At 40.7% G+C, this 105,428-nt stretch overlaps 6 protein-coding genes and 1 long non-coding RNA gene across 23 annotated transcripts; 5 read left to right on the forward strand and 2 right to left on the reverse strand.

Moving 5' to 3' along the window:
• Positions 1-5,038: 5,038 nt before the first annotated feature.
• LOC115571746 (zona pellucida-like domain-containing protein 1) lies at positions 5,039-9,848 on the forward strand. The gene is made up of 11 exons (XM_030401314.1): positions 5,039-5,052; positions 5,672-5,787; positions 5,884-6,110; positions 6,316-6,500; positions 6,607-6,679; positions 6,771-6,868; positions 6,954-7,034; positions 7,152-7,323; positions 7,873-7,966; positions 9,108-9,137; positions 9,262-9,848. The coding sequence occupies exons 1-11, from the start codon at positions 5,039-5,041 to the stop codon at positions 9,396-9,398; spliced, it is 1,227 nt and encodes a 408-aa protein (XP_030257174.1). The 3' UTR covers positions 9,399-9,848.
• Positions 9,849-10,561: 713 nt separating this feature from the next.
• LOC115575674 (zona pellucida-like domain-containing protein 1) lies at positions 10,562-15,757 on the forward strand. Of its 2 annotated transcripts, XR_003982709.1 has the most exons (12): positions 10,562-10,613; positions 12,471-12,586; positions 12,832-13,058; positions 13,160-13,344; positions 13,437-13,509; positions 13,600-13,697; positions 13,789-13,869; positions 13,950-14,121; positions 14,209-14,383; positions 14,552-14,581; positions 15,149-15,292; positions 15,705-15,756. XR_003982709.1 is itself a non-coding variant. In XM_030407908.1 (11 exons), exons 2-11 carry the CDS (start codon positions 12,487-12,489, stop codon positions 15,232-15,234), a joined length of 1,227 nt encoding a protein of 408 aa, XP_030263768.1. In that variant the 5' UTR covers positions 10,562-10,613; positions 12,471-12,486; the 3' UTR covers positions 15,235-15,757. The 2 variants fall into 2 exon arrangements, 1 of the variants encoding a protein (XP_030263768.1); XM_030407908.1 differs by having other exon boundaries at positions 15,149-15,757.
• A 1,077-nt stretch (positions 15,758-16,834) lies between these two features.
• Positions 16,835-35,539, reverse strand: sytl2b (synaptotagmin-like 2b). Of its 4 annotated transcripts, XM_030407870.1 has the most exons (20): positions 35,345-35,539; positions 32,541-32,709; positions 29,968-30,128; positions 28,725-28,833; positions 26,638-26,686; positions 26,421-26,520; positions 25,873-26,305; positions 25,580-25,788; positions 22,651-25,122; positions 20,516-20,629; positions 20,375-20,425; positions 20,175-20,269; positions 19,962-20,078; positions 19,601-19,767; positions 19,250-19,352; positions 18,954-19,115; positions 18,643-18,727; positions 18,452-18,554; positions 17,973-18,178; positions 16,835-17,849 (listed from the first exon to the last, which is right to left on the reverse strand). In XM_030407870.1, the coding sequence occupies exons 2-20, from the start codon at positions 32,639-32,641 to the stop codon at positions 17,698-17,700; spliced, it is 4,989 nt and encodes a 1,662-aa protein (XP_030263730.1). In that variant the 5' UTR covers positions 32,642-32,709; positions 35,345-35,539; the 3' UTR covers positions 16,835-17,697. The 4 variants fall into 4 exon arrangements, with proteins under 4 accessions (XP_030263730.1, XP_030263737.1, XP_030263746.1 ...); XM_030407877.1 differs by lacking the exon at positions 19,962-20,078; XM_030407886.1 differs by lacking the exons at positions 28,725-28,833; positions 29,968-30,128; positions 32,541-32,709; positions 35,345-35,539 and adding exons at positions 26,802-26,957; positions 27,539-28,103.
• Positions 28,829-29,686, forward strand: LOC115575685 (uncharacterized). The gene is made up of 2 exons (XR_003982711.1): positions 28,829-29,356; positions 29,440-29,686. It is a non-coding gene; the product is annotated as an uncharacterized LOC115575685 (long non-coding RNA).
• Positions 35,540-37,258: 1,719 nt separating the features above from the next.
• Positions 37,259-59,611, reverse strand: picalmb (phosphatidylinositol binding clathrin assembly protein b). 13 transcript variants are annotated; one of them, XM_030392700.1, is made up of 24 exons: positions 58,727-59,611; positions 51,652-51,794; positions 51,465-51,540; positions 51,251-51,353; positions 50,022-50,115; positions 49,712-49,823; positions 49,514-49,620; positions 48,132-48,173; positions 47,622-47,633; positions 46,970-47,055; positions 45,906-46,029; positions 45,677-45,810; positions 45,420-45,520; positions 45,097-45,249; positions 44,615-44,698; positions 43,353-43,445; positions 43,082-43,192; positions 41,810-41,926; positions 41,656-41,686; positions 41,450-41,549; positions 41,210-41,269; positions 40,411-40,563; positions 39,941-40,046; positions 37,259-38,808 (listed from the first exon to the last, which is right to left on the reverse strand). In XM_030392700.1, exons 1-23 carry the CDS (start codon positions 58,854-58,856, stop codon positions 39,954-39,956), a joined length of 2,259 nt encoding a protein of 752 aa, XP_030248560.1. In that variant the 5' UTR covers positions 58,857-59,611; the 3' UTR covers positions 37,259-38,808; positions 39,941-39,953. The 13 variants fall into 13 exon arrangements, with proteins under 13 accessions (XP_030248560.1, XP_030248570.1, XP_030248593.1 ...); XM_030392710.1 differs by having other exon boundaries at positions 45,677-45,804; positions 58,727-59,610; XM_030392733.1 differs by having other exon boundaries at positions 40,459-40,563; positions 58,727-59,610.
• Positions 59,612-68,058: 8,447 nt separating this feature from the next.
• Positions 68,059-75,588, forward strand: LOC115572963 (zona pellucida-like domain-containing protein 1). The gene is made up of 10 exons (XM_030403501.1): positions 68,059-68,363; positions 70,383-70,603; positions 70,726-70,907; positions 71,244-71,316; positions 72,539-72,636; positions 72,945-73,025; positions 73,225-73,396; positions 73,491-73,596; positions 74,829-74,858; positions 75,063-75,588. Exons 1-10 carry the CDS (start codon positions 68,225-68,227, stop codon positions 75,233-75,235), a joined length of 1,275 nt encoding a protein of 424 aa, XP_030259361.1. The 5' UTR covers positions 68,059-68,224; the 3' UTR covers positions 75,236-75,588.
• A 2,714-nt stretch (positions 75,589-78,302) lies between these two features.
• On the forward strand, positions 78,303-85,020 carry LOC115596861 (zona pellucida-like domain-containing protein 1). The gene is made up of 10 exons (XM_030442293.1): positions 78,303-78,497; positions 78,798-79,018; positions 79,367-79,551; positions 79,642-79,714; positions 79,835-79,932; positions 81,567-81,647; positions 81,958-82,126; positions 82,224-82,332; positions 83,266-83,286; positions 83,459-85,020. The coding sequence occupies exons 1-10, from the start codon at positions 78,401-78,403 to the stop codon at positions 83,593-83,595; spliced, it is 1,191 nt and encodes a 396-aa protein (XP_030298153.1). The 5' UTR covers positions 78,303-78,400; the 3' UTR covers positions 83,596-85,020.
• Positions 85,021-105,428: the final 20,408 nt, after the last annotated feature.

Raw genomic sequence — 105,428 nt, forward strand, 5'->3', positions numbered from 1 at the left:
CTGCTGCATGTAGCCTATGTCTAAAGCCAATGGCCAATCTTAATAGGTCAAACAGTTGACACCAAAATGACTTTATTTATTATATTGACTGATATTTATTATTGACAGTCCTTGTACCATTCTGTTTAAAAGTGGCCACAGGGCTTCGAACAAATATTGTAATAAAATCTAGAGCAAGCAGTGGTTATCATAAGACAGCATATTAATTTGTGTCGTGATGGATCTGGTTTTGTGATCTTCGCTTGAGTTGCACCACAGCAGTACTATGGACTGCTGGAAAAGGTTATGCATAAGCTGGTAATTAGGAATAAGAGGGACCAGGGAGCGTCTGATTGTCCCTGTGAGATGTTTGGCAAGAGGTGAGAACCAGTTAGACTAAAAACTTGCACTTTGCCATTTTGTGATTTGGCAATATATATTTTAATTGCGCAGTTCAAATGCAAAACATACTGGCATGTAGGCGATATGAATGATTATCCGTGTCAATTATCCATTTGAAAGCATGGCAAAGTGACACAATTTTAATCAAACAAGGAGAAAACCAAGGATTGAACAAGTAGAATCTGACCAAACATTTCCAAACAAGGAGAGACAGACAAACACCAAACAAACACCTGCGATTGTTAGACCGTGTTGTAGCAGTGTGACATGCGCCTCAAACGTATTAAGTAATTAAAAAAAAATTTAAAATACATGACCTATAATTAAGTTGTCCATAGTGTGGTATTGAAAGCAGGAGTACTTATTTTACCACTGAAGGGTTCAAGTGAAAGTTGACTCTGAGAATAAAAAAAGGAAAAGCTTAACCACACCTATAAATGTCAGGTTAAAACACAGTGAGTCATTGAAATGTGGACTCACACCTCAAAAAAAAAAAAAAAAAACACCACACAATCTGCCGTGCAACACCAAATATTCTTGTGAGAATGACATTAGAAGACTGTGGAAGTGATTCCTTTCAAAAAAAAAAGAACAAATGGGTCACAGATGCTCAGGTTTTATAACACATCCAGGGATCGGTTTTCAATGAAGGAGTTGTGTCCTGACGTGACTTCTTTAAAAAAGGACTCCTGTTACTGCCACGACATGTTATGATACCGTTCAGGTGTTACATACTGTTTAATAGTGCAGCCCAGCGTACAGGATGGTCTTTCACATTCAATAGCTGTTGTGAAAAAAAATCTATTGTAAGTCTTGCACGTCTTGCAACAAAAAAAAAATTCAATACTTTGCAGTTAATTTGACCCTGCGATACGACAAAGGAAGGAGACATGAGATCCGCTTCGAAAAATATACATTAATTCTTATAGTCTGAGTAGAATAAGATAAAAGTAAATATCATAACAAAAAATGCCGTTATTTATTTTAAAGTGTTGTGACATTATAACCAGTCATTTAGCAAATGTCACATTCATTTCCAGTCAGCAGGTGTGAAAGTGAACAGATCAGTAATGAACTGTCTGACTCTACTTTCTGTCAAGCCTGCACATGCCACGGCTCAAATCAAGAGCAGACAACTCCTCATTGTTCAGAGTCGGATAATAAACATGACCAAAAAAGGCAGGTCTTACGAAATATGTGGGCTTTCAACCGCGCCGTTGGGTTATATAATTTACGTTGTTAACTACTTAGATGTTCCCAAGAGCCACTTGTATATCAAATTGCCTTTACAGTCCCAAGTCTATAGAGACCAGACACCTGTCCTCAGAGACTTGCGTGACTACCATTCATGTTCTAATGTAAACATTCCTCACATGTCTGCAAGTCACATTGATGGACACATGATGGTGTCATGTGCAGGGGCCCGCCATTGTTGCTGCCTGTAAGGTGTAAGAGTAGGACAAAGTGTAAGTGCGTGTTGATAACATAGAGCTCAGTCATTATCCAGACACCCTGTGAGTCCAACGGGACATACAGATGTTTGTTGTTCTGTGCTGGTGATAAAGTAAACTGCAAGATCCAAAATCCAGCATGTTTCCAGAGATAATTGTGGGGAAAAAGGAGATACAGCTACATAGTGATATTGATCTGGTAATCTAACCTAAAATCTCTGCCTGAAAGTAAATAAAGCGTGTTCCCCAAGTTGGTGAACTGTTCGATCAAATTTGGTTGATTACAAATATGTACTGAGGCTGTTTCATGCTTGAAAATACTGTAAAATTGTCAGTCCTCTCTAAATGACATGATACACGTATAAAGGTGACACTGTTTCTATATGACGGACTTGGAGTATAGGATATATGTTATCTTGGGTGGCACTGAAAGCACTCAGGATTAGTCGATCTTAGTGTACTTCCATTACCGGGCTTGCCAATTGTATCACCCACAAAAGGTGCTCAGGTAGGTGCCCATCATTTATATTCCCTTTAATAATGCACAGGGACATTTGCAGTTTTACATTATATCACTTGTTTAAGATTGTTTGCCTCTTTTCACTGAAAAGGATGTCCACTAACAACAGATGTGTCTTATCTTTGATTCAATAAAAACACTAGTTTCTTAACAAAATGTAAGGTGAATTGACTCCATTATGTTTCAGTGCACCTTTTTGAAATATATCGGGATGATATCATGAATTACAATTATTTTGGACTGGGTAACAGCGACATGACATTGTCATATTGTCCCAAGCCTTGATCAGAAATATGTTTGTCATTTCCGTGCTGCAATTTCTTGTTACTCATTGATCGACATGTACACTGACTCTGATACAGGCCATAGGAACCTGGCCCAGGAATCCATTCTGCACTGTACATCCTAGTAAACTTCACAATACATGCTTTTTACTTTTCAAAGTTCTCATTCCCAGACGACATAATGTCGCTCACAGAGCATCACCCTGTCTTATGCTCTTGGCCAATCAAAGCTTGTTACGTTCTTTGTCTATGTGTCAGTCTCTATTGTTACCCGACCAGATGATCAGGTACTTATTAAATTTGATTCATGAGTCTGCATAAGTTGGATTCCTCCATGTGGGTGTGTACTGCAGGCCTTCTGCAGACACTAACAGTATCTGCTCCATTTTTAATACAGAACATTTTTGTTTTTAAAACATGGATCCTGACCTAAATCTGCCTGTACCACATTAGAATTATAATTCCCCAAGGGTGCCCACATTTACTGCTTTTCGGTCCAAGTTTGGAAGCAATGTGCCCCCAGTATCACTGATGGCATGGCTCGTAGACAATTGCTTGTTTAGACGACAAAGAAGAGATTAAAGCTGGCATTTGACATTGGATACGTCCAGTAATCCAACAGGCACCTTTTTCAGGCTGTATCCTCTCAGTGCATTGTGGTCCTGTACTTTGGGGACCCGAGTTACTCAGGAGTCGCTTTCATGTCATGATGCTGCACAAAAGACTTTGTGCGTCTCTCAGATAGGTGTGTCTTTTATTCACTAACTGTACAAAACAGCACTGAATTTTTCTATTTACAGTTTACAGCCCTGGGCCATAACAAAAACTGATCCATTACAAAACTCGCACTCGGAAGAACAAAACGGAGACTCTTATCACATGAAAAGATCTGAAAAGAGAACACTTGTGATCAGATCACTAATCCTGCTCTTTCACAGGCCTATGAAAAACAAAACATCGTTTACGTGTATGCATTATGGTTTCCTATGCGACTGTCTCCCTGCCCATACCCAAGACAGCAATAAAGAGTTTTCCATTGCACAACATCATCACCAGCCATTAAATTTTCATTATCATACATATAGCATTAGATTGTGAGATGACTGCTAATGCATTACTGGACGTTTAAAGGTGCACTCTGTAGTTTTGGATGTTTTAATCAGAAGAGGACAACACAATTTCACACTGTTTTACTTTGTTTATGCGTTGCGGACCCCGCCACCTCTCTGGCTTGAAACTGTGTACTGGGACCTTATTTTCCTCCGAGAGCAGCTTGTTTATTTTGTTTCAGAAAAAAAATAATATATCTGAGTTTGTATTATTAAGTCATTAATATTGTAAATGTTAAAAATTCTGAGTTTGAATTTCTTCTACAAAACTACACATTGCCCCTCTAAAGACAAGACCTCCAAAGACTGCACATGTCAGTCTGACGGCCATCTCTACAACTTTGGATTACATGATTTGTCTTTTGAGACACAAAGTGCTGATAACCCACAGGGTAATTACCCACTTACCTTTAAGAGCATCCAAGAAACAAATGATTAGTTAAAAATGCTCCAAGTTATCAGGGAACTCATTCATCTCTCGAGGAAAAGCACCCAGTTTCAATATCTGGCTTTAAATAACGGGCGTGCCAGCTGGCAGCTCCGGTAGCAAGGTTTTCTGCTTGACCTCATTGAGCCAAAATAAATTCTCCCTGCTGAGATCAATACCCATTACACGTTAATAATACAACCAGGCTGCACACGTATGGCATGAAGATTGATCGCTCCAGACCAACAAATAAAACCAAAAACAAGCTGCTCATCATTGGAAACACACTTATTATAAAAATTCCATCACTTGATATTTAAATGTCTTCGTTTGACTCCAGAAAGCGTGGCTGATGAGTTCAGATCAGTAGGTCGAGCTCGATTTATGAATGTCCTCAATTTAACAGTAATACAAAATCAGATTGAGGAATCTTCATTGCGGATAATTGTTTCCACTGAGGGACAAATTATATATGAAGCCCAAGTCTACCATTTCCTTACAGGCACATTTCACTTGCATGTGTATATGTAGAAACAGAGCAGAGCGCAGGTATCACTGGGAAAAACGTGTCAAATGAGCTGGTTGTGGTTGCTTCAAAAAGCTTCAATAACTACTAATCATCAAAAAGAGAAAGTGAACTGGAGTTGGCTTCTTGAACTATGTAGAAAAAACAAAAACAAGTTTGTTTGGTGTTGAAATGTTGTTTGAATTCAAAACGTATGGATGGTGAATTATTCAGAAAAAATGAAGATGTTAAAGGCACAGTTCATATTACATGTTATTGTCTGAGGCGCTCCCTTACACGCCCCATTTGGGGGGGCGACAGTATAAATGAAGAGATCTGGTGGACGATAGCAGGACACAAAATGAAGACGTACAGGTGAGTCCCTGCAGTAACTTTATCATGTCTTGTTCCTCATAGCTTGATACCTTCAGCTTTAAATATTCTTATTACATAATATGAATGATTTACTTTTATATTTGATGTCATATGTTATTATCATTATTAATATTATAGTTGGATTCTTTCTGACTATATCAACAGTGAAAGTTTCAACCATGTTTTTTACAAATGTAGTTATCTGGATTCTCTGGGTCCTTAAATCAAACTTGACTCATGAGATATCATTTTGAGGGTCTTTCAGTAGTGCAGGATCATTAAAATGTATCTTGCAGGATATATTAAAGGGGAGGCACAGCTTGTATTTTGTCTAGAAAAAGGTCTGTCAAAGATGAAACCAAACTGAATAATGTTCGTACTTTAGCTAAACACAACGCCCAGAACGTTCCCTTTTCTTCCAAGTGACTGCTCACTGTATGTTGCATAATGGGCTGAAGGAACTCTTTTACCTTTGTTGGCTATTCTCTCGTGTACAGGAAGGATGATCTGTTGTCTTTGACGTCAAAAAATTGGCGGTTTTTGAAAAATCTTCCCTTTCCCCTTGAAAGAAGGTGACAGATGCTTTAGTTTCCATTGTTTTGCTGTTTCTTTCTCACAGGTCCACACTCAGAACAATGCAGCTGGTCATCCTTGTGTGCCAGCTTGTCCTCATTTTGAGGACAGGGGCCCAGATACCAGAACCCTGTATTATCAGCGATACGAACAGACCTCCAGGTTTGTGCCACCTCTTCTTTTTCGTTTTTTCTTCAGTTATTTGCATGTTATCACTTCTGTTGATTTACGTCCTCTGTTTTTGAAAATCTCTTCCAGAGAACTCGGACATAACTGTGGTCTGTGGCACAGAGTATATGGACCTGAGCATCTACATTTGCCCAATGTACCAAGCTCTTTACAATGAGTCTCTCATGGTCCTCAATAATGAGTACAACAAACCTGAGTGTTTCGGGACGGCCGACTGGACCGTGACCCCACCAGTCCTAAAATTCAGATTCCCGATAAATGAAAGTGCTATTGTGTCCTGCAACAACAACTTCAAGGTATTCTTCACAACAGATTTACCTTCTTTGTTGATCAACTGAGGCACTTTATAAAGATATTCCAGTACATGAGGATGTTAGAATAGCACAAGACCTTTAGTCCCGGGTGGTAAAAGTTGCATTGATTGACTTTCTGCATCAAAGAATGAATCCAACATCTAATTTAAACTGATTCCAGTAAAATATGTGGGGTTTTTTTCAACAGATAATTGATCATGTTGGGACCGGAGTTTTTGCTGACTTCTCAAATGTGCAGTCCGTCAACATCTCCGGCACTGTCACCTCCATGGACCCCTCTGCAGGTACGATCACCTACCGGCCACAGATCCTGTACAAGTTCTCCTGCCTCTACCCGATGCAGTACCTTCTGAACAACACCAAACTGGGCGTGTGAGTATAACGCCTACACTGCATGTGAAATCAGCAGGACTCAGCTACATCTTGAATCACCCAGGTTTTTAATGTTAATATTCATTGTATTTTTTATCGAGCACAGATCTGGTGTGAATCTAGCCATAAGAGACAACAACGGGAGCTTCATCAGCACACTGAGTATGCGGCTCTACAAAGTAAGACCTGCTCCAGCTTTCAGCATTGAACTGAGTGATTTTTTTTAACATCGTCTGATATGATTTTGTTCTTACTTTTTCCGTACAACAGGACGAACTGTACCAAGAACGTCTCATCATCCCAGACACAGGACTGAACTTGAAGACCAAGATTTACGTCGCAGTTGTAGCCACCAATTTAACAGAGAGGTATGTGTAGTGAAAGTTTACGGTAACCTGTAAGTTACATGAGTGAGAAAAAGACACTTAAAATCCCATCCGTCTATCCTCGCAGGTTCAACGTGCTGCTGGACAGATGCTACGCAACAACCAGCCCATATCCCACCCCCAGCACCTTCTATGATCTTTTTGTAGGGTGAGTTACATATTAATCACCACAGTGTATATTATCTCCCACTTACAGTGACACTCCATGCTAGCTCTTTGTGTTTCCCTATGTGAAGTCACGCAACCCATCTCTTTTTCACCCAAGGTGTACACGTGACCCACAAACTAAGGTGGAGCTCAACGGGGCGTCTCAGGTGGCGCACTTCTCCTTTGAGGCCTTCAGATTCGTGGAGCACAAAAATCAGACAACCTCCACCTTCTACCTGCACTGCATCACCCGACTCTGTGAGGTGTCCTCGTGTAGCCGATTATTGCCTGTGAGTAGACCTAATATAACATTACAGGAGACATGTAATGCTCATTTTCAGGTTCAGAAACTTATTTTAGGTCACTACTAGAGTAGGTTTGCATGCTTTAAAACTCAAAAAACACACCAGTTTTCTCATACTGCAGCTCTGTATTCCCCCTCCGTCTGAAACGCTCAGTTTTAGCTCCTGTCTCTTTAAGGCTCCTCCTCCTAAATACCCAGTCTGCTCTGATTGTTCAGCTCACACATGCCTGAGCCAGCACTGCTAACAACAACAGCGCATGTGTGCTAAATCAATCCTCAAGTGGCACACTAGCTGCGAGGCATCATGCAATGTGTGGTGGTGAAGTAGTGTGATGTCACAAAGTCACAGAATTAAAGGCGGGGTTATGACGAGGCGTTTCAGGAGCAGTGTGTTCTGCAGGAGAGAGGAGCTTCTGTTGGTGTGGACCTTTTATAAATTCCAAGGTCTTTTAATGAAATACATAGTAGGTCTCCTTTACGATATCTCAAGTAGGTACTGTCAGGATTTTGATTGTCTTTCATTAATGTTGAACAGGACTGTAGCAGAAGGAGAAAGAGAGAAGTCCAGGAAGTGTCGGAAAACGCTACAATCACCTCGCCCGCCATTTCTGTGGGAAAACAGACTACTGGTACGTCTTAATTATGACAAATATATCTTTACAACCTGTCACAGTGACATAGTGAGTAAAGATACAAATGCTAGTGTGATTAGAATTACCTGAAAATGTGCACATTATTTATTTGCTTTGTCATCCTTTTGAGGAACTTGCTGATATTACTGTACACTCAAAATAACCGAGGGGCCATAATGTCAATTTTACCTCTATTATCTTCTCTTTAAGGAATATTTTGACACACAATTATTTAGCTGTTTCCTCATGCTTCTAGTCTCTATGCTAAGCTAAGCTAACAGACTACTGATGGTAGTTCCACATTCAGCATACGAACATGAGAAGTTTATACAGTATCAATCTTCTCAGGTTACTTTTGGCCAGAAAGTGAAAAAGCACTTCTCCTAAAATAATGATAATAACAATAATTATGATAATAAACTTCATTTATACAGAACATTTCAAACATAAAGTGAAGAAAACAAGCTTATGGCAATAAAAACTGAACACAGAAATGGAAGCCCTTAACAGATTATTATGTTTTCTTGATATCAAGAGTTATTTCTGTCTTTATCACAGGATAACAAATGTTTCTTCCTGAGATAATGCGATTTCGAGAAAACAAGCTGTGTCATCCCGAGATAATGAAATAAATGAATCACAAGAAAACAAAAGGTTGTTCCTCCTTATTACTTATGGCTTTATCTTTATTAGATCAGCAGTGGCATGGTATTTTGACAGGTGTAGCAACTGATTTAAAGTCAAAATGTCAGCTCAAAGAGTGTCCATTGTTCATTAAAAGTTCATGTGGTTTGCTTTGAAACTCCTAAAACCGGGCCAACAGAGCAGCATGTATGTATTATTTCACTCTTAAGAATTTTATGACGTAGCTTTCTCATGATAAATGATCTCTTTAACTCAAGAAAACAACAGCTGTCTGTGATAATGACATAAATAAAAAGTACTATTTAACTAGGAGGGAAAATGATATGTTTGACTCTGGATCATTTAGGGCGATGGCACAAAAAAGAGTCAAAGAGAATTTCATAATGCAAATTTTAAAAAGTGGGCGTTCAAAGGTGATTCAAAAATGGTAAATCATTCATTATAATGTAAAATTATTCATTCAATCCCCCTTTTTTTTTGCACAATTTTTCAGACGAAGCTCAGACTTTCTCAGCTTCTTACGGTAAGAAACTGCAACTGTGACCAGCATAGTGTCTGTGATGGACTTAGTAATTGGTGACATTAGTTGATACACCCATGAAGCAATATATCACCTGATATCTTTTTCGTCGTCGCTGCCCACACAGGTTTGCCATCTGAGAGCAACTACAGCAGCCCGGTGGTGGCTGTGATCATCTGCATCGTCGTCTTGGCTATTGTCCTCGTAGCCATGGCAACCTACTTTGCGTTGTACATCAGACGGAAAAAAGTGATCATTCAGTAATGTCGCCTGCCTGAGAGTGGAGTCCCTCTACCAAGCTTCCAGTTAAACTTCACCATCTGCAACGCATGGCAATTATAGTACACTGAGTCGTGAGAAACAATAGTCAGACGTCTCGTACTGTCATTCTACTATCTAGCTTTCTGTTTCACACACAACATTATAACAAGGTGGTCATTAACAACTTTATAATCAATCTGAATCACATAGCTGAATCGCGATGAGGGCACAGAATCTGTACAAAAATTGTGTATTATAATTAAGTATTAGTTTTCATCCTGTTGTCAGAGTCCTGTTTAAGTATTAAATGAATGGTTTTATAATTTGTAATTAGTCAGAGATGGTGTACGTTGAAAATGTTTGCAATAACAATGATGGAAAAAGTAATTGCACTACTTGTACTTGTGCTTTTTTCTTTCGTAAAACGCACCATTAAAGCAAACATTAAAATTTCACCTGTCTCTTCTTGTATGGCTGACTTAGAGAAAACTAACATTTTGGTTAAATGATGAAAAATTATCAGATAAATTATATTGTTTACTGTATACACACACAAATATAGATACATAATAAAAAATATGTATATATGTGTCATACTTGAGTAAAAGTATAGATATTGTGTTCAAATGTTGAGTGAACGTTTAAGTATCTGATTGTAAATGGACTTAAATATCAAAAGTACAAATAAGTACATTATTCATACATTAACATGTATGTGTGCTTTATACTGTGGGTCATTTGATTGTCAATCTTCTTATTTTTCCAATTGATGATGAAGTAAATAAATTAAAAAATGTGTTACCTTGACTCCAAAATGACGTGGAGTGAAAGTATAAAGTAGATGAAATTGGAAATACTCAAGTAAATTACAAGTAACTCAAAATTGTAGTTAAGTAACTTGAGTAACAATACCTGAGTTGGTGTACAGCCTATACACGTTTTAAGAACTCAAACATGAACCTTTTTCTGGCCACTTGTGGGCAGCAGAAACAAGCTATAAACACAATATTTACATATAATCTGGCGAAATTGTAATCACAGTAATCATTTACAACATTATGCAGTTACAGAGTAACATTATCATTGTCAGCCTGGAGAATGTAACTCCAGCACTGACTCTCTTTTAGCTGTTTTTGGTCTCCAGCCACTCCTGAGGGAAACATCTGTCTCTGTTCACCAGCTGCCAGCTGTGCCTGTCTGCTGTTTGCTGCTGAGCAGGTAGTGTACTGTGGGCTTTTAGAGATTATTTTCCTGAAAAAAAAAGCTGCCTGCTGTGGCCAAAAGAACACGAGAGCAGTGTGAGTGAACCAAAACAGGAAAGCTGTGGGCTGAGCAGCTAAATGTTTTTGTTAAGACATTGTTGTAAAAATATTGATTGTACGCACTTGACATTGCATTTGTCTTTTGAAGTAAAAAATGTCTTGTTGGTATCTGAGGTTCCACTCTCAGTGGGATAATCGCTTGAAGAAATATCAGCAGGCAGATTCGGCTACCGGGTTTGTTATACAGAACAAACACTGAAGCATAGCAATCTACTGCTGGAAGCATTAGCATCTAAGCTAATGTCTGTAGCATTAAGTACAGTGCCATCAAGTGTTCTGGATTTGTAAATGCAGCAACAAACAACTCGGACAGAGCAAGACCCTCATTGTTTTCCTGCAGTAATGTTAATAGGCTTTGTTAATGTAGTAATAATAGAATAATGTAATAATTTAGCCTTCCTCAGCACGCTCAGTGCTTTTTCATTTTTTCTTTTATGGAGGATTTTATGGAGGATCTTGTTCATGTAAAAGATCTTGAAAGTTAAAAAAGGTCAAAGTTGGCACCAACAGAAGCTCCTCTCTCCCACAGAAAACACTGCTCCTGAAACACGACGTCAGTAGACACGCCTTCAAGTCTGTGACTTTGTGACATCACACCACATCAGCATGTCATTTGAATAATGTATGCAGAGCTTTTCAGACAGAAAGGGAGTACAGAGCTGCAGCACCTGACAGTCTGTATTTAATGTTGTATCAAACCCACAATCTCACAACCTTGCACACCCAAAGATATGACACAAAAAAACTTAACATTGTAAAAAAAAATTGTAAAATCAACTAGGACTACTACAACATCATTCAAGTGTTCATAAAGTGTACAGCCGGAGACAACCTACATATTCTTTAAGAGAAACCAACAAATTGCATGTTAACTCAAATGCAGCCAAACATACTGTACTGTATGATGCTGTTTGGGCCCCGAGGGCTTTTATTATAACTTTAGGCTATGTGGAAAAAAAGGGGGAAAAAAAAGAGTTTAGCATCTCCTGACACTAAAAGCAATGACCTTTGTATTTGAATGAATAAGTATAATAGTTTAATTGAACTCCAGCATCCCTCTCGTGACAGCGGCTCTTCAACACATAAAGCACCTTTTCATTTTTCTTTTTTTTTCTGCGGAGGAGCTGCATGTTTTGATGTTAAGGCCCAGCTTATGTTACCCTTTGTATGAGAAGGTTCATCTTACACCTCTTTGTTACTTGGTGGCCACTATAAATGGAGAGAAATGGCAACAAATAGCCAGACCAAAAAATGAAGACTGTCAGGTGAGTGTCAAGAATTACTAAAGAATCTTTTTTCCCCACACAGTATAAATAATATACCCGAGTGAAGATACTGAAATTCTACAAATATCTAAAGAATATCTACAAATACAAAACTGTTTACTGATTAATTAATCTAATACATAATGAATTTAGTGTCACTCTGTTTTGCTGAATATGTGAAGAAGCTCAGTCTGTTGTTGATTAGCTGACTTCAGATGTGATTGCAATTTCATGTAAAGTTACATTTTTCCTTTGATAAATATTACTGTAGCATAATCATGCACAACGCTTTGAATTTTATTTTTTTCATAGTAGCCCAGCCAAATGTGACTTTAGTGATTCTGTTGTAGCTTCTTTATCGTCTGCGGGCTTTGTCCTAACGTAGTTTGATCTCTGCTGCGTGATGACAATTTCTTCACTCACAGTACTTCCTCTTGAAAGTGATAATGAGTGCTTTGATTCCCATTGTTTCGTTTATTTTCCCACAGGTGGGACCTCAGAACAATGAAGCTGGTGATCCTTGTGTGCCAGCTTGGCCTCGTTCTGAGGGCGGGTGCTCAGGCACCTGAAAGTTGCATCGGACATGAAACATACAGACCTCCAGGTTTGTGACATTTTCTGTGACCATATGCAGTTATTATTGCATTTATCTTCATTGTATGTGTTATGTCTGCAATTCTGTCAATTTGCACCCTCCCTTGCTACCTAGTCTCACATCAACATGTGTAATAGACACAGTACGTTGGTCCACGCAACAAAATGTAGCAGTTTCACAATAATACATTTTATTCTGCTGTGACACCTTTTGATGTGCAACTTGGTTGCACCCTCCCTTTATATCTTTTTAAGAATTCAGGGACATAACTGTGAACTGTGGCACCGAGTATATTACCCTGAACATCTACCTGTGCCCAGTGTATCAAGCTCTCTACACTGAGTCTCTCATGGTCCTCAATAATCAGTACAACAATCCTGAGTGTTTCGGCACAGCTGACTGGGCCGCTGACCCACCGGTCTTGAAATTCATAATCTCCTTAAAGGAAAATTCCCTCTCATCCTGCAATAATACCCTGAAGGTAATGATAGCTTTTCCTACTACTTCTGTTAAATGAGGCACTTTTTTTCCTCAAAAGATCTTTTCCAGACAATAATCAGAAAATGTATGTTTTTTCAACAGATAATCAATCATGTTGGGAGCAAACTTTTTGGTGACTTCTCAAATGTGCAGTTGGTCAACATCTCTGGCACTGTTACCTCCGTGAACACTGCTACAGGTACGATCACCTACCAATCGCAGATCCAGTACAAGTTCTCCTGCCTCTACCCGATGCAGTACCTCCTGAACAACACCAAACTGGGCGTGTGAGTATGACAGCTGTGTGAAATCAGCAGGACTCAGCTATCAAATCATCCAGGTGTTATGCATAATATGAATTTATTTTTATCGAACACAGATCTGGTGCGAGTCTCATGATAAAAGACAACAATGGGAGCTTCATCAGCACACTGAGTATGCAACTCTGCAGAGTAAGACCTGCTCCAGTTTGTAGAGTTGAACAGAGAATATATTCTTTCCATTTCATAATTGTATTTTGTTCTCACTTTTCCCTGGAACAGGACAACCTATACAAAGAACCTCTCATAATCCCAGAAGAAGGACTCAGCCCAAGGACAGAGATTTATGTTGCAATAAAGGCTACCGACCTATCAGACAGGTACTGGAAGGAACGGTTTGACATTTTGGGAAATTTGCTTATCCACTTTTCCCAGAAGGGACAGTTCAAATCCACCTGTCTGTCCTCGCAGGTTCAACGTGCTGCTGGACAGATGCTACGCATCAACCAGCCCATATCTCACGCACAGCACCTATTATGACCTTTTTATTGGGTGAGTTACATGGATACAGCGTATGATACCCTCCAATCAACTCCATGCCGGCTCTTTAAACTCTTTCTTTTTCACCCAAGGTGTGCACGTGATGCACACACTAAGGTGGAGCTCAACGGGGTGTCTCAGGTGGCGCACTTCTCCTTCGAGGCCTTCAGATTCACGGAGCACAAAAATCAGACAGTCTCCACCTTCTACCTGCACTGCATCACCCGACTCTGTGAGGTGTCCTCGTGTAGCCGACTATTGCCTGTGAGTCACACCAGTCACTTCCTCTTCTTCTTCTTCTTCTTCTTCTTCTTCTTCTAACAGTTCAGGCTTTTTCTGTGTTTTGAACAGAACTGCAGCTCTACCCGTCACCTGTCAAAGAGAGAGGCCCAGTCTGTGTCTGACAGCATGACTGTCACTTCTCCTGCCGTCCTCGTGGGAACGCTGGACGCTGATGTGACTATTGCGCTGAGCACCACAGACATGCCTCCACGTTATCCCACTTTGGAACAAAACATTTATAAAAGTAAGGAGAACTTACAACATGCACTTTTGCTCAGTGCATTTAACTTAAAAACCTTAAACTCCAGCACTTTTGCCATAATTATCATTCTGGTATCTACTCCTTATAAAGCTCTTATTACTGTTTGATTTGTATCAGTTCTGACGGTGGCTATTTGGTTTCATTTTTCAGATGACCCTCCAGCTTCCTCAGTTTTTAATGGTAAGGATCTCCTCTTTTTTTAAAGCCAGGCCTCTGCGAACTCCATTGGAGCCTCCCCTACCTTAAAATCACAATATTAACCATATTTTAAATAATACCGTGACAAAATGTTATGAAGGACTGTATTTAAATTCCCTTTCTTGCGCATGCTGCTGCTTTGACTCTGTGGGATGGTTGAGTGAGTGATGACACCTTCTGGGTTATCAATTTTGCACCGACCTTCCTCAATGTTTCGCTGATTGGCCCACAGCATCTCCATTATTCTGAGCAGTTTCAGGATGTTTCGTCAGTGTTTGCCTGAAAATTGACCTCGATAAGTGCTCTTATCATAAAATATTATTTGATGTCTTAATTACTCTCTTTTCTTTAACACAAAAGTGGAAAGAACATGCTAATTTGATCATGGGTTTGAATAAATGTTTGAACCAACTCTGATGGTCATAAATTGCACTGAAAATGTGATGTGTGTAGCTGGGACGATGAGGTGTGTGTAATAGTCAATAGTGGACACATGCAGCATGACACCATCAAAAGCCCTGATGCTTCTTCTCTTCGTCTGTCACACAGGTGGGGCTACATCATCTCCGAGCTGCTACAGCATCCACATGGTGGCTGTAATTGTCTGTAACGTCATCTTGAGTATTTGTTTCTAGCGCAACCAAACTTTACACGTCATTGTTCAAAAGGACTCGACACTGTGCATTTTAGAAGGTGACTCACACCCACAGACAGGAAACCGATTACCTCAGAATTACCAGGTAGACCATTAAATGCACACGGCCTAAAATTATTAGTTTACTTTTTTTAGGTAACTGGTCACCATTTTGTTCGATTTTACTGTGTCATTAGCAACACAATGTATAGATGATCTTCATGGAGTTATTGTTCTGCATCTCAACTTGTAAAAATGAACTTACATGTAAACACCTTTTTTTAATCAGTCTTGGCTTTGATGATTAGTCTTAAAGCTTTGAAGACCTACACAATCTACTTTTTAAAAATCTTTTCTCTTTCTTTATATGACTACTGATAATTATATTGAGTGATTGGAGAGGTACCTTCAAGATTTTGCTTCAAACCTCTTTTTTACATTTTTTTTGCCTTTATATGGCTTCATTGACAGCACAGCTGAAGAGATGACAGGAAGCAGGATGAGAGAGAGGGGGAATGACACTGAAAGGGCCCCAGGCCGGGACAAATCCTCTGTACACGGGACGCCACCTCCACCAACCGAGCTAAACGCCGCCCCGCTTCCAACCTCATCTACACAATGTCAGTTGGACAAAAGTCCATTTAGCAGTCACATATGCGTTCAATTACATTAATGCAATAAATAAAAAAGGGATCGCATATGTGATAATAATTCATCCTGGGATGAACGTGTTTCCGACTTATATTTGTTGAGACATTTTATCAATAACCACAAACGTCAACGAGTCAACTGATCAATCCTGTGGTTTACAGCACTTGTCACATTCTACCCACACATTCATACGCGTGCCGAGGAGTGATTTGTTGTTCAGCATCTTGCTTGAGGAAACTCCGACATGTAGACAATGCGACATTACTGGACAACCCGCTCTACCTCCACAGCTGCTGTAAGAGGATCATTAAAGTCTGTGGGATTTATCCTCTTGGAACCATGAATGTTTGTACGAAACAATGTGCCAATCCATCAAGTTAAATGTTGAGATATTTCACTGGATGACCAAAAACTTATACTTGGAGCAGAGAACTTTCAGTCAAAACCAGCACGTTATTCAGACCATCTATTCGTGAAAATCTACTCTTCCACTGACATTTATCAGAACTCACCAATAATTAAAAAAACAGACTTGAGAAAGTTGATCTACATTTAATTTCTTGAATCCATCATGTGGTTATCACCGTGTTGTTCATCACTCATCAGATATTCGGTCAAAGTCAATTAAATGTATAACAATACTGTGAAATGAGAAGCAATGTTTTCAGAGTTAAGACGTAAAGTAGAGGTTGTTTGGGATAGTTTAAGATGACATAAGATAGAGTATCTTCTCTCAGGGTAGGTTTCTTAAAGGTACAGTGCAATGAAAAATACGTTACCCACTTAAACACAGAAAATGTGATGTATGATCATTTAAAATCTCTAAGTTTGTGCAGAAATGTTCTTTATATTTTTAAAAGTAAAGTTACCCGGTAAGTTTTCATTGTCACGGACATTCTAAATAACAGCCGCTGAGAAACTTCAATAAAAAGACACAGATCCAATTTCAATGCAGAGCAACATTTTTTTTTTTTTATTGTCTCCACTGTTAGCCATCACATTTCTTACTGGTGATGTCAGTTAATATAAACCTTATAAAAAGATAACTGAGATTACATGTTGATAATTCGGCTCACGAGACAGTTAGGAAGGTGTCGCACATCGAGGGCAATGAACAAATCACTTTCAAAAACAAAATGGTGGACTTTCGACATACTGTATATTGTTGTAAAGAATAAAAATCCAGTTCCTGTAAACAGTCTTTAATCACAAGGCTTAGATGTAATTAAATAAAAATACACACACAGTAAATGTTATGGTTTTAGCCTCCATCAAGGTATTCAAACATGAAAACCGCTGGATAAAGAGCGCTGATATTTATGATATATGTATACACTGGGTATATATACATGAGAGTGGCTTGTGTAGATATTAAGTAAAGTCTATACTCGCCTATAAATAGATGCTGTGCCAGACTTCTATCTGGGTTGTATTGTGCTGTGATCGCTGCATGATTATGTTTCGCCGTGTGCCTCAGCGCTCACACGTGTTTCAGCAGGTGTCTCAAATTTCGACTTTCTCTCCCAGGTAAAAGCTCACACCACTCACTCTCCAGAGGTGTTTTTTTTTTGCCTGAGCGCCTGTTGAGCTGTTCACAAAGTCACCATTTTTGGGAAATCACTTTGTTAAGTTAGAAAACCACGGGTGGCTTGTAAAATCACAGTCACGTGGCTGACTCCAGCGTTTACTTTACTTTCACCAGATCCTAAAGAAGCTCGTCATGACTGAAGTTTAAATCAATGCTCTTGGATCTTTAAAAAAAATATATATGTTTTTTACCTCTCAAAAATACACGTCTTTGCAGTATGTACTTTTACTTATTTGAAAGCAGTTTGGCAGAGTTCAGCACTCTTAATGGGAGGACGTCCTCCACCCACTCATTCGGGGTGGTCCTCATGCGCTCCCAGAGGGCCGCCTCGTAGGGAGTTGAGTCCATCCAGTCCACCACTGATCCGTAACTTCTGCCTACAGAGAAACATACAGACAATCACAAGCATTTCAACATGTTCTATTCATTGATAACATATAGTGTAGAATTCAGCACCAGCTTTCAGTGCTCATCAATAATTTGACTTCTTCTGTCAGTACCTGTTCCAGGTCCGAGCCTCAGGCCCCCCAGCAGGTTGCTGGCGAGTCTGTCCCGGTCCCAGACAGTGAGCTCCACGCAGGCATCTGATAGGTCGGCCTCTCGGATGCCATCGTACACCATCGTGTGGTTAAACGCCGGGTCGGCTGTCCTCCGCAGGACACGTGTCTTCTGGCGACTCTTCCTGCTCGTGTCTGGCAGCACGAAGCTTCAGGCGGGGAGGGGGAAGAAGGAAACGTGTCGATTGATAAGACCAGAACACACAATTAATTGATTTTGAGAAATACAGACAGGAAATACATCTATACCATGGTTCTGGGTGAATACTTGATTCTAATTGGGTGTCAATTAAATCCTGATGCACAGTCACCATACTGTATGACTACTCAAGTAGTTACAGTAACAGGAAAACTTACAAATTCAGAGTATTTTGGAAAATACAGATCTGTTTCTCTAATTAAGATGGATTTTTTGTTCATACCACTTCACATATGGGTCGATGGTGGCCCTGATTAAAGGCAGGTTCTTGCAGTCCTTCACCCAAATGTGAATCTCTCCGGTGTTTGGACCCTCCTTAGCTAATCCTAAAAAGAGACAAATCAAAAAATAACCAAAAACTCTAAAGAACCGAGAATGAAATCATTAAATGATAGAACAAAACCGAGCGCAGACCTTCACTGTGGATGATCTGTGGCATGAAGCGCACCGCTACTCTCATCTCTCCTCGATCGTTGGACGGTGCTAGAGTGGGTGTAGTCTGAAACAGTTGACAGGGTATGCATTACATAAATCCATCCTTAAACTCCCAAATTCCTCTGTACACAGGTTATACAATGACTACAGAGCATGTGATACAACCGGCTCAAAAAGATAGCGGGGTAAATGAGTAGGCTGACCACAGTCTGAGATGACCTGCTGTTATTTGATGATAAAACAGCCGCTGTGGATAAAGCAACACTGTGTGCCAGTGTTTTTCCACCTACCCTTGCTTTCAGGGCTAAGTAGTTCATCTGGGTGTGGTCAAAGTCCCATTTGGAGAGGTCCACGTCGACCTCGCCCAGGAAACTGTTCTTGCCAAAGGTGTCGTGATGCCAAACGGAGAGAATGAGCGTCTGGGTTCTGAGGTACTCCATGCGAACACGATACTGTAAGGACAGGGAAGAGCGAGCTGCTTTTGTTTGCCGATCGTCAGGTTCACCGAGCATGAAGCATTACCAGTGTGGGAAAGTGTCTGTGTGTGCTTAGTACTGCAGGTGTTATTATCTCTGTGGATTCCTACTCTGAGGATCTCGTTGAAAGTAGGATTCAGCGTCTTCTTTTTGACGGATGTTTTCCTCTTTCCAAGATTAGCTTTGTCGGGAACCAGGTAGCTTTTGACATACCTTCAAATGCAAAAAACAAAACAAAAATGTTTTCTGTGTAATGATGCACTTAAATACGATATGGAATTAGTAATAGTTAGGGACAAAATGTACTTTCTTACACACATGCCAACAACTGGTTACCATGTGAGACAGATGAATAAGTGAGACTCTTAAAGATAAGAGCATAGACGATGCTGTAACAAAAGCTACATCAGAATTGGAGGGTACATTTCAGTTGAAAAGAACAGCAAAGACTTTGTACTCACGGATCTGAGCGGCCCCTCTTTGGGTCAGCTGTGGCCAAGTCTCGACACTCGGCCACGAAGATGTGAAACTCTCGGAGCCTCTGGATGTAGTTGATGGAGAACTGGATGTTTCCCTGAACCTCCACGTTCCCAAAGTCGCTGTACATGGTCATCACGCTACCACTCAGCTAGGAGCAAACAGGTCGCCACACATTTCATATCATCAATCACAACTGCAGGTATGATGTGTATTCTTATTGGGTTAATGTCTGACAGTAACAATCAAAGCGTAAAAAAAAAAGCAAAACAAGCGGTGCAATTAAAGTCGGCGGTGTTCGGATATGAAGCGTGTGTAAGCGTCGGCTGCTGTGTGTGACCATACAGAGGACAAAGACGCCATGCCAGAGGAGCTGGTGAGGTTAGTCATAGAGCTGCCCATCATTAGTCTTCCTTGGTGGTAACTGTCCTCGCAGGTGGAGTCAGTGTCTCTGTCAACTTCCTGAAACACAGACAGCAGGCAAAGACAGCTCCATGCACAAGGTCGCAGAGCGGCTCAGATCTACAGCAGGACTGAAAGATTCAGACGCGGCTTTACCTCCTTCTGTAAGAACGACGGGACCGATTTGCTCATCTTCTTCAGGTGGTCCGGGTCGGAAAATAAGGACGAGGAGGGCGACGGGATGGTTGAAACTAAAGAAATGTTGATTGGTAAGCAGAAGATACACAATAGTGACTATCTCGCCACTATGATTACAAAAAATATTCTTCATGAAAAGAACCAGGCGATTTTTTTACCAGCACTGATTCGTCTCATGTCAGCAGTCGGGTCTTGTCTTCTTTCTTGTCCTGCGAGAAACAAAGTAATCAATCCAAAGTCAACCAAAACGATCTGTTCGTATGGACAGTTACTTGAGGAGAAGTTGAGGAGATGCTCACGTGGTGACAAGGAAGCTGTGATGTCCTCCATACTTTTGGCCAGGTTTTTAGGCCGTGCTTCTGCTCGCCTCAGTGCTTTCCTCACAGGATTCTGAGCCTCATCAGTGTTCTCACCTACGTATTGGAAAGAAAAAACTTGTGTTATTTACAGTGTTATTGAGCAGACAGCATATTTAACAGTGGACACAGACTTTGTTGAAATTCTAACGATTTATTATTTTCTTCATTTATCACCTGTTTGTTTGCTCTGTGAAACATCTCTAGAAAAATATCACATAAAGCACAAAAAAGGCTAAAGATGATCCATTTATTATATCACAAGAGTGAGAAAAGCAGAAAATTCTCTCATTTGAGAACCTGGAACTCTCAAATGTCTGGTATGATTGCTGGAAAAGTGGGGTTTACTAGATAGCAAAAATAGTTTAGCGTACAGATTTTCTGTTGACCGACCAGAAGATTTCAACTAATCTCTGCAGCCCAATTCAGTTATTTCTGGTAGACTGTGTAAAAATAAGTTAATGTAACAACTGTTTGAAGTCGAGGCATTTCAAGCACTAAGAAGGAACTGAAAGGTAATTTAGATGAATGATAAATTGATTTATGATATATACAGTAATATATGTTGTTATATTTACAGTAAGTCTGCAAATGTTTGAGTTTGATCAATAGCTGTATACATTCATTAGCAACATAGGATGCTTTTTTACCGACTTATCTGCATTTGTTAAAATGAAATGTGCTTTTCATAACAGAGAATCAAACATGCAAATCAGTAAACTTAATGAATCGTGTGTACTGTGTTTGCGGGACATATAGCAGCTGCATCACACCTTCAAACTACTGTGAAAGGAAGTTTGACATGAAACTGTGTGGGGTTGTAAGTTGGTGAAACATGTTTTTATCTGTGTGGTGTCAGTGAAGTTTGAACTAAGTATCGAACCCAACCCACAAACTAAACATGAGCAGTTGACCGCAGGTACATGTTGTGTTTACAGAGATTTGCTTCTGCCAACACAGATAACCCCACAAGGACATGATATCAAGGATCCTGCTGGACACAGCCCACTGTGATAATAATGAGTCTGCAAACAGCAGGAATTCAATACTTCAAAACAGAGGTTAAAACAGCCTTATTTTATTATATTTAAATTGTGAAATCTTGATTTAAAGTTGCTTTCTTCTCATCTTTGATTCCCGCTTTTAAAAAAAGTTGTTTTTATTCTACTATAGTTGCATTTTTATCTAAACTTAATGTCACTCTCCGCCTGGGTTGTCTTCAGTTCTTCAAAATTAATAAAACATCTTTACTGATTAAAAATCTACTTAGAGAAGTCTGTTAATTTTCTCAAGTCCACGATACTCAAAGCCTTCAAACACTCTTGCCTTAACTTGTTTTAAGAACAAGAGGAGTACTTTCATACATAAAGACCAGAATAGAAAAAAAATTCCACATTCCAGTTTCAAGATGTTTACAATTAAATATTAGATTAAACGTAAATGAAATGAATCAACAATCTTCTATCTCTCATAATCACCTACTTAAAGTGTGTGGTTGTGTCTGACACCCTGTCTTCTGTTTGTACTTTCTGTATCTTTTTAGTATTTTGCTGTTTATGGGCGTCAACATTTGGGCATCAGTTTGCAGCTCCGAAACAATAACAGTGTGAGGCTAGGACTCCATAAAAACGTCAGGACCAGGTTACTTGATTGCCTCCATCTCTGTCCACTGGCCTCTATTTGTTATGTACGTATAAAGAGCTGTAAGTCTGTGTGTGTCTGTTTGACCGACGGTGGGGTTGAGCTACACACATACACACACACACACACACACATACAACAGGCAGAGCAAAAAGGCAAACAGCAGACAGGAAGCCTACACTTCTGCTGCAAACACATAAAATCTATGAAGGGTTGTGTGGAGGCGTGGCCCGCAACTGTTAAACAGGGTAGGTGGGGGCAACTATGAATGATATATTTGACAAAAGCAATCAATCCTGCACAGTATGCCTTTAAGGTAGCTAGACTTGTTGATGTTTATATTTATTTGTAGATTTTTTTTATGGTTTTCAGTAACTTTAAAAACAGGATTCAGGTTATTTGTGTTAAACTGTAAAAAATCTGAAGTTGGTGCTCACGGTTTGAACTGGTCCTCGACGTGGACCAGGTTTCCGATGTGCTGCTCACAGATGACTCCAGACCTGTGTCTGAGCTGCTGTAGTTTGTCCACAGGGGGCGCTGATTCGTCTTGTTCCCCTTCCTGCCGTAACGATCCTCTGAGCTCACAGGAGTGCTGGCCCTCACTGGCCCGCCCAGGTCAAACTCATACCCAGACTTGCCGTCTGACTCCTCGTCCTTCAGAGCCGGAGCGAGGGAGGTGTGGACGCTGGTCGCATCCGTCATACCCAGGTAATGTCGGTAGTCTCTGGGAACACACGACCTTGCTCGTGGAGTCAGAGGCTCAGTTTCCTCGGTTGATCGTCTCGACGTGGTGCCTTTTTCGGTGTTCTGCCTCTGCTTCCTACTTTGCGAGTGGACGGGGCTTACATCTACTTTAAACGGGCTCAAATCTCTTTCTTCAGGCTCACTCAGAGCGAACATGCTAGTGGCTCGACGGAGCGAATGTCCACGACTACTTGAATAGCTAAAGCTGTCTTTTTTGCCCTTCGGAGCTCGAGTTTCTTTTCCTGAACTACTTTGAGGTTTTGTGGAGTCTTTCGAACTCCTTCTCGACTCTCTCTGCTGCTCAGCTGTCGTATAATTTGACTGGTTGTTTTTGCTGTCATTTGCTGCTCTTGACCCAGACTGTCTATCGTGGGGTGACTTGGATCGATTCTGAGGGGATGACTTTGCAGCTTGTCTTGTTTTCTCGCGGTAAATCTCAGGATCCCCACACTTTAACTCCTGAGACGAAAGCTGGGCACTTATTGGCTCTTTCCTTTTTGGGCTTTTGGGCTTGTCAATGGTAAATGATCCCTTGGTATCTGACGTGGCCTCGTCCCAGAACTCACGCAGAGTGTTGAATTGTGCTCGACTCGCACCCAGGCTAGGGGACGACTTTTCTATCCTCTGGTTCAAAGGAAGAACATTAAAATTTCTATCGTAGTCTTCCTCATCGCTGCCTGAATTATTTCCAATTGACGTCAGGTCGTACTCTGACTTTGTGAATCTTTTATTCAGCTTTGCCTGATTGGCACCACGAGCGACTTTACCATCCCCGAGGGTTCTTGGCTTTCCAGTGTAAAACATGGGCTTGTTCCTCTCCTGCTCCCAGAAAGATCTGAGCTGCTTTATTCTCTCCGCAGTACTTTCTTGATTTGTCACCCCACGTCTGTTTGACTGAGGACTGTTTATTCGGTCTTTAGTCGACATATCCTCCTTTCGTTTGGGAGACATGCCTGGCTGCATGCTTCTATCCTCACTGTCCCTCCTCCTTGCATCTTCATTTGAACCTCTACGCACTTGTGTTTTGGGAGTGATCTGTATATCCCCTTGCTTGTAGTCCAAATATGGGCTGTTTCTGGACAAATAAAGCATCTCAGAGTCTGGACTGTCCCTTGTTTGTAGATCCGTATCCCGCTGAGTAGTAGTAGTACTAGTAGTCTTTGGTAGTTCGTCTTGCAGTGGGGTTTCTCTATATTGGGAAATACTGTCAGCTTGTGGATTTGGTTTGACGCTCTCAGACTCAGGACTCAGTCTGGACTGGACGGCATTCCTCTGCAGTGGACTCAGTCTGCTTATGCCTAAAATATCATTTTCTGAACCTCTTCTGTCAACTACGTGGGCACTGACTGCTAATTTTGAGTTTCTTTGAGTTGGAGTATCCGTCATGAATCCCTCCTGGTTTCTATTTAAGTGAACACTGTCTCCAGTATCTTTCTGTGGACTTATTACCAGTTGTTGTCCTCTTTCGTCCCCATAGCTCCCCTTCCCATTGTATAATCCAGGAACAGATGGCATATCAGACACTCCGTGGGGCTTGTTCACTTTCTCCTCATCTTTCTCCGCTGAGAGCTGAGCAGGTTTTTGTCCTTTGTTGCTGGGCATGATTGAGTTACTGATAAGTATTTTAGGGCCCATGTTGCTTTTCTCCCAGAATGACTTCAGATGGGAGATTTGGGGTGGTTGGCTTTCATCGTTATTATCTTCAAATTCCTGTGACCGCATTCTTTCTCTGTTACGCTTCGCCACCTCTTCTTGTGTTTCGGCCACCTCCTTGTTGCCTGTTCTGTCTGTTCTACTTGACTCTTTGGCGTCACTGCTCTGTTTCTGTGAGTGACTTCTCTTCATTTCAAGAGATTCCTTCTGTCTGTCACTTACGACATCCCCAGCATCTTTTCGGAATGAATCTTCGCCTCTTAATTTGCTGATTTCGACATGTTTGTTTGAACCCGTAGCGACCTCTGGACCGTCCTCTGTATTGAGCCATTCACTGCTGTCTGTGCTGCGGCTGAACCAGTCCAGCACCTTCGCGATGGAGTCCTCATCACTCGTGGGACTGGTGGTCTGGGTGGATAATTTAAACACCTGGTTCTGATTGGATTTCTTCTGCATTTGCTTGTCAGATTTATCAATGAAGATCAGATCATAAGATACTGGAGGATCTGCATCTGAAAATGAATGTAAGAAAGGAGATTTAAACATTTTGTCAAAATAACATCAGAAATCTACTCTTTGTCTTCTCTGTTCCACCGGTACCTTTTGGTGTTTTTATCAGCTGCTATCATAATGAAAGGGGAGCAACATGTAATTATTGTGAACTGTGGAAGTTTTGTACACTATCAGCCATTTCCTCTTTGTTTTTGGGGGCATTTTTGAATGTTCAAACTGTGCCAAGCAGATATTTTTCCGGCAATAAAGACGAAGATAAAAGACTTTGTTCTTAATTTTGTTAAAATGATCTTGTGACTTGTCAGATTTGTCCAGGCGGGTTGAATTTCCTCTTAAGATCCTTTTAACGATGTTGAGCTGTTCACAACTATAGATGCTCAAAAGACTAATGTAGAATGACTCATTTAAACACGCTTTTAATTACAGTCAGTAGTTATTTATTGCCATTGATCTTACCCACAGTGCTTTGAGGCAGACTCGGCTCTTCCTGCCTCATTGATGTTCCTACACTGCTGCTGTTTTCTCTATCTGAATCCTGAATGCTGCCGCTGTGCAGGTCGACAGCATTCGCCGCTGCTCGCTCTCTTTGTGTCTCACCATCCCATTCGTCACTCTTCTGTTTGACTTCTCTGTCAGTGGACGTCTCATTCCTGGTGTAGGCTGGTCTGAAATTGTGCAGGTTGTGAGTTGCAGGGGGTGGATGAGAGGGTTTAATTAAGATTTCTGTGTGAGATAAATCATCCACTGACCTGTCTCTTATTAGAGAAGGTGGGTTTCTTTCTCTCTCCAGACTGGAATTAGAGGAAACCTGAGATACATCACAGAGTGGCTGCTGGGAGTTTTCACATAGAGACTTAGACGGCTGAACCAGCTGAGACACTTGATCAGAAGCTACACATTTCTGAGGCGTTTCATCCTGTCCCTTTGTGTGGGACTGGTTAGAGCTCCCACTTGAGCCTCGCTGGAGGCTCCGTCTGGGGGCAGGAACGACCCCCGCTGACCCCACCTGAGCGTCTGACCCCGGGCCATTGTTTTGTGACTGAGTGGAGGTTCGTCTGGAGAGAAATGTCCTCTTCTTTGGCACTGGTCTGAACCCAACAGAGGAGCCCTCGGATGTGATGGAGCCCCCTGAAGTCTGACTGGCCTCTCCTGCCGGGTGGCTCTTCAGTGGAGGTATGGGCTCTTAGGGAAACACAGAAACAAAGTCTCGGTCTGGATTATACATTCAATACTGCCATCTATAACCTCAAGGCCAAATGCCACTAAATCCCACACATTGGACCTTTATAACTCAAACCTGTCTCAGATGACTCCTGCGTCCGACTCGCTGACACATCATTATTTTCAGGCGGCTCGACAACAATCAGGGAGGCTCGGTTGAAAGGGTTGTGCCTCGGCTTAAACAAGAAGGAGAAGACGTTTTACATAACAATATCCACAATGTGAATGTGAATAAGATTCTATATAAAGAAAGGAAAACTTGTGGGGAAAAGAAATGCTGATCTGGTTTGTACCGGTCTTGGAGAGCGGGCCTCTGAATTCAGATTCTCTTTTTCTGCATCACTGAAGAAAAAAAAGACAATTAAAGCGTTTAGTCAGGAGATGTGAATATAAAAGAAACACGAGCAGTGTAAAGCATCAAGTGAAGTGCAGCAGCAAAGTCTGTGTGTTTCCTCACAAGTGCGCTGTAGTGTGCATGACTGAGGCCTGCTGACTCGTGAATAACGCTGATATCAAAGAGGACGATGCCCGACCAAACCTGACCTACTGCAATATCAAAGGAAGTCCAGTGAACACTTGATGAGATAAACTCGAGTTGTCTGGTATTTTGTGACTGAAAGACAGGATTCATATTAGACGAAAGCTACTCTTTCAATTGTCAAACTGATTCAGGATCTGCACTGCAAAACAAAGATTTTCAAATTGCAAATAAAGTTTCAGCAATTTCGTGAATTCGTGAATTGATTGTGTCTTGTTGAGTCTGTCATCTTATATTTGTGTTTTGTGGTGCTTTTTGCCCTGTTTCTCCACCTCCCTCCACCTGCACCTCATCCCCTTATTAATTTAGTTTATATTTAAGTCCAGTCTTCAGTTCATTCAGTCTTTGTCTTGTCTTTTGCCTCCATCCTTATTAAAACTTCATCCAATGCATTCGGGTCCACCCTCTCTGCTCCAGCTGACACTATTTTGATAACTGATTAATCATTCAAGAACATATTTTACTCAAAAACATGCTGGTTTCCTCTTCTTCTTCATAAATGTAAGGGTTTATGCTTTTCCTTTTTTTCATTTGACAGTAAATAAAGAGCCTTTGGGATTTCGAAAATTGGATGGACAGCTGGGAGGATTTGTGATGAGCGTTTTTCAATTTTTGACATTTCAAAACAAACAATAATAACTTTAGTCATATAGCACCTTCAGCGCTCCAGGGTCTGACTCCTCTGGTTGCGTATGAGCCCAGAAATCTGTCAAATGCGACTGAACATTCGTGTAAGTCACACAGGTGCGCCCTTTATTCAAAAGGTCAGATTAAAAATCATGTTGCCTATAAAAATGATGTTGCGGAGATAGCTGACATTTTGACATTATTTTGTTTTGGGGTTTTATGCATCTCACATGTGCAGTGCAAGCCCTATCATGCAAGAAAAAAAAGAAATGTTAGACAACACAACCTGAGATGTATCATCAAGTGCACCTACAAATAAAAGTGAGGCCAATGTAAAAAGTTAGAGAACAGAGTTTACAAAGACTTTTGACGGTCAAAGCAAAAAGATAATCGATATACAATTGATTGACTATTAGCGTAAATAACTGTCAGAGTCACCGATCATATAAAATGGTCATCAGTTGCAGGCTCGCTTGATAACATCAGCACAGATGTACAGACTCACAGCCACATCAAATATTGACCCAACTAAAAACAGAAGGGTGTGAAGTCAATACACATGGATTGAGCTGCACACTGTGAAAGTATCTAAGGGAGTTGTGATCATAATTTAATAAAAATGAATGAATAAAAATACCCTAATAGGTAAGAAACCACTAAACAACAGGAGAGAACATCCTGCTGAGGTGCTTCCTCCAGAAACAACCCCGAGACAGTGACGTCTCTTTCACGGCGGCGATCCTCAGAGCTCTGTTCAGTTAACCACTTTACAAACCGCCGCTCTGTTTTCCTGTCTCACCACATCCTGCAGCGCAGTGAGCAGTTAGCTGCTGTAAAACTGCCGCGTCCCCAGTCAGCACCACCTATGTTTACACGGGCTGAGTCACAAGACGGCACACACACTTTTTCACACTACACACACACACACAGAAAGAAATACTGACACTGTGAGAACGAGAGAGAGGAGCTGAAACTGTGGAAGTGTTTAAATCTGAATTGGCTCCTTGTAGTAACATCTTTATATAGTGTGTGTTTGGTTTTGGTTTTGTTTATTTTTAAACTTTTACTGTGAGATTCTAAACAAGTGTTTGTGGTTGGCACAGAAGACAGTGAACAGAGTCATAAGAATGTAGAAACACAAATAAAAGACGAGGTCATGGAGAGACAGAGCGGTAAATCTGTGAAGAAGAAAGGACCAAGAGGAGTTGATCGTACTTGATCTCCTGTGGCTGCAGTGCTTCCAAACACCTGGCAGGTTTTGGTGGGGGGGCGTCTGAACCTCGACTGCTGGGTGTCTTCGATCTCTCAATTCTTAGAGACCCGTCTGCAGCAGAGTAAAAGGGAAGGAGGAGTTTATGAATACGCAATCAAAATATGCAGGTTTATAATTCTGCGTTATTTAGATTGTAGAAGAAACTCTGTTTTAAAACTTGTAAAATGAAACAAATCATTAAGTTTCCACTTGTTATCCAGCAGGGGGTATTTTTATAATCCCACACAGTCGTCGTCGTTCTGCCCCCGGAAGATAAAATGTTTGGCCCGAGGCAAAACCACAGTTTAAATCCAATATTTTCAGCTTCACTCTGATCTCCTTCTCTGCTGTTACAAACTGGAAGTCCACCGCGCAGCATCTGCAGTAGCCGGCAAAACGTCTGTGAAAGGATTTTAAATTTTGGTTTTGGCCCCGGGCTGTGATTCTACCCGTCTGGGCAGACTGTGGACATCTGAGAGATCATGACAAACACCTCTGAGGATGTGACTTGTGGCTGGATAACAGGTGGGAAAGATTTGTGACAGAGCTCCCACACCGTCATAGATATCAAAATCAAGGACTCAACCGGATCAAGGTGAATTACTGCTACAACACTTTCATAAGGACATCGAGACAGTGGCACAAATAACATTGGAAGTACTTCAATTTCTGTTCTAGGCCTTGACTGTTCCCCTCCTAAGCTGACGAACCAAAAAAGACCAGGAATTCAAGTATGCGTGGGGACGTCGGACGGAATCAGGGTCACGATGAGGTCATTATCTGGGTTTTTGTGCCGTCTTTATCCTTGTTCCCAGTGATCTGCCTCCCTCCACACCTGCACTGCATCACCTTCCATAGCACGGCCCTGTTCCTCGTGTCCTTCCCTGCTCTCCTGAATCACCTACACTCATAACCCCCACCTAAACCTCATCCCCGATAGTTCAGTTTGTATTTAAGTTCAGTCTTTCAGTGCCTGCTCCTTTCTGTTGCATGTTCCTGTGATTCAATCTTGGAACAAAGTGCTGCAACTGGATCTGCCTGCTGTCTCCGGCATTAGGGACCGCTTTTGTAGCTGAGGAGCTGTTTATCAGATCAGATTCTCAGCATATTTCTAATTAACGTGTTAGTTGCATTCCACCCCTGCACAGACGACTGTAGAGTTTGCTCTCAAACCAGCCCTTTGTCAACAGCACAGAGCGAACACACCTAAAGCGGCTTTCTTCTGCTTCATGGAGGCCAGGATGATCTCGGAGCCGTGGATCTTGTCCATGTGTCTGCGAGACTTGGCCTCGTAAAACCACTCTCCCGTCAGGTACTTGCGCTTGGTGTCCAGCTGCGAGCCGCTGTTCAGTATATCCTCCAGTTTTCTGGAGGGAAGACACAAAGGAGACGTTTACAGAAGAAGCTTCAGTCAGGAGGGGAGTATTCTGTGCTGTTATTATTGTTATTGTTATAGGTGATGTTAATCCCAGCTGAAGTCATTTAAAACACACAGGATATTGTTGCTGTGCAGCCCGGTGGCTACACAGAGACAATAAAAGTCTCTTGTGAGGGAGCAAATACAAGATAATGCCTCCTTTAAGCCGCGCTGAATGGAGAATCTGACACTGTTTGAATTCAGTTTGAGCAGCGCTAATCTCTCAGTGTGAGGTGAAATACAAAGCCAGGGGTGCACAAAGAGGAAACGGACCGCAGCAGGGTGTGTTGACGCTGTTCACGTCCCAAGCGAGACTGAATTTCTGCTCAACCTTTGATACTTTTGTTTGGATTTGGGTTTGAAAGTCCTAAATGTTGGTGTCTACAGGTGTCAGACACTTGAATTTAAAGCTTTTCATGACCTTTACGAGTAATTTTACACCACATTTAATACAGATGTTTGGTACTTGGGTATGTACTGCATATGGTCCAGTCCAGAGGTAGATTTTACGTAAGGATATGGTTAGTTGAGTGAGTTAGGTTCACCTAGATGTCACCAACAGGTAAATGCAAGGATAAAGCAACAAGACAGTTAAAGATTCAGTGGCAGGTTTACAAATTTGTAATGTCATAAATGTGGACTAAAAGCTTGACTCATTTTGACAAAGAGAAATTAAATGAGATGAAGATAACGATAAAATGTTTGTGGCCATACAACTTCCAATTTAAAGGAATAGTTCACCTAAAAATGTTTTCATTATCTCCTCACACTCATACCAATGGAAAATCAGGTGAAGTTTTGCAGTCCATTCTCCTAAACAACTGAAAAAAAAATGAATTAAAAAAATACCAAATAAAGGACAAAATTAGTCCACACAGCTTGTCTGGCATAATCCAAGTATTGGGAAGCCCTGAAATCCAGACCGGTTTGAAAAGACATTATTTACGCCTCTATATAAGCTGACATCTTTGCTGTAGCTGCTAAGCTAAAAGCGTTAGCATTTACCGTGTCGACCCTGTCGAGGCTTGTAAATAACGTCTTTTCAAAGCTGTATGGAGCCAATTTATGTTTACTTTTCAATTGTTAATACAAGTCCCCATCTACTTCAGTTGTTTATGACAATGCTGCAACACTGTTTGGCTGCGAAACTGTTGTTTTGTGAACTAAAAATCTTCACCAGACTTTCTATTGACGTAGGAGTTCGAAGAGTATGACCGAATTCTAATTTTTTGGGTGAACTTTTCCTTTAAGACAAGCAGTTCATCAGGGATTTCAAAGCCTAGAAAGTTCATGTTTGCTATCGGATTCAAGATCTTTGCATGATGTTTTATCAGACGCTGTTTCCTCCTGAGGGCAGCTCGGTTTAAGTAGCTAAAAATGCTCATTATCCAATCTATTCTTGAGCGCAGCATGTAGTCGTCCCCCCCCAGCCTCATCATCAGCCTTATATAACAGCGGCATATGATCTAACTGAAGGGAGGAATTCAGGAAAACATTTCCATCAGCTTTAAATTGAATCAAAGGCATTAAAAAAAACGACCGCTCCAACTCATCTTTACTTGGCGGTCATGTGAGAGAAGGGGTGGCACATTATTACAGGCTGCTGGACTTAATCCTTTTACACCAGACTGCTCGAGACACGGCGAGCATTCAGCCCCCCCGCTGATAAAACAACCTGGCCGTCCGATTCTTTTAAAAAAAACTCAGAGTGAAGAAGAAGCACTTTGTTTCTTCTCGACTCTTGAAAATGAAATAAAACGCATCGTCAGAGAGGGAACGTTTGGAGGTTTCTCTGCTTAGTTTACATGCATGGTGGCATTTCAGATCTTTTCCTTCTGCTTCAGCACACGGGAGAGGGTCAGGGGCCTTCTGTTTGCCTTGACAAGCCTTGGATATACACTACGAGGAATGCTGTGAGAGCAAAGGAATGGCTGATTGAGAGTATTATGAGAGCTGAGAGGAGGCGGCGTGAGGCCTCACTCTGCTCTGTGTGGTCGTCAGGCTCTTCACAGGTGAGGTGTCTCATCATCGAGGCCTTTAAGGGGTTTCTATTCCTGTCCGTCAGAGCAGCATGATCCTCTCCCATGTGTGGCTCTAATCTAATTGCACGTCTCACATCGAGACTTCTCAGCGTTCGAGGCGGCGTGTATCCGGCCAAGCTGTTATTGTGTTATTCTATTACGGCCGGTCGTTTCGACCAGCATGTCAACCGTCCAACAAAGGCCTCCTCTCAGAAAACAGGCGATGGAGGGCCTTATCAAATCACGACAATGACATTACCCGAATAACAGGACATCTACTTAAATGTCGGCCAAAATGTTTTCTGCTCATGCGGAGTGTCCAGGATGTCACACGTCTCTACCTGATCCTCTCCTCCTCGGCCTTCTTCAGCTCGGCGTCCCTCCTCAGCACCGTCATGATCGCCTCCTGCTCCTCCTCCGTCAGGTGGCTCAGGTCGATCATGGTTCCTCCTCCTGGTTCTCTCAGCGGGCAGATGCGGGAAACACTCAGCAGCTGCAGACGGCCACCAGCTGTGAGACAAAGTCACATCGTCACATCCTGCAAAGGCACGTTTTCACTCACTGTTCCTGTGTTTTACAGCCTTGTTAAAGCCACGCTGGAGTGAAGTGACCTCTTATGAAACATTCAGAGGACTGTCCTCTGTTCCAAAGTTTGTGTAAGGGGTTTTTATATTCTCCGAGGTTTGTTTCATGTACACAGACCTCAGAGGATAACAGAGCAGGCAGTCTGCGGCTGTTGTTTTGGTGAGATGTCGTGCAAAACGCTTCTGATTAAGCACAACGAAACCCATTAAATCCATTCAAATCAGAATCATCTGAAATACTTGAAGCTTCTCCAACAAGTCCACCAAATTCTCCAGCTCTGACAGTAAAATTAATCTTCTGTAGCTGGTCTGCACAATGGTGGACAGTAGAACATGTCCAGTTTATGTTATGTTATGAAATCTGTGTCTAGTGTGTAGATGTCTATCATAGAAACTTCATGTCACAATATTATAACGTCAAAATATTCTTAGAACCTTCAAAGAAAAACAATCATTTAAACCTAATATTTTCATAGGAAACGACATCACAGGTTTTTCATCGAAAACAATCAAACAATCACAAATAAGTAATCATGAGGACAAATAGACGGTGGTAACATCATCTGCCTGTCGCCTTTTTTAGTTCCTCCCATGATGTAACGTGTTCTTGTAGGGATACGATTGGGGCAGATGGGACTTCAAACATGGTGAAAGGTTAGGCCATTCCAAATAAACCAGGAAACTAATATCAGACTGTGCGTCAGCGAGCAATGAGGCCATTAATAACATTTCCGCAGAGTACATTTATTATTGAGTATTTTTATCGCGATCCACAATGAATTTTTTTTATCATTCCATCCCTAATCTATGAGACATTATCAGTTCCATCTTCTTAACTCTAAATGGTTTCACTTAAATAACTGTTTTACTGTTCTTCTCCCTGCCAGTCATCATCTGACAACCCCACATATCTTTAGAGGAGCCCAGACTGGAAACAAACTGGAACAAACCGACCAAACTGTGTGTAAAGTAGTTAAAACTATCTCCATCTGAAGCAACTGTACACATTAATACAGCAGTATAAACTCTAAATGAATACCAGTGAAACTTTTAATGCAGAACAAGAACTTTGACGATTCGAGTAAACTTCCTCCACCACTGGTTCTCCACGATTAGCTCACAACCTCTCTGACTGTCTGAGCATCTTTTGTTTGAGATCCTTGGAAACACCTTGACTTTGTCGTGCAGCACTTCACAATGACGTGATGCAGCGTCCACGAGATCAAGAGATAACAGGGGACAAGCTGCTGAAAATGATTCGTCCACAACTTGTTTTTCCTCTGTTATTAAACACATTAAGTTTGATTTGATTTATTCGTTTGTTGTGTCTCCTGGAGTTTGATTTGGCCTCAGAGGGAGATCACATGGTGTTTTTTTTCAGCGTCCAGACTCTCCCTGCATCACCACCTCGGCTTATAACAAGATCAGGATTCGTCTTTGTCTCAGCTGAGAGGGATTCCTGTCTGAGTCAAAGGTCAGTGACATCATGTGACTGACAGTCGGCGAGTAACTGTGTCCATTTAGTACATTTAGTACTTAACTTCCATTTCACGCTGCTTTACGCTTCAATTCCACCATGTTTCAGAGGGAACATTTGCACTTGTTCTCCACAAAATGAATTGATAACTTTAGTTACTTTGTTTATTCAAACTAATAATACAAAAGATCATGACACAATATCATAGATTAGGATAGAACTATACATATATATATATTTTTAAAGATTTTTTGTGGCATAGACACCTTTATTAGCAGTAGACAGAGAGGAAACATGGGAGAGAGAGGGGGAGGTGACATGCAGCAAAGGACCTCCGGCCGAACCGGGGTCGGCTGCGTTTGATGGCATGCGCTCTAACCACTCGACCACCTGCGCGCCAGGATAGAACTATATTAAAGGGGCACTGTGTGGTTCCGGAAAAGAAATCCAAACTAATAATTGTAATATTTACAATATTAATGAGCTAATAATACAAACAGAAATATTTATATTCTCCATGAGTGAATAAACAAGCTGTTCTCAGAGCAAAACACAGTTTGAAGCTAGAAAGGTGGCAGCATCCGCCACATATAGACAAAGTTAACAGTATGAAACTGTCTCTCGGTCATGAAAACAAAGATAGTTTGTTTTCTTTCTCCCTGAAAACTACATAGTGCACCTTTAAGTTCAGTTCAGTTTAATTTATAAGTATATAGAGCAGTTAAACACGCTTCATCTTTAACAACTGCAACATTACAGCAATGAACACATCAATGCAACTTTAATTATAATGTAATAATATAAGAAATTCCTTGATAAAATGATAACACCTTTACTTGAGTATTTTTGCAGAGATCTAAGCAGACGTGCAGGTACCAGAACTTCTTCAACCAGCTGTTTTTCTGGCATGTCTTTGAGCCCAAACTTTACACTTTTTCTGCTCTTTTACGTCAGTGAAAGTGATGTAATTTTACCTTCATTATTCCAAAATGTGGCTCTTCCTTCCTTCACATTACTCTCAGTAGCTGGGAAACAACTTGCAGTCTATCATTTACTCTGGGAACAGTGTTGACATGTGGCCTACCTTACAGCACACCCGCAGGCTCGACACAAACGGCTCCTGTAACTCCCATCCTCATGTGTCAGATATACAAAATAACAAAACTGTTAAAAAAAAAGGCAGTGAGGGCTTTCACCTCCTCCTCCTCCACCTCCTCCTCAGGTCTACAGCTGCTACTGGATGCACTGGACTCCCTGGAGAGGAGGAGGGTGGAGGGTGGAGGAGGAGGAGGAGGAGGAGGGAGGACCGTGTTGGGATGGGAGGACCTGACATCAAACGTCCAGCTGAGCACTTTAAATCTCCTTTCAGTGTGTCCATCTTTTATTCTGAGCCAGGTGTGGCTGTTTAAGATGCAATATTTAAAAAAGAATTGTTGTTTTTCCTCTTTTATCAAACTGACAAAGGCTGATAGGTGGTATGTAATGTCAGGTATCGTCCAGCAGGTGTCCTCAGTTTCCGCTGGTTGCTCCCATCAGTGTGTTTGACAAAAGGGTGTGAACATCCCTGGAGGCAGGACAGGAGGACAGAGGTATTTCATGTTCACAGTGCAAATAAAACACATGGACGCCTTAAAAACTGTTTGGAGCAGACAGACAATATTCCCACTGTGATCCTGGTGTTATTCCATCAGGTCACCGCCGTGGTTTTAAAGGGGCACTATGTAGTTTTTGGAGAAGAAACACAAACACAGATTTTTTTTTTTTTTTTAATATGTTTACAACATTAATGAGGTAATAACACAGATTATATTATATAAATGAATAACTGAGCTGTTCTAAGAGGACAACATTGTTTGAAGCTAGAAAGGTGGCAGGGTCCGCCACACATAAACAATGTCAATCATTATGACATTGTGTTGTCTTTTAAAAGATGCATTGTGCACAAACTGGCATCCTGTTGAATTCATGTTAAAAACAAATAGGTTGCAGCATTTCACCCAAAGAACTAACTACTGCTAACTGTGGCTACCATTAGCTTGTTAGCTCAGTTAGACGTGCAGCACTACCACTACCACTAGCTTAATGCTAACTGTGATATCTCTGCAACCTGTTACATAGATGTCATAATGTCAACGATTATTTTGTCACATTCCGCTGATAATCGTAGTCATTTTTAAATGTTTTCAACTAAAATTCTTAAATATTGCACCTTTAAGGTCAGTTTGTTTATCCGGTTATGAAAACTAAGAGTTTGTTAATTTAGTTTGTTTAGGTATATTCAAATAATAATCCCTCTTCTGATTGAAATTTCTCTCTTAAAACTTTGTAAAATGAGGAATAATCTCTCTAAACTCCTACATTAAGATCAAATAGTGAATTATTATGATTTCAGCTGGTGTGCATGTGCCTAAAAGTCATGATTAAATCAACATTTCAGCTTGTGACCACTTAAAATAAGGGAATGCATATTTGATAAACCTTGAGAAAAGTCTGACAAAAGGAACCAAATTGTGTGCAAAATAAATCAATATAATAATATGATATATACAGGCAGGATTATCAAGTCAAATAAAGCAACTGCTCCTCCAGAGAGCCTCAAAACCTCCTGATTCACTATTAAATTATTGTTTTTGATGATTTGATCAATTTTAACTTTGTTTGGAGTTTTGGGTCATTTTGTACTTGAACAGGTCCCAACGCCTTAATTTAAATTATTGATATGCAGTGAAATAACTTCAGAAAAAGGTTATTTATTTATTATATTCTTCTTAATTAAAAATATAGTCCCTCTCCATTGCTGCCAGCCAGACTAAACTGAACAGATCCATTATTGCAAGAGTTGCTTGGGTGAAAGTCCTAATCTTGTCTAACCTTTGGTAACTTAGTGGCTTGAAACTGACGTCCTATGACCCTGCAGATGTATACCACTCTGTTATAACAATTTAAATTCAACATATACAACACTCATCATGAATAAATGAACACATAAACTGCACAATAGTTTGTGGAAGCTGCTCTTTATTTGTAAAAGAAAGAAAAGACTTCAGTCATTGTCTGCTACACCTTCTAATTACATAAAGAAAATATCTGCGGAGACAAACGCAGAGAATATCCTGAATCAAACTTAGGTAGAGTCAAATTTGATTGAATTGCTTTCATATTTCATACATCTTTCACTTCTGAACTCAAAGAACAGTCAGTTATTTATATACACAGAGCACCGATCAACAGTGCTCCTCCGCTCCACCCCCCTGGTCCTCTGGATCTTTTATACAATTAATTTACACATCAAATCTGTGACCCTTTATCCCCCATTAGCGTAGCGACGACTAACCAGCAAAGCAGACACACTCCGTCCTCTCGACCTGCCCCCCACCGCCCACGATTTCTCGCTGAGGAACTGCAGTGTGGAAAGATGTGTGCAACATGAAGACAACTCTTTCACATTCAGAGTAAAGGCAGCCTTGAATACGGTCAGTGAGTCAATGGCATGCCAAGCTTAAAGCAAATGGAGCCCACCACCCAGTGCGACGCTTCAGATTCTCGTGGATGAAGTGTTTTTTTCTTTGTTTTTTTTCTTATCTCTTTTTGTTCAACTAGACAGGAAACTGATCCATTGCAAAAAACCCTAGGCACAGAATCGACTATATACTGTTAACTGACTCGTACTCTAACCCCCCTGCACTTAAGTACAACAGAGATTGTGAAATCTTTCATCTAGTAGAAAATTTTCTTAACACAAAACTCGTAGAATATTTAGTGCTCTATCATTCCGCTTAATAGGTGTAATTTATATAATAGCTATTTTTTTGTATTTTTTTTTAACTCTACCTCTCGATGATAGTCTGAGATCCATGTTTTTAATGCTGAAGCACTCCCACAGGTGTTCAATGTACTGTAGATTTTACATTTTTTTCTCCCCAGTCTTAAACCAATAATCATAAATAAATACAAACAACACACAAGGAATGTCTACTGTAAACACGGTAAAAAAGACAAAAACTAAACAGGTGTAAACGCCATTAGCATCACTACTTAGTGACAGTTAAATAACTGTAGGGGATGGGTGACTCATGATCGGATCAAGAAAGGGAAGGACCGCTCTCCTTTTTTTCTCCTCCTTCCGCCCCCTCCCCGCTGAACATCGAGCCGTTTTATATCCAACCACAGTAAGTCCAAATACATAACATCAAAGTTTCTCAGCACCCAGAACTATCTTTACAGATTACACTGTAAAATGGATAAGGAATCCTCTTTAAGGGGGGGTTTTAGACAGCAGCATCACTCGACGTCTTGGACAAGTTACAGAATAATGGGTGTGAGCTATCGCCAAACGTCATTTGGACACTGTTACCATGGTTTCTGACAGTCGCTGCACCATTGTGTTCTTGACATGTCTGTATTTGGGGGGGGGGGGGGGGGGGGGGGGGGGGGGAGGTGTGTGTGAGAATGTTTCTCTGAAGAGTTAGACTGCAACGAGGACAAAGCTTTGCTGCTAAGTGCTTCGTCTTCCGAGAGACACTTTTCTTCAAATTACATGAACTGCATCTGCAAGAAAGGCAACAGACGATGTTAGTGACAGGCAATATATGTAATGAATAAGTCAAATGACTGTTTGCTAAACCTTTCCCCAGAACAGCACTGTCCAATTATCCCCTTAGCAACCTTAACTAGGCACGGCGGGCCTGTCAAGCTTTGAATTAATGTTGAAGTGGTGCTTAGGAGGGATTTATAAGAGTTATACTCAGCAGACTGTGTTATTTTTAGTCTTTCAAAACATAAAACTCAAGTGTAAGTACTTCATTAAACAGTATGTTATGCAGTTAGCTTCTCCGGCTAGCTAGCTTACCCACAAAAGTAGCGACTTTTAAGGCCAAGGAGCACATCATTAACTGACTTCATTATACTTTAGTGGGTTAGAGGGATTAAAGGGGAGAAAGCCACTTCACAGGTCTATTAATTCTGTAATATTACATTTTTCCCTGTATAAGAAAAGCAGTCTTGAATGCTAACTGAATTTAGCATTCAAGCCTGTTCACAAACCTCACATAATATTAAATTTTTCCCATTGTGTATAAGGCAGTTCTGGATACTAACAGAACTAGCTATCGTTAGCTGCACCGTCATGCTCTTTTCCTATTTGATTTGTGAAAGTTATCACTGATCAGCCTGATTTCATTGACTGATAAATTGGGTGAGTTTTCATTTCAGCTGGTAAATTTGACAGAGGACTACTTCCAACTAAATCTAGTTTATCTTAGTCTCATTGTTTTAAAAATAACTGAACGTTATTATTTTAAACTGCGAGAATTGAGAATGGAAAGCCTGACAAACATAGCAAGAGCAACTTAGGCGCAAAGAGCTTAGCTTACAGTCAGTCAGTTGAAGTCATCAATGAATACAAGATTCAGAGAAAACAGGTTTGAGCAAAATGTGAGGATGGTGGAAGAACAAAGGGTCAGAATGAATCTGGCAATGTTACAGACGCCATAAATCCATCAAAACAAGCGAGAAATCCAAGCAACAGAAGTCATGATACAACAGAATAACTTGGAATTATAAATGTTGCATCAGATCAGATGAATACATCAAGAATGTAAAGATATTAAAAAATAAAAGGGTCTTAGCACTGGGCATGCGACGCATGCAGGTGCACCCGCAAGCAAAGAGCATGCTGTACCTAAAGAGATGCTCTACAAGAAATCCTTGAGAGAGAGGTGTGCAAACGGGTCCTGTCCAGGGGCTCGGAGAGGACTCTGGCTGGAAGGACTAGAGGCTGCGGAGGGCTATTTCAGGAAGAAATACAGGAAGTAGGAGGACCAGAGGAGAATTCAGATAGTCAGTACAGAGACTGAAGGAGGGATGAGATTAGTCTGGGGAAGCTGTGATGTATGACAGAAGGGTTAATAAAAAAGGAGTCATCGGGGGAAAAACAGGGAGTCAAAACGAGGGAGATGATTCACAGTTTTTTTTTTTTTTTGGTCCCTTTCAGCTCAGCAGAGTGAATGGGTCCATTGTTAAAACTGTCATCATCTTCAGCAGTATTCACACTGACAACAGAGCTTACACAGTGACTAATTACAGGACACGTCACAGCACAATGGATACACCTATTTACTCAACCTGATAACTGTGCAAATAGATACTGACTTCATTGTGCATCAGCGTGGAGGAGCAGTCGGACTGTGGAGCACCCACCTGAGCACTAGACACAGAGCCGAAGGGGTTGGGTGGCCTCATCACAGGCTGCGAGTACATCATGGTGGGTGGATTCATCATCCCCATAGAGCCCATTTGTGGAGGCTGTACAGAGATGACAGAAGGCACGTCAGTAACAGCGCATTTCAATGGTTTCATTTACAAATTTAAAGCAACTCTGTGTAGAATTTATATATCAATGAGGGCTGAAACTGACAGTTATTTTCATTACGCTAATCTACTGATTAATTTTATGTCAGAGCCCATGATAATGTATTCAAATGCATATCAAGTGTATTTTAATAAACAAAGAAGAAAAACAGTCACATGTGAGAAGCTGGAAGAAGTTAAATTTGAGAAAATGTAGAACAAGTTAATTTCATTTCCAAATAAAAGCAATGATTAATAAAGACAACCATGTGCCGTTCCAGTAAAAAATAAACATTCATAAGCTGCTCGGTGTGCTATATATGAAAGCTAAAGCTACTGAGAATTCTCCACCATTCATTTTATTTTGTAAACAGAACAAAAGCCAAAGAACGGCTCACTTGACCCAGTTCAAGTGCATTTAATTAATTCTCTAAATAATAAGCAGCAGGTGAAAAACAAGCGGATTCACCCAACGTGAACTATTTCAACAACCTTCAGGATGTAATATGAGATATGTTTTTTCACTTCAAAGGACTGGACAGCAGCTAGAGACTGTTCTTACACGCTACAACATCTACTGTATATTTGCAGCTGTACTGACCATGCTGTATCCCATCATGCCTGTGGGTGTGGTGGCAGGGAAGGCCATGATTGACGGTGGCTGAAGAGACACAAACAGGCCAGTGAGCACCATAACACTGCAACTTCCTCATTAAAAGTCAGTAAAATTTGACAGGATGCAGAAATCACGAGCACCACAGTGAAAGTGTGTGTGTGTGTGTGTGTGTGTGTGTGTGTGTGTGTGTGTGTGTGTGTGTGTGTGTGTGTGTGTGTGTGTCACCATTGAGACGGGGTTCCAGGTCGTGGACGGCGCCGCTTTGGGCTGCCAGTTGGTGCCGCCGGTCATCCTCTTCTCCCCCGGCTGGCTCCAGTGGATGTCACTGCAGATTAAGACACTTGATGTTAGCACCAGCTTGTAACTGCCCTGAGAGCACAAAGCTGCCGCTGTTCTTTCTCCACAGCGTACGGCGCTCAGTCGTCACTTACTTCTTCATCGTGCCGTTCCCGATGCCGAGGTCTGAAAAAGAAAAGAGTTCATTGGGCAAGTGTAAGATGTGTGTCTGCAAATATTTTGTCAGTTTGTGCCTTAATCAGCATGAGCTTTAATTAGTGCAGCTGAAAAGCAAAGCGTCACACTCACTGCCGACGAGGTTGGCCAGGGAGGAGTCAAGGTCATCTGACACCAGCTTCTCTGGCTGCAGACCCGACGCCTGGTTGGAGCCGGCGAGAGTCGGTTTCAGGATGCCACTAGCGATATCTGACAAGACATACAGAGAATAAACATGTATATAAATTCCCTGTAGTTTCAACAACAATGAAAATAACTGCAGCAGAGTTTAATATGTTGTATTTTTTACACATATTAAAATGTTGTCAACCGTTATGAACCACATTAAACCATAACAGTTTCTTTAATCATTATTTGTCAGGCTTTTATTAAATAGCTGCCTGTAAGGTGAGAGATGACAGGAAATTAAACATCTCCAGCCGTGTCTGAACATAGCCAGCTCCCCTAAAATCGTATGGAGATCAGTCCTTAGTCTTCTGTTGTACAGGAGCTGTTAACATGAATACACCAATACAACACTGCAAAATCATCAGTCTTAAGATGATCTTTTGTCTCATATTTACAGTAAATGTTCAAATCAGTCAGTGCAGCCAGAAGTGTTTTCTTTAAAAAAATTTAAAATGTTGTGTTTTTACGTCTAACACAAAAAATTCTGCCTGGTTTTATGTTATTGGGAGAGAAAATTTAGCTCCAAATGCAAGATGGAGGCAGACATTTACAAGAAATATGCTTTTTTTGTATTGGAAAAGTAAGCGCTTAGCATTTATTCCATTATTTATTTTTTAAGAAATGAGACGTAAGCATATTTGATTCAATCAACTTTTTTCTGCAAATGTAACATAACGTAAGGTCCAGTGTGTTTCAGGGATGATCAAAGACAAGAACGTCGTGACATTCTGCACTTCTGGGCAGCAGGAGTGGTAAAAATAGTACAGATAAGACATCAGTGTGTTCTTTAACCAGTGACTTGTAAGAGTGCTGCAGGTGCTTGTGCTGAACGTGACGTCAGGACGAGACACAGTGTGAGTCTAATATCACGATTTCCCTCTTAGTTGACAATGTGAGTCATCTGGGTTTCTTTCCAAAAAAATGATGTAATGGGTTTAAAAATAAATGCTCCCTGCTGTATGGACACTGCCTTCCTCCTTTTCTTTAAAGCTTTGAAGTTTGACCTTTTAGTGCACGATTCCTGTTCTCAGCCGAGTAATTTAGTTTCAGTGCCAAACATGGATGAGGGCTTCATGCAAGACTGGACTCTGATTCGCTATCTGCACACTACATTTAAGCACCTCTACCTCGCTCAAACACAGAAAATGTACACTTTTATGTAAATGAAATCCTCACCTTCAGAGTTGAGACTGTTGCTGCCTGCGGCCTTGGCTCCAAAGACTGACTCAAAGTCTACTTGGAGTCCTCCTGCTGACTGCTGCGGAGGAGCCTGTGGCGTCGAGTAGCCTTCATAAGGGATGAGAGAGAAGACAGCTGCAGTCACAGAGATACATGAGGAGAAATTAATCTGAAAACTGACCACTGCTTGGACTTTTGGTTTCTGCACTGCTGCGGGTAAGTGCAGTGTCCATAGATCAATCACTAAAGAGAGCCTTCAGTACTCTACCTCTGAATAGACCTGCTATAGTAGAGGGCTCATTGGGGAAAGGAGCCTGGTGTGGGAGATGCTGGGCAATGGATACTGGACCACAGAAGGAGTCTGACAGGCCACAGGAAGCAGGAAGACAAAGAAGAGAGAGAGAAAGAGAAAGGAAGAGCAAAAGGAAAAAGGCATTTCAAGGCCAGGCCAGAGAGACAGGTGGGAAATGACAGCAATACAGGTATGAACAAGACAGATAACATGTCCAGCAAGTTATTAAAATCTGGGTGTTTTACGTATAAATTCATGTTGGAGAAAAAAATAGTGCAGAACAGTATCATAGCAACAAGAGGGGAGAGATTTAAAGAATAGTTTTGACTTTTTTGGGAAATATTTGATTTCTTGCTGAGAGGCAGATCAGAAGATTGATACAACTCTCAGGCAGTGATGGAATGTAACTAAATACATTTACTCAAGTACTGTACTTCAGAGCAATTTTAGGTATGTCAACTTTCTTTGAGTATGTCCATTTTCTGCTACTTTATACTTCCATTTCACCACATTCTGGAGACAAATATTCAACTTTTTACACGCTACATTTATTATAATAATATAATTAGTGATCATGGACAGCTCAAATTCAACTTACACCACCCTCACTTTCCAGAGGGAAAAACCTGATCATTTATATTTTGATGTGATCAACATGTAACATTTCTCACAGTCAAACTTTCTGGTATTGCTAAAGAAAAAAAAATATTGCTTGATACCTGGAACAATCTTAATATCTTAATCTTTTATGTGATGAAAACACTGATTATTGCTCCAGTAAACACGATAAACCTCAGATATAACTTAGAGCCCTTTGGCTCAGCTATTAGCCAGAAAGCTAACATTATGCTAGCAAGAATTCAAAGTCAGTAACATTGCGTACAGTCTGCAAACAGTTAATATAAGTTATTCATGATTTTGGGCATTTTCATGGCCTTAATTTTGAGCAGAAAGACAGAAGACATGCAGCAAAGTGATACAAGTCAGATTTGAATTTGCCGCAGCAAAGACACAGCCTCTGTAAATGGAGTGTTATCAATCTTTAGATTTATTTCTAGGTCTGAAAGCAAATAAATGTGATTCCCAAAATGTCAAACCTTTCCCTTTATATGAGTTTATGTCCACATTTCTACTATAAATATCAAAATAAGAGCCCTGGGGGAGGGGACTATTGCATAGGATCCTATGTTTGCCAGGGCTCAGGAAACATAGGCGGAGATGGTGAGCCATCATAGTACCTGAGACGGAGTGTTCTATCCGCACTGTGCGTTTGTAATTGGTTGAAACGGATGAGTTTGTGTCAATAAAGGGATTGTAACGATCTGGAGAATTAAAAAATAGTGTTGGTAAAAGAAGAACAGGTTTCAACTTACAGCTCTACGGCATGTTTCTATTACAAAAACCAAACTTTCATTAAAAGAGAGGATGAGAGGTAACTGTGAAGCAGAATGGGTGTATGGGCTCTAAAGTGGGACATGGAGGGTCCTGGTTGATACATAGGAGGAGCTGAGAGGTGCTGTCACTACAAAATAACAGAATTTGAGTTTGGTATGAACTGCAATGAGGTGTATTGAACAGAAAGAGAGAAGCAGATAATTTAGACATTTGAACAATTCAACATTCAAATTACAGTAAACATGCAAACTAGTCATGCCTCTAAGTGACTACAGAGAAATGAACAAGATCGACGAGACTGAGGAGAAACAAAATGAGTCGTTACCACCAAACATTTCATGACCAGATGTCCTAGAGGGAAAGCTAACACCGTCTGAAGACACGACAGGTAAGTGAGTGGCATCGACAACGAGTTTTGAGAGGAAAGGGTTAAGGTTTGGCATGGAATCATCTCCAGCTTCAGCAGAGGTGAAAGGATCTATGCAGGCAGAGGATAGAGAAGACAGAGAAACAGAAAAGAGTGGAGAGGAAGAGGTGGGCATCAGAGTCAGACAACAACCAGAGAAGGAGAGCATGCAGAACAGGTCACCAAAGTCCAGAGAACACAGATGTTGGTTGACGGTGTTGGAGGAGCCGGCGGCTCTTTACCTGCCCACGCTGTTGCCACTGGAAGCCCTGTGGAGCCTGGCTGCATGGAGGGCTGGAAAGTTGACTGCAGGTCGAAAAGGTCACTCTCCATCTTTACCGCACTGAAGATGAAAAAAATACATGAGGTGTTTTTACCCCGATACAGGTACCCCTTTTTTGGTGCACAACAAAGAAAAACAAACCCAAAATACCGTCCCTGTCCAATGTTTGATTGAAAAGCTATGAAATGGGGGATATACTGTAGATCTGAGTAGTACCCATTAGAGCAGCTGGGTGTGGAGAAGAGGTCAATGGCTGGTGCTGTGCTGATAGTGCCCCCGGTGGTGGAGATCGGCGATGTATCAGTGGTAGAGAAGGAGGGCCTCTTTGACAGCTCTTTGAGCCGCTGCTCCTGGGTGAAGGGGGAAGTTAAATTCAAACAAACAGCCACCATAGATGCTGTGAACATGTTTGATCAATGGGTTATTTTATGAAACAAAAACAAACCTTCAGAGCTTTGAGTCGAGCCTGTTCCTCTTCTAGAGCAGCCTGCTTCTCCCGCTCGTCCACTTTAGTGAAGGACATCCCCGTGCTGGCCAGAGATGACACTGCATTTGACAGAGTGCTGGCCCTGCAGGGGAGACACAAAATCACAGGAGAATGATTCATTTCGTATCCATTTTATTTCAAGATGTTTTACTGTTGATAAACGTTGGTATTATGTGTAATTTTAGATGAGGCTATAGTAAACCACACAGCACTTTGTATAAAGCAGCCAAAAAACACACAAAAATACAACAACTTTTTATATATGTTCCAAAGCAGTTTCTTAGAGCTGTGGGCTAAGAGCACAGACACAAAACCATACTGATGTAGATCCTTCAAATTTTTTAAAAACTTGAACAAATCAAGTGTACAGCAATATAAACTACTAGTAGGGATGTACATACCCAAAAATTCACAGTATGATACAATCACAATACATAGTCCGCGTTACAGTATTTATCACAATATCAAAAAATGACTCAAACAATGTCCTTTAATAATAAATGTGATGTGTACAGCATCTATTATTCATATACAATTGTTTTTTACTTGATGTACTTCTGCTTTTACTTCTTGAGCAAAATAAAATTAGCTTGACAGGGCCTACGCATGTGAAAAGAGTAGCCACTGGACTATGTACAATTACAAAACAATACAGCAGCCATCCCTCCCTCTGGTGGTCCAGCAGACGAGAAAGGCCACAGAAATCTGTCAGTGTAACTGACACGTTATCATTTCCTAACTTTATGTTCAGTGTTTGACGTGAGGTAATGGCATTGTGTTTGGGAAACACACTACCTGGATATTGGACTGACATCACTAATCAATATATTCCACCATTCAAAATGATCCATTATCATTATGGGGTGCTGCACCTTATCATGATTTTAAATCAGATCGGTCCCAACTCAAATTTGTGCTGTCTCATTATCAGCTTGTCAGCCATCTGCACAGTCTGTTGAATTGCATCATTCAAGGAAAAAGATGAGCGGAAATCAGAAATTGTGACGGGTGGGCTAACGTACCTGCTGGCTGCAGTGGAGTCTTTGACCTTCTTGCCCTCTAAAGAGGCCAAATGCTGCTCCAGAGCTTCAAGAAGGCTACTGGGAGCCTGTTGTGACAGAAAAAGCACAGTCAGCAAGTTCCTGAGAGGCAGAAAATGTGGTTTGTATGGACATCAAGACCATAAACGCTAGTGGTGGGCAACCAAGATAGATAGAGCAGAAAACACCATGAAATAGCCCGTACCATTTTAACCAAGGTGTAGACAGCAAATTGATGTCTTTTGATCAGGAGGTTAAAGAGAAAACTATCACACGTATTGGTTACCCACCACTGATCAATGACTGCATTCCAGCCGAAAAGCTACTTTGGATGAGAGTAACATCTGTGTGGGATGACGTACTGCACCACGGCACCTTCAACAACTTGCTGGATGTTGTTGAACTGGCCGTGTCTAAGCACAACGGGGCAGCCATTTTACAGTCGATGAGCTACACTGGTTCACACCTCAATTACCAAAGTGACCAAAGTGAACAGAATTTACCACAGCGAGCGTTTTTTCCTTCAACTGTTTTTCACCACGATGTAGGAGACAGAGTCAGAGCAGAAGCATGCAAAAAGACAACACTGAAGCAAGTCACGGACATAGAAGAAGAGTGAAATGATAGTACTTACACAAACTGTGAACTGAAGTGGAAAGATAAGGGGAAAATACAGAATATAAAGGTGGTGACAGTCAGAGGGGAATGCATGTTAGCTGCAGTTCTCCAGGGGGTAAAAAATGTATGTAAAACTGGTCCCCACAGCACAACAGTATGTGCCGTTTTTAAATCAGGAAATATCTAACTGTCACTGTTTACTGAGTTTACTTTACAACACCTTTATTTACTGTAGAAAGAAGGAGAAGAAGTCGGAAAAGGTGGAGAAGAAGAAGAATAAGAAGAAGAGGAGGAAGAAGAAGGACAGGAAACAGGAGAAGAAGACAACCTCATCCGGCAAACATGCGCTTGAGAAGGAAATCATGCGAAGTGTTTTATTTCTAAGAATATTTGTGTGGGTTGGACTGTACTGTAGTTGGACAAAAGACAAAGCTGATGAAAAAAGAGCAGTTAGAGCTGGAAATAAGAAGTAGAAAGAAAAGAAAGACTTCTGTGCTTTCAGATTGCCTTGAAGGCCGGTGCTTACCTGTGAAAGGTCTGGAATGTCTCCTCGATCAATGCCCACCTGCTGTTAAAACCAGAGAGAAAACCAGGTTACAATCGAGTCTTTTTACAGCATCACCGAAAAATGGCATTCATGACGGAGCAGTGAGACAAATATCGATCTGAGAACATACAAATAAAGATATTTTTATTAAATCCTGCAGGCACTCTAACCAAATTCTCTTTCCATTTTGACTTACGAGAGTCCAACTTCTCGACTCCTCGTGGTGGTGTGGATCAAATTAATGAGGGTAGGGATGCAAATTTTAAGCTATTTCTTTAATTGATAATTGAAAATATCCTGGACGTTTTTCCATTAGAAAACTGTTTTTAAAGTGAAACTCTCGACAAAAAGCAACCTAGGCTTTATTTCTGATTGTATATGAGTCAAACCTTCATGTAAAAGCTGAAACAAAGTAGTTGTTATCACTTTTATCTTTTTTAATCATCACTGCAGATCAGAAAACTGCCATGCGAAATATTTTTGAAATGGTCATTTGTGATAGTTTCGGAAGATGGTGAGGGAAAAAACATCTATTTCGGTGAAGGTTAAGAGGACTTTTCACACTAAGAATGCTCCAGGATGTGTTTCCTTGTTTATTCTAATTTACTATTTTGATAAAAAATAAACTGAACTGTCTACTTACCTATTCAACAAAATCCAACACTTATGGAGGCTACTACATGGCTAACGTTTAGTATCAGTTTGTATAGAAGGTCTCTTTCATTTCAAATTAAAAACTACTTTTTTTTATTAAAGACATTTTCTCAAACCAGTATTTTGTCATCCTTTCTGATATATTTGTACCCATCTCCGATCATCAATTAATACATTTTTAATCTTTAAATTCTTGAATCTCATGATTCATCGATAAATCATTAGCATCTGTTCTACTTTCTGGCGGTCCGGCTATTTGCCAGTTTTTGGCTATTGTACACTAGAATGATAGTACACATGGACTAGTTGTGTTCAGTGTGTATGTTAAAGAGGCATTAAGCTGAGAGTCTCAGTAATGACATGGCAACAGAAATGATTTTTTGTCACTGTTCAGTCTGAAACTGAATAAATACCACACGTATCAACACAGAACTGATTGGCTCAACCTAGCTGTAACTAAGATATCTGCTGAAAAAGGGTCATCACATAATGTTTCCATCGACATATTTAGCTACTGTGCCTGTCGTTTTCTTGGTGATGCCCTCAGTGTGCCTTCATGCTGATTTGGTCACATTCTTAATGTCTAGTTGACCAATCACAGTTCTTGGTCTGAACTACATCTGGGGATACATTTGTCTTCTTCAGTACGGACACACAACACTACAGTAATTATAAGAGCAGGTGTTTCTGTGAGAAGTGTAACATACCTCTGCTACTTTGAGGAACTCTGATATCCGAGTCATTCGGGTGAGAAACTTCTTGTAAATATCCAAACCTTCTTTACACTGAGTCTTCTTCATGTCAAAGTATTTCTCTGTTTGGTAAAACAAAAAACAAACAAACGAATGATCAACCACACAGTGAACCAAAGACAGAGAGAAAGCTCGAAGTGGAAGCTGTCTTACCAAGCAGGTTGATAATGCCTTCATTATAAGCAGCAAAGAGCCTGATGGAGTCTTTGAAGAGGAGCATGAAGGCTGCATTGATGACTCCATTAGTCAACTCATTGGCATTGACCTGGAGGAAAGCAACAAGCCAGCACATTTATCTTACAGCTTCTTCACAGTTGACATAGAAAAACCACACCTGCGTATGTGAACTAAGATAATGCAGCTCCACTTTGTTTGCAGTAGCCTCGGCAGCAATCTGCACACTCCAGATGAGCTTTTTACTCCGCGAGCTGCAGAGCTGCGGGAGGCTTCACCTCAAACTCACATTGAAATCGAGGAGGGCGTCCATCTGGTTCTGAATAATGGGGATCGTCTTGAGCAGCTTCTCTGTATTCATGGTCCTCATTACGCCATCCACTCTGTGCGGACACATGCAGCGTCAGAGCAGGGGAGGGCAGCGAGGAGAGAGGGGAGAGATAGATGAGCAAAGCGGTGAAGCCCCTAAAACATCACAACAGACTCTCTCTCTTTTTTTTTTACACAGATTGAAGGGCTGCAGCTAACAATTATTTTCATTAGCGATCAAACAGACGAGCTTCTTGATTAATCGTTTAGATTGTAAAATGTGAGAAAACAGTGAAAGATGGTGGCTATAATTCCTCACAGCCCAGAGTGATGTTTTCAGATGTAAACTTATAAATCAAACCAAACAAAGACATTCAGTTATTCAGTTATTGTATTAGTTCGTATGTTTAAAAGATAAGTCAATGAAGATCTTTCTCCTCTGATTACAATTTCTACCCCAAAACTGCAAAGTGCTCCTTTAACTTTTCAATAGACACATTGTTGTGGCTGTAATTGATTAATTTCCTTTTGTAAATTGAATCTAAAATTACTAAAATTTCATTCTGACATTTGAAATAACAGGTTTGGAACATTTGCACTTATTCTGCAAGGGGATATTATTTTAAATAGGACACAACTAGGGCTAAAAAATAGACCAAAAGAAATCCACAGTCCAGCAGCATTTAAAAAAAATAAACAAATCGTCCAAGAGAGACAGGGAAGGTCTAATTTTTCATGTAACTAACATATCCGCTCACATACGGCCAATAAAGAAGTGATTCACACATGAAAATGTATATGTTTTTTTAATTATAAGTTTGGGATTTAATAATTACATTATAGTATTTCGAAAACAATGTCCATTTTGCTTTAAAAGTTACATAACTAAACTGTCAACACTTAATGACAGCAGTTATAAACATTCATTGTAACTTCTTCATGTTCATCACGTGTCGTGTTAGTCGTTTCCACAAACTTATTTATCGAGGGAAAATGAAAACATTTCTTGTTTTCGCTCTGTTGATTATTTCAGCATAAACTGTGATCGGTATAATTATAAATTTCCAACACGTGTCCGACAAAACCATTAGCTAAAAAATTGTATATAAATACACAAAGATATTTATCAAGAATGGTTCTGACTGTTTGTCACAGACCTGAACATAAGACAGAAAGTTATTTACATATACAGTTCCAATATTTTCTTACCCGCGTTTAACTTTTGTGAAGTCAAAGGCCACCTGTCTGTATGAAACAGCTTTCTCATTCAGGTATCGACTATACCTCCTGATAAACGTGGACATGTCATAACCTGGAACAAAGAAAAGCGATATTGTTTAAAAAAAACAATAACTTCTTATTTGAATAGTCCATAAATTCAGACTTAAAAAATTAACCTGAATAATTATAATCAATTCGCTACCTTGTAAACCACTTTTGTCCAAAAAATTACTGAGGTTGAATAGTGTATTCCTTGAAGCCAGGTACTGGACGAAACGCTGCAAGAGGAGGAAGACGGTTAAACTCAACATCACCACACTATCAATTATTAACACATTAATGCTCAAATAATTTGTAGTGAGGTTATAAATCTTTTTTTGGCGTCTCACCTCATTGCCGTAGACCATGAGGTGGTGTGTGGTGATGAGTGACTTAAACACGACCACCCAGCTGGTGTTGGTGGTCCTCTCAAACAACGAGTCAGCCAGCTGGGGAATGTTCACGTTCATCTCGTTGGTGCAGTGGATCAAATCTGAAACACAAAGACAAAATACATGTAAGCTCACAAGGTTCAGCTGATCATTGCACAGCAGCACATCAGTAATAATGGATACAAATATTATTATTGTAATGTGTGGTTGCAAAACAAGCTGATCAACATAAAATATGTGAAACTTTTCTCCTCCAATATACCATGTTTCATTTCTCAAACATTTTACAAACACACATGCAGGGATGCTGCTAGAGGAATGCAAGATAACAAAATTATCTTTTTGGGATAATAATAGAAACAATTTGTCAATTCATTAATTATGTACAGTTTCCAGCCTCTCTTATATCAGTATTTACAGGATTTCATTGCCCTCTATTATAAATAGACCCATTATCAGTCTGGCCAGTATTCAACATTTTTCTGATTATAAAGAACAATGTTTATTGCTGTGAGAGTGCAGATAAAAGTGTATTTATAAAAACTCTACTCTGATGCTAAATAATAGAGTATGAATAATCTGAATATGCAAAACACTTATAATTCAATCAACCCTGAATACATACAATGTAAACTGAATATCTTATGGTTTGTGAACTTGAATGAACAAAACAAACTACTTGAAGATATCAAATTGGGCTCTGAGATATTATGATTATGACGTTTTTATAAACATGAATTATCAAATGAACAAAAAAGAAAACAATCAGCTGATTAATCCAAAATGAAAATATGCTTATTTGCAGCCGTAAATACAGATGTTATCCAGCTACTGGTCACAATGTTATGTTAAACTGTAGCTTCAATGCCTCATTTTCTTGTTCTTCAAGGTGAGACTGAAGTTAGATTCTATGACATTAAATCACCCACATAGTTAAGATCAAATATTGTATATGAAACAAAATCTCATTACGTAATGATACTGAGTTGCTGAGTCATAGTTACTTTGATATTAAATATCACAACGTTGTTTGTGTGGTGCCCTGTAATCTGACCTGAAGGTTTCAGTGTCAGTGTGACTGTTCTGGTTTCTGAAGATAGATGCTGATTTATCTAATGTGCAACTGTATTCAGAAAGCAGTTTTTATCTGTAAAAGACACATTCACAAGCTTCATCTCGAGCTGGTGAACAGTCTGATCCAAAAACAGTCTCTGATGTGACTCACGCTCATGTCCTCCACAACAGGGTACATGTGAGCAGTTCTTTTAATTTGGTAACCTGTGAGCAGCTCATGTGGATATCATTTAAAAAGTAGTTTGGTCGAGACAAAACTGAAAATGTTGAATGGAAAATGTATAAAATGTCAAAAATGGTTCTCCAAATGATTCAAAATGCAATTTCTCTCCAAAAAGAGCTGGAAACCTTCAGTGATGTTACTCTAATAGTCCAAGGCAACATAATCAGTTTAAATTAGGGCTGCAACATTTAGCTCAGACACTGAACTTTATTTGAACTATTTTGATAATCACTTGCCTATTTATTTTATTTTAACATCTGCTGCTTACAGCCTCTTAAATATGAGGAATTGCTGCTCCTATCTATCTATTTCAAACCATTTTAAACAACCTATCTTCACATTTTGGACTTTTAGTATAAAAAAAAAAAAGTATTAACCTCTCAAATTCTATTAACATCAAAAATGGTTCCATTCCATAACATTTAAAATCCCAAAGGTCCCAAAAAGGAGGAAATCATGTTGAAGTTTGGGGGAACTAAAAACGAAACACACAACAGTGCTTAAGCGGTTAAAAAAACATTTCATCTTTCCATTTTTTGGTCTATAATCCTGTCAGAGCAGCCTTAAAACTCAAATTAAATTTAGTCTAAATAAATATAAAAGTAAGTTGTTAAAAACTCAACATGTGAAATAAGTATGCATGGCTCTAGCCTGGTTTCACCCTGGTTGCACTGGTACGACTAGTGTAACTTTCTTGTTAAGGTGCACCAGCACAAACTTTAATTTAGTTTTTAAATTTTGAATTTAAATCAAAAAGGTCAAAAACCTATTTTTTTTTTCTTTAATCAGACCTCCTGAGTTTCATGCAACAAATTAAAATGTTTTATTTCCCTTGACAGATTTTGGGGCACATTTGCAGCCAAAACAGTTGCACCCTGGAGCCTCGGTAAGTATTAAAGGTAAAATATTAACTCTTCACGTCATTATACTTCACCCCTATTTGCAAAACTATGACAGCAGACTTGACCTCATTTCTATTCAAAATACTCAACAATATACTTGACTAAAATGGGGCAACACTGTTAAATGTGGGTGTGTTCTACATAACATTTGCATAATAAAACTGCAAATCACCTTCCTGTAATGTCAATGCAATCAGAGATCACTGCAGCAGCAGCTGAAACGGATATTGATATTTTAATTGTTCCACAGAACATCCTTAAACAGACCGATGTGGAGTGCAGGGCATTAAAACAGTAACCATACATGTCCCACTTCCTCTGCTCATATGTTCACCCATGTGCTGGTTGAATGATGTTAGTCAAAGCAGCGCTAACGACCCTGCCATTCACAGCACTGATCAGACTGACGGGGTAATTGGGCCTCCCTTTCTGTCCTATATTTGACTTTTCAAAAGGCGGGGGAATTTAAGTAGGACAGGATAACCTTCCAGAGAAGAAGCAGCAGCAGCAGCAGCAGTTAGCATGGGTGGCTGAACTGCCCAGAGAAGAAGAGGATGACTGAGGAGGAGGAGGAGGAGGAGGAGGAGGAATATGGGGGAGGAGGATACATTGACAGCAGTGACATGTTACAATCAGCCTGCTAAATATTCACAGTGGCTGACATTAATGATGTCAAATTAATTCATGGGTCACAAATGCGTTCATGCAAGAGTCATGACGGATCATGGTGATGCTAAAATAAGGCTGGGTCTTATGGCGAGAGTCAATATAAGTCACAACTAATCAATTCAGGTCATCATTATATATTCATATACACATTTTCTGTAAAGCCTTTGAAATAAACATTTTTTTAAACGCAAATGAGCTTAAAAAGATTAATTAAGATATAACTTTAAGAAATAAACTACAGCTTATCATGAATACTAAAACTCATCTGTGTTGATTTTGGCGGCCCCCGTGGACAACAGCAGCAGTGTTTCTACTGCTTCCTGTTTTAAAACCCTGGATCTGGCTAGCAGGTGCATTAGTTTTGGAATCAGGTAAAAGAACGAAGCAACACAGCTGTGTGCAGGATATATGACAATGAGGGCATGCATCTATTTGTGGCTATGTAAGACCAATTATCTGGCCCATATTCAGCATTTTTCAGATTATCTGTATCTGTGTTTTTTCTGTCAGATTGCTGGTAAAATAAAGTAATTAAAAAATGTGCTGCTTTGGCTCTGATGCAGTATCCTCTGTTGTGGGTGGGGCGGTGTATATTACAGACCTGTCGCAGGGATCAGGGACAATTCAGGATCAGTTTTGAATCCTTTCAAAACCTGCAATTCTCTTCATCTGTTTAATAACTACTCCTTGTACTACATTTAAAGTTAATATACCGTTTTATAATACTATCATTCTAATTTTGATGTGTCTGTAGCATTGACTACCAAACAAAAGCATGAATCGTGTTTCCTTAAAGGTTTCTTGACACAAGAGTTCATGACACTATTCCACCATCAACAGGTGGAGGTAGGAAGACCACAAGCTAGTAAACATGGATGTAAACAATGCAGGATTAAAATTACGTAAAAAAAAAAAAAAAAAGTGTTAAATTAGGGCAGGAAATTCTGATTTGTGAACACAAATTTGTTGGGAGCTTGAGGATGCAGAATTCATTTGATGAGAAACACTGAATGTAAACTTAAATTTATTTGTTCACAAGAAAACTTCAGATGGCAGCTTTAACCTATCAGATTAATGCATTTCAATCAACATTTTGACAATTTTAGAGCATCTGTCAATCATCTAATCTATTTTTCCATGCATTTTTGTTGCATTTCTTTGTTTTAGTAAACAACACAGTAAACTCTCAACAAGCACTTTGAGGACAACAGCTGTGGACATTAGTGGACATCTCTGTCAATTTATAAAACCAAATGATTAATCAGTTGACAGAGAATGTGGTCATGTACTCAGCAGCATTAGCGGCCAACCTCCATTTGACCTAAGGCGAACACATGATAACAGTGCCCAGCTCTTACCATGCATGAGGCTTTGAATCAAACTTTCATACTCTTTTGGCACTGGACAGAAATATGTCTGATGCAGTGAGTAGTTCCAAGTACAGCCTGATCGATACAGGTTTTTGAGACCAGTACTGATGTTTGACACGTGTATATTGGTTAAAATTCATTGTACTGATTAACATCAGAGAAGTTTGGCTTCTTTTGATTAACAAAAAAAGCATTTAGACATATCCAGCCATAACTGTACATTCCTTAATTTCCAACACTGTCTCTAAACTAAGAAAAGGTTGAACATAAAATGGGTTAAAATGGTGATAAATAACACGTATGCACAGTTTTCCCGGCATTGTAAGTGTAACTGTGCTGGGCACCATACAAGTCGAATTAATGTAAAATCAATGTGGAAAGCATCAAAACGAACTAAAGGACTTAATCCCAGATCTAATGGTGTAATTAGTCCCCAGTGGATTTATTTGGCAAGTTATGTTATTAAGTCTCTTGGTTTTTGTTGATTTAGTATGTGCTCTGGCTTTACCAACTCTTTGTGGACCTATATATATCAATAAATGTTTATTTCTTTGTGAAAAATTAAAACATTGTCTTGTGGGAGGGCTCCAAAACATGTTGGTCAAGTACATGCACCTAAGTCTTCCACAAACGTAGGGATAGCATCATTATAACATGCATATTAAGGAATAATAAACATAGCTAGTTCTATTCTGTCAGAAAACAATCTGACTTAAAGAATCAATTTAAAATGATTAAACAAAGTGCTGCTGTGCCTCATCTGGACTCCTTTACTGTATGTCTCAACACCAAGCAAGATGACACAGTGTTATTCAGCACAAATACTACATTTGAGACACGTCATTCACGATGAGCCAACAGAGCGTCACTCTGCCAACTTTCACTCATCTCACCTCAGGGGAGACAGCTGAGCCGCACAACAGGTGTGGAACCTGTGACTTAAACACCAGGCCAAAATATTCACAAAATAAGACACCGCTTGTTTTGTTCTTTTTCACTCTACAGACTGTTACCATGAGTATTGGAGTCTGAAGATACAGCACACACCTTACTCCTGGACTGTTACTGAACTCTCATGATGACGCAGAGGCTTCATAAAAAGATAAAACCACTTTCATTACTGCCATCTTGCATTTACAAGTGGAGATCGATGTGCTGAAAATCAACCACTGCTGTATCTCTGAGTACAGACAGGCAGTGACTCCTCAGTGAGTGCATCAGACTAATGATCACACAAGATTTAAGCGCTTATGCTTACATCAGGGCACGTATAGAGGAGTCTGATATCCTGAGTGAAAGGAAGGGAACTCCTTTGATAGACCTCAGCTATAAACTGAGCTGTGCCGTTAAAGGATAAGTTCACCCAAAAATAAAAATTGCCCACAGAACATTTCTGGAGCCTCTGAACAACTGAAGTAGAAGGAGATTTGTTTTAAATATAAAAAATGTTTCTTTATCCTGAAATCGTCACTATAGCTACTACGCTAAAAGCATTAGCGCGTGACCTATCTGAAGTGGGTGCTGGAGCTCAACCACACGTCAGGGGTGTAAATAACATGTTTTTGAATGAGTTTGGGATCTCATTCCTTCTTGGATAAGACTTGGATAAGGCAAGATGAGCTGTAAGAAGCCACTTCATAAGATGTTTTGGTCTTTTTTCCCCATTTTAAAACAAGTCCCCATCCACTTCAGTTGTTTAGGAGAAAGCTATGACGCTCTTTTCCTGTGAAAGGGATGGGGTTATCAAATCATTAATCAAAACATCTGAAACCAAACACAAAATGGCTCCATGCAGCTCATCCAGTATAATACCCAAAATATATTGGAAACGACGCTATTTACACTCTTTCTACAGCTGAAATCTTCACTGTACGAACTGCACCACAAGCATTAGCAAGTAATATATTTGAGGTGGGTGAAAGAGCGCAACCACACATCAAGGGTCCAAAGTACGTCTTTTCTTATCAATTTGTGATAGCAGGGCTTCCGTCTACTTGGACTACGCTGATCGAGCTGTATGGAGCCAATTTACGCTTACTTTTATGTTTTTAAAAACAAGTCCCCATCTACTTCACTTGTTCAGAAAGCTCCAGAAATGTTCTGTGGACTAAGAAACTTCATCTGTCTTTCCATCTGACAGTAACTGAACTTTTTTTTTTAACTCATCCTTTAAATCAGTGTCAGGCCTCAAACAGCAGGTGTCACGTAGCTGAAAACAGACACCTGTCCTGCTGCAGGTGCATCAAGATGGGAGCTGGACTTTGAGCATTCCTGTAAATGTTAAATCAGGGCCTGTGTGTGCAGGAGGCCCTTTAAACCTACACTGACTTATTTCGTTTCAAGGTTTTCCTCTTAGTTTCCTGTTAAACATCCATTTACCCTCATGTGTTGGCCGGCGAGCTAAACATTTAACCTATAAATGAATGAGTGATCGTGAGAAAAGACGAGAGCCAACGTTAGCTAGCAAAAAAAAAGCCAGACAGCCAGACAAGCTAGTTTCAGATGCCATTAAAAACGACAATAAAAGCGTTTTCTACACACTATCACGGCTTGTCTACGTGTTTAAAAGCGTATTAACTGTGTGTAGGAGTGTGTCAACAAGGCCTGTCCGCGACGTAAAAACAAATATAATCTCCCATGAACATGAACAAGCAGTGACTAGCATTTTAAGCTAGCACATCCTGAGGCTTTGAGGCCTAGGTGGCTCCTCCATCGCCATAACTGTTCCTCTGCGGTGATTTAACCCTGAAATACTCGTTCGGAATAACAGGCAAGTTTTAAATAAAGATACTCACAATCCAAGTGTTTCTTTTTCGGGCCCATGACTTCGTGAGTGGTGGCCTTGCATACTGTTTTCGACACGGCGGATCCCGTTACACTGTGCTGGGCTGCAGTTATCCGGTCCGTAATGCTCTGCCCCGACATCTTCGCTCATTCAACGTGACAACAACACACAAAAAAACACTCACACACTCTCACACACACACAAAAACTGGACGTTGGGTGAAGTCTAGCCTCGTCTGGGGTTTGTCTTTGTCTAAAATAAAAAAAAAAAAAGAAAGAAAGAAAAAGGAAAACCTCCACCTACGTCCGCAACCTTTTGCCGGACCCCCCCTACTAACTCTTTACCTCCCCACCTTTCCTTTCCTTCCTCGGTGGGAATGAAACGAGCAGCTAGGCTATGGCAGACTGAGACCAGAGGAGGGCGGAATAAAGAGGAGCTCAGTCCGACAACAACAACAGTCACAGATAAATGTGGAGAGTGTTTCTTCCGTGTCGGTTCGGGCTCATTCAGATGATCTCTGGGGCGCCGTGGTAGCGGGATCCGCTCGCTGACTCATCCGACCCGGGTCTCTGTCTCGCTCTCATCCCGATGTGGCACACCGGTTCCCTGCCTGCCTCCGCCGCTCCGCCAGTCGTCTCCGCTGCTGCTGCTGCTGCTGCTGCTGCTCCTCCTCCTCCGCCTCCTCCTCCTCCTCCGCCTCCTCCTCCTCCTGCCGCTGCCGCCGCTGCTCGGCTTTAAAGCGCAATGAAAGAAAAAGGGAGCACGGAGCGAGTGAGTGAGGAGAGGGTGAAATGGCGGGCCTTCACAGCTCTGAGCGCTCTCAGCACCGCCCTGCAGACCCCGGATCAGATCTAACAGCGCGGGCACGCTGTGGTGCAGGTGGACATGAGCTGACCGCAGTCCAGCTGGAGGAGGAGGAGGAGGAGGAGGAGGAGGAGGAGGAGGAGAGGAGAGGAGAGAAGAGGAGGGGATGAAGCCTGTATTGACTGAGGAGTGAACGTGCAACAGGCCTGACAGTGAAAGAATGAAACACAGGACTTTATAATGCTCAGTGAAAGTGGCCTTATTTTACTTTATAGCACTTGGGATCAGTGTAATAAGACTGTAATAAAGACTTGGTGATGTTGTGTGTTTTTCAAAGATGTACACAGTCCAAAAGAGACATTTTGTGGCAATCAGAATTGTCATTTTAATGATATTTAATCACAGATATAAACCAGAAGTGTGGCATGTTTATTCTCTCAACTGACTAGACATCCTGGCACATATGAGTACCAGGTTACTGCTATGTAAGTACAATTTAAGGGTAGGCCTATGCACTGTGCACAATGGCTCCACAGACTTTACAACCCGGCTTATTATTTGATCCGATATTCAGCGTTTTTCTGATGAATGGCTTACGATGAAATTGAATAATTAAGAAACACTCTGCTCTGGCTCTGATGCAGAAGTGTTGAGTAACTAAGGAGTTAAAAAGTTTAATACTTGCCTCCAAAAAGTAGAGCGAAAATGAAATGAAAGCAACAAAAGTGTGACGAGATGCCCTGTTCTCCCCAATCAGACCTCTTTGTATTGTCTGAATAATCTCTGTTCATTTAATGTTGTTGACATTTTGTTTCTTGTGTCTGGTCTCCATGTGAGGAGCTTTGTTACGAAAGCTTCTGCACAAATAACATCACTTTTGGCTCCTTCACACTCGATCAGCTGCTTCATACAAACTGATGTTCGAAGGAATATTCATCCTGATACTGTCTACGCCACAAAATAAGGCAAGAGTAAGAAATGAAAAGGCAAGGCAAGGCAAGTTTATTTGTATAGCACAATTCAGACACAAGGCAACTCAAAGTGCTTTACAGGCACACACAAATTACATTAAAAGACATAAAAATTTCATTTAAAAGACATTAAAAATTGCATTAAAAAATAGAAATAGCATTTTAAGACCAGTAAAAACATTAAGAAACAAACATCAACACAAGTAGGCTAAACAGAGAAGCTTTAAAAGAAACAAGACTGTAGAGTCAGAGTCATAATGCAGTTCAAAGACTTGAATTGCTTCAGTTAAAAGCAGTGGCAAAAAGAAATGTTTTAAGTCTTGATTTAAAAGAGGTGAGTGTTGGAGCAGACCTGCAATTTTCAGGGAGTTTGTTCCAAATATGTGGCGCATAGTAACTGAAAGCTGCTTCTCCATGTTTACTTCTGACTCTGGGGACTGAAAGCTGACTGGTACCTGACGATCTCAGAGGTCTGGATGGTTCATAACACGGCAGCAGATCAGAAATGTATTTTGGCCCGAAACCATTCAATGGTTTATAAACCAACAACAGGACTTTGAAATCTATTCTTTGATAGAAAACGAAAATGAAAAGTATCCCTTAGAAAAAAATTATGTGACTTTTCTACCTTAAAATAACAGCTTCAAAATCAGGTTGATGGTTCAGTGTCTTGTAACAGGGTGACTGATGTCTCTATCACTTGTTTACATACAATAGATTAGTTTCAACACAGAGCATTGTTACAATTTAATGAGTTGTGTGTGTGTGTAGTTAGCACCTACATTACATCTGACAAACTGTTACTGTAACTTTATATACTGTTCAAAATCAAAAAGTGAAAAAAGTAATTTTTCTGATTAAAATATTATTTTAAATCAAATTTCAGTTTTACAACCTTTTATCTAATGTAATTAATTTATCTTTGGACAATTTATCGACTAGTTTTAAAGAACGAAACATTAAATCTTTTCCTCTTCTTTCCTTTTTTAATCTACAATACTACATCCTAATTTATTATCTGGTGATGTTTTGTCTTCATTTGAATCTGCAGAGTAACTAAAGCTGTCAGTTAAATATAGTGGAGTGATAAAAACAAACTTTGCCTCCAACATAATAGTAATAGTAGAAGTAGCATAAATGCAATTACTCAAGTAAAGTACAAGTACCTCGGAGCTGTACTTAAAGTACATGGTAAAATAGTTACTCCCCTGTGCGGAGGAATTGATCAGCAGACAGGAGGAGGCCTGCAGTGTGACACAGTGAACACACGAGGGCAGCACAGCGCCACCAAACATAAAGGCCACCATGTTCTCTTACAGATTCTGTATTGTGTTAATGAAACTGACAGTTTACTGTAAATAATCCAATTATACATTACATGCATTAAGATATTACATAAAATCATCCAGTTCTTTTATTGATTTGTCACATTAAATTAATCTTTAGGCTTAATTTTTCTGATTAAAAGATTATTTTAAATCAAATTTCAGTTTTACAACCTTTTATCTAATGTAATTAATTTATCTTTGGACAATTTATCGACTAGTTTTAAAGAACAAAACATTAAATCTTTTCCTCTTCTTTCCTTTTTGATTCCTCAGCTTCCAAAAAATAAAATATATATGTTTATATTTTTTTATTCCAACACAAACAGATAAATCTACATCAATCTGTGTCTAATCTTGAATTCATCGGTCCAGGTGTATGTATATGGATACCTGAACTGTATGAGGCACAAATGTAGCTTCAGTTTCCTCTGAGTGACATCCTTGACAAGGTCATGTTAAAAGAAGCAGCAGTGCTGCTCACATGCTGTTCTCTTAATACAGGGTTGGGTTTCATACATAAACAATAAGTTGAGCCTGTTGTTTTTCCTCTCCTCACCTGGGAATTTATCTGCTCACCAGGTTGTTTGCAGCCTGACAAAAGATGCAGACATGAGGCCTCTAGAAAAACCTTGAGAGACAAACTCTGTTCTTTTTTTAATAATCTGCATCAGAAGTGCACCATTAGGATTACATTTTAATCATTTATTGTCTCCTCTCTCATGCTTTAGATATTGTCTGAGGCAACAAGCTAAAAAATGTTTTAACCAAGGTTTATTGCACAACCCCCCTTTTTTTTGTAGTAAAAAAAAAAATAGGGGGGTTTCTGGAAACATTACTCACTGGGGATCAAATCGCAGCGCAGCCTTTGATGAGGGCTTCACTTTCCTGCCTGTGTTAAAACTGCAGATTCAGATTACAGCCTTGCTCTCACGGGGTTGGTGATGCAGCCAGAGATTGTGCGATGCAGATGTCTGTTTGTTGAGTCTGGATGTTTCAGGTTGATCAGATAGAGACAACTCTATCAGGCAGATCTAAGTGTGGCGGTTGGTCCTGAGCCATTAAAAGTCTCTGAGCGCAACGACCTGCTGGAAACATTCACAAAGCTCGGGAGAGTTGTGACTCGAGGTATTACGGTGTGTGATAACAAAGCCTTTTCCTGCAAACTTGTGACATTTAAGGTGAAACAAAGGGGCTTCTTGTGAATCTTTGTGGGATTTTAAGCAAAATGCACAGGTGGTGTATTATGAAAATTACAATGAAGATGATACACAAGACTCTGAGCATTGTTGCGGTTGTGTGGGTGTTTTCTCACACACCTCACCTTGTATCTTAAAGACAGTCAGGTGACTTAAGCACAGATAAGGAGCACGTGGCTATACATTGGCTAAATAGGTCGTTTTCTGGGTGGGATTTGTAAAATAAGCAGCATGGTAACAAGTTCACCATATGTATTCATTACATGTGCATGTGGCCACCTGATCCTGTTCGCTCTGAATGGCACTTCTCTGCTTGGAAGCATTTCATATTTGATTTCAGCCCTACTACATCAGACGGTCAGGTGACCAGCAGTGAATAGCAAACACCTGCAGCAGGGCTGTGTTTCTCAGGGCCCCGTATGGCTTCGAGTCCGGATCTGAGCGTGTCGCGTGAGGCCAGGATGAGTCAACACCGGGTGACGCACAAGAGGAAGTGTCACAAGAGCACAACCGTATCATGGGTGGGAAGTGAACAAATATCCTCTAGGTATATAACATTACATGTGTGCTCATACACAAACATACTTATTGCCATACTGAATTACAGAAAAACTTCACCTATACTGGTATTACTCATTGAATGAACACATGTTGAAAAAAACATGCATTAAAAGTTTCTAGAAAGATTTTTTTAAAGCATTCTAAGTCCTGAGATGGACCAGCACCGGGCCAGATTGACCTGCCGGGGTTGCCCCAGGGCTAAAAAGAATAAAGGAGCTAATAAAAAAGAGCAACCTGTTTGCCTCAGAGTCGTAAAAACGGTAGTTCTACATCGGAATAATAGACCTCTGTTACAACCGACTTTGTATGAAAAGGACAAATGTTACTAATAAAATTGACAATGGAGTTGTTCTGTGAATTTCCCCCCAAAAAAACAGCCAGAGAATATGCAAATGAATGCACATTTCAATCCTCAGCTATTATGTAAATATTAGGAGTTATGCGTGTGAGATAAACTTCTGGCGGCACTCATTCACCGGTGACTTTAAACCGCTGGGGGATTACTGAAAGAACCATTCAAACCTCAAACAATGGAAAAACAATGTGGGAAAACATGATGGAAAAATTACATTTTGGTTTGTTTTGTGAATCAGTGTGAGGAAGGTTACAACATCCTCATGTCTCCACACAGATTGATTGTTTTCTTCTCTTCGGTGGACGCTTGGTGGTGATGTTTGAGCCGCACGTTTATGTACATCATGAATCATTTGCTGTCTTATATAGTTTGTGATTAACCACAATCTCTTCACATACATATTACTTTGTGTGACATGTGACATCCCTGATATATCCCTGAAGTTGGCCTGTCCTCCTTAGTTCAATGGTCGAGAGCGAGAGAGTAAATGAAGAGAGAGGAGCGTCGTCAGTGAGAACAAAGCAGTAAACCAGAAAGTTTACAGACATTCACTCACACATATAAAGCACAAAAAAACACACCCACACATTGTAATAGCTCTCTCGATTTTATGTAAAAAGCAGATTTATCGTGTCCACAGTTTACATCTCTGCTCTGTGTGTGTGTGGCTCATCCCCACCCTCGGTCAAACAGACACAAAGATCTGCAACAAGACAGTCTGAGAGAAGAGGAGAGAGACGGAGACAGTGATATAACTAGTTGCTTCGTTTTTTATAGAGTCCCGACCTCACACTCTTATTAGCTTGGGGCTGCAAACCACTGGTCAACAGGTGACGCATCCCAAAAACAGCAAACTACTACCAAAAATGAAAACACAGGTAGATGGCACGTTATAAACACACTTCTAACGAGTCTGAGGGGAATTACTTTTCTATGAGTCTATGCATTGTTTTGCTCTTTTAGTGAAAATACTGCATATCATACCTTCAACCATAATGTAGTCGCTGTGCACAGATATGCCAAAAAATCAATCATTATTTTCATCAGTACTGAACACATTTTCACCTAAATGAAAAGTCATCGATCACCAAACACAATGAACGTCTGCACTGAATGGCAATTCATCCGACATGTATTGTTTTTACTCTGAATTAGTCAGTGTACCTGGAGTTTTGCAGCATTTTTCAATATTGATGTTCCTCTGTGGAGAAAGGCTTGTGTAACAATAATAGGAACTGAAATATTGACGGTATCCGCACTAGAGAGAATCTCTATGAGGCAAGGCATCAAACTTGAAGGCCGCATACTACATAATTTGTGTGGTGCTATACAAGTTCACAAAATTTGAAATTAAACAAAATAACCGCAAAGTCACTGTCATTCCATCCGACAGAGGCTTCAGAGAAGATGTCCGCTCTGCCCACTTGTTAAATCATCATTGTGGCTGGAGATGTGTGCAGCATCTGGTTTCTCAGAGAAAAAAAATCATGACAACAGGAGAGAAGAAAAAAAGAAATTTGGAACATCTACAACTCTCTGTCAACTGGGCAGACTCCATCTGCTGGGGAAGATTGTGTGATACGACTGAAAGATCCTGAAAAGCTAATAAATGGACCTTGTGACCATGAAGACAGATTGCTCATGCAAGAGTGCACCCAATGAAAACAGACCGTGAAACTACTTGCTGCACAGTATTCTGTCTCTTTGTTGAAATAAAGACTTTTAGGGGAAGGGAAAATAATCAGAATGAAAAGAAAGCTCGAAAGAAAATAAGCTGTTGGTTGTGTCGTCAATCAAACAGCCGCAAACTAGGCTGTTATTGATTGAATCCACCAATCAAATGAGTCACAAATTGGATGAGTTTTCAGCTATTTCTTCTTGGTGCTTTGCTTGTAATCTCTTCATTCTTTTGTAACATATCACACTGAGGTTTTGCGAAAAACGATGAAGCCACTTTAAAGGATAAGGCTGACACTGTATATTTCATTTTCTTACCATTAACAAATCACATAAAAAGACCAAAACCAGCAATGAATTGATCCGTCTTGGAAAGCATTGCCTGTGTATACAAGGCCAGAAGACATCCCTTATTCCTGTGGCATAGAGCCCAATTTCTGTCCAGAAAACGGCCAAAAAAGCATAACTTAGCCACAACGATGCACTGGTTGACATGTCCTTCATTATAGTGAACGTGGGCCCAGTAGTTCCTTTGAGTAAAGACCTCAAACACCATCCTGCTGCTGTAAATACTCAGAAGGGGCAAAATGTGTGTCAATAGTTTTAGAAATAGAATTTAGTTCGTAGGAAATACATTCATTACTTCTGTTAGAGTAATATTTGCTTGAAACTACAATGCCCAGGTTTTTTAGGAAACTTTAGAAAACTTTAGATATGTGAGCTGTTTTTTAAATATTCATGGTTTGACTCTTTTTACTGGAGTGATTAATTCACAGTAAGAAAACCAGCCATCGTCTTGTGATGGGATCACACCAGCCTTGATGCCCATTAACACATTGATGTTGCGATCCAAGAGTGCCCAGTAGTCATTACTGCATCATTACATGAGCCCGTCTCAGGCGCACGCACAAGGTTTTGTTGTGACTTTATTCAAAGGTCAAGTAACCACAGTTCCTGATGTACTATACTTAAGAAAAGGCACACTCCACCTGTGTTGGCGTCATGAATCGTTTTATTTTGTTGGGCTTTTTTTGGCAGATGCTTCAGTGACGATCGAATCTTATATGATTCTCAACTGGACTATGCAAAGTGTGAACATTTTATTTCCTAAATTGGAGGAAAACAGTGGTGCAGCAGAGCTCTGGTGTATTCCAGCACCACTACACCTGGTATGAGAGAGGGGAGGACGTCATGCAGCAAAGGTCCACAGGTCAGATTTGAGCCCAGGGCCATTGCGGCGGGGACACAGCTTCTGTACTTGGGGCACACACTCTCCTTGGTGAACTACCACGGCGCTCTGAATTCTTTCTTAAATTTGATGTCAACTACCCGGATGGTAACTTGCAGGGTTATGCTGTGATCATGCTCACAAAGCTGACCACAGACAGACAGACAAATAGCTGGCAAAATGCTCAAAACTGCCTCTGTGGGATTTCCGACTCCGTGTCTCCAGGATCCCAGTTTGCAAGGATGACACACAAATACTGACTCACAAGGTGAAAGCATTACCAGCCGATGCTGACGCAGCTTGTAAATACCCTTTTACGACTGCAAAGCCTGTCTTTACACCTCTTTAGTGTTTTATAGATCAGTTTAAAGGTCAAAGAACTCTGCAGAAGAGGAAAGATTTCTTTCTTCTGACACAAGTTCAACATATTAATATTGTTTGGTTTCTTGTACTGCAGCAACATCAAAGTTGAGCAGGTTATCTGGAGGCACAGTAACAAAATGTAAAGCAGACTTTAAGATTCCTTTTTTACCCTCTGCAACGCCGAACACACCGTGCTGGAGCTCTACACACCACTGAATACCTTTACTCTAAGTGATGCCTTGTGCATCACAATTACCCACACACAGCCCTGCATCAGACCGTGAGTTGACTTTTATGTTCATGTGAATGTCGGCCGCAGCGGCAGCCGATGACAGCTTAATTCCTGGGATGGGCCCCCCTCGCTGAGGCCCACCATTTGTCTGAGCTGACAGACAGAGATCAGACCGAGGAGAGATGAGTGGGAACCCTCCGAGGGCGCTCAGGTTTCTGGGCGCTGTGAAAAGATTTGTCCGGGCCTTTCAGATCTGACGGAGTTTCCCATGTTCAGCACTGCAGTGAGGTTTTAGGATAATGAGCCCCTCTATCTTTCCCATCTGAGCACAAACAACAGGTACCAATCAGGTACACGTAAGGCTGATGGTGTGTTTAGTTTAAGTCCTCGATGCCACTGAGAAGTACAAGCCGCAGTGTTGAACCTTTCTCTCGTCACAAACCAGGGGAAGCAGGGTCCCACACAATTACTCTGGAAGAGGCAGGAAACAGGTGAATTGGGGGTAGAGAGAGGGGAGTGGGATGAAATGAGCTGGAAAGAGGGGTGACCTCAGTTTAAAAAGGGTTGGGTAGGAGAGGTTTTTGGGCCAACATGAGCGTCTGAGGTGAAAGGGAGCAGAGGGAGCAGGATAAGAAGGATTAGGGGACGTGGGGATAGAAGGTTGTACCACTTTGATAGAGGTCAGAGCGGCCGGCAGACGAGGACACAGCCGAGCGTTGTTTTTAGAGCATCTAATTTTGAGTCAAGTGCTGTTTTCGAGGAATGTGGTTAATGCAATGTTGACCTTGTGAAGATGACAGCGGAAAAACGTCTCTCGAGTGCCGAAATGACACGAACGTGCCTCGTCTTCCTGCTGATGAGTAACGCCGTCTCGGTCTCAACACAGTTTAATGGGTACAACTGTGACGCCAGCTACCACAGCAGGTTTCCTGGTGAGAATACAACACATACACTCTTCTGTCATTCAGCCTGCAGCCGTGGAATATATACAACTTTAATACGAGGTTCATTACACACAGTAATGTAGCTGTAAGTCAACAATTATCACTTCTGAAGCATCTGTAACTGCTGTATAGGTGGTTAATGAATGATTACACACATGAGCAAGGCTCACAGAGTGTTACGAGGCATTTATCTATTTTATTATATTTTCAAGGAATGTTTATACAAAAGTTATAGGAGGAGTTTTAAAGGGGGAGTAATATTCTTTCATTTGACATGAATTATGTTCCATATGTCAACTTAAAATGACGTTATAAAGTGCTTAAAACCATTTTTTAATCATGTATATGATTATAAGCGCCTAATTGGGTACTTTAAAGAAAGTACAAACGATAATGGATAGTGCAATTTACTCGAGTACAGTTTTAATGGTATAGTTTTTGTGCTTTATTTTGATGTTTTGCAGCTTAGAGTAACAGTAAAAGAAAGTACGTACTCCTTTACTACATGAACATCAAAACAAAATAGGTTGATAAAAATATCAAATACACTTCAAATACCCCAAATTAGCTCCACCTGGACCATCTGCACTGTAAAATCTGACAAGACGGCTTTGAAAGATCAAGGAAACAAATCACCTCAAGTAAAGTAGACCAATAATTTTAAATTGCTTAAAAGTTTTATCTCAACTTAAGTAACTTAAATATAAGAGTGATACTTGGTAATTTTGAGGAAATCAGTTTCTTGACTTTTTAAAAGTAAAGCCAACTTTTAAACTTTACAATGTACAGCATCTAAATGATGACAATGCAGTACATTTGACACTTGTCTTTAAGTAAACTGAACAGCGTGGCTTTTTGATTATTTCTCTCCATGTCACAGCTTTTATTGAGGAAACTGAGATCATAGAAAAATATGTTTTGATCCCAGAATAGTGAAATTAGAATACATAATGTAAGTTATAAAAGCTCAGAGAAAATCATTAGTCTGCTTTACATGGCAACTTTGAGGTAATCAGATTCCGCAATGCTTTTAAGTATGGTCACAGTTTTTTGTGAGACGTTTGCAGATGTTGACTTTTGAATGGCTTTAAGAAATTATTATCAATATATCTGTATTATTATTATTATTGTTCCACCAGAATTTTCTTCCTGGCAATATGAAAGGACTTCCAAACAAGCTTTCATGTTGGGGAAATGAATCCGTTTTCTGAGAAAGAATTGAGCGGCTGCCTGAAAAGATAAAAATTAAAAACAGTTCTAAATGATTTACATATTTTGAGACACTTTCCCTTTGGTGTCGGCAACTGTGCCTGAGGCCTTAACATGGAGGACAGAATAACAAAACAATGTAACATTTAAAAAAGGAACACGAACACATCTCTGATAAGGACAAACTTTGAAGGAACCATATCGGCTGCGACGCATAAAAAACACTCAAAAATATTTGGTTGGAATCTGTTTTTATTGATGCCTCTGTAAACCGGCTGATTTGGCCTCTGAGTGCCACCGGTTCTCTCATTTTGCTCTGACACATATGAAAAGTGCCAATCCTCAATCAATAACTGTCTCACCCTCGCAAGGAGTGTTTGTGTTTAGGTTACTATTTAAAGTGTTTTTTTTTTTCTCAGGCCCATCTAAGGTAGAGGGTAATATAGAGAAAAATCCTTGAGTTTATGGTTCAAGAGTCCAGCTGGGTTTCAGCCTCACCATGTAATCAGGGACTATTTTACGCCTCAGATGTCAGATAAGAGGTGAAGTGAGGCAGCAGTGCTCTGGGAGTCAGGGGGCCAGTCTCACCAAACTTTCCACACATTTTTCTCAAAAATTTCAAATTGCATAGATTTCATTTTGCCATGTTTCAATCCAAGTCAACACTTTGCTTGTGACCCATGCATGAGAGTCAATGTATCTGCAATTCGGCGATGATAAAAATGTGAGGCGCGAGTACAAACTTCTTTGGTAACACAAAGTTCAAAAAGCCATGTTAAATCTCCTCTCTGCCTCCAGGCGAGCGTGACATCAGCGTGTACTGCGGCGTTCAGACCATCACCTTGAAGATCAACTTCTGCCCTGTGCTCTTCTCCGGCTACACTGAGGCCGATCTGGCCTTGAACGGTCACCACAGCGACGCCCAATGCCGCGGCTTCATCAACAACAACACCTTCCCCACGGCGGTCCTGTTCAGCATCAGCCTCAGCACTCTGGAGGCCTGCGGTAACAGCCTGGTGGTAAAGAATACACAAACACAAGAGCAGGGCTTTAATATAATCAATAGGCAACTTGATCGTGTTGTTTATCGACTTTGGGGAGAAAGCAAAAAGGGACACGGCTGAGGTGTTTCTCTCCGCAGGTCAGCACAGCCTACGGGGCCAATGCCTATGGGAACATGTCGCTGGTACAAATTGGGAACGTCTCGGGTTATATCGACACCCCTGACCCACCAGCCATCATCAGCTACCTGCCTGGTTTGTTGTATAAATTCAGCTGCAGCTACCCGCTGGAGTACCTGGTCAATAACTCCCAGCTGGCATCGTAAGTCTCTGCCAACAGGAAACCCTGACCTCTGAGGATTCCCTCACTGAATTTGGTTTCAAGATTCACTCATTCAATTAAGAGTTCATTAAGATTTGTTGATTGCTCTGCTAAACCGTGGCGGAAGCGAAGCGCCTGGTTGAAAAGCCTGCGTGGGTTTGTGTCTCGTGGTAAATCTGAAAGGACATTTATTTCAGAATGCGAGCGCACGCATCTCCGGGCTGTCACGTAAATAAATAAATGAAAAAATGACAAAACTCTGCATTCACAGTGATGTTTATGAAGATGAGTCAATGGAAAAAATGGTTAAAATATGTATGCTGCCTTTCTTCACAGCTCCTCGGCTGCTGTGTCTGTCAAGGACAGCAACGGCACATTTGTGAGCACGTTGAGTATGATCCTGTACAATGTGAGTACGCAGCTGTGTGCAACCTACTTACTTATACATAATCACTTCCCCTCGCAGTGCATGAACTCTACAGCATTGAACTGTGAAGTCTGGATGGAAGTTATTTAACAATATTTGAGACCATGATCTTTTGATCTTTGAAACAAGTTTTCTTTTTTTTTTTTTTTTCTTTTCATAAATCCTTTAAAGGTGCCCTATGGGAAAATTATTTATTTTAATGGTCAAATGTAAGCAGATGGTGAAGAATGAGACCTTCACCATCTCTCAGCTGCCTTTAAAGTCCTGTTTATGATTTGTTTGGTAGTTTAAATCTGCTGGACTCTGGGTTCTAACTTTATACATGTTCTCCATACCTCGTCTCAGTGCCTCTCTGCTCTGCCAACAGGAAGCAACAAAAGCCAACGTTAATTTAGAAACAAAGTCTGCTAACATTAGTGACCAGCTTTACAGCACAACACAGAGGTTTCACAGAGAACCATTTAACTATTTTGAGAGGAATTTAAACAGATTTGTCTGTTTTGTTATTGTTTACGAGAACCATTGAGAACAAAACCATCAATGAATGATGATAAAAAAAAAAAAAAACTATATATTTGTCTGATTTCTTGTTAAAATGCTTCGTTACAACACAATATCCTGACAAGTAACCTTTCAGTGAGATACAGGGACTAGATTTATTAACAACAAACAAAAGGAATCACTTTACAATAACCATTATTAATAAATAGCAAGATTGTAGTTGATTAAACTTAATAGGTATAGCACCATTAACAAACAATGAGATGCTTTATAAACCATTTGTTAAGCTATTGTTTATTGAAAAGTTGCAACTGATGACGTAGGCAATTCTGAATAAATACTGTGTATGTTCATCATTATTATTAATAATACATTATTTGGATATCCATTATAAAGTTTAAACTGGTATTTGGAAATCTTTCCATTGCTTAATAAATGCTTAGTTTTGCATTAAGTTGTGAAATTAAATCTAAAAAAACAGTATGATTATTTAACTATAAATTTACCATCAATTAATGATGGTTAGATTAAAGTTTCAGCACTGACAGTAACAAAAATATAGACAATTGCCAGCCCTATACTTTAATGCTAATTATGTCAGGACTGAGCCCCTCTTTTAATTTAAATATTCAATTTCTTATTTCCAGTGAGAACCTAACCATTTTCCTTTTATTCCCTCAACTTTTGACTTCTTCCTGCTCAGGATTCAACATACAATCAGCCGCTCTCCATCCCCATGGCTGGACTGGCTCTGAAAACAAGAGTATTTGCTGCTGTGAAAGCCACAAACTTGGACAAACGGTACCCGCTAACATCCAGATTTTCCCTTAACATATGTTGATTTTCAGATATGATACATATTAGAAGTAGAAAAGAGCCTTTACGTCAATCTCGGCGCAGCAGAGATGATATTTTTCGTAAATCACGGCATCATTCCCACCATCATTTTTACAGATTTAGTCCTTATTTTGCCTACATTCATTACGCCATTATGTTATTATTGTACGTGAAGGCGCCAGTCTGTAACAGAGAAAGACCTGATTTGTGCTTTCCCATGTGCAGTTAGATCTCTATCCTTCATCCCATCTCACAATTTTGTCCCTCTGCAGGTGGAACATCTTGATGGACTACTGTTACACAACCCCCTCAGGGAATCCTAATGATGAACTCCGCTATGACCTTTTCTTTGGGTAATCTTGCGTTCCCCCCCCCCCCTCAAGATGATGACTTGATAAACCACAAAAGGGAGTCATTTTCTATTCAGGCTCTCCTAACGGCTTATCCCCAAATGAATGCTTCTCAAAGAGTGCTTAAGCATACATCTAGACATCAAATCTGTCATTTTCAGTGTGTGCATGTGCATGTTTGTGTCGTACTCATTTGACTCAGCTGCTACAAAGACCCACAGACGACAGTTTTCGAGAACGGGAAGAGTCAGATGGGACGTTTTTCCTTCGAGGTCTTCCGTTTTGTCAAACACAGACACCAGAAGATGTCGACGGTGTTTCTGCACTGTGTCACCAAGCTTTGCCGAGCAGACGACTGCATCATGCTCATGCCAGTAAGAGTAAAAAAGAATCACGACTCTCGGTTTGTGACTCCCTCTGTGCCTCCTGACCTCGATGAGGACTGAAATCTGCTGATGTGATTGGCAGATTTGCGGGCGACGTCGCAGGCGGGATGAAGCGGAGAGCCTTGATTCTCCACCGGCAGCATCTGGGAACGCCGTCATCACCGCAGGGCCAATCATCACCAGGAGTGGTGAGAATAGTAATATGACTCTGAGAGGAATGGGACGACATTTTGGGAAAGCAGTTTGGCACAGAGGATAATAATCAATACCATTCACATGTCTCTACCCTAAGCTCCAGACGAGTAGCTTAGAATAAATCTGGAAACTGCTGTGGCTCTGTCCAAAAATGGAAGAGAATCTTTTCTTCAAGTATCTCTCAAAGATCACTAATAAATATGTTATATCTGGTGGGTTTAGTCTGCATAAAAAAACGAAGAATAAAAACGTAATATTGTTAATTGCGGGGCTATGTTTCGGTTGGGAACAATGATACTTCTTCGAGTGATAGACTATCGTGTTCCATGTTGCAAGATGTTGAAATGTAGTCTGTCACTTCTACCGAACACAACAGATGGTGAAAGACATCAGGCCATATCTCAAGGTAAAACCACATTCCTGAAAACCAATTAGCTGCCAGTAGACAACAGCTAACGTTAGCATTCAACCACCTTCTAGCTAACATGACCAAAAACGTGCTAGAAAATATAGTGAAATTAAATATTAACTCATTGTAAAATATTCCTCTTGATCTTGGATGCATTTATGTCAACCTGGAAGTGAAGCACACTGGGTGCTTAGGAAGTAACCTAGAAAGTAGCTGGTTGCTAACGTTAGCTAATCGGTTTTTCAGATGTGTTGTTTTATTTACTTAAATATGGCCCGATGTCCCTCCAGATTTTCAACGATTTGGCAGATTTCCTTCACTTATCCCAGCGTGAAGTCAGAGGAAAATGGCCGCTGTGTGAATATGGTCTAGAGAAACAGTCTGGCACATGACGCCCTGCAGAACTACACATTTTTGTATACATTAAACAGATAATATATAATGTGTTTATAATGAAGCGCTATACTCAGTGTTGGATGCTAGAATTTCCCCCATTTTCAAACTTCAAAACAAAAAACATGGCTGACAAACATGGTATTTTATAGGTTCTGTTATAGAGATGTTGTTATATTTAGACAGAGCCAATCAAGCCCTTTCCCCTGTTTCAAGTTTTTATGTTAAGCTAAGTCCACTGTCTCCTGGCTGCAGCTTCATATTTTAATTAATAAGAGTTCACAAGAAAGTAATTAAGCACTTTTCCCAAAATGTCATGGTATTCATCTAAACCTGGATAAATCAATACACCCACAGAGCAATTGAAGATGAAAGTGTAAAAGAGAAAAAAATATTCTGACGCTTTTAAAATTCCTTTTTCAGATGAAACTCCTGTCAACAACTCCCAACTCGGTAAGCTCCCTTAACATTAAAGGTTTACATGATCACCCGTGACTAAGTCCTCAGGTAGGGGGTGAAGACAGCAGATACTCATGGAAATTGGTGATTTAAGGCAACAACAAAAAGGTTTTCACTTCACAAACTCAGCTCATGTTAAGCTCATGTCAAAGAACCTGTTTCAAGTTTCTGCTTTTCTTCACTGTTTCCCTCCTGCAGCATCTGGAGACCCCTCCCAGCCCATGAACCCGGGGACCAGCGCTCTGATCTCAGGCGTGGTCATCCTGGGCGGGGTCAGCGTGGCCTTCCTCCTGCTGTCGGTGCGCCTCCTGCTGAAGTCCCACCTCCCAACATCCACGGCCTCAGGAGTCTGGAACGCCAGCCAAAAGTGAATAGACATCTGTATATAAAAGATATCCTGGTACTGATAACATGTGCGGTCCACAGACTTAATCAAACTGATTTATGTACGTGTGCATGTGCGCTCTCCTTTCTATACATATTATTAAATGTGTTTATTGTACTGTAGGTGTTGTGTATTTATTGACTTCAATACCTCATTGTTGTTTTTCATTATTGTCTGTCGTGCGATCGATTGCAGTGTTTTCGTGGAAGCTTAACACTCATAATTCTGATGCAAAACTTGTAATAAAAGACATCAGAGCTGTGTGCGTAACTTTCCCTTTATTTCTTTCATGTGAACGAGTTGTGCTTGATGAAAATGACTTATATGGCAAATTTTCTCTTATTTTTTACGGATATCATTGCATTTTGTAATTATTTTTGGACAAGTCTGTTAATGAAAAAAGAAAAGAACAGAATGAAACCGAAATATAAACCAATATCACAAAAGAGTCGCTTCATTTTTTTGTTTCACTCTCATAGCTTTTATACCATTTTAACCCTGTATAATGTTGGAATCAACAAATAAAGCACGTCCAAGTCAAAAAAAGAGATTTTATCTGGTTTTAAAGTACTTTGTAAAACTTGTACACAATCTGAATAAATAATTCAACACTTCAAGATATACTTTAGCTTAGCTTACCTTAGCCTACCATAACATCTAACGCTCTAAGCTAAGTTTCATAGTGTATCTAGTTTAATTTGTACAAAAGCAACAGTGTAGAAACAGGAAGTCATGGTTTTACAGTGTTTACATCATGTCAATTAAGAGTTGTCACCTTGGTAAAAAGTCATCTCACCTTCACGCTATGATCTGACTTAAATATCAGGAAGTGGAGGGGACAGTGGTGGAGTTAGGTGAGACAGCTGCCAAGCCAGTGACCGCAGTTCAGGTCTGTGTTTCAACATTTGTCGGTGTGAAAGCATGTGGATATTTTATAATATTTTATATGGGAAGTCACGAAAGAAAAGTAAAGAACTAGATACATTCACTGAGCTCTGTTTCCAGTCTTTAGGTTAAGCTAAGCGAACCACAATAGACTATTAATGCTAGCTAATGTTGGCCGAGTAACTCTTGGCAAGACAGCAAATAAAAAGGGGAGATCCTATTTTGATCTATTACTTCAACAAGTATCTTAGTATTTGGAAAAAACACTTACCTACTTGTTGGGGAGATTTGAAGATTTGAAGACTGTCTAACGTTGAAAAGTTCAGGAACTAGCTGCTGATGTTTTCCGAGGTCAAGAATGAGATGCTACGTTGACATATTAAGACTAAAACTGGATTCAAACAATTGAATAAACTAATAAGAAATGTTATAATTGTAACCATGACTATAATTTAGTGGGTTATGATTTAGTGAGAACCTCTCAAAATGAGGTGATTTAGATTTTTTTTCCAATTAAACAGATGAAATATTCTTGAGAAATTCCTCATAGTTTCATCTTTTAGCTGAATAAAACAGCTAAAAGATGATCTACATTTTAAAACCCAGTAGATTAAAATGTACTGTACGGTTTTATATTTAAGCCTGCATGTACCACCTTAATGATGGCTGCTGCCCCATAAACCCTTTTTGTATTTTGCGTATATTAATATTTTCAATAGGTTTCATGTCATGTCCTCTATGATCAGAAAAGTTTGCACTTTTTAATACTGGCACACATCTTTGAAAGTTTCCCAAATGTCATGGCTTCACGGGTGTTCAGTCTCCAGGAAAATGAACAAAATACCAGCCGCTGCCAGAGCTCATTTGATGACTGCCAGAATTAATCTTTCAATTTTTCCCGTATTGATTTTCTTTTCCGATGACCTATATAAATGTCTGTTGGCGTCAGCTGCGTCTCACGTGTCCAAACTCCGAGGCTGTTTTTGTGACCTGCGTGGCTCTGCTGCATTCAGCGCTCTTTATCACTCTAATCCCTCATTTCAACAGCCATTTTGTGATGTATTCAGCGTCCACAATGACCGCAGATAAACTGAAATGAGAGGAATTAATGTTATCATCCACCCTCTCAGTTTACGATCAGCAGTAATTGATTAAACCCTTCTCCCAAAATGGAAATGAGGCCTGGATTTGGTTTTGAATGTTGAGGCCAAGTTCAGGTGAGTAAAGACTGCGGAAAAATAAATTTTTTTTAAAGACCTGAGGAGTAAATGAGGCTGTGTGAAGAAAGACTCTTAGCATGTTCAAGTGCACGCGTCATGAACAATAATAACGTGCCCTGCATTCGACAAAAGATTGAAGGAGACGCCCATCTTCCAACTTGACCCCGATCAGAGCTTTCTCTTCCCAGGTGGCTCACCTGACAAGATCAGGTTTCCGACTGTCCTTCAATCTGGACGTTAACCTCATTTTAAAAGATGCTCCAAACATCTGGGCAGCTGTGCTTTGACTCACAAGCAGAAACAGAAATATACTAAAGCAAATCTTGTGCTATTTATGCTTCAAAAGTACAAACTCACCAGGTTTAAAACCTGATAAATGTCAGTCTGACAAATATATCTGTTGATTTAAGTATGACACGAAATTATAAAACTCAAACAAGCCGTCATACGAAATGTCTTTTGTGCCAATTTGTCAAAATAAGGGTCCCAGGTCCCACTAAACCACCAAACACCTCACAAGACAACAGGTCCTCTTTCCTCTTTTATGCGTGAGCTGAATAGAAACCATACATACTCTTACTTTATTAAGTTACATATTAGCGGGTGAAGGCACACACAAAAGTCACAAAGCCGTATGCACATTGTTAAAGTATGCGGCTTTGAAGGGGGCTGTGTTGGGTTTCATCATTTCGCCTCCAGGAGAGGACCACGACCACAAAACGTGAATTGTTTACGGAAACACTGACCCTGTTTCCATCCAATCCTACCGCGGTGTCGTGACCACACGGCGGTCAGGTTCACCATATATAAAACAGCCGCCTGCTCTCTTATCATAAACCAGCAAAGAGACGTAGGAGGTAAGATCCCGGCTAAGATGCAAACAGTTTCATGATTGACAGCTCTGGATTAAGCATCTAAATGTGGACCTTTCTGACTGGATTTATAGATTTCTCCTTCTGCATTGAGCTGGATTCATTAAGATTTGTTTTCTGTATCATACATCTGTGTGTTTGCCTCAGCTTTCTCACACAGGGCAGAACAGTGAGATGGCTTTTTTCAGCTTCCTTATCCTGACCTCCCTTTGTATTGCGGGCCGAGAGGCCCTCAACTTATCGGACTGCGGAGCGTACGCCAGACGACCAGGTGAGACGGCCGTGACCTTTGTGCTCACACTTTTTGTTTTGTGTTAAAGAGGTCATATTGATTTAGTTCAGATGTAGACCTTTAGGGAGGCTGTATTGATTTTAGTTTAAGTCAGATATCTAATTAACACACTTAAAAGAGTGTTAATTACACTGTTAGAGATGTGTAAACATAGGAGACAGAGTTGCCGATCAATGTGAATGTATCTAAATATGAAATTACACAATATTCAACAATCTGATTAGTTTGGATTAGAGAAATGTATATAAAATATCGATAACAACTTGATCTTATCATCAGAACCCACTGATATCTCTGTGGTTTGTGGCACATCTGCCATCAACCTCGCGATCCAAGTCTGCCCGGTTATCTACACCGGCTACAACAAGAGCCTGCTGATCCTCAATCGCATCTTCGATGATGAGGACTGTCGGGGGACACTGGACACCTCGGTGACTCCCCCTGTGGTGAGATTCACCTTCCCAATCAGAGAGGGAAACGCCTGCGGGAGCAACTTCTTGGTGAGTGTTGCGTCAATGAAGTGTCCTGATTTGAAGCCGTGAGGGAAGGGACTTGTTGACCTTTAGCTGAGGAGAGTGAGAGCAGATTTAGGAAATCGAGTGCTGTGTTTCTGGGCTAGGTAAGAAGAAGAAGAAGAGCGAGAGATTTTCTGCCAGACATGCATGAGGAGAATCAGTCTGCTCTTGACTTAATGTTACACAGACACAGGCAATCCCACCAGCCTCAAAGTTGCTCCACTTTTCTGGCTGTGATTTCATCACCGCTGCCTGCCGTGTCAGAGGCGTTTGTGGACATCGATTTTTAACCATTTCTTAAATAATCATGTCTCCGTTTGAATAATTCCTCAGACCACGAGCGCGCCGGGGACTGGAATATTCTCCGACTTCTCCAACATCCAAACGGTCAACGTCAGCGGGGTGATCCGATCCTTCGACCCCACCATCGGGACAATCACCTACAATGCAGAGCTCAAGTATTACTACTCATGTGCTTACCCTCTGGAGTACCTGATCAACAACACCCAGGTGGACGTGTAAGTTCTGACATGTGGGTTAAAAAATACATTAAGACTTAAGTTTCACCAGCGTGGCCAAGTGTGATCTCACCCCTTTCTTCCTCGCAGGTCATCCTCCTCCATTGCCTTGAAGGACAACAATGGGAGCTTCATCAGCACCCTCAGCATGTCCTTGTACCAGGTGCCACAGTACACCATTTCTCACATCATACCCTCATTTCCGCCCTGGCACTGACGTAAAGCTGTAACTCCAGAAGATTTTATAGCTTGCATAACCGTTCATCTTCTCTTCCTTTGCCAGGATATAAATTACACCAAGCCCCTGACCATGCCACGTCTGGGCCTCGAGCTGAGAACAGACATCTACGTTCAGGTGGTCGCATCCAACCTGACATCCCAGTAAGAACCGCTTGATGTTATCTGACACCTGCAGCCTTTTCTTTGTGTTATTCTGACCTGGACCTGTTTTTTTTAATCAAGAAAATACCTGTACTTAACGCGAACATTTCCATTTAAGGCTACTTTACACTTATACTCCACTACATTTCAGGGGAGAAATGTTTTATTTTGTACTCTGCAAATAATTTAGTAGGAGTAACATGTAAGGTTTAGAAAAAAAACGATTGAACCAGATGTGAACACATTTTTGGGTTGTGTGGCGCTTCACAACAAAGTTAGAAGTTGCACTCACACGATTTTGTTTAAACAACTGCGAGAAGCCCAGAGAGGTCTAATGATCTAATATTTAATCAATAAAATAAAGATTAGAGAAAGCAATTTAATTTTCAGCAGTTTTTGCTTTAGAACTCACTCTTACTTACAGCAGAGTCAGTTTTTTGTCACAGGTTAGTGGAAGGTTGACCTAATTGTGGACCATTATAACACCCCCGTACAGAAAATGGGCTCTTTTGCTGAGATGGTGCCCAAAAGAACTTGACTGATGCAAAAATTATAATGATAGGGAAAAACCTATTGTTCAAGTGAGTGCAAAGAGCCAATCAGAGTATTGATCCATCTCACATTTTCTCACAAAGAAACAACCTTTACTTCAGAGCATACTTTTGAATTTCAAAATGTTTGAAATTTCCAGAATCAATCAGGAACTCAAATTAACAACATATGGATGAAAAAATAGCAGCCTGGCTAAGATGGAAACAATTTGAAAAAAAAAATAAAAAACCCCAAAGTGGAGCAGGAAGAAATCTCTCTGTTCGTACGCGAGAATGTTAGAGAAGAGTTTGGTTTCACATTTACAACTGCAGATAACGGAGGAAAATGATTGTAAGGAAAATCGACGCACACACAAAATAATAGACTGAAACCAGCCCGTTGTGATTTTACGTGTTCGCTCTCAGCAGGCGCTCGCTTCTGTCTCCGCGCTGCAGTCATCAAGGATCTACTTCAAAACCAACCTAACAAAAAGTTGCTTTCACTATAAGAAAATGGATAAAAATGATTAAAAAAAAGAGCTTGTGAGCAGGTTGACTTTCAGCAGTTTGATATAAAAAAAAAGAAAGAAAAAGAAACAGGTCCGGAATGTCTGTCATGTATGGACGGCTGAGTCTAGATCAGAGGTTTTCAAAGTGGGAGACGGGCTCCAGATAGTTTCAGGGGAGGATCGGGGAATGGAAGGAAAGAGGAGATCACACAGAAAAGCCTCAATGCGTGTGATTTGGTTAAAAGACAGTTCAGAGTGATAGTAGTTTTGAGGACAGACCTTTTTAATGTACTCGCTGAAGTCAAACATTGATATCAGGCCATCGTAGCTCCATTGTTGAGTGCCTAGAGGGTCAGACGACATACTCGTGACCCCATAGGCATCCAGGAATTGAGCAAAATTAAACATGTAAGCTTGGAGGAGGTTGCCACAGTCTCAGGCTTTGAAAACCACTCGTCTAAATAAAAAAAAAGATGTATTCCAGCTCTCGTAGTCTCCAAACACTACTGTGTCTTGATAGATTGTAAATTTGAGGATTCCACCTGTGACCCGGAGTCTCTGACTCGGTGCTGGGGACCTCATTCTTTCTCCACAGGTACCTCGTTCTTCTGGACCGGTGCTACGCCTCGGTGAATCCGCAGCCCACCAACTCCACCTTCTTTAATCTCTTTGTCTCGTAAGTCACAAAAACACCTCACGAAGTTCTGTCAAAAAACAGCATGAGCTGCCTACTAATGGTACCACTTGGATTTCACCCAGTCTTTCCAGGATTGATAATGGGTTCTGTCTCTCGCTTCAGCAGTCCCGCTTCAAATTTAAACCTTTACACGTATCTACAGGTTTTCCTCTCTCGCAATAAGTGCAGCTCAGCTAACTTTAAATCCAAAGGGAGTCTTGATTTCATCTCCCCACGTTTCTTTCATTAATACACTGCCTGTATGTGATGTGCAAACGGGGCACTTGTGAGGTTCGCCTTCTATTGAAAGGTGCTCCATAGATCAACTCACCACCATGCTGGAGAACGGGGACAGCCAAAAGGCACGCTTCCACTTCCCGGCGTTTCGCTTCATCGAGCAGCAGAATGAGACCCTCTCCACCTACTATCTGCACTGCATCACCCGACTCTGCGAGCGCAGCACCTGCAACACCTTCAAGGTAGGAAGGCCGCACATGCATGTCAAGCAGAAGTCTCCAGTTACCCACAACCAGATGATCAACTCTGGCGTGTCTCTCCGTCTGGTTTGATCCACAGCAATGCAACAACAGGAGGAGGAGGAGGGGCGTGGAGTCCACGGTCGTCCAGGAGGGCATCACTGAGCCGTCTGTGCTCACGGTGGCTATAAGGACCAAGACAGAAACCCGTATGTCCCCTTTTTGTGCAAATTGGTAGTTAAAGACAAAAGATAAGCACACTGTAATTAAAGAAACCAGTAGAGTTAATAAAGCAACACTAGTATCTGTGTCAGACATCATCAAATAAACACCACAGAGCAGAACAAGCCATGTAGAGAAACACAAACATCTCAGGGGGTCGTGATATGAATCATTAAAGGAATAGTTTGACACTTAGATAAAATAAATACACTTATCCACTTTCTTGTTTAGAGTTAGCTGAGACGATTGGTACCCCTGTGATGTCTGCAAGACAAATATGAAGCTACAGCCAATTAGCTTAGCTTAGCACAAAGACTGAAAATGGGCAGAAACTGTACGCCTACATGACAGAGACAATATGTTCACAGGTAGTTGTCAGGGTTACTTCTATGGATTGTTTTGGGACTGAGGCAGGCTAGCTGTTCCCACCTGTTCCCAGTGTTTATGCTCAGCTAAGCTAATGAGGTGATGGCTGTGGATGTATATTAAGCGTACCTTTTGTATCTAACTCCCTGCAATAGAGCTGAAAGAAGACAGAGTATACCTCTTTTAAAAAGAGCTTAAAGGAACAGTTCACCCAAAAATTCAAATTCAGCCAAAAATCAGACAAAATTCTCCTTTTTAGCGAACTTTTCCTTCAAATAGAGAAGCAATATATATAGATTAAGATACAAAATAAAACAAATCCAGTCATAGCACAGGTTGACATCACAAACATTATAATACATAAGATCACATAAATAAACCAGACAGGTTGTAAAAGTACCGCCCACATGTAGTTAATACACGTTAAAAAAACTAATCACAGCATTTTTTCTCTCTTTCTCTCTATGATTCAATTCATTTTGTCAAATATAACATTTTTGGATATAATATCCCTCATAATGAAATCCGGACTCTTCTTCTTGTCTTTCTTGCAGCCATTGTCTCCAAAGAAGAGGGTGAGTATGTTATATATTAGCTTGACTGCCACTCACAAAATTTTTTTTCTTATTACTAATTAGATTCCTCCAGAAATGAAAAGCACCCTCTTATCTGCAGCGAGTCATAATGTCTTCTGTTGTCTGCTGGAATTAAACATCCCATAATGGTGTCACTCTCGTTTGTGCACAGCGCTGTTTGCTGGCCAGTCTGATGGCAAGGGCGCGTCTGTTGGCCTCGGGATTACTGTGGCTGTCCTCATTGTGATAGGGGTGGCAGCCATTTTGATGGCGGCAACCTTTTATCGGAAACTCAAGCGGCTAAGCTAGCAGCAGCCGGTGATGATGACTGAATTAATGAGTTTGACGGGGGGGCATTCACATACTGGTGGAGGTGCATAATGTACATATGTAGGACTCTGCTGTACCGAATGAAACTATCGATTGAAGCACTTAATGTTTCTTTCCAATCCTTCACGGACTGTTAGCAGATATGGAAGGTGAAGTCTGAATAATGCACTTAAGAAAGTAGAGCTGCAACTAATTATTATTTGCTTTATTGATTAATCTGTCAGTTATTTTCTCTACCTTTATATGGTGCAAAGAAATTGGTCAATGAATCCCAAAGCCCAGGATGTTGTCAAAGACACAAAAAATAGTCAAAGACGTCAGATGATAGTCGTAGTTAAGATGTTGGAATCAGAGAATTGTGACTTTTTTTCCCCCTGTGTGTTCAATGTACTCAAAACGATCAATTGCTTATCAGAAATGATCAATTTAATAGTTGAAATTGTTGCAGCTCTAAAAGAAAGAAACATATTCAGTTGTCATTTTAAAAGAATAGCTTGACATTTTGGGAAATACAGTTGTACAGAAGTCGGTACTTGCAATTAAATTGTCTAGAAAAGAATTTCTATTAATGATTAATTCTAAATTTCGCATTTGTTTATATTAAACAAACAAGACAAGAGTGTTAATTATTGAGCTTTAGAAGTGTTGCTAGGTGAACTTACCATTGGACGGAGCTAGGCTAGCTGTTTCCCCTTTTTTTTTCCAGTATTTAAGCTACGCTAAGCTAACCTGCCTACATGTTTGGACGTGACATTGGCATCGACCTTCTCATCTAACTCTCTGCAAGACACCGAATAAGCGTATTTTCCCAAAATGTCGAACTTTTTCTTTAGGCTGCAGCCTTGAGCAGAGAAGATTCACAGTGGCAACAAATTTGAATGCTTACATTTGTGTGTCTCTTTGTTGCGGAGTAAATCTTCTTTGATTCAAGTGCCTCATGTTTATTTTACCTGCAGTCCATAAAAATACACCTACATCTCTGTATGAATCATGAACGTGCATGACACAGACAGTGGATTGCACTTTTTGTAACGATTTTCCAAGCAGCAGATGTGTGAAATGTTGCATGTTTTATGTAGAAGTGCATGTGTACGTGATTAAATTCCAGATGCGAAACGAGTCCTGCGCTCTGAAGGTACGACGCAAAATGCAAATGATACCGAGAGAGTGAGCGGATGAATCTTGTAACTTCTCTGCGTTGTTTGCTTGTTAATGTCAGGGGAGTTTATTTAGCTTTAATACATGTAACCATGTTAAATCTACTGTGGCAACTGTTCTGAGAAAGTTTGTACATTTCCACGAGGAGGAGAATGATTGCTGCTGTGTATACTTGTGCCATTTTTCCTTTTTTATGTCACGCATGCATTTATTGTGACTATTAAAGCTTGTGAGATATGAAAACCAGAGAACGAGAGGTCGTGTCTTCCAACAGCAGACACTTGCCTGCAGCTCAGAGCATCCTCTGAGTGGCCGTCCAGTCCACATGAAACTGAAGGACACTGGTTATCTCCAGCGTGATGGGGAAATTGCAAAGAAATGAAAAGGATTAATTCATCAGACTGCATGTACTGTAACTGGCACACACACATTTATGCTGTTTCATAACCGGAGGGGATGTAGACCGTACAAAAAGTGGAGCTGTTCAATATGAATATTGGTATTTCAAATTCACACACTCGGGAGTTTCCGTCAGTTTTGAGGATTGATGTGGGAGCACAGGGGATGAAAGTGAGTTTTGTGTGTCGATGGCTGTGATGTTTTTGTAATGATCCTCCACTAGAGGGTGTCTAATCACCATTTTTTTGTTTTTAATCTCATTTTCTGAAGCCTCATACTGCATCTCCAAGCCCACCTGTCCAGTGTGGGCCAGTAGCTCTTGCCAGGATTGGTTTTGTTTTATTGCTCACAAGCTCCAGCATGAGCCTGTTTCCCCTCATGTCAGCTTTATGAAGGGCAGGGAGATTCACACAGCGCCTATATATTTTACAGTTTACTGTATCGTGGGAGGTAAGATCGATGAGTCTCTGAGCGACCAAGGAAAAAGCGGGATGTCTTCCTCGTCTGTACACCATGAAAAAAAAAAGAACAAGCAAAGCAATCAGCTGGCTTGACAAATGATCTAATTATGAGTTCTTGTACTGTTAAGTAGGCCATGACAAACTCCGTGACAAGACGACCCACTTTGAAACGTGATGGGGATAAATCAGCTGAGCTGGAAGGTAGTGTCCCATTAGGACTGCAGCAACTGTTTGTTCGGGATAAATCCCCTTTTTTATGAGTTCCCTGTAATTTAATTAAACCAACAGGGATAAACGCATGCTCTGTCACTCTCTAATGGTGTGGACATTAACCTTTGGATCCTGCTGCTTTGCCCTCCATAATGATAATAGCTGTGGGGGAGCCGGAGTGAAGTAGCCGTGATTTGTGCGCCTACAAATTTGCAATGCTGCTTATGTAGCTCTTGACAGCGCATATTTTATTATATTTTAGCATATTCAAAGTCATGTTGCGTCTTTGTAAGCACTATTTGTTTTGCTGCCATTAAAAAGTTTTCTCTTTATAAACTGTAAGAGACATGAAATCTCAGCGAGGAGGATGCAGCTGTGTTCTTAATATTTCGGGGCGGTGTTTTTGTCCTCAGCTGAAAGAATAATTGTCCTGTCATTTCCATTCTAATCAATATGCATATGAGTCTGTCTGTGGGCTATACATTAAGCTTAGCAGACAGCACAATCAGGAAAAATTGATGGAGCCGTTGTAATTCAGGGCGGGCATGTGAACATGAAGACTCTTGGAATATGATGACTCTATATAAACAGTGTCAGACTCCTGCTAATGGGATGATGTGATGTGCTAATGTGCTAAAGGAAAAAAATTATAAAATCAAGCAGGGATGGGTTCAAAGCAGGTAAATGTGAAAAACTTTACAAAGGTTGGAGTGAGCCGGACTGCTGAGCGGGCGAAGCCAACGCTGGAAGGTCCAGCTGTTCCATTAACCTTTGATAATGAGACAGTGAAGCTGGGAAACTGTGGGCAAAGTGTAATGCCATGTTCACGTCATATCAGAGGAAACAGAAGAAGAACGAACAAGACACCATTTCCTTGCTACATCCTGCTCATATTTAAGGGAATAGTCCAACATTTTATGAAATTATTTAGTTTCTGGCGGAGAGTTAATGTCAACGACACAATCAATAGACCTACAGTTCTTATATCTGTTTGTTAGCTAAACACACGCTAAAGCTGGACCTACTGTTGGCTCAGCCTAGATTAGCTTAGCTTAAAGACTGGACACAGCTAGACTGGCTCTGTCTGACTAGCACCTCTGAAGGTCACGATTCAATCCATTTCGTCTGTAAAAACTTGTTTCACATTTAAATTAATGAGATATAAAGTGTACAGTAGGCTAGGCTAAGTTTTTGAGGCGCTGTTAGTCTGAGGTTTTTTTAAACTTTCGACTGGGCCAGGCTAGCTGTTTTCCCTTTTCCACTCTCTGTGCTAAGCTAAGCTAACCACCACCCAACCTAATGCTAACTCTAAGAAATAAGGCGAGCAGAGAAGTTTGTGAGCTTTAGGTCCAGGTGGATTTTGTCCACTTTAGACCAATCTAGCTCCCATTTCAAGACTTGATGCCGAGCTAGCGTTAAGCTAACTTTTTTTTGACTCTAGCTTAGCAGTTAGCCTCAGCTAGCTAATGGACAAGATGACAGTAACAAGAAGGGAAATTACTCAATCGGTGAACTTTAAAAACCTTTGTAGGCGAGTCAGATTGATTTTACCTAAAGACTAAGACAATATACCCTTGATGCTAAGCTAACACAAGCATGTGCTCACTTTAGCTCCCAGCATTAAAACATGATAGCGAGCTTGAGCGGTCCAGGTGGATTTCGTTGCCTTTGGACATCGCCAGGCTCGCTGTTTTTGTGTTTCAAGTTTTAATGCTGAGCTATAAGCTAACACTGTCCTGGCTCCAATTTCACAGTTAGCTTCAGCTAACGGAAAATATGACAGTAGGGTCTATTGCCTATCCAACTCTCTACAAGAAAACAAATAAGTCAGTGAACTTTAGAGATGCTCAGGTCTGTTTTAGCCTTTGGACAGAGCCAAGCTAACCGTTTCCACATTATCACTCTTTTGTTAAGCTAAGCTAATTGTCTCCTAATTCTCGCTCTGGGGCAAGACAACAAACAGCTTTAGAGGGTGATTAGCTTTGGACTCTAATTGATTAAAAAAGTAGGTCTTTGAAAAGTTTCATGAGATAACTTTTGTGGTGAATTGGCATTATATAATTAACATTGACTTGACCTGGCTTAACAATCAGTTTCAGCTGCATTGATTGATTGATTTTATTTGACAATAAAATAATAGATTGTTGATATCACAAGAAAACTAGTGGGCCTTTTCTTTTTTTCCATTGTGCTCACTGTAAGGGAATACAAGAATAGTCACCAGCAAATGACTCAGCAGCTCTATCAGTGAGCTTTTGAGATGTTGGTAGGAAGAGTTCGTAACCTTTGGAAAGTTTTGCGAACCATAATGGTCTTCTCATGTAACTCTGAGCGAGAAAGCCAACAAATGTCGGCCTGTTTCCCCAAATGCCGAACCATTCACGTCATCATTCCACTGAGATTGTGACTCGGAAAATCAGGTTTTCTGAAAAATTGCTTCTTCATTGGATATAGGCTAATCTAGAGCCTGTAAACCAAGCAAACATTGACATATGTCAGCCAAAGTATGTTCTGTAATGTTGTGTATACCGAATTTAATGGATACAGTTGTCATTACGGTACAGTTTATCATGAACATCTCTGTAATCCTATAATCGTATTGAACTGGTTGGTGACGTGAATGAGCATGGCAAGCAAAGTAGATGTTTCCCTTCTTCCCAAGTCTCCGAGCTGAGTTAACTGTCTCATTACAGTACAGCATATTTGTCAAAATGTCAAACTATTCCTAATTTGCACACATTAGAAAATTCAAAGTGGAGGATTCTGATGCCTGCAGAAAAAAAAACAAAAAAAACAAAGATCTTTCAACAAGAACTTGACATGGTTTCCCCCCCTGTCAGCATCTGTTGTTTGTGTGATACAATATGAATGCAGCATATGCCCAAGTGTAGGTACAGCATCAGTGCAGCCGGTCCGTGGTGGATCGTGTGTGTTAGTGCTGGTCCAATTAGTGTTGATAGGAGAACAGAGAACGCTGTTGTGTGTACAACGCCAGAACACACTGTTAAGGTCTTCAGGGGTTGTTGTGGGGTAAATCCAAATAACTTTTCTTAATGACGGTGCCCACTTGACTGTAAATGTCTCACAAGAGGAGATTATTTCCAATCATTAATCACCGCAAACTGTGGGACAGAAAGTGGAACCGGAGGACGGGAAGAAAGTCTGAGCTTATCGACGCTAACGCGTGATTGGCACGTAGCTTGAAGCGTTTTGTGTGTAATGTGTGAATAAGCTTCAACCCTTTAATTACCTTTTCTTCTCTCTTTTTTTTCAGAGAATCAGTTTCTATGGAGATTCAAATTTAGACTTTTAACTCTAGGTGGAGAGAAAAACATGACTGATTTAATTTAAGGTTCAGAGAGTCAACTTACACAAATCAGCTTATACTGAGTTCAGCTCAGTTAAATGCCACCAATGAAAGATGAGTGTGAGTCACTCTTATTAAAAATAGTACTGAGATTTGTGCTTCAATTTGCTGGATTTGGTTGCGAGCTGGAAGTCTGATTGCCAAAATGAGCTGGGAAAACTTGGCAACAGAAAAAAGTCATGACAGGAGATGCTCTTATGACTTTTTAAAAGTTAAAGTCACCTTTTAGAAATTCACAGAGCAGCTCCAGGCGGTATTCAGAGACAGACTGACTGAGTGTTGGTTTCATTCTCTTTTATTTGAATTTGCTCCTAATAGAAAATCTTGAATATTAACAGAATATTTAACATATAAACCTGCATTTACATTTGTATGGCCATTGTGGGCAGTCCGAGGAGTTGTATTAGCAACCCGTAGTTTAATTACACATTCAACAGATATGCAGCATTTGTACTCATGTGTCCAAATTACTGATGTAAATCCAGCTTCACTATCCTTTAAGCCTTGTGTTTGGTCTCCACCAACTCTCTTTTTCAGTATTTAGCTACTAAATGCTTCACCACATTCACCAGATAGTTGCTGATAGTTGGTGTGCAGTGGGTCTGAATAGTTGCCTGCTGCTAGATGAAAGTAGTCCTGACGAAAATGGAGAGTGAACCAAAGCAGTAAAGTTTCGGGCCTAAAAAGCCAAAACAGTCAGCTGAAGGGTCCTAAAATTCAACGTAGAGTTGAGGGAAACTGCTGAGTTGGGTTTTAACTCTAAGGGGATGAAATGTTGGGAGTTAACATTATTGTATACCACAGATAAGTTCAAATTTGTACATGTCATAGGCTGCACCAGTGGATCATTTTTAGGAGACCTCAAGACAATGTCCAGCTGCGTTTGTGGGGACATTACAGATATTTTTATGGGAAATCTACAGCCGTGTATTTTAGGCCAACGCATAACTTTTTCCTAACTCTTAGAAAGTGAGTTTTGTGCCTAAATCTTACAAGATCATATCCGCAGTTGTGACAAGAATTGACAAGAAAATTAATAAAATTAACCCAAATAAACATAAAAAAAAACATTTATTCTGGTGATTAGGTTGTTTGTGTTTTTCAGCACCAGATTACAGAACTCGTCAGGTAACATTACAAGTTTGTGCAGGTCTCAGGTCTGTTGACCTCATGCAAACGTCAGTCAGAATAAATACAGCTAAAATGTCAAATCCCTCCAAAAGTGGGGGATTATCCTATTCTGGACAGACGTCTCCAGTTGTTCTCTGTACCTGCAGCTAAAATCCTCTCAAAGGATTTTTTCAGGGCTTCTAGATTATCAGAGTCTGCATCCCCTCCACCTGGATGAGCTCTAAGAAGAGCTGGCCACCCATGAGAAAAGTATTAAGTGTCGTCTGTGCCCAGCACTTCAGAAGCTCTGAAAGCATCTGCAAATTTCTCTCCGCGAGTTCAGTTTAGTGGAGTTTAAAGCTCTCTGAGGGGGAACCCATTACCCATTATTTTCTTTTGCTCAGAATTATAGCAATTTCCATTCAGGATCATTTCATTGCCGGCATTTGGATCTTCCATTGTTGTGTCTTGAATAAATTGCCTGAAAAGTGAAAAAGGCCAGCATCACCTTGTCCCACTTCATCTTAACTTATTTGTCAAGCTGTCCATCATCCTTTCAACAGGAGGCTACTTGTTAATGATTGATGCGGCACCTCTTAATGTGATGGATGAATCGCCCTGCTGCATGATGGGACTGGGGGGTGAGTCACCCACCCCCGGCTCCCCTCCCCCACCTACTCACCACTGCTCCTCGTGTAAGGGGGAGACACACGCCTTGTGTCCGACGGTGGAGGAACAAAGCCACATTCAATTTAAGTCCCATCAATAATGTACAGCTGAGGGGGCCTTTTGCCAAAGGAGCCCTGTAAAAAGCCAGGGCATTGTTGAGGTCTACCAATGGTTTCTGACTGGTTTATTATCTCCGGTCGTGTACACAGAGTCATGTAGGGCGTCATCATTTTATTTATTGTTGCATGGCAGCGTCACTGTGATGTCTGAGAGCCCTCTCGAGCTGCTTTTGTTTCTCTGGAGGATGCAGCCCAAGCGCTGGGGAATATGTCAAACGCAAGATAAGACGAACCGCATACTTTTATGATTTATCACCCATGTCACACATTTGCACACGCTGTCTTCAAAAACGGAAATATTTCTGCTTTAAGCAGAAGCTGGACTGTGAATGAAATGTGACATTTTGAGAGTTACTTTTTAAAGAATATATATTTATATAAAAACACTTAAAAGGCAGCGTGATAAGCGAGAGGGTGGGATAATAAAGGAAAACGCAGCAATGACTACATCACAGAAACACAAGGCTTTAAATATAAACCTCAGACATGACAAAGGGAGATGGAATCTTTGATCTTTACGGAGTTGAGGAGTATAAAAGTACAAAAGTGCACTTTAAGACTTTAGGACGGCCGGATACGTCCCATGTGAGGGTTCCAGGCAATATACAATATCTAATGGGCAGTTTAAAGGTCAGGGTCATAGCTTGGGGATAAACTCAGACGTGCTGTAAAAAAAGTAATCAATACCCTCCCTAAAATGGAAACAGACACAGTGCCCACGCTGCACTGCTCGGGCATTATGTTATCAGATTTGTAGCAGTTAAAAATCCATGTGTAAACATCATGTGCAACAGAAAGGGAACAGAAAGCTGCTGGGATGTAAATCGCATGAAAGCAGGGCGAACGCTTTCCAAGTTTATGGTCAATAAAAATGATTTACTGTTGCGGTCACAGATTTTAAAAAAGACTAAAGAGTCTGTGTGGCCGACATGGGGTGCTTTGCGCTAAATGCTAACATCAGCATGCTCACAACACCCCTTTTTTTTGCACAGTGATTGCTCAATACCGCTGCTATGAAGACCCTTCTTTTTGCCACTTTTGTTTTTGCACACTGATCAAAATAACAGCAGCATAATGGCGCCCCAGTGTGTGAATTCAGATCGCATGCCAGGCTGTATGAAACACAACAGCCTTTGCGTCCAGTGTGACATTTTACGCAAGCGTCTGGACATGCTTTCCAAACAACAGCATAACATGTCAAAAGAAACAATCATTTACCATCTCTGTAAGATGCCTGTTGAGCTCGTCTCCTGCTCAAAGGGTAACGAGCCTCGGACCTCGCATTACAGTTTGCACAACATTTCGCTGGCTGTTCTTGTTCTTGCTGAGCTGCAGGGTTATTTGATAAGTTCTGTTGTTTGGTCATAAAATGAAAGGACTACACTGAATCAGTGAAACATGTAAGAATTGGCCACGTTCATACTCAAAATAAATTCAGGGCAATTTATCACCAGAGTAACAGCTAGTTAGCTCAGCTAGCCATGCAGTTAGCAGTTTGGACTGGGAAGAGGAGGAGGGAGTGTATGTGCTTATCTTATTTTCAAGTGTTTTCAACTTAAATTCTTACATATTGCCCCTTTAATAACTTGATGATGGCCAGTTGACATGGCCAACTGCTTTTCACAGGAAATCAAACCCTCTGTACCCAAACCGGTATTTTGAGTCAAACCATGATGTTTTTACGAACACTAAACAACGGTTTTTTGTACCTAAACCTAAAGAAAAGCATCAGAACAGCATGGTGACGAAAGAGAAATAGAAAATTGAACCTTAACAAATGTAAAGTTGCAACATAAAGAAACATTCAGTTTAGATTTATCTGTGATTTTGCAGAAATGTACTTCGCTACAAAAGCACCATGCATACCAGCGGCAGATATCCTAGGAATCCATCAATTAGTTGTTGAGATTTTTCATTAGGAATCACAAACATCACAAGAGGAAAGTCAGTGAGCTTCATCCCCCCCGGGAACGTCTGAACCAAATTTCATGGCAAGTCATCCAATATTTGCAGGGATATTTTTTCTGGAAGCAAAGTGGTGGACCGGCCAGCCATGACTGTCAGTCCTAGAGCTCTATAATGAGTGTGGTTAATGGGAGACAATATGTGACATCTGTTCGGGTCTGACAACGAGGACACATCTGTCTGTATTCCTCTGCAACATTATATAAAGAACAGTTTCAACCGTGGATCAGAAGAGACAGCCTGCGTAGGAGTCAAAGGTGAGGTTATGTCTTCAAGTCTTGTTGCCCAGGGGTAACCTATCACAGGAAAACAGACATTGACCTAAAGGGGAACCCTGCAGAGCTTCTTTTTTTTTCAGAAGAGGGTCTACAAGTTCCAGTACCAACAGAGAAAGTTGAACTACTTTAAAGTGCTGTGTTTGAGCTTGTCAGGCGGAATCACATGATCAATGGTGTCAAAAGCCGCCGAAAGGTCTAGAAGGATCAAAACGGATATTTTCCTTCCGCCTGCTGTTAAAAGACAGCCATTTACTGCTTTAAAAGCCAGACTGAAACTTCTTCAAAAGATAATTTATTTTTCTGAATGCAATCAGCTGATTAGCAATTAACATTTCAAGGACCATAAGAGAAGCTGACTGTCTGCCTCCCTAAAGACGGGATGAAGAGCTTCACCATGGTCTGAGATTTGAGTATTGACCTGGAATAAACCCCTATAACAGGCGTCCTGGTGGCCGAAAGCAGCAGGGCATCTCTGTTGCACGCCGGTCCTTCACTTCTTTCATCATGTTTCCGTGTCGCTATCAAAGAACGGTGAAATGTTTGGGTTTTTTTTAAATCCTCAGATATTTTCCCAGCAGTCACACCTGTTCACGTGTAGGAATCTTCTGCCCCTTTAGCCCCGCTTTTAACCCGACACCGGCACGTTGCACAGAGGGTAAGAGGACACGCAGCCCTTTACACAAACAACTGCATCCGCTCGCACAATACGAATGCCCTTCGACACTACAACTGAGATGGGCGGCTTTGCCCCCAATCCATCTGCGGTCACTGGGGAGCCTGTGAGGATCATGGTTCATAATTCATAGAAGAAACCAGACATTCAGAGAGAGAGAGAGAGAAAGAGAGACAACCCCAGGCTAGGGGTGGGGGGGGGGTTGCCAAAATGAACCAGCCCCTTTTCATTATGCATTGCATCGCTGACTCTGAGACTCAGACGGCAAAACACTGAATGCTCTGTGATTTCTGAGATCTGTGAGTGTGGGTTATTAGCATAGTCAGATGTGACACACGCGGTCGTCTTCTCCGGGATATACAGAACATGTAGTAATTGCATGGATTCCAGTGTGTAGTGGAGTCTGTGCCGTGTTTGCATAGGTCAGTGATTAAGCTGGATGAGCTGGAGAGCTCCTGGGATGTAAAGCAGTGACAAACAGAGCCGGGCGAAAGGCTCTGATGAATCCCCTTCGTGAAGTCAGGCTCCCACTTCTCTGTTAAATCCTGCAGTGCTGCATTTTTAAGTTAAGAGAGATGAGAAAATGCTAATAGAGAGCTAAAGCCAGAATTAAACAGCTCTGTGTTTCATGCCACTGAGGTGTAGCCAAAGACGCGTGGACAACAGGGATGTGTTTTCTTTCTTCACCCATGCAGCAGAGTGAAGGTGGTGTAATAACAGAGCAAATGAGGTCCAGAACTCTGCAACCCCACCACAAGCCAGTGGGTCTTCTTTTTTGGTTTGGGGCCAATTTGTAGTGTGAAGCTTAAGGCTCTGGCAGGTTCAGTCATTTCCAAATGTAATTCATTGAGAAATTTCTCTCTCTCTCCTTCTGACTGCGCCAGTTGTCTGTCTATGTGCATCATGTGGCGCGAGTGGATACACAAAGCCCAGCGGGAAAGGGAATAAAGACAGTGTAGCCATCACGTTGCATTCGCCCGGTGAGCTCACAGTCGGTTATGGATGAAATAAAGGAAAGTTATAGCTTAGGCAGCACCAGTTGGGCTGAGTTGTACAGGTCTGATGTGTATCTTTAAGTCAACAATGGATCAAATTGTTGTCGCTTGCAGTGACAAACCCCACTGAGTGATTTTTCAAGACATGTAACTTTAATGTTCTCGGCTCTCTTTCAACACTCTCATCAGTTTTATTTTTAGCGACAAAAACGAATGTAGCCCTTCGTTAGTTAGCAACAAGCCAGTGGAAAAAGTGCAGCAAATATTGGACTCTAAATCAGTGACTGTTTAAAATATGGCTGTAGCTTCTGGGTTTGAAACTTTAAACCAACAACCAACAAGTGGCAGGGGGGCAACTCCACTGGTTCCAAAAAGAGGTCCAATTGTGTGTAAGCTTATGAAAAAAATTACCCAACTTCTCACTTGATTTGTTGCCTTAGTTAAAAGTTTGAGCTAAAAATGACTTTATGATCTCAATCGATAGTTTCCGATCTTCTTCAATACAACATTATGTACATTTTGTAAATTATGGAGCCATTTAAAGGTGGAGTATGTAAAAAAAGTTTTAAAAAAAAACATTTAACATTTACTGAAATGATCAACAGAATGTGAAGAGACAACAGTTTAGATGTTATGACGACTATGTTTTGTGTTGCAGAGATTTTTACTGACGTAAGCCCACCAACCAGTTAGCCGCAGTCGGGCCCAAAGCTCCTGTACTAGCGGTGTAACCAATAATGTAACTAACGACAGCTAGTGACAGCCACAACCCCAAACTCAAGACTTCGTAACAGTGGTCCAGAAAGAAAATAAGTGATGTCGCACTTGCTCCGAATAAACGATAGTCATCTCTTCTGGATGTATAAATAAACAAGCCACTGTTCGCTAACAAGATCAGCTTCATAAGAAGATTATATACCAGTGTAGTCTTTAGAGCTGGTTGCCTAACCTCCAAGCGATCAAAAAGCACTCGTTGCAGGTTAAAAGACTCAAAAAAAGATCAACCTCACAACAGGAGGACTTCACGTTGGCAGGACTCCGTCCGGCCGGAGTGTCCTTGAAACGAGACATTGACTCTGCCAGCTGTAAGGGCGCCACTCCGGTGCTTTAAAATAATTGAATGTGATGTAAAGCTGTTTGTTATCCAGTTGGCATTTGATATTCATTTGCTGATTTAATCTGAGTAAAGCTTCTTATACTATACTCGGACTGACAGACACATAAAGCTTTTAATGCAACGTGTCCGTCACTGTTAACAACGGAGTTAAAACCATCAGACATAATAGCTACTATGGTTGATAGACTCACAAAGAGGGAATGTTTGCCTGTACAGCACTAACGCCCTCCTTAACTCTCCACCTTTAGTTGAGCAGAGTGATGAATTGCATTTTATGCTCTTCATTTGCCTCTTCTGTCTTCATCAGCATTTTGTAAAACATTCTCTCATTTTTCTCTCTGTTAGACTGTGAAAGACTGATTTCTCACTTTAAAAAGGTGCAGAACCATTCAGTGGGTTCTCTCTCTCCCTTTTCTCCCCTCACCTGCAGCATCTGTCTCCTTTTGTCTCGGTCGGACTGTCTCCGTCTGTTTCCGCGCAGTTTGATATTTTTAGGGAAGACTTTTGAAATCATTACGCATGCCGGTGCTGAGGTTGTTTTGACTCGGGTCATGTATACGACTTCCACACCCCCATCCCCCTCCCTCACGCTGTATCTGTGCATTTCAATCGTGCGCACATTTGTATGCGTGTTTGTATCAACATGGAAATGGAACTGCCTTTGTTTGTTTTATATTTTGCCTTCTTTTCATCTTCCTTATATGTATATGTGCTTCTCCTTCGGGTGCATGTGCATATGATTCTGAAGTGAGCGACTCAACGTAATCTCTTTGAAGTCACTGTTCACTTCACAGAGATTTTCTACCAGTGTGAGTTCAGTTTTTTTAAAGGCGGCACAGGCAGTTACATCAAGGAAGAAAAAAAACTGCCTTTCAGTTTATAATCTTTTTGTACATTTCTGCTGAATGAAGCCATCATAAAGCAACTAAGTGCCTCTAATTACCTTAAATACTTTCCGATGACGAGTGCACCGCCCGTCTATCATAGCACTTTACATGAATACTGTGATAAAAAAAACAGCACTCACCTCACCGGTATTGTTTGGAATCACGTCTACACCCTAATGCACCACATAGTTATCTCGCTGGGATTTCCATCTCATGCCGCCATTAATCTGTTTCATTCATAAATAATCACTTCCGCTTTTTACCGCAGCTGTAGTGCATGGTTTTCAAGCAGCACTTATCATAAAATCTATATACTGTCAAGATGCCTGTAATGTAAACTACTGCAGAAGAGAGACGCTCAGGCAACCCAGGAAGTAATCAATGAGCGATGTGGATTTATGATATTAAAATGTGTGAAAACTGCTTTTTAAAATTGCGTGAAATAAGACATCGGCCTGGAAGAATCATCTCTATTTGCAGAGCTAAACTTGACTAAACTAAATCCACATTTCATACATTTTTCCGATGTCATTTTTCCTATTCGGCTCTTGCTCAATCTGCCCTCAAATGAATAAACAATCTCACTTGTGCATGTTTATATGAGGACTGTTTTAGATCTTTAACCGGAGGCAAAATGATTAAGTATGTGCTTCACTACCTCCTGTTCCTTAGCCTTTTTAAAATGCTGAAATAGTGCAGGGTCCCTGTGGGAGTTTCTGAGGAGGGAACCCAAAACACAGCAGCTTCGGTGCACAGAGAGCTGCTCCCATGACACATTTGTACTGGAGTAGGGGATTTATCCTGTTTTGGGGGAAGCAAGATCTGAGATCTCAGCATCTGCTCTCCAGCTTGGCACAGTGAGTGCTGGAGGCAAGGCACATCACCGCCGTTTGATTAAAGATTTATACCCTTTCAGACATGTTTTCTCTCATTTTTAGCAAACCCATATCTCCTGCGTTTTGCTGAGCGCTTTTTAAGGTGAGGGAGTGGCTCCTGTCTCAGTTGTTTTTCGGCGTCTAGAATCCAAAGCATCTACGGCGTGGATTTTTAATAAATGTCGAATAAATTATGCAGCAATGACGGGGATTTAATGGGGCCAATATTGGAGGCATTTCCATTTTCTCACAATAAAACAGAGCAAAGAAAATCATCACATTTTAAAATCTCTATTGATTTTCAGATTTGGTTTATCTCCAGTTAATGCACGAGTGGACAGGAGTTGAACTCCATTCACTCTCTTCCCTGGACGAATGTGTAAAAAGCCTCCATTCAGCAGATTTGCATTTGAATTGGGGATGGCTCTGCACTCTCCGTGTTCCACTGTTTTAGCTCTTGTCCGTGTTGATTTTTCTGAAATTCATTCAATAAATATCCACTTTTAATCCAGCCATTTTTATGTGAAAAACATCCTGAAGCGCAATATTATATTCTAACAGATGGCAGTGCATTTGAATGGAGGGTGAATAATATAACCCTTAACAAGCAAAATCACAAACATTAAAGGTACATTTGAGGATGCAGCCTGCATTCCTGGCTCCATTTTGTTGTATATTTTCTCTGATTACCTCGGATAACACAGTAAAGGTTGGCCGGCTGATGTTAGATGCAGATGACTTAGCCCAGCTCTGACACAGTCTAATGGGACAGCGTGCTAAATGTCAAATGTTTTAAATTCTGGTATACATCTACTCTCACACTCTCTTCATACTGATGGAAAGTCAGGTGAAGTTTCATCATCCACAGAACAATTCTGGAGCTCCACAGCAAAACAGTGTTGCAGCGTTCTAAACTGAAGTAGATTGGGGACTTGTTTCAAATCATAAACAGCAACCAAACGAATGTCTCCATGCAGCTCATCCAAGGAGCTGGAGGCCCTGAAATCCCATGATGATTTGAAAAGTTGTTTTTTACCCCCTCGACAAGTTGTCAATTTCGTGAATCCACGTCAGAGAAGGTGGCACTAACACTTTCAGCTCGAAAAATGTGGTTGGGTTCTCCTGAAGTCAGTGTAGGATCTCTGTGCTGCCAAAAGACATTGATTATGCTGGACGAGCTTCATGGAGCCTTTTTATGTTTATGTTCAATTGTTTTTATAATGTTTTTAAATTAGTCCTTGGATACTTAACAGGTAAGTTGTACATGAGGGACTCTGCAGTAATACGTAACATGCTTCGTCCGGTTAGAGCTCGCTGATAAACAATTTACTTTGTGACTTTTGGGCTGTTATAGTTATTGTCAGATGGACCTGGTTTGGTTGGGTTTAGGCACAAAAACAACTAGGTTAGGTTTAGGTAAAGATCATGCTGTACCTTTGGATGAAATAACTACATTCAGTTTCCATGTACGTTACAATAGTAAGTCATCTACTGGTCATCTACTCAAATCACCTTTGACTCTTGGTCACAAACGGGAAAGTCTACTACTACTGCACGACAGGGGCAATTCTAGAGGTGACACTAGAGCAAGCCCTGAGGTTGAGCGCCAGGCTTTGAAGCTAGTTTTCGCAGCAGCTAAACCATTTAATGACAAGGTCAAGTGCTGCACTGCGGGCCCAAAAATACTTCTCGAAACGATTCCTTTCAGATTTAGATCCATTTATTATAATAACATATTGAAAGTCCAAAAGAGACCAAACACTAAATTAGTTGTTGAGTATCCTCACTCAAATTAGCTAAGCACTTAACCACAGTGTTAAACAGAAGTGAGAAGTGTAAGGCCATTGTCCATGCTGCTGTAATTGACGTGCTGGGAGTGAGAATGTGTTGTACATTCGTGGTGCCCAGAGGATGAATCCTGCCGACTGTTTTTTCTAGTGTCCGAAGTTTCGACTCAATCCCTGCAAAGCTAAAGATGATACCATTCGAGTGCTTATGAGCAAATATTTGCTTGCTATGCTAAACTAAGATGGTTTCGGTATATATCATACCTGCCTAACGTCACCACGTTAGCATCGACCTTAAAAGCTTGTTGGCCACATTGCTGTTAGCATTTAGCTCAAAGTGCTGCAGTGCCTGAGTGCAGCCTCACACTGTTCTGACTCTTTGGTTGATAAATGGCCTTAATGACTGGTGCTGTCAGACAGCGAGTGGTCACAGCATTGATGTTCTGTGTTGCAAATTGGCAGCAACTTCTTGCTACCTCTTATCAACCCAGTAGAGGCTCATCACACAGCTTACGAGAGCGCCATGATGCGAGTAACACAGAGTTTTGCAAACTAGGATCATGATTGTTTGTTGTCTGGATCTAATAATCAGACCTTACAGCTCATATCACTGCGGTTCCACTGCATTGATCCATCTGCTCTCTGCTTTTGAACAGTGAATCATTCAGGGCACTCAGATACTTCAGCTCTTATCATTTCCCTCGCTGTTGATGCTGCGGTTGCCATAGACACGCAGAGAGCTAGCTGAAAAAGTGGAAACAATCATAAACTCTGAATGTAGTAGCAAACAGCCCAATAATAATAAAAAAAAACACTCTGGTCTTTTCCCAGCGTTCTTAATCACAGAGTTATACTCTCTTATTTCCTAACCTGTCGTCTTCGTCCTATCTGTCCTGAAAAATGCTTCCGCCATGTACAAAATAATTACACTGTGGTTTCGCAGGCTGTGATTCAGTGTAACAGGAAACTCCGCGAACACCAGCCATCGTGTGTTGTGAAATAGGACGGCTCATTTTTGCTCAACCGGAAAAACCCGTTCCCTCCTCACTATTGATTTCACTACAACTTCCCCTGTTGTTGTCGCTCTCCGTCTGCAGGATTCATGCAACAAGTCCGGGCCAATTCTAGGGGGGAATGTTGAAAATAGATCTGGAAATGGAAACCATTAACTGAGGTTAAAATAAGACACGCAGGCTGAGGTAAAAAAAAAAAAAAAACCCAGCATAAATCATAGCTGTGGATCACAGATGACCTCCTAGAAAAGCAGTGAACATCACACACTAATGATATATGAGAGGAGTTATTTCTGCTCTAAAGGCTGTTGGTTCACATCCACCTGAGCATGCTGTTTTCTACCAAGGGTGTCATTCTGGCTTTGCCCTGCAGCCTTGGACAACGCCAGTGATTTTAATTGGTCTCTCTGTCAGAGAATCAAAATGCAAAGCCTTCTCTCAGCCCTTTAATTCTCAGCTGATTTGCCGGAGCGAAAGCTTAAAGAAGTTCCACTTTTCTTTTTTCCCCTTTAAAGTCGCAAGATGCAAATGAGCGAGCTGCAGGATGAGCGTGTCATCGCAAACATTTCCAGAGTAGATGAAGAATTGTTTTCCCGCAGAGGGACATCAGGAGTTTGCACCTTAATTAATTGGTTTTGTTAATTACTTTGTTCAATATTTCACACGGACGCCATTAGATCATCTCGACAAAGTGAAATCAAAAGAGATGAAATATTGAATAAAGTCAATCGAGCGGGCCTGCGGGTTAACCTTGGATGCAGTTCATTTTTTATAAGGTGTGTTGTTTTTCAGTAGACTTCTCACCAGCAAGAGATAAATATGGACGGTGATATATAACTCATGAAACTTGATGGAGTTGCTCACAAGCACATCATTATTGCTCTAAAGCCTCCGGAAATAGAGGTCTCCTCTCTGAATCAGAGAGGCTACCGGCTGTCAGGATTCAGGGGAGGCTGGGGAGCCGACCTCTGACCCCTGTGAGAGGAATGTGGCTGTTGTCGGCAAGGACGCCCCGTTTGAAGGGAGAAACAGAGCCATGAGGCTGTGCGGGGGCCTCGGTAGTTAAACCATCCCCTGGAAGCGGAGACACCACCCAGGGGATCGTTTACTGGAGATAATATAATGTGACTTTCAAGGAAATTGTGCTCTGTTACAACCTGTTTTATTTTTGTGGTTTTGGCAAAGAGTCTTAAAAGGTTACGATAACATTTTACTCACTACTATAATAGAGGCCAGGCAGCGTCTTGCACAACACTACAATAGAGTCAATGGGAACAAGAAACATGAGTCATGACACGCAGTTTCACACGAAAACGACACACTCATTAGAAAATTACGTTTAATGAAACTTGATCCGGAGAGTAGTTCCGTAGAAATGAAAGACTCAAACAACCAACAGTTTGAGTAAAGTTCTCGTCTCTTTTCACCTTCAAAAAAACATTTCTAACAACTGTGTGTAAAAAAAAATGATATATTCCAATTTTTTTTTTTTTTTTTAAAGAAGTTCAAGGGCAACATTTTTTCCATTCAGATGTTGTTGTACGCCACAGAAGCTGTGGGGGATGACGTTTCTTGGTGGATGGTGGGTGTTTCGAAGTTCAAGGACTCCTGATTGTCGAAGTTAAGCAACAAAATATTGAGTTTTATGCCACTGTGTAACTTGGGTGACACAGGAAGTCAAACATTTTTAGCTTCATGTGCAGCTTTTATTGAAGCTGTGTCCAAATTGTCCTTGTGAGATTCAGGAGTAAGCTCTGTTAGCCTTGGAGCAAGCTGTTTTACCCAAACCTGACTGCTAGCAGGAGGAGGTGTTAAGATGGGCCATGGAACCAGGTTCAGCAGCCTCTACGGACATCATGACAGAGGTGAAGAGATGAAGAGGCTTAAGAGGGCATTAACAGAGGAAACTAGAAAGAAGTCCGATGAGAGTAAGTTCCAGACTGGCCTCTAGTCATTGGCGAGCCTTGGTCAGGGGCTTGGAGAGGATATGATATACACATTTTGAAGGTGGGGAAACTGGAGCACCCGTAGAAATCCCAGTCGAGCCTGGATAGAACATGCAAACTCCTCACAGAAAGGCCATGCACCAACCAGAAGTGAAAGCAAGGACTTTCTTGCTGTGAGACTACAATGCCAACCACGCACTTCAAGTTCCCGTAAAGTATTAGTCACGCTTCAGTTACTTTGTGCGAAACATTTTGCAACTTGGCAGGTATGTTCACTGCATTGATTACTCCATCACTTCCCTCAAAGGTGGGGGAAGGTGATTCCGGAGAAAGACTTTTGAGTATTATTCCGAGGTCGCTGGATACCAGTGCTTTGTGTCAGAATTCGGGCCGTGTATCAACTCAAAGTGTAGCTGTTTGACGGCCTGGGACTCAACAGTCAACTATCTCTTGATTCACCTTCTCTACCTTTAATGTGAGGAGAAGGTTTGAAAAAGAATAGATGCAGCTGAGGCTAAGACAGCTTGACTTTTAGTCCTTAGTATGCATCTTTCATGAGGTGCATTGTGCAACTGCTTTCTTGGTCTGTGTTTACGTCTATGACAACTAAATTGATCTGTGAAATGCCTCTTTAAAAGTAATACAGGACTGGGGGTTGGGTTTACAACAGGTCTGACGTACTTTGATGACGCGACAGGCCTTCAAATCAGCAACAAAGTTGATGAGTGAAATGTTTCATAACTAATATGAATGATGGCCAGAACTCCGGCTGTGAAAAATGATGCATTCTTAATGCACTCATGTAAGATTTTGAGCAAGAAAAACTCAAAGCAGATTTAAGATCAAAGCAATCGCTCAAAGCAACGTTAAGATGTTTAAACCTGTGGCAGGTGCTGCATACTGACGAACTGTAGTATAACTCAGAGAATTTCCCAACCCGAACTCTATTAGTAAGAGGACAGATACTGAGCAAGGATTAGCATTGGTGTGCTGCCTAATATCGCACGTTTGTTTTCAGGAATGCGCACAGGCCATTATGCTGTCCACGTATCAGTCCAGATTAATGGTTTGTTGTCCTTGTCGCAGTTACCAAGGCTGCTGGAAGATGAATGAAATGTGACTTGTTCCGGAGGAAAGGGACACCGGGATACACAAAGAAGGAGATTTAACGAGGTTGTCTAATTTGAGATAGATAAAGGCGGTCCTACTCATTATCAATACATACAGACACCCGATGTGAGAAAAGGGTTGACATCGATGAGTAATTGCTTCACTCCTCACCTTTATCACACCTCAGCACATCGACAGTATGCAATGGGTGCACTGATTTCCCCCACATGAGCAGAAAGTAAGATGCGGCTTCAGGGTGACAGCGACACGTTGAAGGGAAAATAGTTTTGAAAGCATCTGATTGTCGTGTATATATTGGATTGCTGCTGACAATTTTCCAAAGCAGTGTTTTGGATGTCTGAATATGCTTTCATTACTTTTCAGGTGATGTTTGGTTTACATTTGTGATACACTGTGTCAGGTGAGTTGATTTCTGATAGTTTTCTGGTGTAAACAACTGCAGTGATGAACTGAACTGCTGAACTGTGTTGTCAGAATATGATGAGAATGTGATGTGAATTTTGTAAAAAGTTCAGCTCTGAGGACACAAATGATTGTTTTCCGATATCAGTTAATCTACTAAAGCTTGAAGGTTATGTCCTAAAATTGCTTGTTTTATGAATCAGGTCCCTGTAAGTTTGAAAATGATTTGGTTTGAAACATGTGACAAACCCCAGTATGTTTGGTGAAAGTCGTATGTTTGACCCGTTGATCCACCACAACCCCCTTCCTGCCTTCATCGACTTTGTTGTTCTTTGAACTATTTCACCTGATTGACAAGGTAGAGCGAGACAAGGTGGAACAGTCGCAGAAAGACTCAAACATTTCTGTTTATGCTAGTCTTTGCTAGCAGCTCTCAAAGAATGTACTCAAACAAAGAAATGGGTTGAGATGAATGCTTCTGCTAGCATGCTAACATGATGACAATGACACAATTTGACGTTTAGAACTTAATTCAACATGTTCACAGTCTTAGCTTAGCATGATTGCTAATTTTGCTCAGTTCAATTGAGGTTGATGTTTTGATAGTGTGACTCACTGGATGTTTACTGTTAGCATAAAGCCGGCAATAGAGGGGTTTGTCATCCTAAAATCTGGAAATCGGTTTTCATACTGCACATCTGGTTCCCTCATCTCAAAGACTATGAGCTTTTTTGTTTTTTAGACAGAAGTCCAAGTTCACGTACCAACATGACAAGAGCCAGATCTTGGAGTGTCCTTGAACGCACCAGTGGCCAGTTGTCATGACAGTCCTGGGCAGCACATAATGTAAACAAATCATTTACAAAATCAGTGGCATGAAGTCATTCACCGTGGTGGATTACCTGTCTTGAGCAAGATTCAAATCCTTGTAAGATGATTTTAATAGCGCACAGAAATGAACTGGAAATAATGTCTGAGTGGGAGATCGGAAATCAATCTGAAATCTTATGGTTTGCTCTGGAAAATAGCCAGTAAATTATTGCAAAGTATAGATGATTTGTAGCTAATGAGATGGAAGATGCCCAGCTGCCATTAGGATCCTTTAAAGGCCTCTATAATAATACGGTATGTGCAGGAGAAACCCATTCAGCCCTGATGTCAAATATTTTCGTGCTTGGAGGCGTGGCGGGTTCACAGGAGGTGTAAGCAGCCCATTAACCATGAGAGCATCCAGGCCTCACTAGAGACAG

The sequence above is a fragment of the Sparus aurata genome, chromosome 2 (assembly GCF_900880675.1).
Source record: "Sparus aurata chromosome 2, fSpaAur1.1, whole genome shotgun sequence".
Classification (NCBI taxonomy): domain Eukaryota; kingdom Metazoa; phylum Chordata; class Actinopteri; order Spariformes; family Sparidae; genus Sparus; species Sparus aurata.

Bases quoted from the DNA above. Each gene is read 5' to 3' on its own strand.
- picalmb (XM_030392700.1), bottom strand. From the start codon at position 58,856: ATGTCGGGGCAGAGCATTACGGACCGGATAACTGCAGCCCAGCACAGT. The intron at 44,699-45,096 runs GTAACGACTCAT...TTAATTCTCCAG, and splicing joins TGGTCATGAAATGTTTGGTG to ATCGTTACAATCCCTTTATT. The intron at 40,564-41,209 runs GTCAGTACAGCT...ATCTCTGTACAG, and splicing joins GCATGATGGGATACAGCATG to CCTCCACAAATGGGCTCTAT.
- LOC115572963 (XM_030403501.1), top strand. From the start codon at position 68,225: ATGACAGCGGAAAAACGTCTCTCGAGTGCCGAAATGACACGAACGTGC. The intron at 68,364-70,382 runs GTGAGAATACAA...CTCTGCCTCCAG, and splicing joins CTACCACAGCAGGTTTCCTG to GCGAGCGTGACATCAGCGTG. The intron at 73,397-73,490 runs GTAAGAGTAAAA...TGTGATTGGCAG, and splicing joins ACTGCATCATGCTCATGCCA to ATTTGCGGGCGACGTCGCAG.
- LOC115596861 (XM_030442293.1), top strand. From the start codon at position 78,401: ATGGCTTTTTTCAGCTTCCTTATCCTGACCTCCCTTTGTATTGCGGGC. The intron at 79,933-81,566 runs GTAAGAACCGCT...CTTTCTCCACAG, and splicing joins GCATCCAACCTGACATCCCA to GTACCTCGTTCTTCTGGACC. The intron at 82,127-82,223 runs GTAGGAAGGCCG...TTTGATCCACAG, and splicing joins GCACCTGCAACACCTTCAAG to CAATGCAACAACAGGAGGAG.
- LOC115575674 (XM_030407908.1), top strand. From the start codon at position 12,487: ATGAAGCTGGTGATCCTTGTGTGCCAGCTTGGCCTCGTTCTGAGGGCG. The intron at 13,059-13,159 runs GTAATGATAGCT...TTTTTTCAACAG, and splicing joins CCTGCAATAATACCCTGAAG to ATAATCAATCATGTTGGGAG. The intron at 13,345-13,436 runs GTGAGTATGACA...TATCGAACACAG, and splicing joins AACAACACCAAACTGGGCGT to ATCTGGTGCGAGTCTCATGA.
- sytl2b (XM_030407870.1), bottom strand. From the start codon at position 32,641: ATGATCGACCTGAGCCACCTGACGGAGGAGGAGCAGGAGGCGATCATG. The intron at 28,834-29,967 runs GTGTGTTCGCTC...ACTCTGCTGCAG, and splicing joins GCAGAAGAAAGCCGCTTTAG to ACGGGTCTCTAAGAATTGAG. The intron at 26,306-26,420 runs GTTTGAGTTATA...TGTTTCCCTAAG, and splicing joins GCAGGAGTCATCTGAGACAG to AGCCCATACCTCCACTGAAG.
- LOC115571746 (XM_030401314.1), top strand. The intron at 6,680-6,770 runs GTAAGACCTGCT...TCCGTACAACAG, and splicing joins TGAGTATGCGGCTCTACAAA to GACGAACTGTACCAAGAACG. The intron at 7,324-7,872 runs GTGAGTAGACCT...AATGTTGAACAG, and splicing joins CGTGTAGCCGATTATTGCCT to GACTGTAGCAGAAGGAGAAA.